Raw genomic sequence first — 139991 nt, forward strand, 5'->3', positions numbered from 1 at the left:
AGAAGAGTTATTGGTAAGCACTTGGTCCAGGGTAATTTAGTCTATATTTTTAGTTTTGTAATTTGCATTTTTAAAGTGGCATTCATTTGTTCCACTCTGGATGCCTTGGAGTATGCAGCTTCCATTTTATCCCTAAGGTTTCACAGACCAGGCTGTAAATTTTAGAAGCGAAGTGCTTTCCCCGATATGAATTGATGGATTCGGCTATTCCATATCGGGGTACAATTTTTTCCAGTGGCATTGACGGTGGGGAACGCTTCAACCCATCTCGTGAAATGGTCCACTACTGCTAGTAGAAATTTCCATCGCTGGACCTTAGGGAGTTTGGTGAAATCCACTTGTATCCGCTGAAATGGCCAGATTGCTAAAGGTGGTCCTCCTCCAGGCATAGCTTTCATAACTTTCTTATTAACCTTTAAACAGATCACACAGCGGTTCACTGCCTGTCTTGCTAGGATATAGACTCCTCTGCAGGCATAAGTTTGTAAGAATGCATCACACAGTGCTTGCACTCCACAGTGGGAGCGTGAGTGCAGTTCTCCTAGTATCTGCTGGGTGATTTCTTTATTTAACAATTGTCTTCCATCGAGGAGCCACCATTTTCCGTCTTCTTTGCTCCCATCTTTTCCATTTTTTTCTTCTTCAGGGAAGGAAAAGATAGGACCTTCTTCAGCCCTTCTCTGAGAGGTATCAGAGCCATCAGGTGGATGTACTTTTCCTGATCGTGCCGCTTGTTGGGTCAGTTCATCAGCCATCCGATTTCCTCGTGCTTTTGGTGAGTTCCCCTTCTGATGACCTGGTACATGTACTGTGGCAATTCTTTCTGGTTTGATTAATGCTTCCAAAGTCTTTTCAGTTAGTTGCTCATGAGTCAGTTCTTTTCCTCTTGTTGTTATCATCCCTCGTGCTTTCCAAATTTTCCTAAATGTGTGTACCACTCCAAATGGATATTTCAAATCTGTATATATGTACCTTCCTGCCCTCCCAACAGTTCCCACAAGTCCCCAGAGTTCCCCATCAGTTCCCTATCTGTTCTAAACTGTTTCCCACTGTTCTTCACCTATTCCACACCTGTTCTCCACTGTTCCGCCTGCTGTTTACCCACTTTACCAATCCATTCCCTCTGCTCCCTTTGGTTCCCCTCTGTTCTGAAGTGTTCCCCACAGTTCCCCACTTTTTCCAATCCGTTCCACCTGCTCTCTTTCGTTCCCCTCTGTCCTGCATTTTTCCCCACGGTTCCCCACTTTTTCAAATCCGTTCCCCCTGCTCCCTTTTGTTCCCCTCTGTCCTGCATTTTTCCCCACGGTTCCCCACTTTACCAATCCATTCCCCCTGGTCCCTTTGGTTCCCCTCTGTTCTGCATTGTTCCCCACGTTTCTCCACTTTTTCCAATCCGTTCCCCCTGCTCCCATTGGTTCCCCTCTGTTCTGCAGTGTTCCTCACAGTTCTCCATCATTACCAATCCGTTCCCTCTGCTTCCTTTGATTCCCTACTATCATGCATTTTTCCACAGTGTTCCCCACTTTTAACAATCCGTTCCCCCTGCTTCCTTTGATTCCCCACTATTCTGCATTTTTCCACAGGGTTCCCCACTTTTTCAAATCTGTTTCCCCTGCTCCCTTTGGTTCCCCACTGTTCTGCAATTTTCCCCAATTCTCCACTTTTTTCTAATCTGTTCCCTCTGCTCCTTTGGCTCACCTCTTTTCTGCAGTGTTCCCCATGGTTCCTCACTTTTTCCAATCCTTTCCCCCTGCTCCCATTGGTTTCCCTCTATTCTGCAGTGTTCCCCACGGTTCTCCACATTTTTTCCAATCTGTTCACCCTGCTACCTTTAGTTCCCCTCTGTCCTGCAGTGTTCCCCACGATTCCCCAGTTTTTCCAATCCGTTCACCCTACTCCCTTTGCTTCCCCTCTGTTCTGCAGTGTTCCCCACAGTTCTCCACCTTTTCCAATCCGTTCCCCCTGCTCCATTTGGTTCCCCAATCTTCTGCATTTTTCCATACGGTTCCCCACTTTTTCCAATCTGATCCCCCTGCTCCCTTTGATTCACTACTGTTTTGCAGTGTTCCCCACTTCTCAACTTTTTTCCAATATGTTCGCCCTGCTCCCTTTCATTCCCCTCAGTTCTGCAGTGTTTCCCATGTTTCCCCACTTTTTCTAATCCATTCCCCCTGCTCCCATTCGTTCCCCTCTTTCCTGCAGTGTTCTCCACGGTTCCCCTGTTTTTCCAATCCTTTCACCCTGCTTCCTTTGGTTCCCCTCTGTTCTGCATTTTCCCCACGGTTCTCCACATTTTTTCCAATCTGTCCCCCCTGCTCCGTCTGGTTCCCCTGTGTTCTTTAGTGTTCCCCATGCTTCCCCACTTTTTGCAATCTGTCCCCCCTGCTCCCTTTGGTTCCCCTCTGTCCTGCAGTGTTCCCCACGGTACCCCTCTTTTTCCAATCCGTTCCCCCTGCTCCCTTTAGTTCCCCATTCTTCTGCATTTTTCCATTTGGTTCCCCACTTTTTTCAATCTGATCCCCCTGCTCCCTTTCGTTCCCCTCTGTTCTGCAGTGTTTCCCAAGTTTCCCCACATTTTCCAATCCGTTCACGCTGCTGCCTTTGGTTACCCACAGTTTTGCAGTGTTCGTCATGGTTCCGCACTTTTTCCAATCTGTTCTCCATGCTCCGTTTAGTTCCCCTCTATTCTGCTGTTTTCCCCTAGGTTGCACACTTTTTCGAATCTGTTCACCCTGCTCCCTTTGGTTCCACTCTCTCCTGCAGTGTTCCCCACGGTTCCCCACTTTTTCCAATCCATTCTCCCTGCTCCCATTCATTCCCCTCTATCCTGCAGTGTTCTCCACGGTTCCCCACTTTTTCCAAACTGTTCCCACTGCTCCCTTTGGTTCTCCTCTATTCTGCAGTGTTCCCCACGGTTCCCCACTTTTTCCAATCCGTTCACCCTGCTCCCATGGTTTACCCACTCTTCTGCATTTTTCCACACCGTCCCCCACTTTTTCCAATCTGTTCCCCCTGCTCCTTGGGCTCCCCTCTGTTCTGCTGTTTTCCCCACGGGTTCCACTTTTTCCAATCTGTTCCCCCTGCTCCCTTTGGTTCCCCTCTGTTCTTCAGTGTTCCCCACGCTTCCCCACTTTTTCCAATCCTTTCACCCTGCTCCCTTTGGTTCCCCTCTGTCCTGCATTGTTTCCCAAGATTCACCACGTTTTCCAACCTGTACCTCCTGCTCCCTTTCATTCACGTCTGTCCGGCAGTGTTCTCCACGTTCCCCACTTTTTCAATTCCATTCCCCCTGCTCCCTTTGGTTCCCCAGTGTTCTGCAGAACTGCCCACGGTTCCCCACTTTTCCGAGCTGTTCCCCCTGCTCAATTTTGTTCCGCTGTGTTCTGCAGAGTTCCCCACATTTTTCCAATCTGTTACCCCTGCTCCCTTTGGTTCCCCTGTGTTCTTCAGTGTTCACCACACTTCCCCACTCCTTCCAATCTGTACCCCCTGCTCCCTTTGGTTCCCCTCCATTCTGCAGTGTTTCCAACGATTCCCCACTTTTCCAACCTGTACCCCCTGCTCCCTTTGGTTCCCTCTGTCCTGCAGTTTTCCCCACGGTTCCCCACTTTATCCAATCCATTCCCCCTGCTCCCTTTGGTTCCCCACTCTTCTGCATTTTTCGATACGGTTCCCCAATTTTTCCAATCCTTTCCCCCTGCTCCCATTCGTTCCCCTCTGTTCTGCAATGTTCCCCACGGTTCCCCACTTTTCCGAGCTGTTCCCCCTGCTCCCTTTGGTTCCGCTCTGTTCTGCATTGTTCCCCATGATTCTCCACATTTTTTCTATTCTGTTCCCATGCTCCCTTTGGTTCCCCTCTGTTCTGCAGTGTTCCCTACGCTTCCCCACTTTTTCCAATACGTTCCCCCTGCTCCCTTTGGTTCTCTCTTTATGCAGTGTTCCCCACGATTCTCCACATTTTTTCCATTCTGTACCCCCTGCTCCCTATGGTTCCCCTCTGCTCTGCAGTGTTCCCCACGTTTCCCCACTTTTTCCAATCCATTCCTCCTACTTCCTTTGGTTCACCTCTGTTCTGCAGTGTTTCCCACGGTTCCCCACTTTTTCCAATCTGTTCCCCCTGCTCCCTTTGGTTCCCCTCTGTTCTGGAGTGTTCCCCACGCTTCCCTACTTTTTCCAATCCATTTCCCCTGCTCCCTTTGGTTCCAATCTATTGTGCAGTGCTCCTCACGATTCTGCACTTTTTTCCAACCTGTACACCCTGTTCCCATTCATTCCCCTCTTTCCTGCAGTGTTCCCCACGTTTACCCACTTTTTCCAATATGTTGCCCCTGCTCCCTTTGGTTCCCCTCTGTTCTGCATTTTTTCACACGGTTCCGTACTTTTTCCAATCCGTTCCCCCTGCTTCTTTAGGTTCACCTCTGTTCTGCAGTGTTCCCCACGGTTCCTCACTTTTTCCAATCCTTTCCCCCTGCTCCCATTGGTTTCCCACTGTTCTGCAGAACTCCCCACGATTCCCCACTTTTTCCAACCTGTACCCCCTGCTCCCTTTGGTTCCCCTCTATTCTGCAGTTTCCCCACGGTTCTCCACATTTTTTCCAATCTGTTTCCCCTGCTACCTTTAGTTCCCCTCTGTCCTGCAGTGTTTCACACGATTCCCCAGTTCTTCCAATCCGTTCACCCTACTCCCTTTGCTTTCCCTCTGTTCTGCAGTGTTCTCGACAGTTCTCCACCTTTTCCAATCCGTTCCCCCTGCTCCATTTGGTTCCCCAATCTTCTGCATTTTTCCATACGGTTCCCCACTTTTTCCAATCTGATCCCCCTGCTCCCTTTGATTCCCTACAGTTTTGCAGTGTTCCCCACTTCTCAACTTTTTTCCAATGTGTTTGCCCTGCTCCCTTTCCTTCCCCTCAGTTCTGCAGTGTTCCCCACGGTTCCCCACTTTTTCAAATCCGTTCCCCCTGCTCCCTTTGGTTTCCCACTGTTCTGCAGTGTACCGCACTGTTCCCCACTTTTTCCAATCCTTTCACCCTGCTTCCTTTGGTTCCCCTCTGTTCTGCAGTGTTCACCACCGTTCCCTTCATTTTCTAATCCCTTCGCCCTGTTCCCTTTGTTTCCGCACTCTTCTGCAGTTGTCCCCACGGTTCTCCACATTTTTTCCAATCTGTTCCCCCTGCTACCTTTAGTTCCCCTGTGTTCTTCAGTGTTCCCCACGATTACCCAGTTTTTCCAATCCGTTCACCCTACTCCCTTTGCTTTCCCTCTGTTCTGCAGTGTTCCCCACAGTTCTCCACCTTTTCCAATCCGTTCCCCCTGCTCCATTTGGTTCCCCACTCTTCTGCGTTTTTCGATACGGCTCCCTACTTTTTCCAATCCGATCCCCCTGCTCCCTTTGATTCCCCACTGTACTGCAGTGTGCCCCACTTCTCAACTTTTTTCCAATATGTTCGCCCTGCTCCCTCTCGTTCCACTCTGTTCTGCATTGTTTCCCACGTTTTCCCACGTTTCCCCACATTTTCCAATACGTTCCCGCTGCTCCCTGTCGATACCCACTGTATTGCAGTGTTCACCACGGTTCCGCTCTTTTTCCAATATGTTCTCCATGCTCCCTTTAGTTCCCCTCTTTTCTGCTGTGTTCCCCAACGTTGCACACTTTTTCGAATTTGTTCACCCTGCTCGCTTTGGTTCCCCTCTATTCTGCAGTGTTCCCCACGGTTCGCCACTTTTTCCAACCTGTACCCCCTGCTCCCTTTGGTTCCCCTCTGTCCTGCAGTGTTCTCCACGGTTCCCCAGTTTTTCCAATCCTTTCACGCTGCTCCCTTTGGTTCCCCACTCTTCTGCATTTCTCCATATGGTTCCCCACTTTTTCCAATCCGATCCCCCTGCTCCCTTTGATTCCCCACTGTTCTGCAGTGTGTCCCACTTCTCAACTTTTTTCCAATATGTTCGCCCTGCTCGCTTTCGTTCCACTCTGTTCTGCAGTGTTTCCCACGTTTTCCCACGTTTCCCCACATTTTCCAATCCGTTCCCGCTGCTCCCTTTCGTTACCCACTGTTTTGCACTGTTCGCCACGGTTCTGCTCTTTTTCCAATATGTTCTCCATGCTCCCTTTAGTTCACCTCTTTTCTGCTGTGTTCCCCAACGTTGCACACTTTTTTGAATCTGTTCACCCTGCTCCCTTTGGTTCCCCTCTATTCTGCAGTGTTCACCACGGTTCGCCACTTTTTCAAACCTGTACCCTCTGCTACCTTTAGTTCCCCTCTGTCCTGCAGTGTTTCCCACGATTCCCTAGTTTTTCCAATCCGTTCACCCTACTCCCTTTGCTTCCCCTCTGTTCTGCAGTGTTCCCCACAGTTCTCCACCTTTTCCAATCCGTTCCCCCTGCTCCATTTGGTTCCCCAATCTTCTGCATTTTTCCATACGTTTCCCCACTTTTTCCAATCTGATCCCCCTGCTCCCTTTGACTCCCCACTGTTTTGCAGTGTTCCCCACTTCTCAACTTTTTTCCAATATGTTCGCCCTGCTCCCTTTCGTTCCCCTCAGTTCTGCAGTGTTTCCCACTTTTCCCCACTTTTTCCAATCCGTTCCCGCTGCTCCCTTTGGTTCCCCACTGTTTTGCAGTGTTCGCCACGGTTCCACACTTTTTCCACTCTTTTCACCATGCTCCGTTTAGTTCCGCTCTATTCTGCAGTGTTCCCCAAGGTTGCACACTTTTTCGAATCTGTTCACCCTGCTCCCTTTGGTTCCCCTCTGTCATGCAGTGTTCCCCAAGATTCCCCAAATTTTCCAACTTGTACCTCCTGCTCCCTTTCGTTCACGTCTGTCCTGCATTGTTCTCCACGTTCCCCACTTTTTCAAATCCATTCCGCCTGCTCCCTTTGGTTCCCCAGTGTTCTGCAGAACACCCCACGATTCCCCACTTTTTCCAATCTGTTCCCCCTGCTCCGTTTGGTTCTGCTCTATTATGCAGTGCTCCCCTCGGTTCCCCACTTTTCCGAGCTGTTCCCCCTGCTCAATTTTGTTCCGCAGTGTTCTGCAGTGTTCCCCACGGTTCTCCACATTTTTTCCAATCTGTTCCCCCTGCTCCCTTTGGTTCCCCTGTGTTCTTCAGTGTTCACTACGCTTCCCCACTCCTTCCAATCTGTAACCCCTGCTCCCTTTGGTTCCCCTCCATTCTGCAGTGTTCCCAACGATTCCCCACTTTATCCAATCCATTCCCCCTGCTCCCTTTGGTTCCCCACTCTTCTCCATTTTTCGATACGGTTCCCCACTTTTTCCAATCTGTTCCCCATGCTCCCTTTGGTTCCCCTGTGTTCTTCAGTGTTCCCCACGATTTCCCATTTTTTCCAACCTGTACCCCCTGCTCCCTTTGGTTCCCCTCTGTCCTGCAGCGTTCCCCACGGTTCTCCACTTTTTCCAATCCGTTCCCCCTGCTCTCTTTGGTTCCTCACTCTTCTGCATTTTTCCATACGGTTCCACACTTTTTCCAATCCGATCCCCCTGCTCTCTTTGATTCCCCACTCTTCTGCAGTGTGCCCCACTTCTCAACATTTTTCCAATATGTTCGCCCTGCTCCCTTTCGTTCCACTCTGTTCTGCAGTGTTTCCCACGTTTTCCCAAGTTTACCCACATTTTCCAATCCGTTCCCGCTGCCCCCTTTCGTTACCCACTGTTTTGCAGTGTTCGCCACGGTTCCGCTCTTTTTCCAATATGTTCTCCATGCTCCCTTTAGTTCCCCTTTTTTCTGCTGTGTTCCCCAACGTTGCACATTTTTTCGATCTGTTCACCCTGCTCCCTTTGGTTCCCCTCTATTCTGCAGTGTTCTCCACGGTTCGCCACTTTTCCAACCTGTACCCCCTGCTCCCTTTGGTTCCCCTCTGTCCTGCAGTGTTCTCCACGGTTCCCCAGTTTTTCCAATCCTTTCACCCTGCTCCCTTTGGTTCCTCTCTGTTCTGCATTTTCCCCACGGTTCTCCACATTTTTTCCAATCTGTACCCCCTGCTCCCTTTGGTTCCCCTCTGTCCTGCAGTGTTCCAACGGTACCCCACTTTTTCCAATCCCTTCCCCCTGCTCCCTTTAGTTTCCCAATCTTCTGCATTTTTCCATACGGTTCCCCACTTTTTTCAATCTGATCCCCCTGCTCCCTTTGATTCCCCACTGTTCTGCAGTGTTCCCCACTTCTCAACTTTTTTTCCAATATGTTCGCCCTGCTCCCTTTCGTTCACCTCTGTTCTGCAGTGTTCCCCACGGTTCGCCACTTTTTCCAACCTGCACCCCCTGCTCCCTTTGGTTCCCCTCTGTCCTGCAGTGTTCTCCACGGTTCCCCAGTTTTTCCAATCCTTTCACCCTGCTCCCTTTGGTTCCCCACTCATCTGTATTTTTCCATATGGTTCCCCACTTTTTCCAATCCGATCCCCCTGCTCCCTTTGATTCCCCACTGTTCTGCAGTGTGCCCCACTTCTCAACTTTTTTCCAATATGTTCGCCCTGCTCCCTTTCGTTCCACTCTGTTCTGCAGTGTTTGCCACGTTTTTCCACGTTTCCCCACATTTTCCAATCCGTTCCCGCTGCTCCCTTTCGTTACCCACTGTTTTGCATTGTTCGCCACGGTTCTGCTCTTTTTCCAATATGTTCTCCATGCTCCCTTTAGTTCACCTCTTTTCTGCTGTGTTCCCCAACGTTGCACACTTTTTCGAATCTGTTCACCCTGCTCCCTTTGGTTCCCCTCTATTCTGCAGTGTTCCCCACGGTTCGCCACTTTTTCCAACCTGTACCCCCTGCTACCTTTTGTTCCCCTCTGTCCTGCAGTGTTTCCCACGATTCCCTAGTTTTTCCAATCCTTTCACCCTACTCCCTTTGCTTCCCCTCTGTTCTGCAGTGTTCCCCACAGTTCTCCACCTTTTCCAATCTGTTCCCCCTGTTCCATTTGGTTCCCCAATCTTCTGCATTTTTCCATACGGTTCCCCACTTTTATCAATCTGATTCCCCACTGTTTTGCAGTGTTCCCCACATCTCAACTTTTTTCCAATATGTTCGCCCTGCTCCCTTTCGTTCCCCTCAGTTCTGCAGTGTTTCCCACTTTTCCCCACTTTTTCCAATCCGTTCCCGCTGCTCCCTTTCGTTCCCCACTGTTTTGCAGTGTTCGCCACGGTTCCGCACTTTTTCCACTCTTTTCTCCATGCTCCATTTAGTTCCCCTCTATTCTGCAGTGTTCCCCACGGTACCCCACTTTTTCCAATCCGTTCCCCCTGCTCCCTTTAGTTCCCCACTCTTCTGCATTTTTCCATACGGTTCCCCACTTTTTTCAATCTGATCCCCCTGCTCCCTTTGATTCCCCACTGTTCTGCAGTGTTCCCCACTTCTCAACTTTTTTCCAATATGTTCGCCCTGCTCCCTTTCGTTCCCCTCAGTTCTGCAGTGTTTCCCATGTTTCCCCACTTTTTCTAATCCATTCCCCCTGCTCCCATTCGTTCCCCTCTTTCCTGCAGTGTTCTCCACGGTTCCCCTGTTTTTCCAATCCTTTCACCCTGCTCCCTTTGGTTCCCCTCTGTTCTGCATTTTCCCCACGATTCTCCACATTTTTTCCAATCTGTCCCCCCTGCTCCCTTTGGTTCCCCTGTGTTCTTTAGTGTTCCCCATGCTTCCTCACTTTTTGCAATCTGTCCCCCCTGCTCCCTTTGGTTCCCCTCTGTCCTGCAGTGTTCCCCACGGTACCCCTCTTTTTCCAATCCGTTGCCCCTGCTCCCTTTAGTTCCCCACTCTTCTGCATTTTTCCATTCGGTTCCCCACTTTTTTCAATCTGATCCCCCTGCTCCCTTTCGTTCCCCTCTGTTCTGCAGTGTTTCTCAAGTTTCCCCACATTTTCCAACCCGTTCCCGCTGCTGCCTTTGGTTACCCACTGTTTTGCAGTGTTCGTCATGGTTCCGCTCTTTTTCCAATCTGTTCTCCATGCTCCGTTTAGTTCCCCTCTATTCTGCTGTTTTCCCCAAGGTTGCACACTTTTTCGAATCTGTTCACCCTGCTCCCTTTGGTTCCCTCTGTCCTGAAGTGTTCCCCACTTTTTCCAATCCATTCCCCCTGCTCCCATTCATTCCCCTCTATCCTGCAGTGTTCTCCACGGTTCCCCACTTTTTCCAAACTGTTCCCACTGTTCCCTTTGGTTCTCCTCTATTCTGCAGTGTTCCCCACGGTTCCCCACTTTTTCCAATCCGTTCACCCTGCTCCCATTGTTTCCCCACTCTTCTGCATTTTTCCACACCGTCCCCCACTTTTTCCAATCTGTTCCCCCTGCTCCCTTTGGTTCCCCACTGTTCTTCAGTGTTCCCCACGCTTCCCCACTTTTTCCAATCTGTACCCCCAGCTCCCTTTGGTTCCCCTCCTTTCTGCAGTGTTTCCCACGATTCCCCACTTTTTCTAACCTGTACCCCCTGCTCCCTTTGGTTCCCCTCTGTCCTGCAGTGTTCCCCACGGTTCTCCACATTTTTTCCAATCTGTTCCCATGCTCCCTTTGATTCTCCTCTTTTCTGCAGTGTTCCCCACGGTTCCCCACTTTTTCCAATCCATTCCCCCTGCTCCCATTCATTCCCCTCTGTCCTGCAGTGTTCCCCACTGTTCTCCACATTTTTTCCAATATGTTCGCCCTGCTCCCTTTCGTTCCCCTCTGTTCTGCAGTGTTTCCCACGTTTCCCCACATTTTCCAATCCGTTCCCGCTGCTGCCTTTGGTTACCCACTGTTTTGCAGTGTTCGTCATGGTTCCGCACTTTCTCCAATCTGTTCTCCATGCTCCGTTTAGTTCCCCTCTATTCTGCTGTTTTCCCCTAGGTTGCACACTTTTTCGAATCTGTTCACCCTGCTCCCTTTGGTTCCACTCTCTCCTGCAGTGTTCCCCACGGTTCCCCACTTTTTCCAATCCATTCTCCCTGCTCCCATTCATTCCCCTCTATCCTGCAGTGTTCTCCACGGTTCCCCACTTTTTCCAAACTGTTCCCACTGCTCCCTTTGGTTCTCCTCTATTCTGCAGTGTTCCCCACGGTTCCCCACTTTTTCCAATCCGTTCACCCTGCTCCCATTGTTTCCCCACTCTTCTGCATTTTTCCACACCTTCCCCCAATTTTTCCAATCTGTTCCCCCTGCTCCTTGGGCTCCCCTCTGTTCTGCTGTTTTCCCCACGGGTTGCACTTTCTCCAATCTGTTCCCCCTGCTCCCTTTGGTTCCCCTCTGTTCTTCAGTGTTCCCCACGCTTCCCCACTTTTTCCAATCCTTTCACCCTGCTCCCTTTGGTTCCCCTCTGTCCTGCATTGTTTCCCAAGATTCACCACGTTTTCCAACCTGTACCTCCTGCTCCCTTTCATTCACGTCTGTCCGGCAGTGTTCTCCACGTTCCCCACTTTTTCAATTCCATTCCCCCTGCTCCCTTTGGTTCCCCAGTGTTCTGCAGAACTGCCCACGGTTCCCCACTTTTCCGAGCTGTTCCCCCTGCTCAATTTTGTTCCGCTGTGTTCTGCAGAGTTCCCCACATTTTTCCAATCTGTTACCCCTGCTCCCTTTGGTTCCCCTGTGTTCTTCAGTGTTCACCACACTTCCCCACTCCTTCCAATCTGTACCCCCTGCTCCCTTTGGTTCCCCTCCATTCTGCAGTGTTTCCAACGATTCCCCACTTTTCCAACCTGTACCCCCTGCTCCCTTTGGTTCCCTCTGTCCTGCAGTTTTCCCCACGGTTCCCCACTTTATCCAATCCATTCCCCCTGCTCCCTTTGGTTCCCCACTCTTCTGCATTTTTCGATACGGTTCCCCAATTTTTCCAATCCTTTCCCCCTGCTCCCATTCGTTCCCCTCTGTTCTGCAATGTTCCCCACGGTTCCCCACTTTTCCGAGCTGTTCCCCCTGCTCCCTTTGGTTCCGCTCTGTTCTGCATTGTTCCCCATGATTCTCCACATTTTTTCTATTCTGTTCCCATGCTCCCTTTGGTTCCCCTCTGTTCTGCAGTGTTCCCTACGCTTCCCCACTTTTTCCAATACGTTCCCCCTGCTCCCTTTGGTTCTCTCTTTATGCAGTGTTCCCCACGATTCTCCACATTTTTTCCATTCTGTACCCCCTGCTCCCTATGGTTCCCCTCTGCTCTGCAGTGTTCCCCACGTTTCCCCACTTTTTCCAATCCATTCCTCCTACTTCCTTTGGTTCACCTCTGTTCTGCAGTGTTTCCCACGGTTCCCCACTTTTTCCAATCTGTTCCCCCTGCTCCCTTTGGTTCCCCTCTGTTCTGGAGTGTTCCCCACGCTTCCCTACTTTTTCCAATCCATTTCCCCTGCTCCCTTTGGTTCCAATCTATTGTGCAGTGCTCCTCACGATTCTGCACTTTTTTCCAACCTGTACACCCTGTTCCCATTCATTCCCCTCTTTCCTGCAGTGTTCCCCACGTTTACCCACTTTTTCCAATATGTTGCCCCTGCTCCCTTTGGTTCCCCTCTGTTCTGCATTTTTTCACACGGTTCCGTACTTTTTCCAATCCGTTCCCCCTGCTTCTTTAGGTTCACCTCTGTTCTGCAGTGTTCCCCACGGTTCCTCACTTTTTCCAATCCTTTCCCCCTGCTCCCATTGGTTTCCCACTGTTCTGCAGAACTCCCCACGATTCCCCACTTTTTCCAACCTGTACCCCCTGCTCCCTTTGGTTCCCCTCTATTCTGCAGTTTCCCCACGGTTCTCCACATTTTTTCCAATCTGTTTCCCCTGCTACCTTTAGTTCCCCTCTGTCCTGCAGTGTTTCACACGATTCCCCAGTTCTTCCAATCCGTTCACCCTACTCCCTTTGCTTTCCCTCTGTTCTGCAGTGTTCCCGACAGTTCTCCACCTTTTCCAATCCGTTCCCCCTGCTCCATTTGGTTCCCCAATCTTCTGCATTTTTCCATACGGTTCCCCACTTTTTCCAATCTGATCCCCCTGCTCCCTTTGATTCCCTACAGTTTTGCAGTGTTCCCCACTTCTCAACTTTTTTCCAATGTGTTTGCCCTGCTCCCTTTCCTTCCCCTCAGTTCTGCAGTGTTCCCCACGGTTCCCCACTTTTTCAAATCCGTTCCCCCTGCTCCCTTTGGTTTCCCACTGTTCTGCAGTGTACCGCACTGTTCCCCACTTTTTCCAATCCTTTCACCCTGCTTCCTTTGGTTCCCCTCTGTTCTGCAGTGTTCACCACCGTTCCCTTCATTTTCTAATCCCTTCGCCCTGTTCCCTTTGTTTCCGCACTCTTCTGCAGTTGTCCCCACGGTTCTCCACATTTTTTCCAATCTGTTCCCCCTGCTCCCTTTGGTTCCCCTGTGTTCTTCAGTGTTCCTCACGATTTCCCATTTTTTCCAACCTGTACCCCCTGCTCCCTTTGGTTCCCCTCTGTCCTGCAGTGTTCCCCACGGTTCTCCACTTTTTCCAATCTGTTTCCCCTGCTCCCTTTGGTTCCCCACTCTTCTGCATTTTTCGATACGGTTCCCCACTTTTTCCAATCCGTTCCCCCTGCTCCCATTCGTTCCCCTCTGTTCTGCAGTGTTCCCCACGGTTCCCCACTTTTCCGAGCTGTTCCCCCTGCTCCCTTTGGTTCCGCTCTGTTCTGCATTGTTCCCCATGATTCTCCACATTTTTTCTATTCTGTTCCCATGCTCCCTTTGGTTCCCCTCTGTTCTGCAGTTGCCCACGGTTCTCCACCTTTTTTCTAATCTGTTCCCCCTGCTCCCTTTGGTTCCCCTCTGTTCTGCAGTGTTCCCTACGCTTCCCCACTTTTTCCAATACGTTCCCCCTGTTCCCTTTGGTTCTCTCTTTATGCAGTGTTCCCCACGATTCTCCACATTTTTTCCATTCTGTACCCCCTGCTCCCTATGGTTCCCCTCTGCTCTGCAGTGTTCCCCACGTTTGCCCACTTTTTCCAATCCATTCCTCCTGCTCCCTTTGGTTCCCCTCTGTTCTGGAGTGTTCCCCACGCTTCCCTACTTTTTCCAATCCATTTCCCCTGCTCCCTTTGGTTCCAATCTATTGTGCAGTGCTCCTCACGATTCTGCACTTTTTCCAACCTGTACACCCTGTTCCCATTCATTCCCCTCTTTCCTGCAGTGTTCCCCACGTTTACCCACTTTTTCCAATATGTTGCCCCTGCTCCCTTTGGTTCCCCTCTGTTCTGCATTTTTTCACACGGGTCCCTACTTTTTCCAATCCGTTCCCCCTGCTTCTTTAGGTTCACCTCTGTTCTGCAGTGTTCCCCACTGTTCCTCACTTTTTCCAATCCTTTCCCCCTGCTCCCAGTGGTTTCCCACTGTTCTGCAGAACTCCCCACGATTCCCCACTTTTTCCAACCTGTACCCCCTGCTCCCTTTGGTTCCCCTCTATTCTGCAGTTTCCCCACGGTTCTCCACATTTTTTCCAATTTGTTCCCCCTGCTACCTTTAGTTCCCCTGTGTTCTTCAGTGTTCCCCACGATTACCCAGTTTTTCCAATCCGTTCACCCTACTCCCTTTGCTTTCCCTCTGTTCTGCAGTGTTCCCCACAGTTCTCCACCTTTTCCAATCCGTTCCCCCTGCTCCATTTGGTTCCCCACTCTTCTGCGTTTTTCCATACGGATCCCTACTTTTTCCAATCCGATCCCCCTGCTCCCTTTGATTCCCCACTGTACTGCAGTGTGCCCCACTTCTCAACTTTTTTCCAATATGTTCGCCCTGCTCCCTCTCGTTCCACTCTGTTCTGCATTGTTTCCCATGTTTTCCCACGTTTCCCCACATTTTCCAATACGTTCCCGCTGCTCCCTGTCGATACCCACTGTATTGCAGTGTTCACCACGGTTCCGCTCTTTTTCCAATATGTTCTCCATGCTCCCTTTAGTTCCCCTCTTTTCTGCTGTGTTCCCCAACGTTGCACACTTTTTCGAATTTGTTCACCCTGCTCGCTTTGGTTCCCCTCTATTCTGCAGTGTTCCCCACGGTTCGCCACTTTTTCCAACCTGTACCCCCTGCTCCCTTTCGTTCCCCTCTGTCCTGCAGTGTTCTCCACGGTTCCCCAGTTTTTCCAATCCTTTCACGCTGCTCCCTTTGGTTTCCCATTCTTCTGCATTTCTCCATATGGTTCCCCACTTTTTCCAATCCGATCCCCCTGCTCCCTTTGATTCCCCACTGTTCTGCAGTGTGTCCCACTTCTCAACTTTTTTCCAATATGTTCGCCCTGCTCGCTTTCGTTCCACTCTGTTCTGCAGTGTTTCCCACGTTTTCCCACGTTTCCCCACATTTTCCAATCCGTTCCCGCTGCTCCCTTTCGTTACCCACTGTTTTGCACTGTTCGCCACGGTTCTGCTCTTTTTCCAATATGTTCTCCATGCTCCCTTTAGTTCCCCTCAGTTCTGCAGTGTTTCCCACTTTTCCCCACTTTTTCCAATCCGTTCCCGCTGCTCCCTTTGGTTCCCCACTGTTTTGCAGTGTTCGCCACGGTTCCACACTTTTTCCACTCTTTTCTCCATGCTCCGTTTAGTTCCGCTCTATTCTGCAGTGTTCCCCAAGGTTGCACACTTTTTCGAATCTGTTCACCCTGCTCCCTTTGGTTCCCCTCTGTCATGCAGTGTTCCCCAAGATTCCCCAAATTTTCCAACTTGTACCTCCTGCTCCCTTTCGTTCACGTCTGTCCTGCATTGTTCTCCACGTTCCCCACTTTTTCAAATCCATTCCGCCTGCTCCCTTTGGTTCCCCAGTGTTCTGCAGAACTCCCCACGATTCCCCACTTTTTCCAATCTGTTCCCCCTGCTCCGTTTGGTTCTGCTCTATTATGCAGTGCTCCCCTCGGTTCCCCACTTTTCCGAGCTGTTCCCCCTGCTCAATTTTGTTCCGCAGTGTTCTGCAGTGTTCCCCACGGTTCTCCACATTTTTTCCAATCTGTTCCCCCTGCTCCGTTTGGTTCTGCTCTATTATGCAGTGCTCCCCTCGGTTCCCCACTTTTCCGAGCTGTTCCCCCTGCTCAATTTTGTTCCGCAGTGTTCTGCAGTGTTCCCCACGGTTCTCCACATTTTTTCCAATCTGTTCCCCCTGCTCCCTTTGGTTCCCCTGTGTTCTTCAGTGTTCACTACGCTTCCCCACTCCTTCCAATCTGTAACCCCTGCTCCCTTTGGTTCCCCTCCATTCTGCAGTGTTCCCAACGATTCCCCACTTTATCCAATCCATTCCCCCTGCTCCCTTTGGTTCCCCACTCTTCTCCATTTTTCGATACGGTTCCCCACTTTTTCCAATCTGTTCCCCATGCTCCCTTTGGTTCCCCTGTGTTCTTCAGTGTTCCCCACGATTTCCCATTTTTTCCAACCTGTACCCCCTGCTCCCTTTGGTTCCCCTCTGTCCTGCAGCGTTCCCCACGGTTCTCCACTTTTTCCAATCCGTTCCCCCTGCTCTCTTTGGTTCCTCACTCTTCTGCATTTTTCCATACGGTTCCACACTTTTTCCAATCCGATCCCCCTGCTCTCTTTGATTCCCCACTGTTCTGCAGTGTGCCCCACTTCTCAACTTTTTTCCAATATGTTCGCCCTGCTCCCTTTCGTTCCACTCTGTTCTGCAGTGTTTCCCACGTTTTCCCAAGTTTACCCACATTTTCCAATCCGTTCCCGCTGCCCCCTTTCGTTACCCACTGTTTTGCAGTGTTCGCCACGGTTCCGCTCTTTTTCCAATATGTTCTCCATGCTCCCTTTAGTTCCCCTTTTTTCTGCTGTGTTCCCCAACGTTGCACATTTTTTCGATCTGTTCACCCTGCTCCCTTTGGTTCCCCTCTATTCTGCAGTGTTCTCCACGGTTCGCCACTTTTCCAACCTGTACCCCCTGCTCCCTTTGGTTCCCCTCTGTCCTGCAGTGTTCTCCACGGTTCCCCAGTTTTTCCAATCCTTTCACCCTGCTCCCTTTGGTTCCTCTCTGTTCTGCATTTTCCCCACGGTTCTCCACATTTTTTCCAATCTGTACCCCCTGCTCCCTTTGGTTCCCCTCTGTCCTGCAGTGTTCCAACGGTACCCCACTTTTTCCAATCCCTTCCCCCTGCTCCCTTTAGTTTCCCAATCTTCTGCATTTTTCCATACGGTTCCCCACTTTTTTCAATCTGATCCCCCTGCTCCCTTTGATTCCCCACTGTTCTGCAGTGTTCCCCACTTCTCAACTTTTTTCCAATATGTTCGCCCTGCTCCCTTTCGTTCCCCTCAGTTCTGCAGTGTTTCCCATGTTTCCCCACTTTTTCTAATCCATTCCCCCTGCTCCCATTCGTTCCCCTCTTTCCTGCAGTGTTCTCCACGGTTCCCCTGTTTTTCCAATCCTTTCACCCTGCTCCCTTTGGTTCCCCTCTGTTCTGCATTTTCCCCACGATTCTCCACATTTTTTCCAATCTGTCCCCCCTGCTCCCTTTGGTTCCCCTGTGTTCTTTAGTGTTCCCCATGCTTCCTCACTTTTTGCAATCTGTCCCCCCTGCTCCCTTTGGTTCCCCTCTGTCCTGCAGTGTTCCCCACGGTACCCCTCTTTTTCCAATCCGTTGCCCCTGCTCCCTTTAGTTCCCCACTCTTCTGCATTTTTCCATTCGGTTCCCCACTTTTTTCAATCTGATCCCCCTGCTCCCTTTCGTTCCCCTCTGTTCTGCAGTGTTTCTCAAGTTTCCCCACATTTTCCAACCCGTTCCCGCTGCTGCCTTTGGTTACCCACTGTTTTGCAGTGTTCGTCATGGTTCCGCTCTTTTTCCAATCTGTTCTCCATGCTCCGTTTAGTTCCCCTCTATTCTGCTGTTTTCCCCAAGGTTGCACACTTTTTCGAATCTGTTCACCCTGCTCCCTTTGGTTCCCTCTGTCCTGAAGTGTTCCCCACTTTTTCCAATCCATTCCCCCTGCTCCCATTCATTCCCCTCTATCCTGCAGTGTTCTCCACGGTTCCCCACTTTTTCCAAACTGTTCCCACTGCTCCCTTTGGTTCTCCTCTATTCTGCAGTGTTCCCCACGGTTCCCCACTTTTTCCAATCCGTTCACCCTGCTCCCATTGTTTCCCCACTCTTCTGCATTTTTCCACACCGTCCCCCACTTTTTCCAATCTGTTCCCCCTGCTCCCTTTGGTTCCCCACTGTTCTTCAGTGTTCCCCACGCTTCCCCACTTTTTCCAATCTGTACCCCCAGCTCCCTTTGGTTCCCCTCCTTTCTGCAGTGTTTCCCACGATTCCCCACTTTTTCTAACCTGTACCCCCTGCTCCCTTTGGTTCCCCTCTGTCCTGCAGTGTTCCCCACGGTTCTCCACATTTTTTCCAATCTGTTCCCATGCTCCCTTTGATTCTCCTCTTTTCTGCAGTGTTCCCCACGGTTCCCCACTTTTTCCAATCCATTCCCCCTGCTCCCATTCATTCCCCTCTGTCCTGCAGTGTTCCCCACTGTTCTCCACATTTTTTCCAATATGTTCGCCCTGCTCCCTTTCGTTCCCCTCTGTTCTGCAGTGTTTCCCACGTTTCCCCACATTTTCCAATCCGTTCCCGCTGCTGCCTTTGGTTACCCACTGTTTTGCAGTGTTCGTCATGGTTCCGCACTTTCTCCAATCTGTTCTCCATGCTCCGTTTAGTTCCCCTCTATTCTGCTGTTTTCCCCTAGGTTGCACACTTTTTCGAATCTGTTCACCCTGCTCCCTTTGGTTCCACTCTCTCCTGCAGTGTTCCCCACGGTTCCCCACTTTTTCCAATCCATTCTCCCTGCTCCCATTCATTCCCCTCTATCCTGCAGTGTTCTCCACGGTTCCCCACTTTTTCCAAACTGTTCCCACTGCTCCCTTTTGTTCTCCTCTATTCTGCAGTGTTCCCCACGGTTCCCCACTTTTTCCAATCCGTTCACCCTGCTCCCATTGTTTCCCCACTCTTCTGCATTTTTCCACACCTTCCCCCAATTTTTCCAATCTGTTCCCCCTGCTCCTTGGGCTCCCCTCTGTTCTGCTGTTTTCCCCACGGGTTCCACTTTCTCCAATCTGTTCCCCCTGCTCCCTTTGGTTCCCCTCTGTTCTTCAGTGTTCCCCACGCTTCCCCACTTTTTCCAATCCTTTCACCCTGCTCCCTTTGTTTCCCCTCTGTCCTGCAGTGTTCCCCAAGATTCACCACGTTTTCCAACCTGTACCTCCTGCTCCCTTTCATTCACGTCTGTCCGGCAGTGTTCTCCACGTTCCCCACTTTTTCAATTCCATTCCCCCTGCTCCCTTTGGTTCCCCAGTGTTCTGCAGAACTGCCCACGGTTCCCCACTTTTCCGAGCTGTTCCCCCTGCTCAATTTTGTTCCGCTGTGTTCTGCAGAGTTCCCCACATTTTTCCAATCTGTTACCCCTGCTCCCTTTGGTTCCCCTGTGTTCTTCAGTGTTCACCACACTTCCCCACTCCTTCCAATCTGTACCCCCTGCTCCCTTTGGTTCCCCTCCATTCTGCAGTGTTTCCAACGATTCCCCACTTTTCCAACCTGTACCCCCTGCTCCCTTTGGTTCCCTCTGTCCTGCAGTTTTCCCCACGGTTCCCCACTTTATCCAATCCATTCCCCCTGCTCCCTTTGGTTCCCCACTCTTCTGCATTTTTCGATACGGTTCCCCAATTTTTCCAATCCTTTCCCCCTGCTCCCATTCGTTCCCCTCTGTTCTGCAATGTTCCCCACGGTTCCCCACTTTTCCGAGCTGTTCCCCCTGCTCCCTTTGGTTCCGCTCTGTTCTGCATTGTTCCCCATGATTCTCCACATTTTTTCTATTCTGTTCCCATGCTCCCTTTGGTTCCCCTCTGTTCTGCAGTGTTCCCTACGCTTCCCCACTTTTTCCAATACGTTCCCCCTGCTCCCTTTGGTTCTCTCTTTATGCAGTGTTCCCCACGATTCTCCACATTTTTTCCATTCTGTACCCCCTGCTCCCTATGGTTCCCCTCTGCTCTGCAGTGTTCCCCACGTTTCCCCACTTTTTCCAATCCATTCCTCCTACTTCCTTTGGTTCACCTCTGTTCTGCAGTGTTTCCCACGGTTCCCCACTTTTTCCAATCTGTTCCCCCTGCTCCCTTTGGTTCCCCTCTGTTCTGGAGTGTTCCCCACGCTTCCCCACTTTTTCCAATACGTTCCCCCTGTTCCCTTTGGTTCTCTCTTTATGCAGTGTTCCCCACGATTCTCCACATTTTTTCCATTCTGTACCCCCTGCTCCCTATGGTTCCCCTCTGCTCTGCAGTGTTCCCCACGCTTCCCTACTTTTTCCAATCCATTTCCCCTGCTCCCTTTGGTTCCAATCTATTGTGCAGTGCTCCTCACGATTCTGCACTTTTTCCAACCTGTACACCCTGTTCCCATTCATTCCCCTCTTTCCTGCAGTGTTCCCCACGTTTACCCACTTTTTCCAATATGTTGCCCCTGCTCCCTTTGGTTCCCCTCTGTTCTGCATTTTTTCACACGGGTCCCTACTTTTTCCAATCCGTTCCCCCTGCTTCTTTAGGTTCACCTCTGTTCTGCAGTGTTCCCCACTGTTCCTCACATTTTCCAATCCTTTCCCCCTGCTCCCAGTGGTTTCCCACTGTTCTGCAGAACTCCCCACGATTCCCCACTTTTTCCAACCTGTACCCCCTGCTCCCTTTGGTTCCCCTCTATTCTGCAGTTTCCCCACGGTTCTCCACATTTTTTCCAATTTGTTCCCCCTGCTACCTTTAGTTCCCCTGTGTTCTTCAGTGTTCCCCACGATTACCCAGTTTTTCCAATCCGTTCACCCTACTCCCTTTGCTTTCCCTCTGTTCTGCAGTGTTCCCCACAGTTCTCCACCTTTTCCAATCCGTTCCCCCTGCTCCATTTGGTTCCCCACTCTTCTGCGTTTTTCCATACGGATCCCTACTTTTTCCAATCCGATCCCCCTGCTCCCTTTGATTCCCCACTGTACTGCAGTGTGCCCCACTTCTCAACTTTTTTCCAATATGTTCGCCCTGCTCCCTCTCGTTCCACTCTGTTCTGCATTGTTTCCCACGTTTTCCCACGTTTCCCCACATTTTCCAATACGTTCCCGCTGCTCCCTGTCGATACCCACTGTATTGCAGTGTTCACCACGGTTCCGCTCTTTTTCCAATATGTTCTCCATGCTCCCTTTAGTTCCCCTCTTTTCTGCTGTGTTCCCCAACGTTGCAAACTTTTTCGAATTTGTTCACCCTGCTCGCTTTGGTTCCCCTCTATTCTGCAGTGTTCCCCACGGTTCGCCACTTTTTCCAACCTGTACCCCCTGCTCCCTTTGGTTCCCCTCTGTCCTGCAGTGTTCTCCACGGTTCCCCAGTTTTTCCAATCCTTTCACGCTGCTCCCTTTGGTTCCCCACTCTTCTGCATTTCTCCATATGGTTCCCCACTTTTTCCAATCCGATCCCCCTGCTCCCTTTGATTCCCCACTGTTCTGCAGTGTGTCCCACTTCTCAACTTTTTTCCAATATGTTCGCCCTGCTCGCTTTCGTTCCACTCTGTTCTGCAGTGTTTCCCACGTTTTCCCACGTTTCCCCACATTTTCCAATCCGTTCCCGCTGCTCCCTTTGTTACCCACTGTTTTGCACTGTTCGCCACGGTTCTGCTCTTTTTCCAATATGTTCTCCATGCTCCCTTTAGTTCACCTCTTTTCTGCTGTGTTCCCCAACGTTGCACACTTTTTCGAATCTGTTCACCCTGCTCCCTTTGGTTCCCCTCTATTCTGCAGTGTTCACCACGGTTCGCCACTTTTTCAAACCTGTACCCTCTGCTACCTTTAGTTCCCCTCTGTCCTGCAGTGTTTCCCACGATTCCCTAGTTTTTCCAATCCGTTCACCCTACTCCCTTTGCTTCCCCTCTGTTCTGCAGTGTTCCCCACAGTTCTCCACCTTTTCCAATCCGTTCCCCCTGCTCCATTTGGTTCCCCAATCTTCTGCATTTTTCCATACGTTTCCCCACTTTTTCCAATCTGATCCCCCTGCTCCCTTTGACTCCCCACTGTTTTGCAGTGTTCCCCACTTCTCAACTTTTTTCCAATATGTTCGCCCTGCTCCCTTTCGTTCCCCTCAGTTCTGCAGTGTTTCCCACTTTTCCCCACTTTTTCCAATCCGTTCCCGCTGCTCCCTTTGGTTCCCCACTGTTTTGCAGTGTTCGCCACGGTTCCACACTTTTTCCACTCTTTTCTCCATGCTCCGTTTAGTTCCGCTCTATTCTGCAGTGTTCCCCAAGGTTGCACACTTTTTCGAATCTGTTCACCCTGCTCCCTTTGGTTCCCCTCTGTCATGCAGTGTTCCCCAAGATTCCCCAAATTTTCCAACTTGTACCTCCTGCTCCCTTTCGTTCACGTCTGTCCTGCATTGTTCTCCACGTTCCCCACTTTTTCAAATCCATTCCGCCTGCTCCCTTTGGTTCCCCAGTGTTCTGCAGAACTCCCCACGATTCCCCACTTTTTCCAATCTGTTCCCCCTGCTCCGTTTGGTTCTGCTCTATTATGCAGTGCTCCCCTCGGTTCCCCACTTTTCCGAGCTGTTCCCCCTGCTCAATTTTGTTCCGCAGTGTTCTGCAGTGTTCCCCACGGTTCTCCACATTTTTTCCAATCTGTTCCCCCTGCTCCCTTTGGTTCCCCTGTGTTCTTCAGTGTTCACTACGCTTCCCCACTCCTTCCAATCTGTAACCCCTGCTCCCTTTGGTTCCCCTCCATTCTGCAGTGTTCCCAACGATTCCCCACTTTATCCAATCCATTCCCCCTGCTCCCTTTGGTTCCCCACTCTTCTCCATTTTTCGATACGGTTCCCCACTTTTTCCAATCTGTTCCCCATGCTCCCTTTGGTTCCCCTGTGTTCTTCAGTGTTCCCCACGATTTCCCATTTTTTCCAACCTGTACCCCCTGCTCCCTTTGGTTCCCCTCTGTCCTGCAGCGTTCCCCACGGTTCTCCACTTTTTCCAATCCGTTCCCCCTGCTCTCTTTGGTTCCTCACTCTTCTGCATTTTTCCATACGGTTCCACACTTTTTCCAATCCGATCCCCCTGCTCTCTTTGATTCCCCACTGTTCTGCAGTGTGCCCCACTTCTCAACATTTTTCCAATATGTTCGCCCTGCTCCCTTTCGTTCCACTCTGTTCTGCAGTGTTTCCCACGTTTTCCCAAGTTTACCCACATTTTCCAATCCGTTCCCGCTGCCCCCTTTCGTTACCCACTGTTTTGCAGTGTTCGCCACGGTTCCGCTCTTTTTCCAATATGTTCTCCATGCTCCCTTTAGTTCCCCTTTTTTCTGCTGTGTTCCCCAACGTTGCACATTTTTTCGATCTGTTCACCCTGCTCCCTTTGGTTCCCCTCTATTCTGCAGTGTTGTCCACGGTTCGCCACTTTTCCAACCTGTACCCCCTGCTCCCTTTGGTTCCCCTCTGTCCTGCAGTGTTCTCCACGGTTCCCCAGTTTTTCCAATCCTTTCACCCTGCTCCCTTTGGTTCCTCTCTGTTCTGCATTTTCCCCACGGTTCTCCACATTTTTTCCAATCTGTATCCCCTGCTCCCTTTGGTTCCCCTCTGTCCTGCAGTGTTCCAACGGTACCCCACTTTTTCCAATCCATTCCCCCTGCTCCCTTTAGTTTCCCAATCTTCTGCATTTTTCCATACGGTTCCCCACTTTTTTCAATCTGATCCCCCTGCTCCCTTTGATTCCCCACTGTTCTGCAGTGTTCCCCACTTCTCAACTTTTTTTCCAATATGTTCGCCCTGCTCCCTTTCGTTCACCTCTGTTCTGCAGTGTTCCCCACGGTTCGCCACTTTTTCCAACCTGCACCCCCTGCTCCCTTTGGTTCCCCTCTGTCCTGCAGTGTTCTCCACGGTTCCCCAGTTTTTCCAATCCTTTCACCCTGCTCCCTTTGGTTCCCCACTCATCTGTATTTTTCCATATGGTTCCCCACTTTTTCCAATCCGATCCCCCTGCTCCCTTTGATTCCCCACTGTTCTGCAGTGTGCCCCACTTCTCAACTTTTTTCCAATATGTTCGCCCTGCTCCCTTTCGTTCCACTCTGTTCTGCAGTGTTTGCCACGTTTTTCCACGTTTCCCCACATTTTCCAATCCGTTCCCGCTGCTCCCTTTCGTTACCCACTGTTTTGCATTGTTCGCCACGGTTCTGCTCTTTTTCCAATATGTTCTCCATGCTCCCTTTAGTTCACCTCTTTTCTGCTGTGTTCCCCAACGTTGCACACTTTTTCGAATCTGTTCACCCTGCTCCCTTTGGTTCCCCTCTATTCTGCAGTGTTCCCCACGGTTCGCCACTTTTTCCAACCTGTACCCCCTGCTACCTTTTGTTCCCCTCTGTCCTGCAGTGTTTCCCACGATTCCCTAGTTTTTCCAATCCTTTCACCCTACTCCCTTTGCTTCCCCTCTGTTCTGCAGTGTTCCCCACAGTTCTCCACCTTTTCCAATCTGTTCCCCCTGTTCCATTTGGTTCCCCAATCTTCTGCATTTTTCCATACGGTTCCCCACTTTTATCAATCTGATTCCCCACTGTTTTGCAGTGTTCCCCACATCTCAACTTTTTTCCAATATGTTCGCCCTGCTCCCTTTCGTTCCCCTCAGTTCTGCAGTGTTTCCCACTTTTCCCCACTTTTTCCAATCCGTTCCCGCTGCTCCCTTTCGTTCCCCACTCTTTTGCAGTGTTCGCCACGGTTCCGCACTTTTTCCACTCTTTTCTCCATGCTCCATTTAGTTCCCCTCTATTCTGCAGTGTTCCCCACGGTACCCCACTTTTTCCAATCCGTTCCCCCTGCTCCCTTTAGTTCCCCACTCTTCTGCATTTTTCCATACGGTTCCCCACTTTTTTCAATCTGATCCCCCTGCTCCCTTTGATTCCCCACTGTTCTGCAGTGTTCCCCACTTCTCAACTTTTTTCCAATATGTTCGCCCTGCTCCCTTTCGTTCCCCTCAGTTCTGCAGTGTTTCCCATGTTTCCCCACTTTTTCTAATCCATTCCCCCTGCTCCCATTCGTTCCCCTCTTTCCTGCAGTGTTCTCCACGGTTCCCCTGTTTTTCCAATCCTTTCACCCTGCTCCCTTTGGTTCCCCTCTGTTCTGCATTTTCCCCACGATTCTCCACATTTTTTCCAATCTGTCCCCCCTGCTCCCTTTGGTTCCCCTGTGTTCTTTAGTGTTCCCCATGCTTCCTCACTTTTTGCAATCTGTCCCCCCTGCTCCCTTTGGTTCCCCTCTGTCCTGCAGTGTTCCCCACGGTACCCCTCTTTTTCCAATCCGTTGCCCCTGCTCCCTTTAGTTCCCCACTCTTCTGCATTTTTCCATTCGGTTCCCCACTTTTTTCAATCTGATCCCCCTGCTCCCTTTCGTTCCCCTCTGTTCTGCAGTGTTTCTCAAGTTTCCCCACATTTTCCAACCCGTTCCCGCTGCTGCCTTTGGTTACCCACTGTTTTGCAGTGTTCGTCATGGTTCCGCTCTTTTTCCAATCTGTTCTCCATGCTCCGTTTAGTTCCCCTCTATTCTGCTGTTTTCCCCAAGGTTGCACACTTTTTCGAATCTGTTCACCCTGCTCCCTTTGGTTCCCTCTGTCCTGAAGTGTTCCCCACTTTTTCCAATCCATTCCCCCTGCTCCCATTCATTCCCCTCTATCCTGCAGTGTTCTCCACGGTTCCCCACTTTTTCCAAACTGTTCCCACTGCTCCCTTTGGTTCTCCTCTATTCTGCAGTGTTCCCCACGGTTCCCCACTTTTTCCAATCCGTTCACCCTGCTCCCATTGTTTCCCCACTCTTCTGCATTTTTCCACACCGTCCCCCACTTTTTCCAATCTGTTCCCCCTGCTCCCTTTGGTTCCCCACTGTTCTTCAGTGTTCCCCACGCTTCCCCACTTTTTCCTATCTGTACCCCCAGCTCCCTTTGGTTCCCCTCCTTTCTGCAGTGTTTCCCACGATTCCCCACTTTTTCTAACCTGTACCCCCTGCTCCCTTTGGTTCCCCTCTGTCCTGCAGTGTTCCCCACGGTTCTCCACATTTTTTCCAATCTGTTCCCATGCTCCCTTTGATTCTCCTCTTTTCTGCAGTGTTCCCCACGGTTCCCCACTTTTTCCAATCCATTCCCCCTGCTCCCATTCATTCCCCTCTGTCCTGCAGTGTTCCCCACTGTTCTCCACATTTTTTCCAATATGTTCGCCCTGCTCCCTTTCGTTCCCCTCTGTTCTGCAGTGTTTCCCACGTTTCCCCACATTTTCCAATCCGTTCCCGCTGCTGCCTTTGGTTACCCACTGTTTTGCAGTGTTCGTCATGGTTCCGCACTTTCTCCAATCTGTTCTCCATGCTCCGTTTAGTTCCCCTCTATTCTGCTGTTTTCCCCTAGGTTGCACACTTTTTCGAATCTGTTCACCCTGCTCCCTTTGGTTCCACTCTCTCCTGCAGTGTTCCCCACGGTTCCCCACTTTTTCCAATCCATTCTCCCTGCTCCCATTCATTCCCCTCTATCCTGCAGTGTTCTCCACGGTTCCACACTTTTTCCAAACTGTTCCCACTGCTCCCTTTGGTTCTCCTCTATTCTGCAGTGTTCCCCACGGTTCCCCACTTTTTCCAATCCGTTCACCCTGCTCCCATTGTTTCCCCACTCTTCTGCATTTTTCCACACCTTCCCCCAATTTTTCCAATCTGTTCCCCCTGCTCCTTGGGCTCCCCTCTGTTCTGCTGTTTTCCCCACGGGTTCCACTTTCTCCAATCTGTTCCCCCTGCACCCTTTGGTTCCCCTCTGTTCTTCAGTGTTCCCCACGCTTCCCCACTTTTTCCAATCCTTTCACCCTGCTCCCTTTGTTTCCCCTCTGTCCTGCAGTGTTCCCCAAGATTCACCACGTTTTCCAACCTGTACCTCCTGCTCCCTTTCATTCACGTCTGTCCGGCAGTGTTCTCCATGTTCCCCACTTTTTCAATTCCATTCCCCCTGCTCCCTTTGGTTCCCCAGTGTTCTGCAGAACTGCCCACGGTTCCCCACTTTTCCGAGCTGTTCCCCCTGCTCAATTTTGTTCCGCTGTGTTCTGCAGAGTTCCCCACATTTTTCCAATCTGTTACCCCTGCTCCCTTTGGTTCCCCTGTGTTCTTCAGTGTTCACCACACTTCCCCACTCCTTCCAATCTGTACCCCCTGCTCCCTTTGGTTCCCCTCCATTCTGCAGTGTTTCCAACGATTCCCCACTTTTCCAACCTGTACCCCCTGCTCCCTTTGGTTCCCTCTGTCCTGCAGTTTTCCCCACGGTTCCCCACTTTATCCAATCCATTCCCCCTGCTCCCTTTAGTTTCCCAATCTTCTGCATTTTTCCATACGGTTCCCCACTTTTTTCAATCTGATCCCCCTGCTCCCTTTGATTCCCCACTGTTCTGCAGTGTTCCCCACTTCTCAACTTTTTTTCCAATATGTTCGCCCTGCTCCCTTTCGTTCACCTCTGTTCTGCAGTGTTCCCCACGGTTCGCCACTTTTTCCAACCTGCACCCCCTGCTCCCTTTGGTTCCCCTCTGTCCTGCAGTGTTCTCCACGGTTCCCCAGTTTTTCCAATCCTTTCACCCTGCTCCCTTTGGTTCCCCACTCATCTGTATTTTTCCATATGGTTCCCCACTTTTTCCAATCCGATCCCCCTGCTCCCTTTGATTCCCCACTGTTCTGCAGTGTGCCCCACTTCTCAACTTTTTTCCAATATGTTCGCCCTGCTCCCTTTCGTTCCACTCTGTTCTGCAGTGTTTGCCACGTTTTTCCACGTTTCCCCACATTTTCCAATCCGTTCCCGCTGCTCCCTTTCGTTACCCACTGTTTTGCATTGTTCGCCACGGTTCTGCTCTTTTTCCAATATGTTCTCCATGCTCCCTTTAGTTCACCTCTTTTCTGCTGTGTTCCCCAACGTTGCACACTTTTTCGAATCTGTTCACCCTGCTCCCTTTGGTTCCCCTCTATTCTGCAGTGTTCCCCACGGTTCGCCACTTTTTCCAACCTGTACCCCCTGCTACCTTTTGTTCCCCTCTGTCCTGCAGTGTTTCCCACGATTCCCTAGTTTTTCCAATCCTTTCACCCTACTCCCTTTGCTTCCCCTCTGTTCTGCAGTGTTCCCCACAGTTCTCCACCTTTTCCAATCTGTTCCCCCTGTTCCATTTGGTTCCCCAATCTTCTGCATTTTTCCATACGGTTCCCCACTTTTATCAATCTGATTCCCCACTGTTTTGCAGTGTTCCCCACATCTCAACTTTTTTCCAATATGTTCGCCCTGCTCCCTTTCGTTCCCCTCAGTTCTGCAGTGTTTCCCACTTTTCCCCACTTTTTCCAATCCGTTCCCGCTGCTCCCTTTCGTTCCCCACTCTTTTGCAGTGTTCGCCACGGTTCCGCACTTTTTCCACTCTTTTCTCCATGCTCCATTTAGTTCCCCTCTATTCTGCAGTGTTCCCCACGGTACCCCACTTTTTCCAATCCGTTCCCCCTGCTCCCTTTAGTTCCCCACTCTTCTGCATTTTTCCATACGGTTCCCCACTTTTTTCAATCTGATCCCCCTGCTCCCTTTGATTCCCCACTGTTCTGCAGTGTTCCCCACTTCTCAACTTTTTTCCAATATGTTCGCCCTGCTCCCTTTCGTTCCCCTCAGTTCTGCAGTGTTTCCCATGTTTCCCCACTTTTTCTAATCCATTCCCCCTGCTCCCATTCGTTCCCCTCTTTCCTGCAGTGTTCTCCACGGTTCCCCTGTTTTTCCAATCCTTTCACCCTGCTCCCTTTGGTTCCCCTCTGTTCTGCATTTTCCCCACGATTCTCCACATTTTTTCCAATCTGTCCCCCCTGCTCCCTTTGGTTCCCCTGTGTTCTTTAGTGTTCCCCATGCTTCCTCACTTTTTGCAATCTGTCCCCCCTGCTCCCTTTGGTTCCCCTCTGTCCTGCAGTGTTCCCCACGGTACCCCTCTTTTTCCAATCCGTTGCCCCTGCTCCCTTTAGTTCCCCACTCTTCTGCATTTTTCCATTCGGTTCCCCACTTTTTTCAATCTGATCCCCCTGCTCCCTTTCGTTCCCCTCTGTTCTGCAGTGTTTCTCAAGTTTCCCCACATTTTCCAACCCGTTCCCGCTGCTGCCTTTGGTTACCCACTGTTTTGCAGTGTTCGTCATGGTTCCGCTCTTTTTCCAATCTGTTCTCCATGCTCCGTTTAGTTCCCCTCTATTCTGCTGTTTTCCCCAAGGTTGCACACTTTTTCGAATCTGTTCACCCTGCTCCCTTTGGTTCCCTCTGTCCTGAAGTGTTCCCCACTTTTTCCAATCCATTCCCCCTGCTCCCATTCATTCCCCTCTATCCTGCAGTGTTCTCCACGGTTCCCCACTTTTTCCAAACTGTTCCCACTGCTCCCTTTGGTTCTCCTCTATTCTGCAGTGTTCCCCACGGTTCCCCACTTTTTCCAATCCGTTCACCCTGCTCCCATTGTTTCCCCACTCTTCTGCATTTTTCCACACCGTCCCCCACTTTTTCCAATCTGTTCCCCCTGCTCCCTTTGGTTCCCCACTGTTCTTCAGTGTTCCCCACGCTTCCCCACTTTTTCCTATCTGTACCCCCAGCTCCCTTTGGTTCCCCTCCTTTCTGCAGTGTTTCCCACGATTCCCCACTTTTTCTAACCTGTACCCCCTGCTCCCTTTGGTTCCCCTCTGTCCTGCAGTGTTCCCCACGGTTCTCCACATTTTTTCCAATCTGTTCCCATGCTCCCTTTGATTCTCCTCTTTTCTGCAGTGTTCCCCACGGTTCCCCACTTTTTCCAATCCATTCCCCCTGCTCCCATTCATTCCCCTCTGTCCTGCAGTGTTCCCCACTGTTCTCCACATTTTTTCCAATATGTTCGCCCTGCTCCCTTTCGTTCCCCTCTGTTCTGCAGTGTTTCCCACGTTTCCCCACATTTTCCAATCCGTTCCCGCTGCTGCCTTTGGTTACCCACTGTTTTGCAGTGTTCGTCATGGTTCCGCACTTTCTCCAATCTGTTCTCCATGCTCCGTTTAGTTCCCCTCTATTCTGCTGTTTTCCCCTAGGTTGCACACTTTTTCGAATCTGTTCACCCTGCTCCCTTTGGTTCCACTCTCTCCTGCAGTGTTCCCCACGGTTCCCCACTTTTTCCAATCCATTCTCCCTGCTCCCATTCATTCCCCTCTATCCTGCAGTGTTCTCCACGGTTCCCCACTTTTTCCAAACTGTTCCCACTGCTCCCTTTGGTTCTCCTCTATTCTGCAGTGTTCCCCACGGTTCCCCACTTTTTCCAATCCGTTCACCCTGCTCCCATTGTTTCCCCACTCTTCTGCATTTTTCCACACCTTCCCCCAATTTTTCCAATCTGTTCCCCCTGCTCCTTGGGCTCCCCTCTGTTCTGCTGTTTTCCCCACGGGTTCCACTTTCTCCAATCTGTTCCCCCTGCACCCTTTGGTTCCCCTCTGTTCTTCAGTGTTCCCCACGCTTCCCCACTTTTTCCAATCCTTTCACCCTGCTCCCTTTGTTTCCCCTCTGTCCTGCAGTGTTCCCCAAGATTCACCACGTTTTCCAACCTGTACCTCCTGCTCCCTTTCATTCACGTCTGTCCGGCAGTGTTCTCCATGTTCCCCACTTTTTCAATTCCATTCCCCCTGCTCCCTTTGGTTCCCCAGTGTTCTGCAGAACTGCCCACGGTTCCCCACTTTTCCGAGCTGTTCCCCCTGCTCAATTTTGTTCCGCTGTGTTCTGCAGAGTTCCCCACATTTTTCCAATCTGTTACCCCTGCTCCCTTTGGTTCCCCTGTGTTCTTCAGTGTTCACCACACTTCCCCACTCCTTCCAATCTGTACCCCCTGCTCCCTTTGGTTCCCCTCCATTCTGCAGTGTTTCCAACGATTCCCCACTTTTCCAACCTGTACCCCCTGCTCCCTTTGGTTCCCTCTGTCCTGCAGTTTTCCCCACGGTTCCCCACTTTATCCAATCCATTCCCCCTGCTCCCTTTGGTTCCCCACTCTTCTGCATTTTTCGATACGGTTCCCCAATTTTTCCAATCCTTTCCCCCTGCTCCCATTCGTTCCCCTCTGTTCTGCAATGTTCCCCACGGTTCCCCACTTTTCCGAGCTGTTCCCCCTGCTCCCTTTGGTTCCGCTCTGTTCTGCATTGTTCCCCATGATTCTCCACATTTTTTCTATTCTGTTCCCATGCTCCCTTTGGTTCCCCTCTGTTCTGCAGTGTTCCCTACGCTTCCCCACTTTTTCCAATACGTTCCCCCTGCTCCCTTTGGTTCTCTCTTTATGCAGTGTTCCCCACGATTCTCCACATTTTTTCCATTCTGTACCCCCTGCTCCCTATGGTTCCCCTCTGCTCTGCAGTGTTCCCCACGTTTCCCCACTTTTTCCAATCCATTCCTCCTACTTCCTTTGGTTCACCTCTGTTCTGCAGTGTTTCCCACGGTTCCCCACTTTTTCCAATCTGTTCCCCCTGCTCCCTTTGGTTCCCCTCTGTTCTGGAGTGTTCCCCACGCTTCCCTACTTTTTCCAATCCATTTCCCCTGCTCCCTTTGGTTCCAATCTATTGTGCAGTGCTCCTCACGATTCTGCACTTTTTTCCAACCTGTACACCCTGTTCCCATTCATTCCCCTCTTTCCTGCAGTGTTCCCCACGTTTACCCACTTTTTCCAATATGTTGCCCCTGCTCCCTTTGGTTCCCCTCTGTTCTGCATTTTTTCACACGGTTCCGTACTTTTTCCAATCCGTTCCCCCTGCTTCTTTAGGTTCACCTCTGTTCTGCAGTGTTCCCCACGGTTCCTCACTTTTTCCAATCCTTTCCCCCTGCTCCCATTGGTTTCCCACTGTTCTGCAGAACTCCCCACGATTCCCCACTTTTTCCAACCTGTACCCCCTGCTCCCTTTGGTTCCCCTCTATTCTGCAGTTTCCCCACGGTTCTCCACATTTTTTCCAATCTGTTTCCCCTGCTACCTTTAGTTCCCCTCTGTCCTGCAGTGTTTCACACGATTCCCCAGTTCTTCCAATCCGTTCACCCTACTCCCTTTGCTTTCCCTCTGTTCTGCAGTGTTCCCGACAGTTCTCCACCTTTTCCAATCCGTTCCCCCTGCTCCATTTGGTTCCCCAATCTTCTGCATTTTTCCATACGGTTCCCCACTTTTTCCAATCTGATCCCCCTGCTCCCTTTGATTCCCTACAGTTTTGCAGTGTTCCCCACTTCTCAACTTTTTTCCAATGTGTTTGCCCTGCTCCCTTTCCTTCCCCTCAGTTCTGCAGTGTTCCCCACGGTTCCCCACTTTTTCAAATCCGTTCCCCCTGCTCCCTTTGGTTTCCCACTGTTCTGCAGTGTACCGCACTGTTCCCCACTTTTTCCAATCCTTTCACCCTGCTTCCTTTGGTTCCCCTCTGTTCTGCAGTGTTCACCACCGTTCCCTTCATTTTCTAATCCCTTCGCCCTGTTCCCTTTGTTTCCGCACTCTTCTGCAGTTGTCCCCACGGTTCTCCACATTTTTTCCAATCTGTTCCCCCTGCTCCCTTTGGTTCCCCTGTGTTCTTCAGTGTTCCTCACGATTTCCCATTTTTTCCAACCTGTACCCCCTGCTCCCTTTGGTTCCCCTCTGTCCTGCAGTGTTCCCCACGGTTCTCCACTTTTTCCAATCCGTTTCCCCTGCTCCCTTTGGTTCCCCACTCTTCTGCATTTTTCGATACGGTTCCCCACTTTTTCCAATCCGTTCCCCCTGCTCCCATTCGTTCCCCTCTGTTCTGCATTGTTCCCCATGATTCTCCACATTTTTTCTATTCTGTTCCCATGCTCCCTTTGGTTCCCCTCTGTTCTGCAGTTGCCCACGGTTCTCCACCTTTTTTCTAATCTGTTCCCCCTGCTCCCTTTGGTTCCCCTCTGTTCTGCAGTGTTCCCTACGCTTCCCCACTTTTTCCAATACGTTCCCCCTGTTCCCTTTGGTTCTCTCTTTATGCAGTGTTCCCCACGATTCTCCACATTTTTTCCATTCTGTACCCCCTGCTCCCTATGGTTCCCCTCTGCTCTGCAGTGTTCCCCACGTTTGCCCACTTTTTCCAATCCATTCCTCCTGCTCCCTTTGGTTCCCCTCTGTTCTGGAGTGTTCCCCACGCTTCCCTACTTTTTCCAATCCATTTCCCCTGCTCCCTTTGGTTCCAATCTATTGTGCAGTGCTCCTCACGATTCTGCACTTTTTCCAACCTGTACACCCTGTTCCCATTCATTCCCCTCTTTCCTGCAGTGTTCCCCACGTTTACCCACTTTTTCCAATATGTTGCCCCTGCTCCCTTTGGTTCCCCTCTGTTCTGCATTTTTTCACACGGGTCCCTACTTTTTCCAATCCGTTCCCCCTGCTTCTTTAGGTTCACCTCTGTTCTGCAGTGTTCCCCACTGTTCCTCACTTTTTCCAATCCTTTCCCCCTGCTCCCAGTGGTTTCCCACTGTTCTGCAGAACTCCCCACGATTCCCCACTTTTTCCAACCTGTACCCCCTGCTCCCTTTGGTTCCCCTCTATTCTGCAGTTTCCCCACGGTTCTCCACATTTTTTCCAATTTGTTCCCCCTGCTACCTTTAGTTCCCCTGTGTTCTTCAGTGTTCCCCACGATTACCCAGTTTTTCCAATCCGTTCACCCTACTCCCTTTGCTTTCCCTCTGTTCTGCAGTGTTCCCCACAGTTCTCCACCTTTTCCAATCCGTTCCCCCTGCTCCATTTGGTTCCCCACTCTTCTGCGTTTTTCCATACGGATCCCTACTTTTTCCAATCCGATCCCCCTGCTCCCTTTGATTCCCCACTGTACTGCAGTGTGCCCCACTTCTCAACTTTTTTCCAATATGTTCGCCCTGCTCCCTCTCGTTCCACTCTGTTCTGCATTGTTTCCCACGTTTTCCCACGTTTCCCCACATTTTCCAATACGTTCCCGCTGCTCCCTGTCGATACCCACTGTATTGCAGTGTTCACCACGGTTCCGCTCTTTTTCCAATATGTTCTCCATGCTCCCTTTAGTTCCCCTCTTTTCTGCTGTGTTCCCCAACGTTGCACACTTTTTCGAATTTGTTCACCCTGCTCGCTTTGGTTCCCCTCTATTCTGCAGTGTTCCCCACGGTTCGCCACTTTTTCCAACCTGTACCCCCTGCTCCCTTTGGTTCCCCTCTGTCCTGCAGTGTTCTCCACGGTTCCCCAGTTTTTCCAATCCTTTCACGCTGCTCCCTTTGGTTCCCCATTCTTCTGCATTTCTCCATATGGTTCCCCACTTTTTCCAATCCGATCCCCCTGCTCCCTTTGATTCCCCACTGTTCTGCAGTGTGTCCCACTTCTCAACTTTTTTCCAATATGTTCGCCCTGCTCGCTTTCGTTCCACTCTGTTCTGCAGTGTTTCCCACGTTTTCCCACGTTTCCCCACATTTTCCAATCCGTTCCCGCTGCTCCCTTTCGTTACCCACTGTTTTGCACTGTTCGCCACGGTTCTGCTCTTTTTCCAATATGTTCTCCATGCTCCCTTTAGTTCACCTCTTTTCTGCTGTGTTCCCCAACGTTGCACACTTTTTCGAATCTGTTCACCCTGCTCCCTTTGGTTCCCCTCTATTCTGCAGTGTTCACCACGGTTCGCCACTTTTTCAAACCTGTACCCTCTGCTACCTTTAGTTCCCCTCTGTCCTGCAGTGTTTCCCACGATTCCCTAGTTTTTCCAATCCGTTCACCCTACTCCCTTTGCTTCCCCTCTGTTCTGCAGTGTTCCCCACAGTTCTCCACCTTTTCCAATCCGTTCCCCCTGCTCCATTTGGTTCCCCAATCTTCTGCATTTTTCCATACGTTTCCCCACTTTTTCCAATCTGATCCCCCTGCTCCCTTTGACTCCCCACTGTTTTGCAGTGTTCCCCACTTCTCAACTTTTTTCCAATATGTTCGCCCTGCTCCCTTTCGTTCCCCTCAGTTCTGCAGTGTTTCCCACTTTTCCCCACTTTTTCCAATCCGTTCCCGCTGCTCCCTTTGGTTCCCCACTGTTTTGCAGTGTTCGCCACGGTTCCACACTTTTTCCACTCTTTTCTCCATGCTCCGTTTAGTTCCGCTCTATTCTGCAGTGTTCCCCAAGGTTGCACACTTTTTCGAATCTGTTCACCCTGCTCCCTTTGGTTCCCCTCTGTCATGCAGTGTTCCCCAAGATTCCCCAAATTTTCCAACTTGTACCTCCTGCTCCCTTTCGTTCACGTCTGTCCTGCATTGTTCTCCACGTTCCCCACTTTTTCAAATCCATTCCGCCTGCTCCCTTTGGTTCCCCAGTGTTCTGCAGAACTCCCCACGATTCCCCACTTTTTCCAATCTGTTCCCCCTGCTCCGTTTGGTTCTGCTCTATTATGCAGTGCTCCCCTCGGTTCCCCACTTTTCCGAGCTGTTCCCCCTGCTCAATTTTGTTCCGCAGTGTTCTGCAGTGTTCCCCACGGTTCTCCACATTTTTTCCAATCTGTTCCCCCTGCTCCGTTTGGTTCTGCTCTATTATGCAGTGCTCCCCTCGGTTCCCCACTTTTCCGAGCTGTTCCCCCTGCTCAATTTTGTTCCGCAGTGTTCTGCAGTGTTCCCCACGGTTCTCCACATTTTTTCCAATCTGTTCCCCCTGCTCCCTTTGGTTCCCCTGTGTTCTTCAGTGTTCACTACGCTTCCCCACTCCTTCCAATCTGTAACCCCTGCTCCCTTTGGTTCCCCTCCATTCTGCAGTGTTCCCAACGATTCCCCACTTTATCCAATCCATTCCCCCTGCTCCCTTTGGTTCCCCACTCTTCTCCATTTTTCGATACGGTTCCCCACTTTTTCCAATCTGTTCCCCATGCTCCCTTTGGTTCCCCTGTGTTCTTCAGTGTTCCCCACGATTTCCCATTTTTTCCAACCTGTACCCCCTGCTCCCTTTGGTTCCCCTCTGTCCTGCAGCGTTCCCCACGGTTCTCCACTTTTTCCAATCCGTTCCCCCTGCTCTCTTTGGTTCCTCACTCTTCTGCATTTTTCCATACGGTTCCACACTTTTTCCAATCCGATCCCCCTGCTCTCTTTGATTCCCCACTGTTCTGCAGTGTGCCCCACTTCTCAACTTTTTTCCAATATGTTCGCCCTGCTCCCTTTCGTTCCACTCTGTTCTGCAGTGTTTCCCACGTTTTCCCAAGTTTACCCACATTTTCCAATCCGTTCCCGCTGCCCCCTTTCGTTACCCACTGTTTTGCAGTGTTCGCCACGGTTCCGCTCTTTTTCCAATATGTTCTCCATGCTCCCTTTAGTTCCCCTTTTTTCTGCTGTGTTCCCCAACGTTGCACATTTTTTCGATCTGTTCACCCTGCTCCCTTTGGTTCCCCTCTATTCTGCAGTGTTCTCCACGGTTCGCCACTTTTCCAACCTGTACCCCCTGCTCCCTTTGGTTCCCCTCTGTCCTGCAGTGTTCTCCACGGTTCCCCAGTTTTTCCAATCCTTTCACCCTGCTCCCTTTGGTTCCTCTCTGTTCTGCATTTTCCCCACGGTTCTCCACATTTTTTCCAATCTGTACCCCCTGCTCCCTTTGGTTCCCCTCTGTCCTGCAGTGTTCCAACGGTACCCCACTTTTTCCAATCCCTTCCCCCTGCTCCCTTTAGTTTCCCAATCTTCTGCATTTTTCCATACGGTTCCCCACTTTTTTCAATCTGATCCCCCTGCTCCCTTTGATTCCCCACTGTTCTGCAGTGTTCCCCACTTCTCAACTTTTTTTCCAATATGTTCGCCCTGCTCCCTTTCGTTCACCTCTGTTCTGCAGTGTTCCCCACGGTTCGCCACTTTTTCCAACCTGCACCCCCTGCTCCCTTTGGTTCCCCTCTGTCCTGCAGTGTTCTCCACGGTTCCCCAGTTTTTCCAATCCTTTCACCCTGCTCCCTTTGGTTCCCCACTCATCTGTATTTTTCCATATGGTTCCCCACTTTTTCCAATCCGATCCCCCTGCTCCCTTTGATTCCCCACTGTTCTGCAGTGTGCCCCACTTCTCAACTTTTTTCCAATATGTTCGCCCTGCTCCCTTTCGTTCCACTCTGTTCTGCAGTGTTTGCCACGTTTTTCCACGTTTCCCCACATTTTCCAATCCGTTCCCGCTGCTCCCTTTCGTTACCCACTGTTTTGCATTGTTCGCCACGGTTCTGCTCTTTTTCCAATATGTTCTCCATGCTCCCTTTAGTTCACCTCTTTTCTGCTGTGTTCCCCAACGTTGCACACTTTTTCGAATCTGTTCACCCTGCTCCCTTTGGTTCCCCTCTATTCTGCAGTGTTCCCCACGGTTCGCCACTTTTTCCAACCTGTACCCCCTGCTACCTTTTGTTCCCCTCTGTCCTGCAGTGTTTCCCACGATTCCCTAGTTTTTCCAATCCTTTCACCCTACTCCCTTTGCTTCCCCTCTGTTCTGCAGTGTTCCCCACAGTTCTCCACCTTTTCCAATCTGTTCCCCCTGTTCCATTTGGTTCCCCAATCTTCTGCATTTTTCCATACGGTTCCCCACTTTTATCAATCTGATTCCCCACTGTTTTGCAGTGTTCCCCACATCTCAACTTTTTTCCAATATGTTCGCCCTGCTCCCTTTCGTTCCCCTCAGTTCTGCAGTGTTTCCCACTTTTCCCCACTTTTTCCAATCCGTTCCCGCTGCTCCCTTTCGTTCCCCACTGTTTTGCAGTGTTCGCCACGGTTCCGCACTTTTTCCACTCTTTTCTCCATGCTCCATTTAGTTCCCCTCTATTCTGCAGTGTTCCCCACGGTACCCCACTTTTTCCAATCCGTTCCCCCTGCTCCCTTTAGTTCCCCACTCTTCTGCATTTTTCCATACGGTTCCCCACTTTTTTCAATCTGATCCCCCTGCTCCCTTTGATTCCCCACTGTTCTGCAGTGTTCCCCACTTCTCAACTTTTTTCCAATATGTTCGCCCTGCTCCCTTTCGTTCCCCTCAGTTCTGCAGTGTTTCCCATGTTTCCCCACTTTTTCTAATCCATTCCCCCTGCTCCCATTCGTTCCCCTCTTTCCTGCAGTGTTCTCCACGGTTCCCCTGTTTTTCCAATCCTTTCACCCTGCTCCCTTTGGTTCCCCTCTGTTCTGCATTTTCCCCACGATTCTCCACATTTTTTCCAATCTGTCCCCCCTGCTCCCTTTGGTTCCCCTGTGTTCTTTAGTGTTCCCCATGCTTCCTCACTTTTTGCAATCTGTCCCCCCTGCTCCCTTTGGTTCCCCTCTGTCCTGCAGTGTTCCCCACGGTACCCCTCTTTTTCCAATCCGTTGCCCCTGCTCCCTTTAGTTCCCCACTCTTCTGCATTTTTCCATTCGGTTCCCCACTTTTTTCAATCTGATCCCCCTGCTCCCTTTCGTTCCCCTCTGTTCTGCAGTGTTTCTCAAGTTTCCCCACATTTTCCAACCCGTTCCCGCTGCTGCCTTTGGTTACCCACTGTTTTGCAGTGTTCGTCATGGTTCCGCTCTTTTTCCAATCTGTTCTCCATGCTCCGTTTAGTTCCCCTCTATTCTGCTGTTTTCCCCAAGGTTGCACACTTTTTCGAATCTGTTCACCCTGCTCCCTTTGGTTCCCTCTGTCCTGAAGTGTTCCCCACTTTTTCCAATCCATTCCCCCTGCTCCCATTCATTCCCCTCTATCCTGCAGTGTTCTCCACGGTTCCCCACTTTTTCCAAACTGTTCCCACTGCTCCCTTTGGTTCTCCTCTATTCTGCAGTGTTCCCCACGGTTCCCCACTTTTTCCAATCCGTTCACCCTGCTCCCATTGTTTCCCCACTCTTCTGCATTTTTCCACACCGTCCCCCACTTTTTCCAATCTGTTCCCCCTGCTCCCTTTGGTTCCCCACTGTTCTTCAGTGTTCCCCACGCTTCCCCACTTTTTCCAATCTGTACCCCCAGCTCCCTTTGGTTCCCCTCCTTTCTGCAGTGTTTCCCACGATTCCCCACTTTTTCTAACCTGTACCCCCTGCTCCCTTTGGTTCCCCTCTGTCCTGCAGTGTTCCCCACGGTTCTCCACATTTTTTCCAATCTGTTCCCATGCTCCCTTTGATTCTCCTCTTTTCTGCAGTGTTCCCCACGGTTCCCCACTTTTTCCAATCCATTCCCCCTGCTCCCATTCATTCCCCTCTGTCCTGCAGTGTTCCCCACTGTTCTCCACATTTTTTCCAATATGTTCGCCCTGCTCCCTTTCGTTCCCCTCTGTTCTGCAGTGTTTCCCACGTTTCCCCACATTTTCCAATCCGTTCCCGCTGCTGCCTTTGATTACCCACTGTTTTGCAGTGTTCGTCATGGTTCCGCACTTTCTCCAATCTGTTCTCCATGCTCCGTTTAGTTCCCCTCTATTCTGCTGTTTTCCCCTAGGTTGCACACTTTTTCGAATCTGTTCACCCTGCTCCCTTTGGTTCCACTCTCTCCTGCAGTGTTCCCCACGGTTCCCCACTTTTTCCAATCCATTCTCCCTGCTCCCATTCATTCCCCTCTATCCTGCAGTGTTCTCCACGGTTCCCCACTTTTTCCAAACTGTTCCCACTGCTCCCTTTGGTTCTCCTCTATTCTGCAGTGTTCCCCACGGTTCCCCACTTTTTCCAATCCGTTCACCCTGCTCCCATTGTTTCCCCACTCTTCTGCATTTTTCCACACCTTCCCCCAATTTTTCCAATCTGTTCCCCCTGCTCCTTGGGCTCCCCTCTGTTCTGCTGTTTTCCCCACGGGTTCCACTTTCTCCAATCTGTTCCCCCTGCTCCCTTTGGTTCCCCTCTGTTCTTCAGTGTTCCCCACGCTTCCCCACTTTTTCCAATCCTTTCACCCTGCTCCCTTTGTTTCCCCTCTGTCCTGCAGTGTTCCCCAAGATTCACCACGTTTTCCAACCTGTACCTCCTGCTCCCTTTCATTCACGTCTGTCCGGCAGTGTTCTCCATGTTCCCCACTTTTTCAATTCCATTCCCCCTGCTCCCTTTGGTTCCCCAGTGTTCTGCAGAACTGCCCACGGTTCCCCACTTTTCCGAGCTGTTCCCCCTGCTCAATTTTGTTCCGCTGTGTTCTGCAGAGTTCCCCACATTTTTCCAATCTGTTACCCCTGCTCCCTTTGGTTCCCCTGTGTTCTTCAGTGTTCACCACACTTCCCCACTCCTTCCAATCTGTACCCCCTGCTCCCTTTGGTTCCCCTCCATTCTGCAGTGTTTCCAACGATTCCCCACTTTTGCAACCTGTACCCCCTGCTCCCTTTGGTTCCCTCTGTCCTGCAGTTTTCCCCACGGTTCCCCACTTTATCCAATCCATTCCCCCTGCTCCCTTTGGTTCCCCACTCTTCTGCATTTTTCGATACGGTTCCCCAATTTTTCCAATCCTTTCCCCCTGCTCCCATTCGTTCCCCTCTGTTCTGCAATGTTCCCCACGGTTCCCCACTTTTCCGAGCTGTTCCCCCTGCTCCCTTTGGTTCCGCTCTGTTCTGCATTGTTCCCCATGATTCTCCACATTTTTTCTATTCTGTTCCCATGCTCCCTTTGGTTCCCCTCTGTTCTGCAGTGTTCCCTACGCTTCCCCACTTTTTCCAATACGTTCCCCCTGCTCCCTTTGGTTCTCTCTTTATGCAGTGTTCCCCACGATTCTCCACATTTTTTCCATTCTGTACCCCCTGCTCCCTATGGTTCCCCTCTGCTCTGCAGTGTTCCCCACGTTTCCCCACTTTTTCCAATCCATTCCTCCTACTTCCTTTGGTTCACCTCTGTTCTGCAGTGTTTCCCACGGTTCCCCACTTTTTCCAATCTGTTCCCCCTGCTCCCTTTGGTTCCCCTCTGTTCTGGAGTGTTCCCCACGCTTCCCTACTTTTTCCAATCCATTTCCCCTGCTCCCTTTGGTTCCAATCTATTGTGCAGTGCTCCTCACGATTCTGCACTTTTTTCCAACCTGTACACCCTGTTCCCATTCATTCCCCTCTTTCCTGCAGTGTTCCCCACGTTTACCCACTTTTTCCAATATGTTGCCCCTGCTCCCTTTGGTTCCCCTCTGTTCTGCATTTTTTCACACGGTTCCGTACTTTTTCCAATCCGTTCCCCCTGCTTCTTTAGGTTCACCTCTGTTCTGCAGTGTTCCCCACGGTTCCTCACTTTTTCCAATCCTTTCCCCCTGCTCCCATTGGTTTCCCACTGTTCTGCAGAACTCCCCACGATTCCCCACTTTTTCCAACCTGTACCCCCTGCTCCCTTTGGTTCCCCTCTATTCTGCAGTTTCCCCACGGTTCTCCACATTTTTTCCAATCTGTTTCCCCTGCTACCTTTAGTTCCCCTCTGTCCTGCAGTGTTTCACACGATTCCCCAGTTCTTCCAATCCGTTCACCCTACTCCCTTTGCTTTCCCTCTGTTCTGCAGTGTTCCCGACAGTTCTCCACCTTTTCCAATCCGTTCCCCCTGCTCCATTTGGTTCCCCAATCTTCTGCATTTTTCCATACGGTTCCCCACTTTTTCCAATCTGATCCCCCTGCTCCCTTTGATTCCCTACAGTTTTGCAGTGTTCCCCACTTCTCAACTTTTTTCCAATGTGTTTGCCCTGCTCCCTTTCCTTCCCCTCAGTTCTGCAGTGTTCCCCACGGTTCCCCACTTTTTCAAATCCGTTCCCCCTGCTCCCTTTGGTTTCCCACTGTTCTGCAGTGTACCGCACTGTTCCCCACTTTTTCCAATCCTTTCACCCTGCTTCCTTTGGTTCCCCTCTGTTCTGCAGTGTTCACCACCGTTCCCTTCATTTTCTAATCCCTTCGCCCTGTTCCCTTTGTTTCCGCACTCTTCTGCAGTTGTCCCCACGGTTCTCCACATTTTTTCCAATCTGTTCCCCCTGCTCCCTTTGGTTCCCCTGTGTTCTTCAGTGTTCCTCACGATTTCCCATTTTTTCCAACCTGTACCCCCTGCTCCCTTTGGTTCCCCTCTGTCCTGCAGTGTTCCCCACGGTTCTCCACTTTTTCCAATCTGTTTCCCCTGCTCCCTTTGGTTCCCCACTCTTCTGCATTTTTCGATACGGTTCCCCACTTTTTCCAATCCGTTCCCCCTGCTCCCATTCGTTCCCCTCTGTTCTGCAGTGTTCCCCACGGTTCCCCACTTTTCCGAGCTGTTCCCCCTGCTCCCTTTGGTTCCGCTCTGTTCTGCATTGTTCCCCATGATTCTCCACATTTTTTCTATTCTGTTCCCATGCTCCCTTTGGTTCCCCTCTGTTCTGCAGTTGCCCACGGTTCTCCACCTTTTTTCTAATCTGTTCCCCCTGCTCCCTTTGGTTCCCCTCTGTTCTGCAGTGTTCCCTACGCTTCCCCACTTTTTCCAATACGTTCCCCCTGTTCCCTTTGGTTCTCTCTTTATGCAGTGTTCCCCACGATTCTCCACATTTTTTCCATTCTGTACCCCCTGCTCCCTATGGTTCCCCTCTGCTCTGCAGTGTTCCCCACGTTTGCCCACTTTTTCCAATCCATTCCTCCTGCTCCCTTTGGTTCCCCTCTGTTCTGGAGTGTTCCCCACGCTTCCCTACTTTTTCCAATCCATTTCCCCTGCTCCCTTTGGTTCCAATCTATTGTGCAGTGCTCCTCACGATTCTGCACTTTTTCCAACCTGTACACCCTGTTCCCATTCATTCCCCTCTTTCCTGCAGTGTTCCCCACGTTTACCCACTTTTTCCAATATGTTGCCCCTGCTCCCTTTGGTTCCCCTCTGTTCTGCATTTTTTCACACGGGTCCCTACTTTTTCCAATCCGTTCCCCCTGCTTCTTTAGGTTCACCTCTGTTCTGCAGTGTTCCCCACTGTTCCTCACTTTTTCCAATCCTTTCCCCCTGCTCCCAGTGGTTTCCCACTGTTCTGCAGAACTCCCCACGATTCCCCACTTTTTCCAACCTGTACCCCCTGCTCCCTTTGGTTCCCCTCTATTCTGCAGTTTCCCCACGGTTCTCCACATTTTTTCCAATTTGTTCCCCCTGCTACCTTTAGTTCCCCTGTGTTCTTCAGTGTTCCCCACGATTACCCAGTTTTTCCAATCCGTTCACCCTACTCCCTTTGCTTTCCCTCTGTTCTGCAGTGTTCCCCACAGTTCTCCACCTTTTCCAATCCGTTCCCCCTGCTCCATTTGGTTCCCCACTCTTCTGCGTTTTTCCATACGGATCCCTACTTTTTCCAATCCGATCCCCCTGCTCCCTTTGATTCCCCACTGTACTGCAGTGTGCCCCACTTCTCAACTTTTTTCCAATATGTTCGCCCTGCTCCCTCTCGTTCCACTCTGTTCTGCATTGTTTCCCATGTTTTCCCACGTTTCCCCACATTTTCCAATACGTTCCCGCTGCTCCCTGTCGATACCCACTGTATTGCAGTGTTCACCACGGTTCCGCTCTTTTTCCAATATGTTCTCCATGCTCCCTTTAGTTCCCCTCTTTTCTGCTGTGTTCCCCAACGTTGCACACTTTTTCGAATTTGTTCACCCTGCTCGCTTTGGTTCCCCTCTATTCTGCAGTGTTCCCCACGGTTCGCCACTTTTTCCAACCTGTACCCCCTGCTCCCTTTCGTTCCCCTCTGTCCTGCAGTGTTCTCCACGGTTCCCCAGTTTTTCCAATCCTTTCACGCTGCTCCCTTTGGTTCCCCATTCTTCTGCATTTCTCCATATGGTTCCCCACTTTTTCCAATCCGATCCCCCTGCTCCCTTTGATTCCCCACTGTTCTGCAGTGTGTCCCACTTCTCAACTTTTTTCCAATATGTTCGCCCTGCTCGCTTTCGTTCCACTCTGTTCTGCAGTGTTTCCCACGTTTTCCCACGTTTCCCCACATTTTCCAATCCGTTCCCGCTGCTCCCTTTCGTTACCCACTGTTTTGCACTGTTCGCCACGGTTCTGCTCTTTTTCCAATATGTTCTCCATGCTCCCTTTAGTTCCCCTCAGTTCTGCAGTGTTTCCCACTTTTCCCCACTTTTTCCAATCCGTTCCCGCTGCTCCCTTTGGTTCCCCACTGTTTTGCAGTGTTCGCCACGGTTCCACACTTTTTCCACTCTTTTCTCCATGCTCCGTTTAGTTCCGCTCTATTCTGCAGTGTTCCCCAAGGTTGCACACTTTTTCGAATCTGTTCACCCTGCTCCCTTTGGTTCCCCTCTGTCATGCAGTGTTCCCCAAGATTCCCCAAATTTTCCAACTTGTACCTCCTGCTCCCTTTCGTTCACGTCTGTCCTGCATTGTTCTCCACGTTCCCCACTTTTTCAAATCCATTCCGCCTGCTCCCTTTGGTTCCCCAGTGTTCTGCAGAACTCCCCACGATTCCCCACTTTTTCCAATCTGTTCCCCCTGCTCCGTTTGGTTCTGCTCTATTATGCAGTGCTCCCCTCGGTTCCCCACTTTTCCGAGCTGTTCCCCCTGCTCAATTTTGTTCCGCAGTGTTCTGCAGTGTTCCCCACGGTTCTCCACATTTTTTCCAATCTGTTCCCCCTGCTCCGTTTGGTTCTGCTCTATTATGCAGTGCTCCCCTCGGTTCCCCACTTTTCCGAGCTGTTCCCCCTGCTCAATTTTGTTCCGCAGTGTTCTGCAGTGTTCCCCACGGTTCTCCACATTTTTTCCAATCTGTTCCCCCTGCTCCCTTTGGTTCCCCTGTGTTCTTCAGTGTTCACTACGCTTCCCCACTCCTTCCAATCTGTAACCCCTGCTCCCTTTGGTTCCCCTCCATTCTGCAGTGTTCCCAACGATTCCCCACTTTATCCAATCCATTCCCCCTGCTCCCTTTGGTTCCCCACTCTTCTCCATTTTTCGATACGGTTCCCCACTTTTTCCAATCTGTTCCCCATGCTCCCTTTGGTTCCCCTGTGTTCTTCAGTGTTCCCCACGATTTCCCATTTTTTCCAACCTGTACCCCCTGCTCCCTTTGGTTCCCCTCTGTCCTGCAGCGTTCCCCACGGTTCTCCACTTTTTCCAATCCGTTCCCCCTGCTCTCTTTGGTTCCTCACTCTTCTGCATTTTTCCATACGGTTCCACACTTTTTCCAATCCGATCCCCCTGCTCTCTTTGATTCCCCACTGTTCTGCAGTGTGCCCCACTTCTCAACTTTTTTCCAATATGTTCGCCCTGCTCCCTTTCGTTCCACTCTGTTCTGCAGTGTTTCCCACGTTTTCCCAAGTTTACCCACATTTTCCAATCCGTTCCCGCTGCCCCCTTTCGTTACCCACTGTTTTGCAGTGTTCGCCACGGTTCCGCTCTTTTTCCAATATGTTCTCCATGCTCCCTTTAGTTCCCCTTTTTTCTGCTGTGTTCCCCAACGTTGCACATTTTTTCGATCTGTTCACCCTGCTCCCTTTGGTTCCCCTCTATTCTGCAGTGTTCTCCACGGTTCGCCACTTTTCCAACCTGTACCCCCTGCTCCCTTTGGTTCCCCTCTGTCCTGCAGTGTTCTCCACGGTTCCCCAGTTTTTCCAATCCTTTCACCCTGCTCCCTTTGGTTCCTCTCTGTTCTGCATTTTCCCCACGGTTCTCCACATTTTTTCCAATCTGTACCCCCTGCTCCCTTTGGTTCCCCTCTGTCCTGCAGTGTTCCAACGGTACCCCACTTTTTCCAATCCCTTCCCCCTGCTCCCTTTAGTTTCCCAATCTTCTGCATTTTTCCATACGGTTCCCCACTTTTTTCAATCTGATCCCCCTGCTCCCTTTGATTCCCCACTGTTCTGCAGTGTTCCCCACTTCTCAACTTTTTTTCCAATATGTTCGCCCTGCTCCCTTTCGTTCACCTCTGTTCTGCAGTGTTCCCCACGGTTCGCCACTTTTTCCAACCTGCACCCCCTGCTCCCTTTGGTTCCCCTCTGTCCTGCAGTGTTCTCCACGGTTCCCCAGTTTTTCCAATCCTTTCACCCTGCTCCCTTTGGTTCCCCACTCATCTGTATTTTTCCATATGGTTCCCCACTTTTTCCAATCCGATCCCCCTGCTCCCTTTGATTCCCCACTGTTCTGCAGTGTGCCCCACTTCTCAACTTTTTTCCAATATGTTCGCCCTGCTCCCTTTCGTTCCACTCTGTTCTGCAGTGTTTGCCACGTTTTTCCACGTTTCCCCACATTTTCCAATCCGTTCCCGCTGCTCCCTTTCGTTACCCACTGTTTTGCATTGTTCGCCACGGTTCTGCTCTTTTTCCAATATGTTCTCCATGCTCCCTTTAGTTCACCTCTTTTCTGCTGTGTTCCCCAACGTTGCACACTTTTTCGAATCTGTTCACCCTGCTCCCTTTGGTTCCCCTCTATTCTGCAGTGTTCCCCACGGTTCGCCACTTTTTCCAACCTGTACCCCCTGCTACCTTTTGTTCCCCTCTGTCCTGCAGTGTTTCCCACGATTCCCTAGTTTTTCCAATCCTTTCACCCTACTCCCTTTGCTTCCCCTCTGTTCTGCAGTGTTCCCCACAGTTCTCCACCTTTTCCAATCTGTTCCCCCTGTTCCATTTGGTTCCCCAATCTTCTGCATTTTTCCATACGGTTCCCCACTTTTATCAATCTGATTCCCCACTGTTTTGCAGTGTTCCCCACATCTCAACTTTTTTCCAATATGTTCGCCCTGCTCCCTTTCGTTCCCCTCAGTTCTGCAGTGTTTCCCACTTTTCCCCACTTTTTCCAATCCGTTCCCGCTGCTCCCTTTCGTTCCCCACTGTTTTGCAGTGTTCGCCACGGTTCCGCACTTTTTCCACTCTTTTCTCCATGCTCCATTTAGTTCCCCTCTATTCTGCAGTGTTCCCCACGGTACCCCACTTTTTCCAATCCGTTCCCCCTGCTCCCTTTAGTTCCCCACTCTTCTGCATTTTTCCATACGGTTCCCCACTTTTTTCAATCTGATCCCCCTGCTCCCTTTGATTCCCCACTGTTCTGCAGTGTTCCCCACTTCTCAACTTTTTTCCAATATGTTCGCCCTGCTCCCTTTCGTTCCCCTCAGTTCTGCAGTGTTTCCCATGTTTCCCCACTTTTTCTAATCCATTCCCCCTGCTCCCATTCGTTCCCCTCTTTCCTGCAGTGTTCTCCACGGTTCCCCTGTTTTTCCAATCCTTTCACCCTGCTCCCTTTGGTTCCCCTCTGTTCTGCATTTTCCCCACGATTCTCCACATTTTTTCCAATCTGTCCCCCCTGCTCCCTTTGGTTCCCCTGTGTTCTTTAGTGTTCCCCATGCTTCCTCACTTTTTGCAATCTGTCCCCCCTGCTCCCTTTGGTTCCCCTCTGTCCTGCAGTGTTCCCCACGGTACCCCTCTTTTTCCAATCCGTTGCCCCTGCTCCCTTTAGTTCCCCACTCTTCTGCATTTTTCCATTCGGTTCCCCACTTTTTTCAATCTGATCCCCCTGCTCCCTTTCGTTCCCCTCTGTTCTGCAGTGTTTCTCAAGTTTCCCCACATTTTCCAACCCGTTCCCGCTGCTGCCTTTGGTTACCCACTGTTTTGCAGTGTTCGTCATGGTTCCGCTCTTTTTCCAATCTGTTCTCCATGCTCCGTTTAGTTCCCCTCTATTCTGCTGTTTTCCCCAAGGTTGCACACTTTTTCGAATCTGTTCACCCTGCTCCCTTTGGTTCCCTCTGTCCTGAAGTGTTCCCCACTTTTTCCAATCCATTCCCCCTGCTCCCATTCATTCCCCTCTATCCTGCAGTGTTCTCCACGGTTCCCCACTTTTTCCAAACTGTTCCCACTGCTCCCTTTGGTTCTCCTCTATTCTGCAGTGTTCCCCACGGTTCCCCACTTTTTCCAATCCGTTCACCCTGCTCCCATTGTTTCCCCACTCTTCTGCATTTTTCCACACCGTCCCCCACTTTTTCCAATCTGTTCCCCCTGCTCCCTTTGGTTCCCCACTGTTCTTCAGTGTTCCCCACGCTTCCCCACTTTTTCCAATCTGTACCCCCAGCTCCCTTTGGTTCCCCTCCTTTCTGCAGTGTTTCCCACGATTCCCCACTTTTTCTAACCTGTACCCCCTGCTCCCTTTGGTTCCCCTCTGTCCTGCAGTGTTCCCCACGGTTCTCCACATTTTTTCCAATCTGTTCCCATGCTCCCTTTGATTCTCCTCTTTTCTGCAGTGTTCCCCACGGTTCCCCACTTTTTCCAATCCATTCCCCCTGCTCCCATTCATTCCCCTCTGTCCTGCAGTGTTCCCCACTGTTCTCCACATTTTTTCCAATATGTTCGCCCTGCTCCCTTTCGTTCCCCTCTGTTCTGCAGTGTTTCCCACGTTTCCCCACATTTTCCAATCCGTTCCCGCTGCTGCCTTTGGTTACCCACTGTTTTGCAGTGTTCGTCATGGTTCCGCACTTTCTCCAATCTGTTCTCCATGCTCCGTTTAGTTCCCCTCTATTCTGCTGTTTTCCCCTAGGTTGCACACTTTTTCGAATCTGTTCACCCTGCTCCCTTTGGTTCCACTCTCTCCTGCAGTGTTCCCCACGGTTCCCCACTTTTTCCAATCCATTCTCCCTGCTCCCATTCATTCCCCTCTATCCTGCAGTGTTCTCCACGGTTCCCCACTTTTTCCAAACTGTTCCCACTGCTCCCTTTGGTTCTCCTCTATTCTGCAGTGTTCCCCACGGTTCCCCACTTTTTCCAATCCGTTCACCCTGCTCCCATTGTTTCCCCACTCTTCTGCATTTTTCCACACCTTCCCCCAATTTTTCCAATCTGTTCCCCCTGCTCCTTGGGCTCCCCTCTGTTCTGCTGTTTTCCCCACGGGTTCCACTTTCTCCAATCTGTTCCCCCTGCTCCCTTTGGTTCCCCTCTGTTCTTCAGTGTTCCCCACGCTTCCCCACTTTTTCCAATCCTTTCACCCTGCTCCCTTTGTTTCCCCTCTGTCCTGCAGTGTTCCCCAAGATTCACCACGTTTTCCAACCTGTACCTCCTGCTCCCTTTCGTTCACGTCTGTCCGGCAGTGTTCTCCACGTTCCCCACTTTTTCAAATCCATTCCCCCTGCTCCCTTTGGTTCCCCAGTGTTCTGCAGAACTCCCCACGATTCCCCACTTTTTCCAATCTGTTCCCCCTGCTCCGTTTGGTTCTGCTCTATTATGCAGTGTTCCCAACGGTTCCCCACTTTTCCGAGCTGTTCCCCCTGCTCAATTTTGTTCCGCTGTGTACTGCAGTGTTCCCCACGGTTCTCCACATTTTTCCAATCTGTTACCCCTGCTCCCTTTGGTTCCCCTGTGTTCTTCAGTGTTCACCACACTTCCCCACTCCTTCCAATCTGTACCCACTGCTCCCTTTGGTTCCCCTCCATTCTGCAGTGTTTCCCACGATTCCCCACTTTTCCAACCTGTACCCCCTGCTCCCTTTGGTTCCCTCTGTCCTGCAGTTTTCCCCACGGTTCCCCACTTTATCCAATCCATTCCCCCTGCTCCCTTTGGTTCCCCACTCTTCTGCATTTTTCGATACGTTTCCCCACTTTTTCCAATCCGTTCCCCCTGCTCCCATTCGTTCCCCTCTGTTCTGCAGTGTTCCCCACGGTTCCCCACTTTTCCAAGCTGTTCCCCCTGCTCCCTTTGGTTCCTCTCTGTTCTGCATTGTTCCCCATGATCCTCCACATTTTTTCTATTCTGTTCCCATGCTCCCTTTGGTTCCCCTCTGTTCTACAGTTTCCGCACGGTTCTCCACATTTTTTCTAATCTGTTTCCCCTGCTCCCTTTGGTTCCCCTCTGTTCTGCAGTGTTCCCTACGCTTCCCCACTTTTTCCAATACGTTCCCCCTGCTCCCTTTGGTTCCAATCTATTGTGCAGTGCTCCTCACGATTCTGCACTTTTTCCAACCTGTACACCCTGCTCCCATTCATTCCCCTCTTTCCTGCAGTGTTCCCCACGTTTACCCACTTTTTCCAATCCATTCCTCCTACTTCCTTTGGTTCACCTCTGTTCTGCAGTGTTTCCCACGGTTCCCCACTTTTTCCAATCTGTTCCCCCTGCTCCCTTTGGTTCCCCTCTGTTCTGGAGTGTTCCCCACGCTTCCCTACTTTTTCCAATCCATTTCCCCTGCTCCCTTTGGTTCCAATCTATTGTGCAGTGCTCCTCACGATTCTGCACTTTTTCCAACCTGTATACCCTGCTCCCATTCATTCCCCTCTTTCCTGCAGTGTTCCCCACGTTTACCCACTTTTTCCAATATGTTGCCCCTGCTCCCTTTGGTTCCCCTCTGTTCTGCATTTTTTCACACGGTCCCTACTTTTTCCAATCCGTTCCCCCTGCTTCTTTAGGTTCACCTCTGTTCTGCAGTGTTCCCCACGGTTCCTCACTTTTTCCAATCCGATCCCCCTGCTCCCTTTGATTCCCCACTGTTCTGCAGTGTGCCCCACTTCTCAACTTTTTTCCAATATGTTCGCCCTGCTCCATCTCGTTCCACTCTGTTCTGCAGTGTTTCCCACGTTTTCCCACATTTCCCCACATTTTTCAATCCGTTCCCGCTGCCCCCTTTCGATACCCACTGTTTTGCAGTGTTCGCCACGGTTCCGCTCTTTTTCCAATATGTTTTCCATGCTCCCTTTAGTTCCCCTCTTTTCTGCTGTTTTCCCCAACGTTGCACATTTTTTTCCAATCTGTTCACCCTGCTCGCTTTGGTTCCCCTCTATTCTGCAGTGTTCCCCACGGTTCTCCACTTTTTCCAACCTGTACCCCCTGCTCCCTTTGGTTCCCCTCTGTCCTGCAGTGTTCTCCACGGTTCCCCAGTTTTTCCAAACCTTTCACCCTGCTCCCTTTGGTTCCCCACTCTTCTGCATTTTTCCATATGGTTCCCCACTTTTTCCAATCCGATCCCCCTGCTCCCTTTGATTCCCCACTGTTGTGCAGTGTGCCCCACTTCTCAACTTTTTTCAATATGTTCGACCTGCTCCCTTTCGTTCCACTCTGTTCTGCAGTGTTTCCCACGTTTTCCCACGTTTCCCCACATTTTCCAATCCATTCCCGCTGCTCCCTTTCGTTACCCACTGTTTTGCATTGTTCGCCACGGTTCCGCTCTTTTTCCAATATGTTCTCCATGCTCCCTTTCGTTCACCTCTTTTCTGCTGTGTTCCCCAACGTTGCACACTTTTTCGAATCTGTTCACCCTGCTCCCTTTGGTTCCCCTCTATTCTGCAGTGTTCCCCACGGTTCGCCACTTTTTCCAACCTGTACCCCCTGCTCCCTTTGGTTCCCCTCTGTCCTGCAGTGTTCTCCACGGTCCCCAGTTTTTCCAATCCTTTCACCCTGCTCCCTTTGGTTCCCCTCTGTTCTGCATTTTCCCCACGGTTCTCCACATTTTTTCCAATCTGTCCCCACTGCTACCTTTAGTTCCCCTCTGTTCTGCAGTGTTCTCCACGGTTCACCACTTTTTCCAACCTGTACCCCCTGCTCCCTTTGGTTCCCCTCTGTCCTGCAGTGTTCCCCAAGATTCCACACGTTTTCCAACTTGTACCTCCTGCTCCCTTTCGTTCACGTCTGTCCTGCATTGTTCTCCACGTTCCCCACTTTTTCAAATCCATTCCCCCTGCTCCCTTTGGTTCCACAGTGTTCTGCAGAACTCCCCACGATTCCCCACTTTTTACAATCTGTTCCCCCTGCTCCGTTTGGTTCTGCTCTATTATGCAGTGTTCCCCACGGTTCCCCACTTTTCCGAGCTGTTCCCCCTGCTCAATTTTGTTCCGCAGTGTTCTTCAGTGTTCCCCACGGTTCTCCACATTTTTTCCAATCTGTTCCCCCTGCTCCCTTTGGTTCCCCTGTGTTCTTCAGTGTTCCCCACGCTTCCCCACCCCTTCCAAACTGTACCCCCTGCTCCCTTTGGTTCCCCTCCATTCTGCAGTGTTTCCCACGATTCCCCACTTTTCCAACCTGTACCCCCTGCTCCCTTTGGTTCCCCTCTGTCCTGCAGTGTTCCCCACGATTCCCCACTTTATCCAATCCATTCCCCCTGCTCCCTTTGGTTCCCCACTCTTCTGCATTTTTCAATATGTTTCCCCACTTTTTCCAATCCGTTCCGCCTGCTCCCTTTGGTTCCCCTCGGTCCTGCAGTTTTCCCCACTGCTTCCCACTTTTTCCAATCCATTCCCCCTGCTCCCATTCGTTCCCCTCTGTTCTGCAGTGTTCCCCACGGTTCCCAACTTATTTCCAATCTGTTCCCCCTGCTCCTTTGGTTCCCCTCCGTTCTGCAGTGTTCCCCACGGTTCCCCACTTTTTCCATTCTGTTCCCCCTGCTCCTTTGGTTCGCCTCTGTTCTGCAGTGTTCACCACGGTTCCCTTCATTTTCTAATCCCTTCGCCCTGTCCCCTTTGTTTCCGCACTGTTCTGCAGTTGTCCCCACAGTTCTCCACATTTTTTCCAATCTGTTACCCATGCTCCCTTTGGTTCCCCTGTGTTCTTTAGTGTTCCCCACGATTTCCCATTTTTTCCAACCTGTACCCCCTGCTCCCTTTGGTTCCCCTCTGTCCTGCAGTGTTCCCCACGGTTCTCCACTTTTTCCAATCCGTTCCCCCTGCTCCCTTTGGTTCCTCACTCTTCTGCATTTTTCCATACGGTTCCCCACTTTTTCCAATCCGATCCCCCTGCTCTCTTTGATTCCCCACTGTTCTGCAGTGTGCCCCACTTCTCAACTTTTTTCCAATATGTTCGCCCTGCTCCCTTTCGTTCCACTCTGTTCTGCAGTGTTTCCCACGTTTTCCCAAGTTTCCCCACATTTTCCAATCCGTTCCCGCTGCCCCCTTTCGTTACCCACTGTTTTGCAGTTTTCTCCACGGTTCCCCACTTTTTCCAAACTCTTCCCCCTGCTCCCTTTGTTTCCCCTCTGTTCTGCAGTGTTGCTCACGGTTCGCCACATTTTCCAATCCGTTCTCCCTTCTCTCTTTGGTTACCCACTGTTCTGCATTTTTCCACACTGTTCCCCAATTTTTCCAATCTGTTCCCCCTGACTCCTTTGGTTCACCTCTGTTCTGCAGTGTTCACCACGATTCCCCACTTTTTCCATTCTGTTCTTCTGCTCCTTTGGTTCCCCTCAATTCTGCAGTGATCCCCACGGTTCCCCACTTTTTCCAATCTGTTCCCCCTGCTCCCTTTGATTCCCCTCTGTCCTGCATTGTCCTTCGCGATTCCCCACTTTTTCTAATCAGTTCCACCTGCTCCCTTGGTTCCCCTCTGTTCTTCAGTGTTCCCCATGGTTCCCCAATTTTTCCAATGTATACCCCCTGCTCCATTTGTTTCCTCACTCTTCTGCATTTTTCCACACTGTTCCCCACTTTTTCCAATCAGTTTCCCCCGATCCCTTTGGTTCTCCACTGTTCTGCAGTATTCCCCACTTTTCCACTATTTTCGAATTTGTTCGCCGTGATCGCTTTTGTTCCTCTCTGTCTGCATTGTTCTTCACAGTTCCCCACTTTATCCAATCCGTTCCCCCATGCTCCCTTTGGTTCCCCTCTGTCCTGCAGTGTTCCCGACTTCTCAACTTCTTTCCGATATGCTCGCCGTGCTCCATTTCGTTCCCCTCTGTTCTGCAGTGTTTCCCACGGTTCCCCACTTTTTCCAATCCGTTCCCGCTGCTCCCTTTGGTTCCCCACTGTTTTGCAGTGTTCGCCATGGTTCTGCACTTTTTCCAATCTGTTCCCCATGCTCCGTTTAGTTCCCCTCTATTCTGCAGTGTTCCCCACGGTGCACACTTTTTCGAATCTGTTCACCGTGCTCCCTTTGTTTCCCCTCTGTCCTGCAGTGTTCCCCATGTTTCCCCACTTTTTCCAATCAGTTCGCCCTGCTCCCTTTGTTTCCCCTCTGTCCTGCAATGTTCTCCACGGTTCCCCACTTTTTCCAATCCATTCCCCCTGCTCCTTTTGGTTACCCACTGTTCTGCAGAACTCCCCACGATTCCCCACTTTTTCCAATCTGTTCCCCCTGCTCCGTTTGGTTCTCCTTTATTCTGCAGTGTTCCCCAAGGTTCCCCACTTTTCCGAGCTGTTCCCCCTGCTCCCTTTGGTTCTGCAGTGTTCTGCAGTGTTCCCCACGGTTACCCACTTTTTCCAAACCGTTCCCCCTGCTCCCTTTGGTTCCCCTCTGTCCTGCAGTGATCCCCATGGTTACCCTCTTATTCCAATCCATTCCCCCTGCCCCCTTTGGTTCCCCTCTGTCCTGCATTTTCCCCCACAGTTCCCCACTTTTCCAATCCGTTTCCCCTGCTCCCTTTAGTTGCCCTCTCTACTGCAGTGCTCTCCACGGTTCCCCGTATTTTCCAATCCGTTCTCCCTGCTCCCTTTGGTTTCCCACTGTTCTGCATTTTTCCACACGGTTCCCCAATTTTTCCAATCTGTTCCCATGCTCCATTTGATTCCCCTCTTTTCTGCAATATTCCCCACTGTTCCCCACCTTTTGCAATCTGTTCCCCCTGCTCCCTTTGGTTCCCCACTGTTCTGCAGTGTTCGCTAACGGTTCCCCACTTTTTACAACCTGTACCTCCTGTTCCCTTTGGATCCCCTCTGTCCTGCAGTATTCCCCACGGTTCCACACTTTTTCCAATCTGTTCGCCGTGCTCTCTTTGGTTCCCCTCAGTTCTACAATGTTCCCCACAGTTCCCCACTTTATCCAATCTGTTCCTCCTGCTCCCTTTGGTTCCCATCCGTCCTGCACTGTCCTCCATGGTTTCCCAAATTTTCCAATCTCTTCCCCGTGCTCCTTTGGTTCCCCTCTGTTGTGCAGTGTTCCGAACGGTTCCCCACTTTTTCCAATCCGTTCCCCCTGCTTTCTTTGATTCCCTTCTGTTCTGCAGTGTTCCACACTGTTCCCCAAATTTTCCAATCCGTTCACCCTGCTCCCATTGTTTCTCCACTCTTCTGCATTTTTCCACACCGTTCCCCACTTTTTCCAATCTGTTCGCCCTTCTCCATGGGCTCCCCTGTGTTCTGCAGTTTACCCCACAGTTTCCACTTTTTCCAATCTGTTCCCCCTGCTCCCTTTGGTTTCCCCTCTATTCTGCAGTATTCTATACAGTTCCCCACATTTTCCAATCCGTTACCCCTGCTCCCTTTGGTTCCCCTCTGTTCTGCAGTGTTCTCCACGGTTCCCGACTTTTTCCAATCTGTTCCTCCTGCTCCCTTTGGTTCCCCACTGTTCTGCATTTTTCCACACAGTTCCCCACTTTTTCCAATCTGTTCCCCCTGCTCCCTTTGTTTCCTCACTCTTCTGCATTTTTCCACACTGTTCGCCACTTTTTCCAATCTGATCCCCCTGCTCCCTTTGTTTCCTCACTCTTCTGCATTTTTCCACACTGTTCCCCACATTTTCCAATCTGTTTCCCCCGATCCCTTTGGTTCCCCACTGTTCTGCAGTATTCCCCACTTTTCCACTATTTTCGAATTTGTTCGCCGTGATCGCTTTGGTTCCTCTCTGTCTGCAGTGTTCTTCACAGTTCCCCACTTTATCCAATCCGTTCCCCCCTGCTCCCTTTGGTTCCCCTCTGTCCTGCAGTGTTCCCCACTTTTCAACTTCTTTCCGATATGCTCGCCGTGCTCCATTTCGTTCCCCTCTGTTCTGCAGTGTTTCCCACGGTTCCCCACTTTTTCCAATCCGTTCCCGCTGCTCCCTTTGGTTCCCCACTGTTTTGCAGTGTTCGCCATGGTTCTGTACTTTTTCCAATCTGTTCCCCATGCTCCGTTTAGTTCCCCTCTATTCTGTAGTGTTCCCCAAGGTGCACACTTTTTCGAATCTGTTCACCCTGCTCCCTTTGTTTCCCCTCTGTTGTGCAGTGTGCCCCACTTCTCAACTTTTTTCAATATGTTCGACCTGCTCCCTTTCGTTCCACTCTGTTCTGCAGTGTTTCCCACGTTTTCCCACGTTTCCCCACATTTTCCAATCCATTCCCGCTGCTCCCTTTCGTTACCCACTGTTTTGCATTGTTCGCCACGGTTCCGCTCTTTTTCCAATATGTTCTCCATGCTCCCTTTCGTTCACCTCTTTTCTGCTGTGTTCCCCAACGTTGCACACTTTTTCGAATCTGTTCACCCTGCTCCCTTTGGTTCCCCTCTATTCTGCAGTGTTCCCCACGGTTCGCCACTTTTTCCAACCTGTACCCCCTGCTCCCTTTGGTTCCCCTCTGTCCTGCAGTGTTCTCCACGGTCCCCAGTTTTTCCAATCCTTTCACCCTGCTCCCTTTGGTTCCCCTCTGTTCTGCATTTTCCCCACAGTTCTCCACATTTTTTCCAATCTGTCCCCACTGCTACCTTTAGTTCCCCTCTGTTCTGCAGTGTTCTCCACGGTTCACCACTTTTTCCAACCTGTACCCCCTGCTCCCTTTGGTTCCCCTCTGTCCTGCAGTGTTCCCCAAGATTCCACACGTTTTCCAACTTGTACCTCCTGCTCCCTTTCGTTCACGTCTGTCCTGCATTGTTCTCCACGTTCCCCACTTTTTCAAATCCATTCCCCCTGCTCCCTTTGGTTCCACAGTGTTCTGCAGAACTCCCCACGATTCCCCACTTTTTCCAATCTGTTCCCCCTGCTCCGTTTGGTTCTGCTCTATTATGCAGTGTTCCCCACGGTTCCCCACTTTTCCGAGCTGTTCCCCCTGCTCAATTTTGTTCCGCAGTGTTCTTCAGTGTTCCCCACGGTTCTCCACATTTTTTCCAATCTGTTCCCCCTGCTCCCTTTGGTTCCCCTGTGTTCTTCAGTGTTCCCCACGCTTCCCCACCCCTTCCAAACTGTACCCCCTGCTCCCTTTGGTTCCCCTCCATTCTGCAGTGTTTCCCACGATTCCCCACTTTTCCAACCTGTACCCCCTGCTCCCTTTGGTTCCCCTCTGTCCTGCAGTGTTCCCCACGATTCCCCACTTTATCCAATCCATTCCCCCTGCTCCCTTTGGTTCCCCACTCTTCTGCATTTTTCAATATGTTTCCCCACTTTTTCCAATCCGTTCCGCCTGCTCCCTTTGGTTCCCCTCGGTCCTGCAGTTTTCCCCACTGCTTCCCACTTTTTCCAATCCATTCCCCCTGCTCCCATTCGTTCCCCTCTGTTCTGCAGTGTTCCCCACGGTTCCCAACTTATTTCCAATCTGTTCCCCCTGCTCCTTTGGTTCCCCTCCGTTCTGCAGTGTTCCCCACGGTTCCCCACTTTTTCCATTCTGTTCCCCCTGCTCCTTTGGTTCGCCTCTGTTCTGCAGTGTTCACCACGGTTCCCTTCATTTTCTAATCCCTTCGCCCTGTCCCCTTTGTTTCCGCACTGTTCTGCAGTTGTCCCCACAGTTCTCCACATTTTTTCCAATCTGTTCCCCATGCTCCCTTTGGTTCCCCTGTGTTCTTTAGTGTTCCCCACGATTTCCCATTTTTTCCAATCCGTTCCCCCTGCTCCCTTTGGTTCCTCACTCTTCTGCATTTTTCCATACGGTTCCCCACTTTTTCCAATCCGATCCCCCTGCTCTCTTTGATTCCCCACTGTTCTGCAGTGTGCCCCACTTCTCAACTTTTTTCCAATATGTTCGCCCTGCTCCCTTTCGTTCCACTCTGTTCTGCAGTGTTTCCCACGTTTTCCCAAGTTTCCCCACATTTTCCAATCCGTTCCCGCTGCCCCCTTTCGTTACCCACTGTTTTGCAGTGTTCGCCACGGTTCCGCTCTTTTTCCAATATGTTCTCCATGCTCCCTTTATTTCCCCTCTATTTTGCTCTGTTCCCCAACGTTGCACATTTTTTCGATCTGTTCACCCTGCTCCCTTTGATTCCCCTCTATTCTGCAGTGTTCCCCACGGTTCGCCACTTTTCCAACCTGTACCCCCTGCTCCCTTTAGTTCCCCTCTGTCCTGCAGTGTTTTCCACGGTTCCCTAGTGTTTCCAATCCTTTCACCCTGCTCCTTCGGTTCCCCTCTGTTCTGCAGTGTTCACCACGGTTCCCTTCATTTCTAATCCCTTCGCCCTGTCCCCTTTGTTTCGGCACTGTTCTTCAGTTGTCCCCACGGTTCTCCACATTTTTTCCAATCTGTCCCCCCTGCTCCCTTTGGTTCCCCTGTGTTCGTTATTGTTCCCCATGCTTCCCCACTTTTTGCAATCTGTCCCCCCTGCTCCCTTTGGTTCCCCTCTGTCCTGCAGTGTTCCCACGGTACCCCACTTTTTCCAATCCCTTCCCCCTACTCCCTTTAGTTACCCAATCTTCTGCATTTTTCCATACGGTTCCCCACTTTTTTCAATCTGATCCCCCTGCTCCCTTTGATTCCCCACTGTTCTGCAGTGTTCCCCACTTCTCAACTTTTTTCCAATATGTTCGCCCTGCTCCCTTTCGTTTACCTCTGTTCTGCAGTGTTTCCCATGTTTCCCCACTTTTTCTAATCCATTCCCACTGCTCCCATTCGTTCCCCTCTTTCCTGCAGTTTTCTCCACGGTTCCCCACTTTTTCCAAACTCTTCCCCCTGCTCCCTTTGTTTCCCCTCTGTTCTGCAGTGTTGCTCACGGTTCGCCACATTTTCCAATCCGTTCTCCCTTCTCTCTTTGGTTACCCACTGTTCTGCATTTTTCCACACTGTTCCCCAATTTTTCCAATCTGTTCCCCCTGACTCCTTTGGTTCACCTCTGTTCTGCAGTGTTCACCACGATTCCCCACTTTTTCCATTCTGTTCTTCTGCTCCTTTGGTTCCCCTCAATTCTGCAGTGATCCCCACGGTTCCCCACTTTTTCCAATCTGTTCCCCCTGCTCCCTTTGGTTCCCCTCTGTCCTGCATTGTCCTTCGCGATTCCCCACTTTTTCTAATCAGTTCCACCTGCTCCCTTGGTTCCCCTCTGTTCTTCAGTGTTCCCCATGGTTCCCCAATTTTTCCAATGTATACCCCCTGCTCCATTTGTTTCCTCACTCTTCTGCATTTTTCCACACTGTTCCCCACTTTTTCCAATCAGTTTCCCCCGATCCCTTTGGTTCTCCACTGTTCTGCAGTATTCCCCACTTTTCCACTATTTTCGAATTTGTTCGCCGTGATCGCTTTTGTTCCTCTCTGTCTGCATTGTTCTTCACAGTTCCCCACTTTATCCAATCCGTTCCCCCATGCTCCCTTTGGTTCCCCTCTGTCCTGCAGTGTTCCCGACTTCTCAACTTCTTTCCGATATGCTCGCCGTGCTCCATTTCGTTCCCCTCTGTTCTGCAGTGTTTCCCACGGTTCCCCACTTTTTCCAATCCGTTCCCGCTGCTCCCTTTGGTTCCCCACTGTTTTGCAGTGTTCGCCATGGTTCTGTACTTTTTCCAATTTGTTCCCCATGCTCCGTTTAGTTCCCCTCTATTCTGCAGTGTTCCCCACGGTGCACACTTTTTCGAATCTGTTCACCGTGCTCCCTTTGTTTCCCCTCTGTCCTGCAGTGTTCCCCATGTTTCCCCACTTTTTCCAATCAGTTCGCCCTGCTCCCTTTGTTTCCCCTCTGTCCTGCAATGTTCTCCACGGTTCCCCACTTTTTCCAATCCATTCCCCCTGCTCCTTTTGGTTCCCCACTGTTCTGCAGAACTCCCCACGATTCCCCACTTTTTCCAATCTGTTCCCCCTGCTCCGTTTGGTTCTCCTTTATTCTGCAGTGTTCACCAAGGTTCCCCACTTTTCCGAGCTGTTCCCCCTGCTCCCTTTGGTTCTGCAGTGTTCTGCAGTGTTCCCCACGGTTACCCACTTTTTCCAAACCGTTCCCCCTGCTCCCTTTGGTTCCCCTCTGTCCTGCAGTGATCCCCATGGTTACCCTCTTATTCCAATCCATTCCCCCTGCCCCCTTTGGTTCCCCTCTGTCCTGCATTTTCCCCCACAGTTCCCCACTTTTCCAATCCGTTTCCCCTGCTCCCTTTAGTTGCCCTCTCTACTGCAGTGCTCTCCACGGTTCCCCGTATTTTCCAATCCGTTCTCCCTGCTCCCTTTGGTTTCCCACTGTTCTGCATTTTTCCACACGGTTCCCCAATTTTTCCAATCTGTTCCCATGCTCCATTTGATTCCCCTCTTTTCTGCAATATTCCCCACTGTTCCCCACCTTTTGCAATCTGTTCCCCCTGCTCCCTTTGGTTCCCCACTGTTCTGCAGTGTTCGCTAACGGTTCCCCACTTTTTCCAATCTGTTCCCCCTGCTCCGTTTGGTTCTGCTCTATTATGCAGTGCTCCCCTCGGTTCCCCACTTTTCCGAGCTGTTCCCCCTGCTCAATTTTGTTCCGCAGTGTTCTGCAGTGTTCCCCACGGTTCTCCACATTTTTTCCAATCTGTTCCCCCTGCTCCCTTTGGTTCCCCTGTGTTCTTCAGTGTTCACTACGCTTCCCCACTCCTTCCAATCTGTAACCCCTGCTCCCTTTGGTTCCCCTCCATTCTGCAGTGTTCCCAACGATTCCCCACTTTATCCAATCCATTCCCCCTGCTCCCTTTGGTTCCCCACTCTTCTCCATTTTTCGATACGGTTCCCCACTTTTTCCAATCTGTTTCCCATGCTCCCTTTGGTTCCCCTGTGTTCTTCAGTGTTCCCCACGATTTCCCATTTTTTCCAACCTGTACCCCCTGCTCCCTTTGGTTCCCCTCTGTCCTGCAGCGTTCCCCACGGTTCTCCACTTTTTCCAATCCGTTCCCCCTGCTCTCTTTGGTTCCTCACTCTTCTGCATTTTTCCATACGGTTCCACACTTTTTCCAATCCGATCCCCCTGCTCTCTTTGATTCCCCACTGTTCTGCAGTGTGCCCCACTTCTCAACATTTTTCCAATATGTTCGCCCTGCTCCCTTTCGTTCCACTCTGTTCTGCAGTGTTTCCCACGTTTTCCCAAGTTTACCCACATTTTCCAATCCGTTCCCGCTGCCCCCTTTCGTTACCCACTGTTTTGCAGTGTTCGCCACGGTTCCGCTCTTTTTCCAATATGTTCTCCATGCTCCCTTTAGTTCCCCTTTTTTCTGCTGTGTTCCCCAACGTTGCACATTTTTTCGATCTGTTCACCCTGCTCCCTTTGGTTCCCCTCTATTCTGCAGTGTTGTCCACGGTTCGCCACTTTTCCAACCTGTACCCCCTGCTCCCTTTGGTTCCCCTCTGTCCTGCAGTGTTCTCCACGGTTCCCCAGTTTTTCCAATCCTTTCACCCTGCTCCCTTTGGTTCCTCTCTGTTCTGCATTTTCCCCACGGTTCTCCACATTTTTTCCAATCTGTACCCCCTGCTCCCTTTGGTTCCCCTCTGTCCTGCAGTGTTCCAACGGTACCCCACTTTTTCCAATCCATTCCCCCTGCTCCCTTTAGTTTCCCAATCTTCTGCATTTTTCCATACGGTTCCCCACTTTTTTCAATCTGATCCCCCTGCTCCCTTTGATTCCCCACTGTTCTGCAGTGTTCCCCACTTCTCAACTTTTTTTCCAATATGTTCGCCCTGCTCCCTTTCGTTCACCTCTGTTCTGCAGTGTTCCCCACGGTTCGCCACTTTTTCCAACCTGCACCCCCTGCTCCCTTTGGTTCCCCTCTGTCCTGCAGTGTTCTCCACGGTTCCCCAGTTTTTCCAATCCTTTCACCCTGCTCCCTTTGGTTCCCCACTCATCTGTATTTTTCCATATGGTTCCCCACTTTTTCCAATCCGATCCCCCTGCTCCCTTTGATTCCCCACTGTTCTGCAGTGTGCCCCACTTCTCAACTTTTTTCCAATATGTTCGCCCTGCTCCCTTTCGTTCCACTCTGTTCTGCAGTGTTTGCCACGTTTTTCCACGTTTCCCCACATTTTCCAATCCGTTCCCGCTGCTCCCTTTCGTTACCCACTGTTTTGCATTGTTCGCCACGGTTCTGCTCTTTTTCCAATATGTTCTCCATGCTCCCTTTAGTTCACCTCTTTTCTGCTGTGTTCCCCAACGTTGCACACTTTTTCGAATCTGTTCACCCTGCTCCCTTTGGTTCCCCTCTATTCTGCAGTGTTCCCCACGGTTCGCCACTTTTTCCAACCTGTACCCCCTGCTACCTTTTGTTCCCCTCTGTCCTGCAGTGTTTCCCACGATTCCCTAGTTTTTCCAATCCTTTCACCCTACTCCCTTTGCTTCCCCTCTGTTCTGCAGTGTTCCCCACAGTTCTCCACCTTTTCCAATCTGTTCCCCCTGTTCCATTTGGTTCCCCAATCTTCTGCATTTTTCCATACGGTTCCCCACTTTTATCAATCTGATTCCCCACTGTTTTGCAGTGTTCCCCACATCTCAACTTTTTTCCAATATGTTCGCCCTGCTCCCTTTCGTTCCCCTCAGTTCTGCAGTGTTTCCCACTTTTCCCCACTTTTTCCAATCCGTTCCCGCTGCTCCCTTTCGTTCCCCACTCTTTTGCAGTGTTCGCCACGGTTCCGCACTTTTTCCACTCTTTTCTCCATGCTCCATTTAGTTCCCCTCTATTCTGCAGTGTTCCCCACGGTACCCCACTTTTTCCAATCCGTTCCCCCTGCTCCCTTTAGTTCCCCACTCTTCTGCATTTTTCCATATGGTTCCCCACTTTTTTCAATCTGATCCCCCTGCTCCCTTTGATTCCCCACTGTTCTGCAGTGTTCCCCACTTCTCAACTTTTTTCCAATATGTTCGCCCTGCTCCCTTTCGTTCCCCTCAGTTCTGCAGTGTTTCCCATGTTTCCCCACTTTTTCTAATCCATTCCCCCTGCTCCCATTCGTTCCCCTCTTTCCTGCAGTGTTCTCCACGGTTCCCCTGTTTTTCCAATCCTTTCACCCTGCTCCCTTTGGTTCCCCTCTGTTCTGCATTTTCCCCACGATTCTCCACATTTTTTCCAATCTGTCCCCCCTGCTCCCTTTGGTTCCCCTGTGTTCTTTAGTGTTCCCCATGCTTCCTCACTTTTTGCAATCTGTCCCCCCTGCTCCCTTTGGTTCCCCTCTGTCCTGCAGTGTTCCCCACGGTACCCCTCTTTTTCCAATCCGTTGCCCCTGCTCCCTTTAGTTCCCCACTCTTCTGCATTTTTCCATTCGGTTCCCCACTTTTTTCAATCTGATCCCCTTGCTCCCTTTCGTTCCCCTCTGTTCTGCAGTGTTTCTCAAGTTTCCCCACATTTTCCAATCCGTTCCCGCTGCTGCCTTTGGTTACCCACTGTTTTGCAGTGTTCGTCATGGTTCCGCTCTTTTTCCAATCTGTTCTCCATGCTCCGTTTAGTTCCCCTCTATTCTGCTGTTTTCCCCAAGGTTGCACACTTTTTCGAATCTGTTCACCCTGCTCCCTTTGGTTCCCTCTGTCCTGAAGTGTTCCCCACTTTTTCCAATCCATTCCCCCTGCTCCCATTCATTCCCCTCTATCCTGCAGTGTTCTCCACGGTTCCCCACTTTTTCCAAACTGTTCCCACTGCTCCCTTTGGTTCTCCTCTATTCTGCAGTGTTCCCCACGGTTCCCCACTTTTTCCAATCCGTTCACCCTGCTCCCATTGTTTCCCCACTCTTCTGCATTTTTCCACACCGTCCCCCACTTTTTCCAATCTGTTCCCCCTGCTCCCTTTGGTTCCCCACTGTTCTTCAGTGTTCCCCACGCTTCCCCACTTTTTCCAATCTGTACCCCCAGCTCCCTTTGGTTCCCCTCCTTTCTGCAGTGTTTCCCACGATTCCCCACTTTTTCTAACCTGTACCCCCTGCTCCCTTTGGTTCCCCTCTGTCCTGCAGTGTTCCCCACGGTTCTCCACATTTTTTCCAATCTGTTCCCATGCTCCCTTTGATTCTCCTCTTTTCTGCAGTGTTCCCCACGGTTCCCCACTTTTTCCAATCCATTCCCCCTGCTCCCATTCATTCCCCTCTGTCCTGCAGTGTTCCCCACTGTTCTCCACATTTTTTCCAATATGTTCGCCCTGCTCCCTTTCGTTCCCCTCTGTTCTGCAGTGTTTCCCACGTTTCCCCACATTTTCCAATCCGTTCCCGCTGCTGCCTTTGGTTACCCACTGTTTTGCAGTGTTCGTCATGGTTCCGCACTTTCTCCAATCTGTTCTCCATGCTCCGTTTAGTTCCCCTCTATTCTGCTGTTTTCCCCTAGGTTGCACACTTTTTCGAATCTGTTCACCCTGCTCCCTTTGGTTCCACTCTCTCCTGCAGTGTTCCCCACGGTTCCCCACTTTTTCCAATCCATTCTCCCTGCTCCCATTCATTCCCCTCTATCCTGCAGTGTTCTCCACGGTTCCCCACTTTTTCCAAACTGTTCCCACTGCTCCCTTTGGTTCTCCTCTATTCTGCAGTGTTCCCCACGGTTCCCCACTTTTTCCAATCCGTTCACCCTGCTCCCATTGTTTCCCCACTCTTCTGCATTTTTCCACACCTTCCCCCAATTTTTCCAATCTGTTCCCCCTGCTCCTTGGGCTCCCCTCTGTTCTGCTGTTTTCCCCACGGGTTCCACTTTCTCCAATCTGTTCCCCCTGCTCCCTTTGGTTCCCCTCTGTTCTTCAGTGTTCCCCACGCTTCCCCACTTTTTCCAATCCTTTCACCCTGCTCCCTTTGTTTCCCCTCTGTCCTGCAGTGTTCCCCAAGATTCACCACGTTTTCCAACCTGTACCTCCTGCTCCCTTTCATTCACGTCTGTCCGGCAGTGTTCTCCACGTTCCCCACTTTTTCAAATCCATTCCCCCTGCTCCCTTTGGTTCCCCAGTGTTCTGCAGAACTGCCCACGGTTCCCCACTTTTCCGAGCTGTTCCCCCTGCTCAATTTTGTTCCGCTGTGTTCTGCAGAGTTCCCCACATTTTTCCAATCTGTTACCCCTGCTCCCTTTGGTTCCCCTGTGTTCTTCAGTGTTCACCACACTTCCCCACTCCTTCCAATCTGTACCCCCTGCTCCCTTTGGTTCCCCTCCATTCTGCAGTGTTTCCAACGATTCCCCACTTTTCCAACCTGTACCCCCTGCTCCCTTTGGTTCCCTCTGTCCTGCAGTTTTCCCCACGGTTCCCCACTTTATCCAATCCATTCCCCCTGCTCCCTTTGGTTCCCCACTCTTCTGCATTTTTCGATACGGTTCCCCAATTTTTCCAATCCTTTCCCCCTGCTCCCATTCGTTCCCCTCTGTTCTGCAATGTTCCCCACGGTTCCCCACTTTTCCGAGCTGTTCCCCCTGCTCCCTTTGGTTCCGCTCTGTTCTGCATTGTTCCCCATGATTCTCCACATTTTTTCTATTCTGTTCCCATGCTCCCTTTGGTTCCCCTCTGTTCTGCAGTGTTCCCTACGCTTCCCCACTTTTTCCAATACGTTCCCCCTGCTCCCTTTGGTTCTCTCTTTATGCAGTGTTCCCCACGATTCTCCACATTTTTTCCATTCTGTACCCCCTGCTCCCTATGGTTCCCCTCTGCTCTGCAGTGTTCCCCACGTTTCCCCACTTTTTCCAATCCATTCCTCCTACTTCCTTTGGTTCACCTCTGTTCTGCAGTGTTTCCCACGGTTCCCCACTTTTTCCAATCTGTTCCCCCTGCTCCCTTTGGTTCCCCTCTGTTCTGGAGTGTTCCCCACGCTTCCCTACTTTTTCCAATCCATTTCCCCTGCTCCCTTTGGTTCCAATCTATTGTGCAGTGCTCCTCACGATTCTGCACTTTTTTCCAACCTGTACACCCTGTTCCCATTCATTCCCCTCTTTCCTGCAGTGTTCCCCACGTTTACCCACTTTTTCCAATATGTTGCCCCTGCTCCCTTTGGTTCCCCTCTGTTCTGCATTTTTTCACACGGTTCCGTACTTTTTCCAATCCGTTCCCCCTGCTTCTTTAGGTTCACCTCTGTTCTGCAGTGTTCCCCACGATTCCCCACTTTTTCCAATCCTTTCCCCCTGCTCCCTTTGGTTCCCCTCTATTCTGCAGTTTCCCCACGGTTCTCCACATTTTTTCCAATCTGTTTCCCCTGCTACCTTTAGTTCCCCTCTGTCCTGCAGTGTTTCACACGATTCCCCAGTTCTTCCAATCCGTTCACCCTACTCCCTTTGCTTTCCCTCTGTTCTGCAGTGTTCCCGACAGTTCTCCACCTTTTCCAATCCGTTCCCCCTGCTCCATTTGGTTCCCCAATCTTCTGCATTTTTCCATACGGTTCCCCACTTTTTCCAATCTGATCCCCCTGCTCCCTTTGATTCCCTACAGTTTTGCAGTGTTCCCCACTTCTCAACTTTTTTCCAATGTGTTTGCCCTGCTCCCTTTCCTTCCCCTCAGTTCTGCAGTGTTCCCCACGGTTCCCCACTTTTTCAAATCCGTTCCCCCTGCTCCCTTTGGTTTCCCACTGTTCTGCAGTGTACCGCACTGTTCCCCACTTTTTCCAATCCTTTCACCCTGCTTCCTTTGGTTCCCCTCTGTTCTGCAGTGTTCACCACCGTTCCCTTCATTTTCTAATCCCTTCGCCCTGTTCCCTTTGTTTCCGCACTCTTCTGCAGTTGTCCCCACGGTTCTCCACATTTTTTCCAATCTGTTCCCCCTGCTCCCTTTGGTTCCCCTGTGTTCTTCAGTGTTCCTCACGATTTCCCATTTTTTCCAACCTGTACCCCCTGCTCCCTTTGGTTCCCCTCTGTCCTGCAGTGTTCCCCACGGTTCTCCACTTTTTCCAATCTGTTTCCCCTGCTCCCTTTGGTTCCCCACTCTTCTGCATTTTTCGATACGGTTCCCCACTTTTTCCAATCCGTTCCCCCTGCTCCCATTCGTTCCCCTCTGTTCTGCAGTGTTCCCCACGGTTCCCCACTTTTCCGAGCTGTTCCCCCTGCTCCCTTTGGTTCCGCTCTGTTCTGCATTGTTCCCCATGATTCTCCACATTTTTTCTATTCTGTTCCCATGCTCCCTTTGGTTCCCCTCTGTTCTGCAGTTGCCCACGGTTCTCCACCTTTTTTCTAATCTGTTCCCCCTGCTCCCTTTGGTTCCCCTCTGTTCTGCAGTGTTCCCTACGCTTCCCCACTTTTTCCAATACGTTCCCCCTGTTCCCTTTGGTTCTCTCTTTATGCAGTGTTCCCCACGATTCTCCACATTTTTTCCATTCTGTACCCCCTGCTCCCTATGGTTCCCCTCTGCTCTGCAGTGTTCCCCACGTTTGCCCACTTTTTCCAATCCATTCCTCCTGCTCCCTTTGGTTCCCCTCTGTTCTGGAGTGTTCCCCACGCTTCCCTACTTTTTCCAATCCATTTCCCCTGCTCCCTTTGGTTCCAATCTATTGTGCAGTGCTCCTCACGATTCTGCACTTTTTCCAACCTGTACACCCTGTTCCCATTCATTCCCCTCTTTCCTGCAGTGTTCCCCACGTTTACCCACTTTTTCCAATATGTTGCCCCTGCTCCCTTTGGTTCCCCTCTGTTCTGCATTTTTTCACACGGGTCCCTACTTTTTCCAATCCGTTCCCCCTGCTTCTTTAGGTTCACCTCTGTTCTGCAGTGTTCCCCACTGTTCCTCACTTTTTCCAATCCTTTCCCCCTGCTCCCAGTGGTTTCCCACTGTTCTGCAGAACTCCCCACGATTCCCCACTTTTTCCAACCTGTACCCCCTGCTCCCTTTGGTTCCCCTCTATTCTGCAGTTTCCCCACGGTTCTCCACATTTTTTCCAATTTGTTCCCCCTGCTACCTTTAGTTCCCCTGTGTTCTTCAGTGTTCCCCACGATTACCCAGTTTTTCCAATCCGTTCACCCTACTCCCTTTGCTTTCCCTCTGTTCTGCAGTGTTCCCCACAGTTCTCCACCTTTTCCAATCCGTTCCCCCTGCTCCATTTGGTTCCCCACTCTTCTGCGTTTTTCCATACGGATCCCTACTTTTTCCAATCCGATCCCCCTGCTCCCTTTGATTCCCCACTGTACTGCAGTGTGCCCCACTTCTCAACTTTTTTCCAATATGTTCGCCCTGCTCCCTCTCGTTCCACTCTGTTCTGCATTGTTTCCCACGTTTTCCCACGTTTCCCCACATTTTCCAATACGTTCCCGCTGCTCCCTGTCGATACCCACTGTATTGCAGTGTTCACCACGGTTCCGCTCTTTTTCCAATATGTTCTCCATGCTCCCTTTAGTTCCCCTCTTTTCTGCTGTGTTCCCCAACGTTGCACACTTTTTCGAATTTGTTCACCCTGCTCGCTTTGGTTCCCCTCTATTCTGCAGTGTTCCCCACGGTTCGCCACTTTTTCCAACCTGTACCCCCTGCTCCCTTTGGTTCCCCTCTGTCCTGCAGTGTTCTCCACGGTTCCCCAGTTTTTCCAATCCTTTCACGCTGCTCCCTTTGGTTCCCCATTCTTCTGCATTTCTCCATATGGTTCCCCACTTTTTCCAATCCGATCCCCCTGCTCCCTTTGATTCCCCACTGTTCTGCAGTGTGTCCCACTTCTCAACTTTTTTCCAATATGTTCGCCCTGCTCGCTTTCGTTCCACTCTGTTCTGCAGTGTTTCCCACGTTTTCCCACGTTTCCCCACATTTTCCAATCCGTTCCCGCTGCTCCCTTTCGTTACCCACTGTTTTGCACTGTTCGCCACGGTTCTGCTCTTTTTCCAATATGTTCTCCATGCTCCCTTTAGTTCACCTCTTTTCTGCTGTGTTCCCCAACGTTGCACACTTTTTCGAATCTGTTCACCCTGCTCCCTTTGGTTCCCCTCTATTCTGCAGTGTTCACCACGGTTCGCCACTTTTTCAAACCTGTACCCTCTGCTACCTTTAGTTCCCCTCTGTCCTGCAGTGTTTCCCACGATTCCCTAGTTTTTCCAATCCGTTCACCCTACTCCCTTTGCTTCCCCTCTGTTCTGCAGTGTTCCCCACAGTTCTCCACCTTTTCCAATCCGTTCCCCCTGCTCCATTTGGTTCCCCAATCTTCTGCATTTTTCCATACGTTTCCCCACTTTTTCCAATCTGATCCCCCTGCTCCCTTTGACTCCCCACTGTTTTGCAGTGTTCCCCACTTCTCAACTTTTTTCCAATATGTTCGCCCTGCTCCCTTTCGTTCCCCTCAGTTCTGCAGTGTTTCCCACTTTTCCCCACTTTTTCCAATCCGTTCCCGCTGCTCCCTTTGGTTCCCCACTGTTTTGCAGTGTTCGCCACGGTTCCACACTTTTTCCACTCTTTTCTCCATGCTCCGTTTAGTTCCGCTCTATTCTGCAGTGTTCCCCAAGGTTGCACACTTTTTCGAATCTGTTCACCCTGCTCCCTTTGGTTCCCCTCTGTCATGCAGTGTTCCCCAAGATTCCCCAAATTTTCCAACTTGTACCTCCTGCTCCCTTTCGTTCACGTCTGTCCTGCATTGTTCTCCACGTTCCCCACTTTTTCAAATCCATTCCGCCTGCTCCCTTTGGTTCCCCAGTGTTCTGCAGAACTCCCCACGATTCCCCACTTTTTCCAATCTGTTCCCCCTGCTCCGTTTGGTTCTGCTCTATTATGCAGTGCTCCCCTCGGTTCCCCACTTTTCCGAGCTGTTCCCCCTGCTCAATTGTGTTCCGCAGTGTTCTGCAGTGTTCCCCACGGTTCTCCACATTTTTTCCAATCTGTTCCCCCTGCTCCCTTTGGTTCCCCTGTGTTCTTCAGTGTTCACTACGCTTCCCCACTCCTTCCAATCTGTAACCCCTGCTCCCTTTGGTTCCCCTCCATTCTGCAGTGTTCCCAACGATTCCCCACTTTATCCAATCCATTCCCCCTGCTCCCTTTGGTTCCCCACTCTTCTCCATTTTTCGATACGGTTCCCCACTTTTTCCAATCTGTTCCCCATGCTCCCTTTGGTTCCCCTGTGTTCTTCAGTGTTCCCCACGATTTCCCATTTTTTCCAACCTGTACCCCCTGCTCCCTTTGGTTCCCCTCTGTCCTGCAGCGTTCCCCACGGTTCTCCACTTTTTCCAATCCGTTCCCCCTGCTCTCTTTGGTTCCTCACTCTTCTGCATTTTTCCATACGGTTCCACACTTTTTCCAATCCGATCCCCCTGCTCTCTTTGATTCCCCACTGTTCTGCAGTGTGCCCCACTTCTCAACTTTTTTCCAATATGTTCGCCCTGCTCCCTTTCGTTCCACTCTGTTCTGCAGTGTTTGCCACGTTTTTCCACGTTTCCCCACATTTTCCAATCCGTTCCCGCTGCTCCCTTTCGTTACCCACTGTTTTGCATTGTTCGCCACGGTTCTGCTCTTTTTCCAATATGTTCTCCATGCTCCCTTTAGTTCACCTCTTTTCTGCTGTGTTCCCCAACGTTGCACACTTTTTCGAATCTGTTCACCCTGCTCCCTTTGGTTCCCCTCTATTCTGCAGTGTTCCCCACGGTTCGCCACTTTTTCCAACCTGTACCCCCTGCTACCTTTTGTTCCCCTCTGTCCTGCAGTGTTTCCCACGATTCCCTAGTTTTTCCAATCCTTTCACCCTACTCCCTTTGCTTCCCCTCTGTTCTGCAGTGTTCCCCACAGTACTCCACCTTTTCCAATCTGTTCCCCCTGTTCCATTTGGTTCCCCAATCTTCTGCATTTTTCCATACGGTTCCCCACTTTTATCAATCTGATTCCCCACTGTTTTGCAGTGTTCCCCACATCTCAACTTTTTTCCAATATGTTCGCCCTGCTCCCTTTCGTTCCCCTCAGTTCTGCAGTGTTTCCCACTTTTCCCCACTTTTTCCAATCCGTTCCCGCTGCTCCCTTTCGTTCCCCACTCTTTTGCAGTGTTCGCCACGGTTCCGCACTTTTTCCACTCTTTTCTCCATGCTCCATTTAGTTCCCCTCTATTCTGCAGTGTTCCCCACGGTACCCCACTTTTTCCAATCCGTTCCCCCTGCTCCCTTTAGTTCCCCACTCTTCTGCATTTTTCCATACGGTTCCCCACTTTTTTCAATCTGATCCCCCTGCTCCCTTTGATTCCCCACTGTTCTGCAGTGTTCCCCACTTCTCAACTTTTTTCCAATATGTTCGCCCTGCTCCCTTTCGTTCCCCTCAGTTCTGCAGTGTTTCCCATGTTTCCCCACTTTTTCTAATCCATTCCCCCTGCTCCCATTCGTTCCCCTCTTTCCTGCAGTGTTCTCCACGGTTCCCCTGTTTTTCCAATCCTTTCACCCTGCTCCCTTTGGTTCCCCTCTGTTCTGCATTTTCCCCACGATTCTCCACATTTTTTCCAATCTGTCCCCCCTGCTCCCTTTGGTTCCCCTGTGTTCTTTAGTGTTCCCCATGCTTCCTCACTTTTTGCAATCTGTCCCCCCTGCTCCCTTTGGTTCCCCTCTGTCCTGCAGTGTTCCCCACGGTACCCCTCTTTTTCCAATCCGTTGCCCCTGCTCCCTTTAGTTCCCCACTCTTCTGCATTTTTCCATTCGGTTCCCCACTTTTTTCAATCTGATCCCCCTGCTCCCTTTCGTTCCCCTCTGTTCTGCAGTGTTTCTCAAGTTTCCCCACATTTTCCAACCCGTTCCCGCTGCTGCCTTTGGTTACCCACTGTTTTGCAGTGTTCGTCATGGTTCCGCTCTTTTTCCAATCTGTTCTCCATGCTCCGTTTAGTTCCCCTCTATTCTGCTGTTTTCCCCAAGGTTGCACACTTTTTCGAATCTGTTCACCCTGCTCCCTTTGGTTCCCTCTGTCCTGAAGTGTTCCCCACTTTTTCCAATCCATTCCCCCTGCTCCCATTCATTCCCCTCTATCCTGCAGTGTTCTCCACGGTTCCCCACTTTTTCCAAACTGTTCCCACTGCTCCCTTTGGTTCTCCTCTATTCTGCAGTGTTCCCCACGGTTCCCCACTTTTTCCAATCCGTTCACCCTGCTCCCATTGTTTCCCCACTCTTCTGCATTTTTCCACACCGTCCCCCACTTTTTCCAATCTGTTCCCCCTGCTCCCTTTGGTTCCCCACTGTTCTTCAGTGTTCCCCACGCTTCCCCACTTTTTCCAATCTGTACCCCCAGCTCCCTTTGGTTCCCCTCCTTTCTGCAGTGTTTCCCACGATTCCCCACTTTTTCTAACCTGTACCCCCTGCTCCCTTTGGTTCCCCTCTGTCCTGCAGTGTTCCCCACGGTTCTCCACATTTTTTCCAATCTGTTCCCATGCTCCCTTTGATTCTCCTCTTTTCTGCAGTGTTCCCCACGGTTCCCCACTTTTTCCAATCCATTCCCCCTGCTCCCATTCATTCCCCTCTGTCCTGCAGTGTTCCCCACTGTTCTCCACATTTTTTCCAATATGTTCGCCCTGCTCCCTTTCGTTCCCCTCTGTTCTGCAGTGTTTCCCACGTTTCCCCACATTTTCCAATCCGTTCCCGCTGCTGCCTTTGGTTACCCACTGTTTTGCAGTGTTCGTCATGGTTCCGCACTTTCTCCAATCTGTTCTCCATGCTCCGTTTAGTTCCCCTCTATTCTGCTGTTTTCCCCTAGGTTGCACACTTTTTCGAATCTGTTCACCCTGCTCCCTTTGGTTCCACTCTCTCCTGCAGTGTTCCCCACGGTTCCCCACTTTTTCCAATCCATTCTCCCTGCTCCCATTCATTCCCCTCTATCCTGCAGTGTTCTCCACGGTTCCCCACTTTTTCCAAACTGTTCCCACTGCTCCCTTTGGTTCTCCTCTATTCTGCAGTGTTCCCCACGGTTCCCCACTTTTTCCAATCCGTTCACCCTGCTCCCATTGTTTCCCCACTCTTCTGCATTTTTCCACACCTTCCCCCAATTTTTCCAATCTGTTCCCCCTGCTCCTTGGGCTCCCCTCTGTTCTGCTGTTTTCCCCACGGGTTCCACTTTCTCCAATCTGTTCCCCCTGCTCCCTTTGGTTCCCCTCTGTTCTTCAGTGTTCCCCACGCTTCCCCACTTTTTCCAATCCTTTCACCCTGCTCCCTTTGTTTCCCCTCTGTCCTGCAGTGTTCCCCAAGATTCACCACGTTTTCCAACCTGTACCTCCTGCTCCCTTTCGTTCACGTCTGTCCGGCAGTGTTCTCCACGTTCCCCACTTTTTCAAATCCATTCCCCCTGCTCCCTTTGGTTCCCCAGTGTTCTGCAGAACTCCCCACGATTCCCCACTTTTTCCAATCTGTTCCCCTGCTCCGTTTGGTTCTGCTCTATTATGCAGTGTTCCCAACGGTTCCCCACTTTTCCGAGCTGTTCCCCCTGCTCAATTTTGTTCCGCTGTGTACTGCAGTGTTCCCCACGGTTCTCCACATTTTTCCAATCTGTTACCCCTGCTCCCTTTGGTTCCCCTGTGTTCTTCAGTGTTCACCACACTTCCCCACTCCTTCCAATCTGTACCCACTGCTCCCTTTGGTTCCCCTCCATTCTGCAGTGTTTCCCACGATTCCCCACTTTTCCAACCTGTACCCCCTGCTCCCTTTGGTTCCCTCTGTCCTGCAGTTTTCCCCACGGTTCCCCACTTTATCCAATCCATTCCCCCTGCTCCCTTTGGTTCCCCACTCTTCTGCATTTTTCGATACGTTTCCCCACTTTTTCCAATCCGTTCCCCCTGCTCCCATTCGTTCCCCTCTGTTCTGCAGTGTTCCCCACGGTTCCCCACTTTTCCAAGCTGTTCCCCCTGCTCCCTTTGGTTCCTCTCTGTTCTGCATTGTTCCCCATGATCCTCCACATTTTTTCTATTCTGTTCCCATGCTCCCTTTGGTTCCCCTCTGTTCTGCAGTTTCCGCACGGTTCTCCACATTTTTTCTAATCTGTTTCCCCTGCTCCCTTTGGTTCCCCTCTGTTCTGCAGTGTTCCCTACGCTTCCCCACTTTTTCCAATACGTTCCCCCTGCTCCCTTTGGTTCCAATCTATTGTGCAGTGCTCCTCACGATTCTGCACTTTTTCCAACCTGTACACCCTGCTCCCATTCATTCCCCTCTTTCCTGCAGTGTTCCCCACGTTTACCCACTTTTTCCAATCCATTCCTCCTACTTCCTTTGGTTCACCTCTGTTCTGCAGTGTTTCCCACGGTTCCCCACTTTTTCCAATCTGTTCCCCCTGCTCCCTTTGGTTCCCCTCTGTTCTGGAGTGTTCCCCACGCTTCCCTACTTTTTCCAATCCATTTCCCCTGCTCCCTTTGGTTCCAATCTATTGTGCAGTGCTCCTCACGATTCTGCACTTTTTCCAACCTGTATACCCTGCTCCCATTCATTCCCCTCTTTCCTGCAGTGTTCCCCACGTTTACCCACTTTTTCCAATATGTTGCCCCTGCTCCCTTTGGTTCCCCTCTGTTCTGCATTTTTTCACACGGTCCCTACTTTTTCCAATCCGTTCCCCCTGCTTCTTTAGGTTCACCTCTGTTCTGCAGTGTTCCCCACGGTTCCTCACTTTTTCCAATCCGATCCCCCTGCTCCCTTTGATTCCCCACTGTTCTGCAGTGTGCCCCACTTCTCAACTTTTTTCCAATATGTTCGCCCTGCTCCATCTCGTTCCACTCTGTTCTGCAGTGTTTCCCACGTTTTCCCACATTTCCCCACATTTTTCAATCCGTTCCCGCTGCCCCCTTTCGATACCCACTGTTTTGCAGTGTTCGCCACGGTTCCGCTCTTTTTCCAATATGTTTTCCATGCTCCCTTTAGTTCCCCTCTTTTCTGCTGTTTTCCCCAACGTTGCACATTTTTTTCCAATCTGTTCACCCTGCTCGCTTTGGTTCCCCTCTATTCTGCAGTGTTCCCCACGGTTCTCCACTTTTTCCAACCTGTACCCCCTGCTCCCTTTGGTTCCCCTCTGTCCTGCAGTGTTCTCCACGGTTCCCCAGTTTTTCCAAACCTTTCACCCTGCTCCCTTTGGTTCCCCACTCTTCTGCATTTTTCCATATGGTTCCCCACTTTTTCCAATCCGATCCCCCTGCTCCCTTTGATTCCCCACTGTTGTGCAGTGTGCCCCACTTCTCAACTTTTTTCAATATGTTCGACCTGCTCCCTTTCGTTCCACTCTGTTCTGCAGTGTTTCCCACGTTTTCCCACGTTTCCCCACATTTTCCAATCCATTCCCGCTGCTCCCTTTCGTTACCCACTGTTTTGCATTGTTCGCCACGGTTCCGCTCTTTTTCCAATATGTTCTCCATGCTCCCTTTCGTTCACCTCTTTTCTGCTGTGTTCCCCAACGTTGCACACTTTTTCGAATCTGTTCACCCTGCTCCCTTTGGTTCCCCTCTATTCTGCAGTGTTCCCCACGGTTCGCCACTTTTTCCAACCTGTACCCCCTGCTCCCTTTGGTTCCCCTCTGTCCTGCAGTGTTCTCCACGGTCCCCAGTTTTTCCAATCCTTTCACCCTGCTCCCTTTGGTTCCCCTCTGTTCTGCATTTTCCCCACGGTTCTCCACATTTTTTCCAATCTGTCCCCACTGCTACCTTTAGTTCCCCTCTGTTCTGCAGTGTTCTCCACGGTTCACCACTTTTTCCAACCTGTACCCCCTGCTCCCTTTGGTTCCCCTCTGTCCTGCAGTGTTCCCCAAGATTCCACACGTTTTCCAACTTGTACCTCCTGCTCCCTTTCGTTCACGTCTGTCCTGCATTGTTCTCCACGTTCCCCACTTTTTCAAATCCATTCCCCCTGCTCCCTTTGGTTCCACAGTGTTCTGCAGAACTCCCCACGATTCCCCACTTTTTCCAATCTGTTCCCCCTGCTCCGTTTGGTTCTGCTCTATTATGCAGTGTTCCCCACGGTTCCCCACTTTTCCGAGCTGTTCCCCCTGCTCAATTTTGTTCCGCAGTGTTCTTCAGTGTTCCCCACGGTTCTCCACATTTTTTCCAATCTGTTCCCCCTGCTCCCTTTGGTTCCCCTGTGTTCTTCAGTGTTCCCCACGCTTCCCCACCCCTTCCAAACTGTACCCCCTGCTCCCTTTGGTTCCCCTCCATTCTGCAGTGTTTCCCACGATTCCCCACTTTTCCAACCTGTACCCCCTGCTCCCTTTGGTTCCCCTCTGTCCTGCAGTGTTCCCCACGATTCCCCACTTTATCCAATCCATTCCCCCTGCTCCCTTTGGTTCCCCACTCTTCTGCATTTTTCAATATGTTTCCCCACTTTTTCCAATCCGTTCCGCCTGCTCCCTTTGGTTCCCCTCGGTCCTGCAGTTTTCCCCACTGCTTCCCACTTTTTCCAATCCATTCCCCCTGCTCCCATTCGTTCCCCTCTGTTCTGCAGTGTTCCCCACGGTTCCCAACTTATTTCCAATCTGTTCCCCCTGCTCCTTTGGTTCCCCTCCGTTCTGCAGTGTTCCCCACGGTTCCCCACTTTTTCCATTCTGTTCCCCCTGCTCCTTTGGTTCGCCTCTGTTCTGCAGTGTTCACCACGGTTCCCTTCATTTTCTAATCCCTTCGCCCTGTCCCCTTTGTTTCCGCACTGTTCTGCAGTTGTCCCCACAGTTCTCCACATTTTTTCCAATCTGTTCCCCATGCTCCCTTTGGTTCCCCTGTGTTCTTTAGTGTTCCCCACGATTTCCCATTTTTTCCAACCTGTACCCCCTGCTCCCTTTGGTTCCCCTCTGTCCTGCAGTGTTCCCCACGGTTCTCCACTTTTTCCAATCCGTTCCCCCTGCTCCCTTTGGTTCCTCACTCTTCTGCATTTTTCCATACGGTTCCCCACTTTTTCCAATCCGATCCCCCTGCTCTCTTTGATTCCCCACTGTTCTGCAGTGTGCCCCACTTCTCAACTTTTTTCCAATATGTTCGCCCTGCTCCCTTTCGTTCCACTCTGTTCTGCAGTGTTTCCCACGTTTTCCCAAGTTTCCCCACATTTTCCAATCCGTTCCCGCTGCCCCCTTTCGTTACCCACTGTTTTGCAGTTTTCTCCACGGTTCCCCACTTTTTCCAAACTCTTCCCCCTGCTCCCTTTGTTTCCCCTCTGTTCTGCAGTGTTGCTCACGGTTCGCCACATTTTCCAATCCGTTCTCCCTTCTCTCTTTGGTTACCCACTGTTCTGCATTTTTCCACACTGTTCCCCAATTTTTCCAATCTGTTCCCCCTGACTCCTTTGGTTCACCTCTGTTCTGCAGTGTTCACCACGATTCCCCACTTTTTCCATTCTGTTCTTCTGCTCCTTTGGTTCCCCTCAATTCTGCAGTGATCCCCACGGTTCCCCACTTTTTCCAATCTGTTCCCCCTGCTCCCTTTGATTCCCCTCTGTCCTGCATTGTCCTTCGCGATTCCCCACTTTTTCTAATCAGTTCCACCTGCTCCCTTGGTTCCCCTCTGTTCTTCAGTGTTCCCCATGGTTCCCCAATTTTTCCAATGTATACCCCCTGCTCCATTTGTTTCCTCACTCTTCTGCATTTTTCCACACTGTTCCCCACTTTTTCCAATCAGTTTCCCCCGATCCCTTTGGTTCTCCACTGTTCTGCAGTATTCCCCACTTTTCCACTATTTTCGAATTTGTTCGCCGTGATCGCTTTTGTTCCTCTCTGTCTGCATTGTTCTTCACAGTTCCCCACTTTATCCAATCCGTTCCCCCATGCTCCCTTTGGTTCCCCTCTGTCCTGCAGTGTTCCCGACTTCTCAACTTCTTTCCGATATGCTCGCCGTGCTCCATTTCGTTCCCCTCTGTTCTGCAGTGTTTCCCACGGTTCCCCACTTTTTCCAATCCGTTCCCGCTGCTCCCTTTGGTTCCCCACTGTTTTGCAGTGTTCGCCATGGTTCTGCACTTTTTCCAATCTGTTCCCCATGCTCCGTTTAGTTCCCCTCTATTCTGCAGTGTTCCCCACGGTGCACACTTTTTCGAATCTGTTCACCGTGCTCCCTTTGTTTCCCCTCTGTCCTGCAGTGTTCCCCATGTTTCCCCACTTTTTCCAATCAGTTCGCCCTGCTCCCTTTGTTTCCCCTCTGTCCTGCAATGTTCTCCACGGTTCCCCACTTTTTCCAATCCATTCCCCCTGCTCCTTTTGGTTCCCCACTGTTCTGCAGAACTCCCCACGATTCCCCACTTTTTCCAATCTGTTCCCCCTGCTCCGTTTGGTTCTCCTTTATTCTGCAGTGTTCCCCAAGGTTCCCCACTTTTCCGAGCTGTTCCCCCTGCTCCCTTTGGTTCTGCAGTGTTCTGCAGTGTTCCCCACGGTTACCCACTTTTTCCAAACCGTTCCCCCTGCTCCCTTTGGTTCCCCTCTGTCCTGCAGTGATCCCCATGGTTACCCTCTTATTCCAATCCATTCCCCCTGCCCCCTTTGGTTCCCCTCTGTCCTGCATTTTCCCCCACAGTTCCCCACTTTTCCAATCCGTTTCCCCTGCTCCCTTTAGTTGCCCTCTCTACTGCAGTGCTCTCCACGGTTCCCCGTATTTTCCAATCCATTCTCCCTGCTCCCTTTGGTTTCCCACTGTTCTGCATTTTTCCACACGGTTCCCCAATTTTTCCAATCTGTTCCCATGCTCCATTTGATTCCCCTCTTTTCTGCAATATTCCCCACTGTTCCCCACCTTTTGCAATCTGTTCCCCCTGCTCCCTTTGGTTCCCCACTGTTCTGCAGTGTTCGCTAACGGTTCCCCACTTTTTACAACCTGTACCTCCTGTTCCCTTTGGATCCCCTCTGTCCTGCAGTATTCCCCACGGTTCCACACTTTTTCCAATCTGTTCGCCGTGCTCTCTTTGGTTCCCCTCAGTTCTACAATGTTCCCCACAGTTCCCCACTTTATCCAATCTGTTCCCCCTGCTCCCTTTGGTTCCCATCCGTCCTGCACTGTCCTCCATGGTTTCCCAAATTTTCCAATCTCTTCCCCGTGCTCCTTTGGTTCCCCTCTGTTGTGCAGTGTTCCGAACGGTTCCCCACTTTTTCCAATCCGTTCCCCCTGCTTTCTTTGATTCCCTTCTGTTCTGCAGTGTTCCACACTGTTCCCCAAATTTTCCAATCCGTTCACCCTGCTCCCATTGTTTCTCCACTCTTCTGCATTTTTCCACACCGTTCCCCACTTTTTCCAATCTGTTCGCCCTTCTCCATGGGCTCCCCTGTGTTCTGCAGTTTACCCCACAGTTTCCACTTTTTCCAATCTGTTCCCCCTGCTCCCTTTGGTTTCCCCTCTATTCTGCAGTATTCTATACAGTTCCCCACATTTTCCAATCCGTTACCCCTGCTCCCTTTGGTTCCCCTCTGTTCTGCAGTGTTCTCCACGGTTCCCGACTTTTTCCAATCTGTTCCTCCTGCTCCCTTTGGTTCCCCACTGTTCTGCATTTTTCCACACAGTTCCCCACTTTTTCCAATCTGTTCCCCCTGCTCCCTTTGTTTCCTCACTCTTCTGCATTTTTCCACACTGTTCGCCACTTTTTCCAATCTGATCCCCCTGCTCCCTTTGTTTCCTCACTCTTCTGCATTTTTCCACACTGTTCCCCACATTTTCCAATCTGTTTCCCCCGATCCCTTTGGTTCCCCACTGTTCTGCAGTATTCCCCACTTTTCCACTATTTTCGAATTTGTTCGCCGTGATCGCTTTGGTTCCTCTCTGTCTGCAGTGTTCTTCACAGTTCCCCACTTTATCCAATCCGTTCCCCCCTGCTCCCTTTGGTTCCCCTCTGTCCTGTAGTGTTCCCCACTTCTCAACTTCTTTCCGATATGCTCGCCGTGCTCCATTTCGTTCCCCTCTGTTCTGCAGTGTTTCCCACGGTTCCCCACTTTTTCCAATCCGTTCCCGCTGCTCCCTTTGGTTCCCCACTGTTTTGCAGTGTTCGCCATGGTTCTGTACTTTTTCCAATCTGTTCCCCATGCTCCGTTTAGTTCCCCTCTATTCTGTAGTGTTCCCCAAGGTGCACACTTTTTCGAATCTGTTCACCCTGCTCCCTTTGTTTCCCCTCTGTTGTGCAGTGTGCCCCACTTCTCAACTTTTTTCAATATGTTCGACCTGCTCCCTTTCGTTCCACTCTGTTCTGCAGTGTTTCCCACGTTTTCCCACGTTTCCCCACATTTTCCAATCCATTCCCGCTGCTCCCTTTCGTTACCCACTGTTTTGCATTGTTCGCCACGGTTCCGCTCTTTTTCCAATATGTTCTCCATGCTCCCTTTCGTTCACCTCTTTTCTGCTGTGTTCCCCAACGTTGCACACTTTTTCGAATCTGTTCACCCTGCTCCCTTTGGTTCCCCTCTATTCTGCAGTGTTCCCCACGGTTCGCCACTTTTTCCAACCTGTACCCCCTGCTCCCTTTGGTTCCCCTCTGTCCTGCAGTGTTCTCCACGGTCCCCAGTTTTTCCAATCCTTTCACCCTGCTCCCTTTGGTTCCCCTCTGTTCTGCATTTTCCCCACGGTTCTCCACATTTTTTCCAATCTGTCCCCACTGCTACCTTTAGTTCCCCTCTGTTCTGCAGTGTTCTCCACGGTTCACCACTTTTTCCAACCTGTACCCCCTGCTCCCTTTGGTTCCCCTCTGTCCTGCAGTGTTCCCCAAGATTCCACACGTTTTCCAACTTGTACCTCCTGCTCCCTTTCGTTCACGTCTGTCCTGCATTGTTCTCCACGTTCCCCACTTTTTCAAATCCATTCCCCCTGCTCCCTTTGGTTCCACAGTGTTCTGCAGAACTCCCCACGATTCCCCACTTTTTCCAATCTGTTCCCCCTGCTCCGTTTGGTTCTGCTCTATTATGCAGTGTTCCCCACGGTTCCCCACTTTTCCGAGCTGTTCCCCCTGCTCAATTTTGTTCCGCAGTGTTCTTCAGTGTTCCCCACGGTTCTCCACATTTTTTCCAATCTGTTCCCCCTGCTCCCTTTGGTTCCCCTGTGTTCTTCAGTGTTCCCCACGCTTCCCCACCCCTTCCAAACTGTACCCCCTGCTCCCTTTGGTTCCCCTCCATTCTGCAGTGTTTCCCACGATTCCCCACTTTTCCAACCTGTACCCCCTGCTCCCTTTGGTTCCCCTCTGTCCTGCAGTGTTCCCCACGATTCCCCACTTTATCCAATCCATTCCCCCTGCTCCCTTTGGTTCCCCACTCTTCTGCATTTTTCAATATGTTTCCCCACTTTTTCCAATCCGTTCCGCCTGCTCCCTTTGGTTCCCCTCGGTCCTGCAGTTTTCCCCACTGCTTCCCACTTTTTCCAATCCATTCCCCCTGCTCCCATTCGTTCCCCTCTGTTCTGCAGTGTTCCCCACGGTTCCCAACTTATTTCCAATCTGTTCCCCCTGCTCCTTTGGTTCCCCTCCGTTCTGCAGTGTTCCCCACGGTTCCCCACTTTTTCCATTCTGTTCCCCCTGCTCCTTTGGTTCGCCTCTGTTCTGCAGTGTTCACCACGGTTCCCTTCATTTTCTAATCCCTTCGCCCTGTCCCCTTTGTTTCCGCACTGTTCTGCAGTTGTCCCCACAGTTCTCCACATTTTTTCCAATCTGTTCCCCATGCTCCCTTTGGTTCCCCTGTGTTCTTTAGTGTTCCCCACGATTTCCCATTTTTTCCAACCTGTACCCCCTGCTCCCTTTGGTTCCCCTCTGTCCTGCAGTGTTCCCCACGGTTCTCCACTTTTTCCAATCCGTTCCCCCTGCTCCCTTTGGTTCCTCACTCTTCTGCATTTTTCCATACGGTTCCCCACTTTTTCCAATCCGATCCCCCTGCTCTCTTTGATTCCCCACTGTTCTGCAGTGTGCCCCACTTCTCAACTTTTTTCCAATATGTTCGCCCTGCTCCCTTTCGTTCCACTCTGTTCTGCAGTGTTTCCCACGTTTTCCCAAGTTTCCCCACATTTTCCAATCCGTTCCCGCTGCCCCCTTTCGTTACCCACTGTTTTGCAGTGTTCGCCACGGTTCCGCTCTTTTTCCAATATGTTCTCCATGCTCCCTTTATTTCCCCTCTATTTTGCTCTGTTCCCCAACGTTGCACATTTTTTCGATCTGTTCACCCTGCTCCCTTTGATTCCCCTCTATTCTGCAGTGTTCCCCACGGTTCGCCACTTTTCCAACCTGTACCCCCTGCTCCCTTTAGTTCCCCTCTGTCCTGCAGTGTTTTCCACGGTTCCCTAGTGTTTCCAATCCTTTCACCCTGCTCCTTCGGTTCCCCTCTGTTCTGCAGTGTTCACCACGGTTCCCTTCATTTCTAATCCCTTCGCCCTGTCCCCTTTGTTTCGGCACTGTTCTTCAGTTGTCCCCACGGTTCTCCACATTTTTTCCAATCTGTCCCCCCTGCTCCCTTTGGTTCCCCTGTGTTCGTTATTGTTCCCCATGCTTCCCCACTTTTTGCAATCTGTCCCCCCTGCTCCCTTTGGTTCCCCTCTGTCCTGCAGTGTTCCCACGGTACCCCACTTTTTCCAATCCCTTCCCCCTACTCCCTTTAGTTACCCAATCTTCTGCATTTTTCCATACGGTTCCCCACTTTTTTCAATCTGATCCCCCTGCTCCCTTTGATTCCCCACTGTTCTGCAGTGTTCCCCACTTCTCAACTTTTTTCCAATATGTTCGCCCTGCTCCCTTTCGTTTACCTCTGTTCTGCAGTGTTTCCCATGTTTCCCCACTTTTTCTAATCCATTCCCACTGCTCCCATTCGTTCCCCTCTTTCCTGCAGTTTTCTCCACGGTACCCCACTTTTTCCAATCCCTTCCCCCTACTCCCTTTAGTTACCCAATCTTCTGCATTTTTCCATACGGTTCCCCACTTTTTTCAATCTGATCCCCCTGCTCCCTTTGATTCCCCACTGTTCTGCAGTGTTCCCCACTTCTCAACTTTTTTCCAATATGTTCGCCCTGCTCCCTTTCGTTTACCTCTGTTCTGCAGTGTTCCCCATGGTTCCCCAATTTTTCCAATGTATACCCCCTGCTCCATTTGTTTCCTCACTCTTCTGCATTTTTCCACACTGTTCCCCACTTTTTCCAATCAGTTTCCCCCGATCCCTTTGGTTCTCCACTGTTCTGCAGTATTCCCCACTTTTCCACTATTTTCGAATTTGTTCGCCGTGATCGCTTTTGTTCCTCTCTGTCTGCATTGTTCTTCACAGTTCCCCACTTTATCCAATCCGTTCCCCCATGCTCCCTTTGGTTCCCCTCTGTCCTGCAGTGTTCCCGACTTCTCAACTTCTTTCCGATATGCTCGCCGTGCTCCATTTCGTTCCCCTCTGTTCTGCAGTGTTTCCCACGGTTCCCCACTTTTTCCAATCCGTTCCCGCTGCTCCCTTTGGTTCCCCACTGTTTTGCAGTGTTCGCCATGGTTCTGCACTTTTTCCAATCTGTTCCCCATGCTCCGTTTAGTTCCCCTCTATTCTGCAGTGTTCCCCACGGTGCACACTTTTTCGAATCTGTTCACCGTGCTCCCTTTGTTTCCCCTCTGTCCTGCAGTGTTCCCCATGTTTCCCCACTTTTTCCAATCAGTTCGCCCTGCTCCCTTTGTTTCCCCTCTGTCCTGCAATGTTCTCCACGGTTCCCCACTTTTTCCAATCCATTCCCCCTGCTCCTTTTGGTTCCCCACTGTTCTGCAGAACTCCCCACGATTCCCCACTTTTTCCAATCTGTTCCCCCTGCTCCGTTTGGTTCTCCTTTATTCTGCAGTGTTCCCCAAGGTTCCCCACTTTTCCGAGCTGTTCCCCCTGCTCCCTTTGGTTCTGCAGTGTTCTGCAGTGTTCCCCACGGTTACCCACTTTTTCCAAACCGTTCCCCCTGCTCCCTTTGGTTCCCCTCTGTCCTGCAGTGATCCCCATGGTTACCCTCTTATTCCAATCCATTCCCCCTGCCCCCTTTGGTTCCCCTCTGTCCTGCATTTTCCCCCACAGTTCCCCACTTTTCCAATCCGTTTCCCCTGCTCCCTTTAGTTGCCCTCTCTACTGCAGTGCTCTCCACGGTTCCCCGTATTTTCCAATCCGTTCTCCCTGCTCCCTTTGGTTTCCCACTGTTCTGCATTTTTCCACACGGTTCCCCAATTTTTCCAATCTGTTCCCATGCTCCATTTGATTCCCCTCTTTTCTGCAATATTCCCCACTGTTCCCCACCTTTTGCAATCTGTTCCCCCTGCTCCCTTTGGTTCCCCACTGTTCTGCAGTGTTCGCTAACGGTTCCCCACTTTTTACAACCTGTACCTCCTGTTCCCTTTGGATCCCCTCTGTCCTGCAGTATTCCCCACGGTTCCACACTTTTTCCAATCTGTTCGCCGTGCTCTCTTTGGTTCCCCTCAGTTCTACAATGTTCCCCACAGTTCCCCACTTTATCCAATCTGTTCCCCCTGCTCCCTTTGGTTCCCATCCGTCCTGCACTGTCCTCCATGGTTTCCCAAATTTTCCAATCTCTTCCCCGTGCTCCTTTGGTTCCCCTCTGTTGTGCAGTGTTCCGAACGGTTCCCCACTTTTTCCAATCCGTTCCCCCTGCTTTCTTTGATTCCCTTCTGTTCTGCAGTGTTCCACACTGTTCCCCAAATTTTCCAATCCGTTCACCCTGCTCCCATTGTTTCTCCACTCTTCTGCATTTTTCCACACCGTTCCCCACTTTTTCCAATCTGTTCGCCCTTCTCCATGGGCTCCCCTGTGTTCTGCAGTTTACCCCACAGTTTCCACTTTTTCCAATCTGTTCCCCCTGCTCCGTTTGGTTCTGCTCTATTATGCAGTGTTCCCCACGGTTCCCCACTTTTCCGAGCTGTTCCCCCTGCTCAATTTTGTTCCGCAGTGTTCTTCAGTGTTCCCCACGGTTCTCCACATTTTTTCCAATCTGTTCCCCCTGCTCCCTTTGGTTCCCCTGTGTTCTTCAGTGTTCCCCACGCTTCCCCACCCCTTCCAAACTGTACCCCCTGCTCCCTTTGGTTCCCCTCCATTCTGCAGTGTTTCCCACGATTCCCCACTTTTCCAACCTGTACCCCCTGCTCCCTTTGGTTCCCCTCTGTCCTGCAGTGTTCCCCACGATTCCCCACTTTATCCAATCCATTCCCCCTGCTCCCTTTGGTTCCCCACTCTTCTGCATTTTTCAATATGTTTCCCCACTTTTTCCAATCCGTTCCGCCTGCTCCCTTTGGTTCCCCTCGGTCCTGCAGTTTTCCCCACTGCTTCCCACTTTTTCCAATCCATTCCCCCTGCTCCCATTCGTTCCCCTCTGTTCTGCAGTGTTCCCCACGGTTCCCAACTTATTTCCAATCTGTTCCCCCTGCTCCTTTGGTTCCCCTCCGTTCTGCAGTGTTCCCCACGGTTCCCCACTTTTTCCATTCTGTTCCCCCTGCTCCTTTGGTTCGCCTCTGTTCTGCAGTGTTCACCACGGTTCCCTTCATTTTCTAATCCCTTCGCCCTGTCCCCTTTGTTTCCGCACTGTTCTGCAGTTGTCCCCACAGTTCTCCACATTTTTTCCAATCTGTTCCCCATGCTCCCTTTGGTTCCCCTGTGTTCTTTAGTGTTCCCCACGATTTCCCATTTTTTCCAACCTGTACCCCCTGCTCCCTTTGGTTCCCCTCTGTCCTGCAGTGTTCCCCACGGTTCTCCACTTTTTCCAATCCGTTCCCCCTGCTCCCTTTGGTTCCTCACTCTTCTGCATTTTTCCATACGGTTCCCCACTTTTTCCAATCCGATCCCCCTGCTCTCTTTGATTCCCCACTGTTCTGCAGTGTGCCCCACTTCTCAACTTTTTTCCAATATGTTCGCCCTGCTCCCTTTCGTTCCACTCTGTTCTGCAGTGTTTCCCACGTTTTCCCAAGTTTCCCCACATTTTCCAATCCGTTCCCGCTGCCCCCTTTCGTTACCCACTGTTTTGCAGTGTTCGCCACGGTTCCGCTCTTTTTCCAATATGTTCTCCATGCTCCCTTTATTTCCCCTCTATTTTGCTCTGTTCCCCAACGTTGCACATTTTTTCGATCTGTTCACCCTGCTCCCTTTGATTCCCCTCTATTCTGCAGTGTTCCCCACGGTTCGCCACTTTTCCAACCTGTACCCCCTGCTCCCTTTAGTTCCCCTCTGTCCTGCAGTGTTTTCCACGGTTCCCTAGTGTTTCCAATCCTTTCACCCTGCTCCTTCGGTTCCCCTCTGTTCTGCAGTGTTCACCACGGTTCCCTTCATTTCTAATCCCTTCGCCCTGTCCCCTTTGTTTCGGCACTGTTCTTCAGTTGTCCCCACGGTTCTCCACATTTTTTCCAATCTGTCCCCCCTGCTCCCTTTGGTTCCCCTGTGTTCGTTATTGTTCCCCATGCTTCCCCACTTTTTGCAATCTGTCCCCCCTGCTCCCTTTGGTTCCCCTCTGTCCTGCAGTGTTCCCACGGTACCCCACTTTTTCCAATCCCTTCCCCCTACTCCCTTTAGTTACCCAATCTTCTGCATTTTTCCATACGGTTCCCCACTTTTTTCAATCTGATCCCCCTGCTCCCTTTGATTCCCCACTGTTCTGCAGTGTTCCCCACTTCTCAACTTTTTTCCAATATGTTCGCCCTGCTCCCTTTCGTTTACCTCTGTTCTGCAGTGTTTCCCATGTTTCCCCACTTTTTCTAATCCATTCCCACTGCTCCCATTCGTTCCCCTCTTTCCTGCAGTTTTCTCCACGGTTCCCCACTTTTTCCAAACTCTTCCCCCTGCTCCCTTTGTTTCCCCTCTGTTCTGCAGTGTTGCTCACGGTTCGCCACATTTTCCAATCCGTTCTCCCTTCTCTCTTTGGTTACCCACTGTTCTGCATTTTTCCACACTGTTCCCCAATTTTTCCAATCTGTTCCCCCTGACTCCTTTGGTTCACCTCTGTTCTGCAGTGTTCACCACGATTCCCCACTTTTTCCATTCTGTTCTTCTGCTCCTTTGGTTCCCCTCAATTCTGCAGTGATCCCCACGGTTCCCCACTTTTTCCAATCTGTTCCCCCTGCTCCCTTTGGTTCCCCTCTGTCCTGCATTGTCCTTCGCGATTCCCCACTTTTTCTAATCAGTTCCACCTGCTCCCTTGGTTCCCCTCTGTTCTTCAGTGTTCCCCATGGTTCCCCAATTTTTCCAATGTATACCCCCTGCTCCATTTGTTTCCTCACTCTTCTGCATTTTTCCACACTGTTCCCCACTTTTTCCAATCAGTTTCCCCCGATCCCTTTGGTTCTCCACTGTTCTGCAGTATTCCCCACTTTTCCACTATTTTCGAATTTGTTCGCCGTGATCGCTTTTGTTCCTCTCTGTCTGCATTGTTCTTCACAGTTCCCCACTTTATCCAATCCGTTCCCCCATGCTCCCTTTGGTTCCCCTCTGTCCTGCAGTGTTCCCGACTTCTCAACTTCTTTCCGATATGCTCGCCGTGCTCCATTTCGTTCCCCTCTGTTCTGCAGTGTTTCCCACGGTTCCCCACTTTTTCCAATCCGTTCCCGCTGCTCCCTTTGGTTCCCCACTGTTTTGCAGTGTTCGCCATGGTTCTGCACTTTTTCCAATCTGTTCCCCATGCTCCGTTTAGTTCCCCTCTATTCTGCAGTGTTCCCCACGGTGCACACTTTTTCGAATCTGTTCACCGTGCTCCCTTTGTTTCCCCTCTGTCCTGCAGTGTTCCCCATGTTTCCCCACTTTTTCCAATCAGTTCGCCCTGCTCCCTTTGTTTCCCCTCTGTCCTGCAATGTTCTCCACGGTTCCCCACTTTTTCCAATCCATTCCCCCTGCTCCTTTTGGTTCCCCACTGTTCTGCAGAACTCCCCACGATTCCCCACTTTTTCCAATCTGTTCCCCCTGCTCCGTTTGGTTCTCCTTTATTCTGCAGTGTTCCCCAAGGTTCCCCACTTTTCCGAGCTGTTCCCCCTGCTCCCTTTGGTTCTGCAGTGTTCTGCAGTGTTCCCCACGGTTACCCACTTTTTCCAAACCGTTCCCCCTGCTCCCTTTGGTTCCCCTCTGTCCTGCAGTGATCCCCATGGTTACCCTCTTATTCCAATCCATTCCCCCTGCCCCCTTTGGTTCCCCTCTGTCCTGCATTTTCCCCCACAGTTCCCCACTTTTCCAATCCGTTTCCCCTGCTCCCTTTAGTTGCCCTCTCTACTGCAGTGCTCTCCACGGTTCCCCGTATTTTCCAATCCGTTCTCCCTGCTCCCTTTGGTTTCCCACTGTTCTGCATTTTTCCACACGGTTCCCCAATTTTTCCAATCTGTTCCCATGCTCCATTTGATTCCCCTCTTTTCTGCAATATTCCCCACTGTTCCCCACCTTTTGCAATCTGTTCCCCCTGCTCCCTTTGGTTCCCCACTGTTCTGCAGTGTTCGCTAACGGTTCCCCACTTTTTACAACCTGTACCTCCTGTTCCCTTTGGATCCCCTCTGTCCTGCAGTATTCCCCACGGTTCCACACTTTTTCCAATCTGTTCGCCGTGCTCTCTTTGGTTCCCCTCAGTTCTACAATGTTCCCCACAGTTCCCCACTTTATCCAATCTGTTCCCCCTGCTCCCTTTGGTTCCCATCCGTCCTGCACTGTCCTCCATGGTTTCCCAAATTTTCCAATCTCTTCCCCGTGCTCCTTTGGTTCCCCTCTGTTGTGCAGTGTTCCGAACGGTTCCCCACTTTTTCCAATCCGTTCCCCCTGCTTTCTTTGATTCCCTTCTGTTCTGCAGTGTTCCACACTGTTCCCCAAATTTTCCAATCCGTTCACCCTGCTCCCATTGTTTCTCCACTCTTCTGCATTTTTCCACACCGTTCCCCACTTTTTCCAATCTGTTCGCCCTTCTCCATGGGCTCCCCTGTGTTCTGCAGTTTACCCCACAGTTTCCACTTTTTCCAATCTGTTCCCCCTGCTCCCTTTGGTTTCCCCTCTATTCTGCAGTATTCTATACAGTTCCCCACATTTTCCAATCCGTTACCCCTGCTCCCTTTGGTTCCCCTCTGTTCTGCAGTGTTCTCCACGGTTCCCGACTTTTTCCAATCTGTTCCTCCTGCTCCCTTTGGTTCCCCACTGTTCTGCATTTTTCCACACAGTTCCCCACTTTTTCCAATCTGTTCCCCCTGCTCCCTTTGTTTCCTCACTCTTCTGCATTTTTCCACACTGTTCGCCACTTTTTCCAATCTGATCCCCCTGCTCCCTTTGTTTCCTCACTCTTCTGCATTTTTCCACACTGTTCCCCACATTTTCCAATCTGTTTCCCCCGATCCCTTTGGTTCCCCACTGTTCTGCAGTATTCCCCACTTTTCCACTATTTTCGAATTTGTTCGCCGTGATCGCTTTGGTTCCTCTCTGTCTGCAGTGTTCTTCACAGTTCCCCACTTTATCCAATCCGTTCCCCCCTGCTCCCTTTGGTTCCCCTCTGTCCTGCAGTGTTCCCCACTTCTCAACTTCTTTCTGATATGCTCGCCGTGCTCCATTTCGTTCCCCTCTGTTCTGCAGTGTTTCCCACGGTTCCCCACTTTTTCCAATCCGTTCCCGCTGCTCCCTTTGGTTCCCCACTGTTTTGCAGTGTTCGCCATGGTTCTGTACTTTTTCCAATCTGTTCCCCATGCTCCGTTTAGTTCCCCTCTATTCTGTAGTGTTCCCCAAGGTGCACACTTTTTCGAATCTGTTCACCCTGCTCCCTTTGTTTCCCCTCTGTCCTGCAGTGTTCCCCATGTTTCCCCACTTTTTCCAATCAGTTCGCCCTGCTCCCTTTGTTTCCCCTCTGTCCTGCAATGTTCCCCACGGTTCGCCACTTTTTCCAACCTGTACCCCCTGCTCCCTTTGGTTCCCCTCTGTCCTGCAGTGTTCTCCACGGTCCCCAGTTTTTCCAATCCTTTCACCCTGCTCCCTTTGGTTCCCCTCTGTTCTGCATTTTCCCCACGGTTCTCCACATTTTTTCCAATCTGTCCCCACTGCTACCTTTAGTTCCCCTCTGTTCTGCAGTGTTCTCCACGGTTCACCACTTTTTCCAACCTGTACCCCCTGCTCCCTTTGGTTCCCCTCTGTCCTGCAGTGTTCCCCAAGATTCCACACGTTTTCCAACTTGTACCTCCTGCTCCCTTTCGTTCACGTCTGTCCTGCATTGTTCTCCACGTTCCCCACTTTTTCAAATCCATTCCCCCTGCTCCATTTGGTTCCACAGTGTTCTGCAGAACTCCCCACGATTCCCCACTTTTTCCAATCTGTTCCCCCTGCTCCGTTTGGTTCTGCTCTATTATGCAGTGTTCCCCACGGTTCCCCACTTTTCCGAGCTGTTCCCCCTGCTCAATTTTGTTCCGCAGTGATCTTCAGTGTTCCCCACGGTTCTCCACATTTTTTCCAATCTGTTCCCCCTGCTCCCTTTGGTTCCCCTGTGTTCTTCAGTGTTCCCCACGCTTCCCCACCCCTTCCAATCTGTACCCCCTGCTCCCTTTGGTTCCCCTCCATTCTGCAGTGTTTCCCACGATTCCCCACTTTTCCAACCTGTACCCCCTGCTCCCTTTGGTTCCCCTCTGTCCTGCAGTGTTCCCCACGATTCCCCACTTTATCCAATCCATTCCCCCTGCTCCCTTTGGTTCCCCACTCTTCTGCATTTTTCAATATGTTTCCCCACTTTTTCCAATCCGTTCCGCCTGCTCCCTTTGGTTCCCCTCGGTCCTGCAATGTTCCCACTTTTTCCAATCCATTCCCCCTGCTCCCATTCGTTCCCCTCTGTTCTGCAGTGTTCCCCACGGTTCCCAACTTATTTCCAATCTGTTCCCACTGCTCCTTTGGTTCCCCTCCGTTCTGCAGTGTTCCCCACGGTTCCCCACTTTTTCCATTCTGTTCCCCCTGCTCCTTTGGTTCGCCTCTGTTCTGCAGTGTTCACCACGGTTCCCTTCATTTTCTAATCCCTTCGCCCTGTCCCCTTTGTTTCCGCACTGTTCTGCAGTTGTCCCCACAGTTCTCCACATTTTTTCCAATCTGTTCCCCATGCTCCCTTTGGTTCCCCTGTGTTCTTTAGTGTTCCCCACGATTTCCCATTTTTTCCAACCTGTACCCCCTGCTCCCTTTGGTTCCCCTCTGTCCTGCAGTGTTCCCCACGGTTCTCCACTTTTTCCAATCCGTTCCCCCTGCTCCCTTTGGTTCCTCACTCTTCTGCATTTTTCCATACGGTTCCCCACTTTTTCCAATCCGATCCCCCTGCTCTCTTTGATTCCCCACTGTTCTGCAGTGTGCCCCACTTCTCAACTTTTTTCCAATATGTTCGCCCTGCTCCCTTTCGTTCCACTCTGTTCTGCAGTGTTTCCCACGTTTTCCCAAGTTTCCCCACATTTTCCAATCCGTTCCCGCTGCCCCCTTTCGTTACCCACTGTTTTGCAGTGTTCGCCACGGTTCCGCTCTTTTTCCAATATGTTCTCCATGCTCCCTTTATTTCCCCTCTATTCTGCTCTGTTCCCCAACGTTGCACATTTTTTCGATCTGTTCACCCTGCTCCCTTTGGTTCCCCTCTATTCTGCAGTGTTCCCCACGGTTCGCCACTTTTCCAACCTGTACCCCCTGCTCCCTTTGGTTCCCCTCTGTACTGCAGTGTTTTCCACAGTTCCCCAGTGTTTCCAATCCTTTCACCCTGCTCCTTCGGTTCCCCTCTGTTCTGCAGTGTTCACCACGGTTCCCTTCATTTTCTAATCCCTTCGCCCTGTCCCCTTTGTTTCGGCACTGTTCTTCAGTTGTCCCCACGGTTCTCCACATTTTTTCCAATCTGTCCCCCCTGCTCCCTTTGGTTCCCCTGTGTTCGTTATTGTTCCCCATGCTTCTCCACTTTTTGCAATCTGTCCCCCCTGCTCCCTTTGGTTCCCCTCTGTCCTGCAGTGTTCCCACGGTACCCCACTTTTTCCAATCCCTTCCCCCTACTCCCTTTAGTTACCCAATCTTCTGCATTTTTCCATACGGTTCCCCACTTTTTTCAATCTGATCCCCCTGCTCCCTTTGATTCCCCACTGTTCTGCAGTGTTCCCCACTTCTCAACTTTTTTCCAATATGTTCGCCCTGCTCCCTTTCGTTTACCTCTGTTCTGCAGTGTTTCCCATGTTTCCCCACTTTTTCTAATCCATTCCCACTGCTCCCATTCGTTCCCCTCTTTCCTGCAGTGTTCTCCACGGTTCCCCACTTTTTCCAAACTCTTCCCCCTGCTCCCTTTGTTTCCCCTCTGTTCTGCAGTGTTGCTCACGGTTCGCCACATTTTCCAATCCGTTCTCCCTTCTCTCTTTGGTTACCCACTGTTCTGCATTTTTCCACACTGTTCCCCAATTTTTCCAATCTGTTCCCCCTGACTCCTTTGGTTCACCTCTGTTCTGCAGTGTTCACCACGATTCCCCACTTTTTCCATTCTGTTCTTCTGCTCCTTTGGTTCCCCTCAATTCTGCAGTGATCCCCACGGTTCCCCACTTTTTCCAATCTGTTCCCCCTGCTCCCTTTGGTTCCCCTCTGTCCTGCATTGTCCTTCGCGATTCCCCACTTTTTCTAATCAGTTCCACCTGCTCCCTTGGTTCCCCTCTGTTCTTCAGTGTTCCCCATGGTTCCCCAATTTTTCCAATGTATACCCCCTGCTCCATTTGTTTCCACACTCTTCTGCATTTTTCCACACTGTTCCCCACTTTTTCCAATCAGTTTCCCCCGATCCCTTTGGTTCTCCACTGTTCTGCAGTATTCCCCACTTTTCCACTATTTTCGAATTTGTTCGCCGTGATCGATTTTGTTCCTCTCTGTCTGCATTGTTCTTCACAGTTCCCCACTTTATCCAATCCGTTCCCCCATGCTCCCTTTGGTTCCCCTCTGTCCTGCAGTGTTCCCGACTTCTCAACTTCTTTCCGATATGCTCGCCGTGCTCCATTTCGTTCCCCTCTGTTCTGCAGTGTTTCCCACGGTTCCCCACTTTTTCCAATCCGTTCCCGCTGCTCCCTTTGGTTCCCCACTGTTTTGCAGTGTTCGCCATGGTTCTGCACTTTTTCCAATCTGTTCCCCATGCTCCGTTTAGTTCCCCTCTATTCTGCAGTGTTCCCCACGGTTCCCAACTTATTTCCAATCTGTTCCCCCTGCTCCTTTGGTTCCCCTCCGTTCTGCAGTGTTCCCCACGGTTCCCCACTTTTTCCATTCTGTTCCCCCTGCTCCTTTGGTTCGCCTCTGTTCTGCAGTGTTCACCACGGTTCCCTTCATTTTCTAATCCCTTCGCCCTGTCCCCTTTGTTTCCGCACTGTTCTGCAGTTGTCCCCACAGTTCTCCACATTTTTTCCAATCTGTTCCCCATGCTCCCTTTGGTTCCCCTGTGTTCTTTAGTGTTCCCCACGATTTCCCATTTTTTCCAACCTGTACCCCCTGCTCCCTTTGGTTCCCCTCTGTCCTGCAGTGTTCCCCACGGTTCTCCACTTTTTCCAATCCGTTCCCCCTGCTCCCTTTGGTTCCTCACTCTTCTGCATTTTTCCATACGGTTCCCCACTTTTTCCAACCCGATCCCCCTGCTCTCTTTGATTCCCCACTGTTCTGCAGTGTGCCCCACTTCTCAACTTTTTTCCAATATGTTCGCCCTGCTCCCTTTCGTTCCACTCTGTTCTGCAGTGTTTCCCACGTTTTCCCAAGTTTCCCCACATTTTCCAATCCGTTCCCGCTGCCCCCTTTCGTTACCCACTGTTTTGCAGTGTTCGCCACGGTTCCGCTCTTTTTCCAATATGTTCTCCATGCTCCCTTTATTTCCCCTCTATTCTGCTCTGTTCCCCAACGTTGCACATTTTTTCGATCTGTTCACCCTGCTCCCTTTGGTTCCCCTCTATTCTGCAGTGTTCCCCACGGTTCGCCACTTTTCCAACCTGTACCCCCTGCTCCCTTTAGTTCCCCTCTGTCCTGCAGTGTTTTCCACGGTTCCCCAGTGTTTCCAATCCTTTCACCCTGCTCCTTCGGTTCCCCTCTGTTCTGCAGTGTTCACCACGGTTCCCTTCATTTTCTAATCCCTTCGCCCTGTCCCCTTTGTTTCGGCACTGTTCTTCAGTTGTCCCCACGGTTCTCCACATTTTTTCCAATCTGTCCCCCCTGCTCCCTTTGGTTCCCCTGTGTTCGTTATTGTTCCCCATACTTCCCCACTTTTTGCAATCTGTCCCCCCTGCTCCCTTTGGTTCCCCTCTGTCCTGCAGTGTTCCCACGGTACCCCACTTTTTCCAATCCCTTCCCCCTACTCCCTTTAGTTACACAATCTTCTGCATTTTTCCATACGGTTCCCCACTTTTTTCAATCTGATCCCCCTGCTCCCTTTGATTCCCCACTGTTCTCCAGTGTTCCCCACTTCTCAACTTTTTTCCAATATGTTCGCCCTGCTCCCTTTCGTTTACCTCTGTTCTGCAGTGTTCTCCACGGTTCCCCACTTTTTCCAAACTCTTCCCCCTGCTCCCTTTGTTTCCCCTCTGTTCTGCAGTGTTGCTCACGGTTCGCCACATTTTCCAATCCGTTCTCCCTTCTCTCTTTGGTTACCCACTGTTCTGCATTTTTCCACACTGTTCCCCAATTTTTCCAATCTGTTCCCCCTGACTCCTTTGGTTCACCTCTGTTCTGCAGTGTTCACCACGATTCCCCACTTTTTCCATTCTGTTCTTCTGCTCCTTTGGTTCCCCTCAATTCTGCAGTGATCCCCACGGTTCCCCACTTTTTCCAATCTGTTCCCCCTGCTCCCTTTGGTTCCCCTCTGTCCTGCATTGTCCTTCGCGATTCCCCACTTTTTCTAATCAGTTCCACCTGCTCCCTTGGTTCCCCTCTGTTCTTCAGTGTTCCCCATGGTTCCCCAATTTTTCCAATGTATACCCCCTGCTCCATTTGTTTCCTCACTCTTCTGCATTTTTCCACACTGTTCCCCACTTTTTCCAATCAGTTTCCCCCGATCCCTTTGGTTCTCCACTGTTCTGCAGTATTCCCCACTTTTCCACTATTTTCGAATTTGTTCGCCGTGATCGCTTTTGTTCCTCTCTGTCTGCATTGTTCTTCACAGTTCCCCACTTTATCCAATCCGTTCCCCCATGCTCCCTTTGGTTCCCCTCTGTCCTGCAGTGTTCCCGACTTCTCAACTTCTTTCCGATATGCTCGCCGTGCTCCATTTCGTTCCCCTCTGTTCTGCAGTGTTTCCCACGGTTCCCCACTTTTTCCAATCCGTTCCCGCTGCTCCCTTTGGTTCCCCACTGTTTTGCAGTGTTCGCCATGGTTCTGCACTTTTTCCAATCTGTTCCCCATGCTCCGTTTAGTTCCCCTCTATTCTGCAGTGTTCCCCACGGTGCACACTTTTTCGAATCTGTTCACCGTGCTCCCTTTGTTTCCCCTCTGTCCTGCAGTGTTCCCCATGTTTCCCCACTTTTTCCAATCAGTTCGCCCTGCTCCCTTTGTTTCCCCTCTGTCCTGCAATGTTCTCCACGGTTCCCCACTTTTTCCAATCCATTCCCCCTGCTCCTTTTGGTTCCCCACTGTTCTGCAGAACTCCCCACGATTCCCCACTTTTTCCAATCTGTTCCCCCTGCTCCATTTGGTTCTCCTTTATTCTGCAGTGTTCCCCAAGGTTCCCCACTTTTCCGAGCTGTTCCCCCTGCTCCCTTTGGTTTTGCAGTGTTCTGCAGTGTTCCCCACGGTTACCCACTTTTTCCAAACCGTTCCCCCTGCTCCCTTTGGTTCCCCTCTGTCCTGCAGTGATCCCCATGGTTACCCTCTTATTCCAATCCATTCCCCCTGCCCCCTTTGGTTCCCCTCTGTCCTGCATTTTCCCCCACAGTTCCCCACTTTTCCAATCCGTTTCCCCTGCTCCCTTTAGTTGCCCTCTCTACTGCAGTGCTCTCCACGGTTCCCCGTATTTTCCAATCCGTTCTCCCTGCTCCCTTTGGTTTCCCACTGTTCTGCATTTTTCCACACGGTTCCCCAATTTTTCCAATCTGTTCCCATGCTCCATTTGATTCCCCTCTTTTCTGCAATATTCCCCACTGTTCCCCACCTTTTGCAATCTGTTCCCCCTGCTCCCTTTGGTTCCCCACTGTTCTGCAGTGTTCGCTAACGGTTCCCCACTTTTTACAACCTGTACCTCCTGTTCCCTTTGGATCCCCTCTGTCCTGCAGTATTCCCCACGGTTCCACACTTTTTCCAATCTGTTCGCCGTGCTCTCTTTGGTTCCCCTCAGTTCTACAATGTTCCCCACAGTTCCCCACTTTATCCAATCTGTTCCCCCTGCTCCCTTTGGTTCCCATCCGTCCTGCACTGTCCTCCATGGTTTCCCAAATTTTCCAATCTCTTCCCCGTGCTCCTTTGGTTCCCCTCTGTTGTGCAGTGTTCCGAACGGTTCCCCATTTTTTCCAATCCGTTCCCCCTGCTTTCTTTGATTCCCTTCTGTTCTGCAGTGTTCCACACTGTTCCCCAAATTTTCCAATCCGTTCACCCTGCTCCCATTGTTTCTCCACTCTTCTGCATTTTTCCACACCGTTCCCCACTTTTTCCAATCTGTTCGCCCTTCTCCATGGGCTCCCCTGTGTTCTGCAGTTTACCCCACAGTTTCCACTTTTTCCAATCTGTTCCCCCTGCTCCCTTTGGTTTCCCCTCTATTCTGCAGTATTCTATACAGTTCCCCACATTTTCCAATCCGTTACCCCTGCTCCCTTTGGTTCCCCTCTGTTCTGCAGTGTTCTCCACGGTTCCCGACTTTTTCCAATCTGTTCCTCCTGCTCCCTTTGGTTCCCCACTGTTCTGCATTTTTCCACACAGTTCCCCACTTTTTCCAATCTGTTCCCCCTGCTCCCTTTGTTTCCTCACTCTTCTGCATTTTTCCACACTGTTCGCCACTTTTTCCAATCTGATCCCCCTGCTCCCTTTGTTTCCTCACTCTTCTGCATTTTTCCACACTGTTCCCCACATTTTCCAATCTGTTTCCCCCGATCCCTTTGGTTCCCCACTGTTCTGCAGTATTCCCCACTTTTCCACTATTTTCGAATTTGTTCGCCGTGATCGCTTTGGTTCCTCTCTGTCTGCAGTGTTCTTCACAGTTCCCCACTTTATCCAATCCGTTCCCCCCTGCTCCCTTTGGTTCCCCTCTGTCCTGCAGTGTTCCCCACTTCTCAACTTCTTTCCGATATGCTCGCCGTGCTCCATTTCGTTCCCCTCTGTTCTGCAGTGTTTCCCACGGTTCCCCACTTTTTCCAATCCGTTCCCGCTGCTCCCTTTGGTTCCCCACTGTTTTGCAGTGTTCGCCATGGTTCTGTACTTTTTCCAATCTGTTCCCCATGCTCCGTTTAGTTCCCCTCTATTCTGTAGTGTTCCCCAAGGTGCACACTTTTTCGAATCTGTTCACCCTGCTCCCTTTGTTTCCCCTCTGTCCTGCAGTGTTCCCCATGTTTCCCCACTTTTTCCAATCAGTTCGCCTTGCTCCCTTTGTTTCCCCTCTGTCCTCCAATGTTTTCCACGGTTCCCCACTTTTTCCAATCCATTCCCCCTGCTACTTTTGGTTCCCCACTGTTCTGCAGAACTCCCCACGATTCCCCACTTTTTCCAATCTGTTCCCCCTGCTCCGTTTGGTTCTCCTTTATTCTGCAGTGTTCCCCAAGGTTCCCCACTTTTCCGAGCTGTTCCCCCTGCTCCCTTTGGTTCTGCAGTGTTCAGCAGTGTTCCCCACGGTTACCCACTTTTTCCAAACCGTTCCCCCTGCTCCCTTTGGTTCCCCTCTGTCCTGCAGTGTTCCCCACGGTTACCCTCTTATTCCAATCCATTCCCCCTGCCCCCTTTGGTTCCCCTCTGTCCTGCATTTTCCCCCACAGTTCCCCACTTTTCCAATCCGTTCCCCCTGCTCCCTTTAGTTGCCCTCTCTACTGCAGTGCTCTCCACGGTTCCCCGCATTTTCCAATCCGTTCTCCCTGCTCCCTTTGGTTTCCCACTGTTCTGCATTTTTCCACACGTTTCCCCAAATTTTCCAATCTGTTCCCATGCTCCATTTGGTTCCCCTCTTTTCTGCAATATTCCCCACTGTTCCCCACCTTTTGCAATGTGTTCCCCCTGCTCCCTTTGGTTCCCCACCGTTCTGCAGTGTTCGCTAACGGTTCCCCACTTTTTACAACCTGTAACTCCTGTTCCCTTTGGTTCCCCTCTGTCCTGCAGTATTCCCCACGGTTCCACACTTTTTCCAATCTCTTCGCCATGCTCTTTTTGGTTCCCCTCAGTTCTACAATGTTCCCCACAGTTCCCCACTTTATCCAATCTGTTCCCCCTGCTCCCTTTGGTTCCCCTCCGTCCTGCACTGTCCTCCATGGTTTCCCAATTTTTCCAATCTCTTCCCCGTGCTCCTTTGGTTCCCCTCTGTTGTGCAGTGTTCCGAACGGTTCCCCACTTTTTCCAATCCGTTCCCCCTGCTTTCTTTGATTCCCTTCTGTTCTGCAGTGTTCCACACTGTTCCCCAATTTTTCCAATCCGTTCACCCTGCTCCCATTGTTTCTCCCCGCTTCTGCATTTTTCCACACCGTTCCCCACTTTTTCCAATCTGTTCGCCCTTCTCCATGGGCTCCCCTCTGTTCTGCAGTTTACCCCACAGTTTCCACTTTTTCCAATCTGTTCCCCCTGCTCCCTTTGGTTTCCCCTCTATTCTGCAGTATTCTATACAGTTCCCCACATTTTCCAATCCGTTACCCCTGCTCCCTTTGGTTCCCCTCTGTTCTGCAGTGTTCTCCACTGTTCCCGACTTTTTCCAATCTGTTCCTCCTGCTCCCTTTGGTTCCCCACTGTTCTGCATTTTTCCACACAGTTCCCCACTTTTTCCAATCTGTTCCCCCTGCTCCCTTTGTTTCCTCACTCTTCTGCATTTTTCCACAGTGTTCGCCACTTTTTCCAATCTGATCCCCCTGCTCCCTTTGTTTCCTCACTCTTCTGCATTTTTCCACACTGTTCCCCACTTTTTCCAATCTGTTTCCCCCGATCCCTTTGGTTCCCCACTGTTCTGCAGTATTCCCCACTTTTCCACTATTTTCGAATTTGTTCGCCGTGATCGCTTTGGTTCCTCTCTGTCTGCAGTGTTCTTCACAGTTCCCCACTTTATCCAATCCGTTCCCCCCTGCTCCCTTTGGTTCCCCTCTGTCCTGCAGTGTTCCCCACTTCTCAACTTCTTTCCGATATGCTCGCCGTGCTCCATTTCGTTCCCGTCTGTTCTGCAGTGTTTCCCACGGTTCCCCACTTTTTCCAATCCGTTCCCGCTGCTCCCTTTGGTTCCCCACTGTTTTGCAGTGTTCGCCATGGTTCTGCACTTTTTCCAATCTGTTCCCCATGCTCCGTTTAGTTCCCCTCTATTCTGTAGTGTTCCCCAAGGTGCACACTTTTTCGAATCTGTTCACCCTGCTCCCTTTGTTTCCCCTCTGTCCTGCAGTGTTCCCCATGTTTCCCCACTTTTTCCAATCAGTTCGCCCTGCTCCCTTTGTTTCCCCTCTGTCCTCCAATGTTCTCCACGGTTCCCCACTTTTTCTAATCCATTCCCCCTGCTACTTTTGGTTCCCCACTGTTCTGCAGAACTCCCCACGATTCCCCACTTTTTCCAATCTGTTCCCCCTGCTCCGTTTGGTTCTCCTTTATTCTGCAGTGTTCCCCAAGGTTCCCCACTTTTCCGAGCTGTTCCCCCTGCTCCCTTTGGTTCTGCAGTGTTCAGCAGTGTTCCCCACGGTTACCCACTTTTTCTAAACCGTTCCCCCTGCTCTCTTTGGTTCCCCTCAGTTCTACAATGTTCCCCACAGTTCCCCACTTTATCCAATCTGTTCCCCCTGCTCCCTTTGGTTCCCCTCCGTCCTGCACTGTCCTCCATGGTTTCCCAATTTTTCCAATCTCTTCCCCGTGCTCCTTTGGTTCCCCTCTGTTGTGCAGTGTTCCGAACGGTTCCCCACTTTTTCCAATCCGTTCCCCCTGCTTTCTTTGATTCCCTTCTGTTCTGCAGTGTTCCACACTGTTCCCCAATTTTTCCAATCTGTTCCCATGCTCCATTTGGTTCCCCTCTTTTCTGCAATATTCCCCACTGTTCCCCACCTTTTGCAATCTGTTCCCCCTGCTCCCTTTGGTTCCCCACTGTTCTGCAGTGTTCGCTAACGGTTCCCCACTTTTTACAACCTGTACCTCCTGTTCCCTTTGGTTCCCCTCTGTCCTGCAGTGTTCCCCACGGTTCCACACTTTTTCCAATCTGTTCGCAGTGCTCTCTTTGGTTCCCCTCAGTTCTACAATGTTCCCCACAGTTCCCCACTTTATCCAATCTGTTCCCCCTGCTCCCTTTGGTTCCCCTCCGTCCTGCACTGTCCTCCATGGTTTCCCAATTTTTCCAATCTCTTCCCCGTGCTCCTTTGGTTCCCCTCTGTTGTGCAGTGTTCCGAACGGTTCCCCACTTTTTCCAATCCGTTCCCCCTGCTTTCTTTGATTCCCTTCTGTTCTGCAGTGTTCCACACTGTTCCCCAATTTTTCCAATCCGTTCACCCTGCTCCCATTGTTTCTCCACTCTTCGGCATTTTTCCACACCGTTCCCCACTTTTTCCAATCTGTTCGCCCTTCTGCTTGGGCTCCCCTCTGTTCTGCAGTTTACCCCACAGTTTCCACTTTTTCCAATCTGTTCCCCCTGCTCCCTTTGGTTTCCCCTCTATTCTGCAGTATTCTATACAGTTCCCCACATTTTCCAATCCGTTACCCCTGCTCCCTTTGGTTCCCCTCTTTTCTGCAGTGTTCTCCACGGTTCCCGACTTTTTCCAATCTGTTCCTCCTGCTCCCTTTGGTTCCCCACTGTTCTGCATTTTTCCACACAGTTCCCCACTTTTTCCAATCTGTTCCCCCTGCTCCCTTTGTTTCCTCACTCTTCTGCATTTTTCCACACTGTTCGCCACTTTTTCCAATCTGATCCCCCTGCTCCCTTTGTTTCCTCACTCTTCTGCATTTTTGCACACTGTTCCCCACTTTTTCCAATCTGTTTCCCCCGATCCCTTTGGTTCCCCACTGTTCTGCAGTATTCCCCACTTTTCCACTATTTTCGAATTTGTTCGCCGTGATCGCTTTGGTTCCTCTCTGTCTGCAGTGTTCTTCACAGTTCCCCACTTTATCCAATCCGTTCCCCCCTGCTCCCTTTGGTTCCCCTCTGTCCTGCAGTGTTCCCCACTTCTCAACTTCTTTCCGATATGCTCGCCGTGCTCCATTTCGTTCCCGTCTGTTCTGCAGTGTTTCCCACGGTTCCCCACTTTTTCCAATCCGTTCCCGCTGCTCCCTTTGGTCCCCACTGTTTTGCAGTGTTCGCCATGGTTCTGCACTTTTTCCAATCTGTTCCCCATGCTCCGTTTAGTTCCCCTCTATTCTGTAGTGTTCCCCAAGGTGCACACTTTTTCGAATCTGTTCACCCTGCTCCCTTTGTTTCCCCTCTGTCCTGCAGTGTTCCCCATGTTTCCCCACTTTTTCCAATCAGTTCGCCCTGCTCCCTTTGTTTCCCCTCTGTCCTCCAATGTTCTCCACGGTTCCCCACTTTTTCTAATCCATTCCCCCTGCTACTTTTGGTTCCCCACTGTTCTGCAGAACTCCCCACGATTCCCCACTTTTTCCAATCTGTTCCCCCTGCTCCGTTTGGTTCTCCTTTATTCTGCAGTGTTCCCCAAGGTTCCCCACTTTTCCGAGCTGTTCCCCCTGCTCCCTTTGGTTCTGCAGTGTTCAGCAGTGTTCCCCACGGTTACCCACTTTTTCCAAACCGTTCCCCCTGCTCCCTTTGGTTCCCCTCTGTCCTGCAGTGTTCCCCACGGTTACCCTCTTATTCCAATCCATTCCCCCTGCTCCCTTTCGTTCCCCTCTGTCCTGCATTTTCCCCCACAGTTCTCCACTTTTCCAATCCGTTCCCCCTGCTCCCTTTAGTTCCCCTCTGTACTGCAGTGCTCTCCACGGTTCCCCGCATTTTCCAATCCGTTCTCCCTGCTCCCTTTGGTTTCCCACTGTTCTGCATTTTTCCACACGGTTCCCCAATTTTTCCAATCTGTTCCCATGCTCCATTTGGTTCCCCTCTTTTCTGCAATATTCCCCACTGTTCCCCACCTTTTGCAATCTGTTCCCCCTGCTCCCTTTGGTTCCCCACTGTTCTGCAGTGTTCGCTAACGGTTCCCCACTTTTTACAACCTGTACCTCCTGTTCCCTTTGGTTCCCCTCTGTCCTGCAGTGTTCCCCACGGTTCCACACTTTTTCCAATCTGTTCGCAGTGCTCTCTTTGGTTCCCCTCAGTTCTACAATGTTCCCCACAGTTCCCCACTTTATCCAATCTGTTCCCCCTGCTCCCTTTGGTTCCCCTCCGTCCTGCACTGTCCTCCATGGTTTCCCAATTTTTCCAATCTCTTCCCCGTGCTCCTTTGGTTCCCCTCTGTTGTGCAGTGTTCCGAACGGTTCCCCACTTTTTCCAATCCGTTCCCCCTGCTTTCTTTGATTCCCTTCTGTTCTGCAGTGTTCCACACTGTTCCCCAATTTTTCCAATCCGTTCACCCTGCTCCCATTGTTTCTCCACTCTTCGGCATTTTTCCACACCGTTCCCCACTTTTTCCAATCTGTTCGCCCTTCTGCTTGGGCTCCCCTCTGTTCTGCAGTTTACCCCACAGTTTCCACTTTTTCCAATCTGTTCCCCCTGCTCCCTTTGGTTTCCCCTCTATTCTGCAGTATTCTATACAGTTTCCCACATTTTCCAATCCGTTACCCCTGCTCCCTTTGGTTCCCCTCTGTTCTGCAGTGTTCTCCACAGTTCCCGACTTTTTCCAATCTGTTCCTCCTGCTCCCTTTGGTTACCCACTGTTCTGCATTTTTCCACACAGTTCCCCACTTTTTCCAATCTGTTCCCCCTGCTCCCTTTGTTTCCTCTCTCTTCTGCATTTTTCCCCACTGTTCGCCACTTTTTCCAATCTGATCCCCCTGCTCCCTTTGTTTCCTCACTTTTCTGCATTTTTCCACACTGTTCCCCACTTTTTCCAATCTGTTTCCCCCGATCCCTTTGGTTCCCCACTGTTCTGCAGTATTCCCCACTTTTCCACTATTTTCGAATTTGTTCGCCGTGATCGCTTTGGATCCTCTCTGTCTGCAGTGTTCTTCACAGTTCCCCACTTTATCCAATCCGTTCCCCCCTGCTCCCTTTGGTTCCCCTCTGTCCTGCAGTGTTCCCCACTTCTCAACTTCTTTCCGATATGCTCGCCGTGCTCCATTTCGTTCCCCTCTGTTCTGCAGTATTTCCCACGGTTCCCCACTTTTTCCAATTTCTTCCCGCTGCTCCCTTTGGTTCCCCACTGTTTTGCAGAACTCCCCACGATTCCCCACTTTTTCCAATCTGTTCCCCCTGCTCCGTTTGGTTCTCCTTTATTCTGCAGTGTTCCCTAAGGTTCCCCACTTTTCCGAGCTGTTCCCCCTGCTCCCTTTGGTTCTGCAGTGTTCTGCAGTGTTCCCCACGGTTACCCACTTTTCCAAACCATTCCCCCTGCTCCCTTTGGTTCCCCTCTGTCCTGCAGTGTTCCCCACGGTTACCCTCTTCTTCCAATCCATTCCCCCTGCCCCCTTTGGTTCCCCTCTGTCCTGCATTTTCCCCCACAGTTCCCCACTTTTCCAATCCGTTCCCCCTGATCCCTTTAGTTCCCCTCTGTACTGCAGTGCTCTCCACGGTTCCCCGCATTTTCCAATCCGTTCTCCCTGCTCCCTTTGGTTTCCCACTGTTCTGTATTTTTCCACACGGTTCCCCAATTTTTCCAATCTGTTCCCATGCTCCATTTGGTTCCCCTCTTTTCTGCAATATTCCCCACTGTTCCCCACCTTTTGCAATCTGTTCCCCCTGCTCCCTTTGGTTCCCCACTGTTCTGCAGTGTTCGCTAACGGTTCCCCACTTTTTCCAATCTGTTTCCCCCGATCCCTTTGGTTCCCCACTGTTCTGCAGTATTCCCCACTTTTCCGCTATTTTCGAATTTGTTCGCCGTGATCGCTTTGGTTCCCCTCTATTCTGCAGTATTCTTCACAGTTACCCACTTTATCCAATCCGTTACCCCTGCTCCCTTGGTTCCCCTCTGTTCTGCAGTGTTCTCCACGGTTCCCGACTTTTTCCAATCTGTTCCTCCTGCTCCCTTTGGTTACCCACTGTTCTGCATTTTTCCACACAGTTCCCCACTTTTTCCAATCTGTTCCCCCTGCTCCCTTTGTTTCCTCACTCTTCTGCATTTTTCCACACTGTTCGCCACTTTTTCCAATCTGATCCCCCTGCTCCCTTTGTTTCCTCACTCTTCTGCATTTTTCCACACTGTTCCCCACTTTTTCCAATCTGTTTCCCCCGATCCCTTTGGTTCCCCACTGTTCTGCAGTATTCCCCACTTTTCCACTATTTTCGAATTTGTTCGCCGTGATCGCTTTGGTTCCTCTCTGTCTGCAGTGTTCTTCACAGTTCCCCACTTTATCCAATCCGTTCCCCCCTGCTCCCTTTGGTTCCCCTCTGTCCTGCAGTGTTCCCCACTTCTCAACTTCTTTCCGATATGCTCGCCGTGCTCCATTTCGTTCCCCTCTGTTCTGCAGTATTTCCCATGGTTCCCCACTTTTTCCAATCCGTTCCCGCTGCTCCCTTTGGTTCCCCACTGTTTTGCAGAACTCCCCACGATTCCCCACTTTTTCCAATCTGTTCCCCCTGCTCCGTTTGGTTCTCCTTTATTCTGCAGTGTTCCCCAAGGTTCCCCACTTTTCCGAGCTGTTCCCCCTGCTCCCTTTGGTTCTGCAGTGTTCAGCAGTGTTTTTCCAATTTTTCCAATCTCTTCCCCGTGCTCCTTTGTTTCCCCTCTGTTGTGCAGTGTTCCGAACGGTTCCCCACTTTTTCCAATCTGTTCCCCCTGCTTCTTTTGATTCCCCTCTGTTCTGCAGTGTTCCACACTGTTCCCCACTTTTTCCAATCCGTTCACCCTGCTCCCGTTGTTTCTCCACTCCTCTGCATTTTCCACACCGTTCCCCACTTTTTCCAATCTGTTCCCCCTTCTCCTTGGGCTCCCCTCTGTTCTGCAGTTTTCCCCACAGTTTCCATTTTTTCCAATCTGTTCCCCCTGCTCCCTTTGTTTCCTCACTCTTCTGCATTTTTCCACACTGTTCGCCACTTTTTCCAATCTGATCCCCCTGCTCCCTTTGATTCCCCACTGTTCTGCAGTGTTTCCCACTTCTCAACTTTTTTCCGATATGTTCGTCCTGCTCCCTTTCGTTTCCCTCTGTTCTGCAGTGTTTCCCACGGTTCCCCACTTTTTCCAATCCATTCCCACTGCTCCCTTTGGTTCCCCACTGTTTTGCAGTGTTCGCCACGGTTCCACACATTTTCCAATCTGTTCCCCCTGCTCCCTTTAGTTCCCCTCTGTACTGCAGTGCTCTCCACGGTTCCCCACATTTTCCCATCCGTTCTCCCTGCTCCCTTTGATTTCCCACTGTTCTGCATTTTTCCACACTGTTCCCCAATTTTTCCAATCTGTTCCCATGCTCCATTTGGTTTCCCCTCTATTCTGCAGTATTCTATACAGTTCCCCACATTTTCCAATCCGTTACCCCTGCTCCCTTTGGTTCCCCTCTGTTCTGCAGTGTTCTCCACAGTTCCCGACTTTTTCCAATCTGTTCATCCTGTTCCCTTTGGTTACCCACTGTTCTGCATTTTTCCACACTGTTCGCCACTTTTTCCAATCTCGTCCCCCTGCTCCCTTTGTTTCCTCACTCTTCTGCATTTTTCCACACTGTTCCCCACTTTTTCCAATCTGTTTCCCCCGATCCCTTTGGTTCCCCACTGTTCTGCAGTATTCCCCACTTTTCCACTATTTTCGAATTTGTTCGCCGTGATTGCTTTGGTTCCTCTCTGTCTGCAGTGTTCTTCACAGTTCCCCACTTTATCCAATCCGTTCCCCCCTGCTCCCTTTGGTTCCCCTCTGTCCTGCACTGTCCTCCATGGTTTCCCAATTTTTCCAATCTCTTCCCCGTGCTCCTTTGGTTCCCCTCTGTTGTGCAGTGTTCCGAACGGTTCCCCACTTTTTCCAATCCGTTCCCCCTGCTTTCTTTGATTCCCTTCGGTTCTGCAGTGTTCCACATTGTTCCCCAATTTTTCCAATCCGTTCACCCTGCTCCCATTGTTTCTCCACTCTTCTGCATTTTTCCACACCGTTCCCCACTTTTTCCAATCTGTTCGCCCTTCTCCATGGGCTCCCCTCTGTTCTGCAGTTTACCCCACAGTTTCCACTTTTTCCAATCTGTTCCCCCTGCTCCCTTTGGTTTCCCCTCTGTTCTGCAGTATTCTATACAGTTCCCCACATTTTCCAATCCGTTACCCCTGCTCCCTTTGGTTCCCCTCTTTTCTGCAGTGTTCTCCACAGTTCCCGACTTTTTCCAATCTGTTCATCCTGCTCCCTTTGGTTACCCACTGTTCTGCATTTTTCCACACAGTTCCCCACTTTTTCCAATCTGTTCCCCCTGCTCCCTTTGTTTCCTCACTCTTCTGCATTTTTCCACACAGTTCCCCACTTTTTCCAATCTGTTCCCCCTGCTCCCTTTGTTTCCTCACTCTTCTGCATTTTTCCACACTGTTCGCCACTTTTTCCAATCTGATCCCCCTGCTCCCTTTGTTTCCTCACTCTTCTGCATTTTTCCACACTGTTCCCCACTTTTTCCAATCTGTTTCCCCCGATCCCTTTGGTTCCCCACTGTTCTGCAGTATTCCCCACTTTTCCACTATTTTCGAATTTGTTCGCCGTGATCGCTTTGGTTCCTCTCTGTCTGCAGTGTTCTTCACAGTTCCCCACTTTATCCAATCCGTTCCCCCCTGCTCCCTTTGGTTCCTCTCTGTCCTGCAGTGTTCCCCACTTCTCAACTTCTTTCCGATATGCTCGCCGTGTTCCATTTCGTTCCCCTCTGTTCTGCAGTGTTTCCCACGGTTCCCCACTTTTTCCAATCCGTTCCCGCTGCTCCCTTTGGTTCCCCACTGTTTTGCAGAACTCCCCACGATTCCCCACTTTTTCCAATCTGTTCCCCCTGCTCCGTTTGGTTCTCCTTTATTCTGCAGTGTTCCCCAAGGTTCCCCACTTTTCCGAGCTGTTCCCCCCGCTCCCTTTGGTTCTGCAGTGTTCTGCAGTGTTCCCCACGGTTACCCACTTTATCCAATCTGTTCCCCCTGCTCTCTTTGGTTCCCCTCAGTTCTACAATGTTCCCCACAGTTCCCCACTTTATCCAATCTGTTCCCCCTGCTCCCTTTGGTTCCCCTCCGTCCTGCACTGCCCTCCATGGTTTCCCAATTTTTCCAATCTCTTCCCCGTGCTCCTTTGGTTCCCCTCTGTTGTGCAGTGTTCCGAACGGTTCCCCACTTTTTCCAATCTGTTCCCCATGCTCCGTTTAGTTCCCCTCTATTCTGTAGTGTTCCCCAAGGTGCACACTTTTTCGAATCTGTTCACCCTGCTCCCTTTGTTTCCCCTCTGTCCTGCAGTGTTCCCCACGTTTCCCCACATTTTCCAATCAGTTCGCCCTGCTCCCTTTGTTTCCCCTCTGTCCTGCAATGTTCTCCACGGTTCCCCACTTTTTCCAATCCATTCCCCCTGCTCCTTTTGGTTCCCCACTGTTCTGCAGACTCCCCACGATTCCCCACTTTTTCCAATCTGTTCCCCCTGCTCCGTTTGGTTCTCCTTTATTCTGCAGTGTTCCCCAAGGTTCCCCACTTTTCCGAGCTGTTCCCCCTGCTCCCTTTGGTTCTGCAGTGTTCTGCAGTGTTCCCCATGGTTACCCACTTTTTCCAAACCGTTCACCCTGCTCCCTTTGGTTCCCCTCTGTCCTGCAGTGTTCCCCACGGTTACCCACTTATTCCAATCCATTCCCCCTGCTCCCTTTGGTTCCACTCTGTCCTGCATTTTCCCCCACAGTTCCCCACTTTTCCAATGCGTTCCCCCTGCTGCCTTTAGTTCCCCTCTATACTGCAGTGCTCTCAACGGTTCCCCACATTTTCCAATCCGTTCTCCCTGCTCCCTTTGGTTTCCCACTGTTCTGCATTTTTCCACACGGTTCACCAATTTTTCCAATCTGTTCCCATGCTCCATTTGCTTCCCCTCTTTTCTGCAATATTCCCCACTGTTCCCCACCTTTTGCAATCTGTTCCCCCTGCTCCCTTTGGTTCCCCACTGTTCTGCAGTTTTTGCTATGGTTCCCCACTTTTTACAACCTGTACCTCCTGTTCCCTTTGGTTCCCCTCTGTCCTGCAGTGTTCCCCACGGTTCCACACTTTTTGCAATCTGTTCGCCGTGCTATCTTTGGTTCCCCTCAGTTCTACAATGTTCCCCACAGTTCCCCACTTTATCCAATCTGTTCCCCCTGCTCCCTTTGGTTCCCCTCCGTCCTGCACTGTCCTCCATGGTTTCCCAATTTTTCCAATCTCTTCCCCGTGCTCCTTTGGTTCCCCTCTGTTGTGCAGTGTTCCGAACGGTTCCCCACTTTTTCAAATCCGTTCCCCCTGCTTCCTTTTATTCCCTTCTGTTCTGCAGTGTTCCACACTGTTCCCCAATTTTTCCAATCCGTTCACCCTGCTCCCATTGTTTCTCCACTCTTCTGCATTTTTCCACACCTTTCCCCACTTTTTCCAATCTGTTCGCCCTTCTGCTTGGGCTCTCCTCTGTTCTGCAGTTTACCCCACAGTTTCCACTTTTTCCAATCTGTTCCCCCTGCTCCCTTTGGTTTCCCCTCTATTCTGCAGTATTCTATACAGTTTCCCACATTTTCCAATCCGTTACCCCTGCTCCCTTTGGTTCCCCTCTGTTCTGCAGTGTTCTCCACAGTTCCCGACTTTTTCCAATCTGTTCCTCCTGCTCCCTTTGGTTACCCACTGTTCTGCATTTTTCCACACTGTTCGCCACTTTTTCCAATCTGATCCCCCTGCTCCCTTTGTTTCCTCACTCTTCTGCATTTTTCCACACTGTTCCCCACTTTTTCCAATCTGTTTCCCCCGATCCCTTTGGTTCCCCACTGTTCTGCAGTATTCCCCACTTTTCCACTATTTTCGAATTTGTTCGCCGTGATCGCTTTGGTTCCTCTCTGTCTGCAGTGTTCTTCACAGTTCCCCACTTTATCCAATCCGTTCCCCACTGCTCCCTTTGGTTCCCCTCTGTCCTGCAGTGTTCCCCACTTCTCAACTTCTTTCCGATATGCTCGCCGTGCTCCATTTCGTTCCCCTCTGTTCTGCAGTGTTTCCCACGTTTCCCCACTTTTTCCAATCCGTTCCCGCTGCTCCCTTTGGTTCCCCACTGTTTTGCAGTGTTCGCCATGGTTCTGCACTTTTTCCAATCTGTTCCCCATGCTCCGTTTAGTTCCCCTCTATTCTGTAGTGTTCCCCAAGGTGCACACTTTTTCGAATCTGTTCACCCTGCTCCCTTTGTTTCCCCTCTGTCCTGCAGTGTTCCCCACGTTTCCCCACATTTTCCAATCAGTTCGCCCTGCTCCCTTTGTTTCCCCTCTGTCCTGCAATGTTCTCCACGGTTCCCCACTTTTTCCAATCCATTCCCCCTGCTCCTTTTGGTTCCCCACTGTTCTGCAGAACTCCCCACGATTCCCCACTTTTTCCAATCTGTTCCCCCTGCTCCGTTTGGTTCTCCTTTATTCTGCAGTGTTCCCCAAGGTTCCCCACTTTTCCGATATGTTCGCCCTGCTCCCTTTCGTTCCCCTCTGTTCTGCTGTGTTTCCCACGGTTCCCCACTTTTTCCAATCCGTTCCCGCTGCTCCGTTTGGTTCCCCACTGTTTTGCAGTATTCGCCACGGTTCCGCACTTTTTCCAATCTGTTCCCCCTGCTCCCTTTGGTTCCCCTCCGTCCTGCACAGTCCTCCATTGTTTCCCAATTTTTCCAATCTCTTACCCGTGCTCCTTTGTTTCCCCTCTGTTGTGCAGTGTGCCTAACGGTTCCCCACTTTTTCCAATCCATTCACCCTGCTCCCGTTGTTTCTCCACTCTTCTGCATTTTTCCACACAGTTCCCCACTTTTTCCAATCTGTTCGCCCTTCTCCTTTGGCTCCCCTCTGTTCTGCAGTGTTCCCCACAGTTCCCCACTTTTTCCAATCCGTTCCCCCTGTGCCCTTTATTTCCCCTCTGTCCTGCATTGTCCTTCACGATTCCCCACTTTTTCCAATTCGTTCCACCTGCTCCCTTGGTTCCCCTCTGTTCTGGAGTGTTCCCCACGGTCCCGCAATTTTTCCAATGTATACCCCCTGCTCCCTTTGTTTCCTTACTCTTCTGCATTTTTCCACACTGTTTCCCAATTTTTCCAATCTCTTCCCCTTGCTCCTTTGTTTCCCCTCTGTTGTGCAGTGTTCCGAACGGTTCCCCACTTTTTCCAATCTGTTCCCCCTGCTTCTTTTGATTCCCCTCTGTTCTGCAGTGTTCCACACTGTTCCCCACTTTTTCCAATCCGTTCACCCTGCTGCCGTTGTTTCTCCACTCCTCTGCATTTTCCACACCGTTCCCCACTTTTTCCAATCTGTTCCCCCTTCTCCTTGGGCTCCCCTCTGTTCTGCAGTTTTCCCCACAGTTTCCACTTTTTCCAATCTGTTCCCCCTGCTCCCTTTGTTTCCTCACTCTTCTGCATTTTTCCACACTGTTCGCCACTTTTTCCAATCTGATCCCCCTGCTCCCTTTGATTCCCCACTGTTCTGCAGTGTTTCCCACTTCTCAACTTTTTTCCGATATGTTCGTCCTGCTCCCTTTCGTTTCCCTCTGTTCTGCAGTGTTTCCCACGGTTCCCCACTTTTTCCAATCCATTTCCACTGCTCCCTTTGGTTCCCCACTGTTTTGCAGTGTTCGCCACGGTTCCACACATTTTCCAATCTGTTCCCCCTGCTCCCTTTAGTTCCCCTCTGTACTGCAGTGCTATCCACGGTTCCCCACATTTTCCCATCCGTTCTCCCTGCTCCCTTTGATTTCCCACTGTTCTGCATTTTTCCACATGGTTCCCCAATTTTTCCAATCTGTTCCCATGCTCCATTTGGTTCCCCTCTTTTCTGCAATATTCCCCACTGATCCCCACCTTTTGCAATCTGTTCCCCCTGCTCCCTTTGGTTCCCCACTGTTCTGCAGTTTTCGCTAACGGTTCCCCACTTTTTACAACCTGTACCTCCTGTTCCCTTTGGTTCCCCTCTGTCCTGCAGTGTTCCCTACGGTTCCACACTTTTTGCAATCTGTTCGCCGTGCTCTCTTTGGTTCCCCTCAGTTCTACAATGTTCCCCACAGTACCCCACTTTATCCAATCTGTTCCCCCTGCTCCCTTTGGTTCCCCTCCGTCCTGCACTGTCCTCCATGGTTTCCCAATTTTTCCAATCTCTTCCCCGTGCTCCTTTGGTTCCCCTCTGTTGTGAAGTGTTCCGAACGGTTCCCCACTTTTTCCAATCCGTTCCCCCTGCTTCCTTTGATTCCCTTCTGTTCTTCAGTGTTCCACACTGTTCCCCAATTTTTCCAATCCGTTCACCCTGCTCCCATTGTTTCTCCACTCTTCTCAATTTTTCCACACCGTTCCCCACTTTTTCCAATCTGTTCGCCCTTCTCCTTGGGCTCCCCCTGTTCTGCAGTTTACCCCACAGTTTGCACTTTTTCCAATCTGTTTCCCCTGCTCCCTATTCTGCAGTATTCTATACAGTTCCCCACATTTTCCAATCCGTTACCCCTGCTCCCTTTGCTTCCCTTCTGTTCTGCAGTTTTCTCCACGGTTCCCGACTTTTTCCAATCTGTTCCTCCTGCTCCCTTTGGTTCCCCACTGTTCTGCATTTTTCCACACAGTTCCCCACTTTTTCCAATCTGTTCCCCCTGCTCCCTTTGTTTCCTCACTCTTCTGCATTTTTCCACACTGTTCGCCACTTTTTCCAATCTGATCCCCCTGCTCCCTTTGATTCCCCACTGTTCTGCAGTGTTTACCACTTCCCAACTTTTTTCCGATATGTTCGCCCTGCTCCCTTTCGTTCCCCTCTGTTCTGCAGTGTTTCCCACGGTTCCGCACTTTTTCCAATCTGTTCCCCCTGCTCCCTTTGGTTCCCCTCCGTCCTGCACAGTCCTCCATTGTTTCCCAATTTTTCCAATCTCTTACCCGTGCTCCTTTGTTTCCCCTCTGTTGTGCAGTGTGCCTAACGGTTCCCCACTTTTTCCAATCCATTCACCCTGCTCCCGTTGTTTCTCCACTCTTCTGCATTTTTCCACACAGTTCCCCACTTTTTCCAATCTGTTCGCCCTTCTCCTTTGGCTCCCCTCTGTTCTGCAGTGTTCCCCACAGTTCCCCACTTTTTCCAATCCGTTCCCCCTGTGCCCTTTATTTCCCCTCTGTCCTGCATTGTCCTTCACGATTCCCCACTTTTTCCAATTCGTTCCACCTGCTCCCTTGGTTCCCCTCTGTTCTGGAGTGTTCCCCACGGTCCCGCAATTTTTCCAATGTATACCCCCTGCTCCCTTTGTTTCCTTACTCTTCTGCATTTTTCCACACTGTTTCCCAATTTTTCCAATCTCTTCCCCGTGCTCCTTTGTTTCCCCTCTGTTGTGCAGTGTTCCGAACGGTTCCCCACTTTTTCCAATCTGTTCCCCCTGCTTCTTTTGATTCCCCTCTGTTCTGCAGTGTTCCACACTGTTCCCCACTTTTTCCAATCCGTTCACCCTGCTGCCGTTGTTTCTCCACTCCTCTGCATTTTCCACACCGTTCCCCACTTTTTCCAATCTGTTCCCCCTTCTCCTTGGGCTCCCCTCTGTTCTGCAGTTTTCCCCACAGTTTCCACTTTTTCCAATCTGTTCCCCCTGCTCCCTTTGTTTCCTCACTCTTCTGCATTTTTCCACACTGTTCGCCACTTTTTCCAATCTGATCCCCCTGCTCCCTTTGATTCCCCACTGTTCTGCAGTGTTTCCCACTTCTCAACTTTTTTCCGATATGTTCGTCCTGCTCCCTTTCGTTTCCCTCTGTTCTGCAGTGTTTCCCACGGTTCCCCACTTTTTCCAATCCATTTCCACTGCTCCCTTTGGTTCCCCACTGTTTTGCAATGTTCGCCACGGTTCCACACATTTTCCAATCTGTTCCCCCTGCTCCCTTTAGTTCCCCTCTGTACTGCAGTGCTATCCACGGTTCCCCACATTTTCCCATCCGTTCTCCCTGCTCCCTTTGATTTCCCACTGTTCTGCATTTTTCCACATGGTTCCCCAATTTTTCCAATCTGTTCCCATGCTCCATTTGGTTCCCCTCTTTTCTGCAATATTCCCCACTGATCCCCACCTTTTGCAATCTGTTCCCCCTGCTCCCTTTGGTTCCCCACTGTTCTGCAGTTTTCGCTAACGGTTCCCCACTTTTTACAACCTGTACCTCCTGTTCCCTTTGGTTCCCCTCTGTCCTGCAGTGTTCCCTACGGTTCCACACTTTTTGCAATCTGTTCGCCGTGCTCTCTTTGGTTCCCCTCAGTTCTACAATGTTCCCCACAGTTCCCCACTTTATCCAATCTGTTCCCCCTGCTCCCTTTGGTTCCCCTCCGTCCTGCACTGTCCTCCATGGTTTCCCAATTTTTCCAATCTCTTCCCCGTGCTCCTTTGGTTCCCCTCTGTTGTGAAGTGTTCCGAACGGTTCCCCACTTTTTCCAATCCGTTCCCCCTGCTTCCTTTGATTCCCTTCTGTTCTTCAGTGTTCCACACTGTTCCCCAATTTTTCCAATCCGTTCACCCTGCTCCCATTGTTTCTCCACTCTTCTCAATTTTTCCACACCGTTCCCCACTTTTTCCAATCTGTTCGCCCTTCTCCTTGGGCTCCCCCTGTTCTGCAGTTTACCCCACAGTTTGCACTTTTTCCAATCTGTTTCCCCTGCTCCCTATTCTGCAGTATTCTATACAGTTCCCCACATTTTCCAATCCGTTACCCCTGCTCCCTTTGCTTCCCCTCTGTTCTGCAGTTTTCTCCACGGTTCCCGACTTTTTCCAATCTGTTCCTCCTGCTCCCTTTGGTTCCCCACTGTTCTGCATTTTTCCACACAGTTCCCCACTTTTTCCAATCTGTTCCCCCTGCTCCCTTTGTTTCCTCACTCTTCTGCATTTTTCCACACTGTTCGCCACTTTTTCCAATCTGATCCCCCTGCTCCCTTTGATTCCCCACTGTTCTGCAGTGTTTACCACTTCCCAACTTTTTTCCGATATGTTCGCCCTGCTCCCTTTCGTTCCCCTCTGTTCTGCAGTGTTTCCCACGGTTCCGCACTTTTTCCAATCTGTTCCCCCTGCTCCCTTTGGTTCCCCTCCGTCCTGCACAGTCCTCCATTGTTTCCCAATTTTTCCAATCTCTTACCCGTGCTCCTTTGTTTCCCCTCTGTTGTGCAGTGTGCCTAACGGTTCCCCACTTTTTCCAATCCATTCACCCTGCTCCCGTTGTTTCTCCACTCTTCTGCATTTTTCCACACAGTTCCCCACTTTTTCCAATCTGTTCGCCCTTCTCCTTTGGCTCCCCTCTGTTCTGCAGTGTTCCCCACAGTTCCCCACTTTTTCCAATCCGTTCCCCCTGTGCCCTTTCTTTCCCCTCTGTCCTGCATTGTCCTTCACGATTCCCCACTTTTTCCAATTCGTTCCACCTGCTCCCTTGGTTCCCCTCTGTTCTGTAGTGTTCCCCACGGTCCCGCAATTTTTCCAATGTATATCCCCTGCTCCCTTTGTTTCCTTACTCTTCTGCATTTTTCCACACTGTTTCCCAATTTTTCCAATCTCTTCCCCGTGCTCCTTTGTTTCCCCTCTGTTCTGCAGTGTTCCACACTGTTCCCCACTTTTTCCAATCCGTTCACCCTGCTCCCGTTGTTTCTCCACTCCTCTGCATTTTCCACACCGTTCCCCACTTTTTCCAATCTGTTCCCCCTTCTCCTTGGGCTCCCCTCTGTTCGGCAGTTTTCCCCACAGTTTCCACTTTTTCCAATCTGTTCCCCCTGCTCCCTTTGTTTCCTCACTCTTCTGCATTTTTCCACACTGTTCGCCACTTTTTCCAATCTGATCCCCCTGCTCCCTTTGATTCCCCACTGTTCTGCAGTGTTTCCCACTTCTCAACTTTTTTCCGATATGTTCGTCCTGCTCCCTTTCGTTTCCCTCTGTTCTGCAGTGTTTCCCACGGTTCCCCACTTTTTCCAATCCATTCCCACTGCTCCCTTTGGTTCCCCACTGTTTTGCAGTGTTCGCCACGGTTCCACACATTTTCCAATCTGTTCCCCCTGCTCCCTTTAGTTCCCCTCTGTACTGCAGTGCTCTCCACGGTTCCCCACATTTTCCCATCCGTTCTCCCTGCTCCCTTTGATTTCCCACTGTTCTGCATTTTTCCACACGGTTCCCCAATTTTTCCAATCTGTTCCCATGCTCCATTTGGTTTCCCCTCTATTCTGCAGTATTCTATACAGTTCCCCACATTTTCCAATCCGTTACCCCTGCTCCCTTTGGTTCCCCTCTGTTCTGCAGTGTTCTCCACAGTTCCCGACTTTTTCCAATCTGTTCATCCTGCTCCCTTTGGTTACCCACTGTTCTGCATTTTTCCACACTGTTCGCCACTTTTTCCAATCTGATCCCCCTGCTCCCTTTGTTTCCTCACTCTTCTGCATTTTTCCACACTGTTCCCCACTTTTTCCAATCTGTTTCCCCCGATCCCTTTGGTTCCCCACTGTTCTGCAGTATTCCCCACTTTTCCACTATTTTCGAATTTGTTCGCCGTGATCGCTTTGGTTCCTCTCTGTCTGCAGTGTTCTTCACAGTTCCCCACTTTATCCAATCCGTTCCCCTCTGCTCCCTTTGGTTCCCCTCTGTCCTGCAGTGTTCCCCACTTCTCAACTTCTTTCCGATATGCTCGCCGTGCTCCATTTCGTTCCCCTCTGTTCTGCAGTGTTTCCCACGTTTCCCCACTTTTTCCAATCCGTTCCCGCTGCTCCCTTTGGTTCCCCACTGTTTTGCAGTGTTCGCCATGGTTCTGCACTTTTTCCAATCTGTTCCCCATGCTCCGTTTAGTTCCCCTCTATTCTGTAGTGTTCCCCAAGGTGCACACTTTTTCGAATCTGTTCACCCTGCTCCCTTTGTTTCCCCTCTGTCCTGCAGTGTTCCCCACGTTTCCCCACATTTTCCAATCAGTTCGCCCTGCTCCCTTTGTTTCCCCTCTGTCCTGCAATGTTCTCCACGGTTCCCCACTTTTTCCAATCCATTCCCCCTGCTCCTTTTGGTTCCCCACTGTTCTGCAGACTCCCCACGATTCCCCACTTTTTCCAATCTGTTCCCCCTGCTCCGTTTGGTTCTCCTTTATTCTGCAGTGTTCCCCAAGGTTCCCCACTTTTCCGAGCTGTTCCCCCTGCTCCCTTTGGTTCTGCAGTGTTCTGCAGTGTTCCCCATGGTTACCCACTTTTTCCAAACCGTTCACCCTGCTCCCTTTGGTTTACCTCTGTCCTGCAGTGTTCCCCACGGTTACCCACTTATTCCAATCCATTCCCCCTGCTCCCTTTGGTTCCACTCTGTCCTGCATTTTCCCCCACAGTTCCCCACTTTTCCAATGCGTTCCCCCTGCTCCCTTTAGTTCCCCTCTATACTGCAGTGCTCTCAACGGTTCCCCACATTTTCCAATCCGTTCTCCCTGCTCCCTTTGGTTTCCCACTGTTCTGCATTTTTCCACACGGTTCACCAATTTTTCCAATCTGTTCCCATGCTCCATTTGCTTCCCCTCTTTTCTGCAATATTCCCCACTGTTCCCCACCTTTTGCAATCTGTTCCCCCTGCTCCCTTTGGTTCCCCACTGTTCTGCAGTTTTTGCTATGGTTCCCCACTTTTTACAACCTGTACCTCCTGTTCCCTTTGGTTCCCCTCTGTCCTGCAGTGTTCCCCACGGTTCCACACTTTTTGCAATCTGTTCGCCGTGCTATCTTTGGTTCCCCTCAGTTCTACAATGTTCCCCACAGTTCCCCACTTTATCCAATCTGTTCCCCCTGCTCCCTTTGGTTCCCCTCCGTCCTGCACTGTCCTCCATGGTTTCCCAATTTTTCCAATCTCTTCCCCGTGCTCCTTTGGTTCCCCTCTGTTGTGCAGTGTTCCGAACGGTTCCCCACTTTTTCAAATCCGTTCCCCCTGCTTCCTTTTATTCCCTTCTGTTCTGCAGTGTTCCACACTGTTCCCCAATTTTTCCAATCCGTTCACCCTGCTCCCATTGTTTCTCCACTCTTCTCAATTTTTCCACACCGTTCCCCACTTTTCCCAATCTGTTCGCCCTTCTCCTTGGGCTCCCCTCTGTTCTGCAGTTTACCCCACAGTTTCCACTTTTTGCAATCTGTTCCCCCTGCTCCCTTTGGTTTCCCATCCATTCTGCAGTATTCTATACAGTTCCCCACATTTTCCAATCTGTTCCTCCTGCTCCCTTTGGTTCCCCACTGTTCTGCATTTTTCCACACAGTTCCCCACTTTTTCCAATCTGTTCCCCCTGCTCCCTTTGATTCCCCACTGTTCTGCAGTGTTTCCCACTCTCAACGTTTTTCCGATATGTTCGCCCTGCTCCCTTTCGTTCCCCTCTGTTCTGCTGTGTTTCCCACGGTTCCCCACTTTTTCCAATCCGTTCCCGCTGCTCCGTTTGGTTCCCCACTGTTTTGCAGTATTCGCCACGGTTCCGCACTTTTTCCAATCTGTTCCCCCTGCTCCCTTTGGTTCCCCTCCGTCCTGCACAGTCCTCCATTGTTTCCCAATTTTTCCAATCTCTTACCCGTGCTCCTTTGTTTCCCCTCTGTTGTGCAGTGTGCCTAACGGTTCCCCACTTTTTCCAATCCATTCACCCTGCTCCCGTTGTTTCTCCACTCTTCTGCATTTTTCCACACAGTTCCCCACTTTTTCCAATCTGTTCGCCCTTCTCCTTTGGCTCCCCTCTGTTCTGCAGTGTTCCCCACAGTTCCCCACTTTTTCCAATCCGTTCCCCCTGTGCCCTTTCTTTCCCCTCTGTCCTGCATTGTCCTTCACGATTCCCCACTTTTTCCAATTCGTTCCACCTGCTCCCTTGGTTCCCCTCTGTTCTGGAGTGTTCCCCACGGTCCCGCAATTTTTCCAATGTATACCCCCTGCTCCCTTTGTTTCCTTACTCTTCTGCATTTTTCCACACTGTTTCCCAATTTTTCCAATCTCTTCCCCGTGCTCCTTTGTTTCCCCTCTGTTGTGCAGTGTTCCGAACGGTTCCCCACTTTTTCCAATCTGTTCCCCCTGCTTCTTTTGATTCCCCTCTGTTCTGCAGTGTTCCACACTGTTCCCCACTTTTTCCAATCCGTTCACCCTGCTGCCGTTGTTTCTCCACTCCTCTGCATTTTCCACACCGTTCCCCACTTTTTCCAATCTGTTCCCCCTTCTCCTTGGGCTCCCCTCTGTTCTGCAGTTTTCCCCACAGTTTCCACTTTTTCCAATCTGTTCCCCCTGCTCCCTTTGTTTCCTCACTCTTCTGCATTTTTCCACACTGTTCGCCACTTTTTCCAATCTGATCCCCCTGCTCCCTTTGATTCCCCACTGTTCTGCAGTGTTTGCCACTTCTCAACTTTTTTCCGATATGTTCGTCCTGCTCCCTTTCGTTTCCCTCTGTTCTGCAGTGTTTCCCACGGTTCCCCACTTGTTCCAATCCATTTCCACTGCTCCCTTTGGTTCCCCACTGTTTTGCAGTGTTCGCCACGGTTCCACACATTTTCCAATCTGTTCCCCCTGCTCCCTTTAGTTCCCCTCTGTACTGCAGTGCTATCCACGGTTCCCCACATTTTCCCATCCGTTCTCCCTGCTCCCTTTGATTTCCCACTGTTCTGCATTTTTCCACATGGTTCCCCAATTTTTCCAATCTGTTCCCATGCTCCATTTGGTTCCCCTCTTTTCTGCAATATTCCCCACTGATCCCCACCTTTTGCAATCTGTTCCCCCTGCTCCCTTTGGTTCCCCACTGTTCTGCAGTTTTCGCTAACGGTTCCCCACTTTTTACAACCTGTACCTCCTGTTCCCTTTGGTTCCCCTCTGTCCTGCAGTGTTCCCTACGGTTCCACACTTTTTGCAATCTGTTCGCCGTGCTCTCTTTGGTTCCCCTCAGTTCTACAATGTTCCCCACAGTTCCCCACTTTATCCAATCTGTTCCCCCTGCTCCCTTTGGTTCCCCTCCGTCCTGCACTGTCCTCCATGGTTTCCCAATTTTTCCAATCTCTTCCCCGTGCTCCTTTGGTTCCCCTCTGTTGTGAAGTGTTCCGAACGGTTCCCCACTTTTTCCAATCCGTTCCCCCTGCTTCCTTTGATTCCCTTCTGTTCTTCAGTGTTCCACACTGTTCCCCAATTTTTCCAATCCGTTCACCCTGCTCCCATTGTTTCTCCACTCTTCTCAATTTTTCCACACCGTTCCCCACTTTTTCCAATCTGTTCGCCCTTCTCCTTGGGCTCCCCCTGTTCTGCAGTTTACCCCACAGTTTGCACTTTTTCCAATCTGTTTCCCCTGCTCCCTATTCTGCAGTATTCTATACAGTTCCCCACATTTTCCAATCCGTTACCCCTGCTCCCTTTGCTTCCCCTCTGTTCTGCAGTTTTCTCCACGGTTCCCGACTTTTTCCAATCTGTTCCTCCTGCTCCCTTTGGTTCCCCACTGTTCTGCATTTTTCCACACAGTTCCCCACTTTTTCCAATCTGTTCCCCCTGCTCCCTTTGTTTCCTCACTCTTCTGCATTTTTCCACACTGTTCGCCACTTTTTCCAATCTGATCCCCCTGCTCCCTTTGATTCCCCACTGTTCTGCAGTGTTTACCACTTCCCAACTTTTTTCCGATATGTTCGCCCTGCTCCCTTTCGTTCCCCTCTGTTCTGCAGTGTTTCCCACGGTTCCGCACTTTTTCCAATCTGTTCCCCCTGCTCCCTTTGGTTCCCCTCCGTCCTGCACAGTCCTCCATTGTTTCCCAATTTTTCCAATCTCTTCCCCGTGCTCCTTTGGTTCCCCTCTGTTGTGAAGTGTTCCGAACGGTTCCCCACTTTTTCCAATCCGTTCCCCCTGCTTCCTTTGATTCCCTTCTGTTCTTCAGTGTTCCACACTGTTCCCCAATTTTTCCAATCCGTTCACCCTGCTCCCATTGTTTCTCCACTCTTCTCAATTTTTCCACACCGTTCCCCACTTTTTCCAATCTGTTCGCCCTTCTCCTTGGGGTCCCCCTGTTCTGCAGTTTACCCCACAGTTTGCACTTTTTCCAATCTGTTTCCCCTGCTCCCTATTCTGCAGTATTCTATACAGTTCCCCACATTTTCCAATCCGTTACCCCTGCTCCCTTTGCTTCCCCTCTGTTCTGCAGTTTTCTCCACGGTTCCCGACTTTTTCCAATCTGTTCCTCCTGCTCCCTTTGGTTCCCCACTGTTCTGCATTTTTCCACACAGTTCCCCACTTTTTCCAATCTGTTCCCCCTGCTCCCTTTGTTTCCTCACTCTTCTGCATTTTTCCACACTGTTCGCCACTTTTTCCAATCTGATCCCCCTGCTCCCTTTGATTCCCCACTGTTCTGCAGTGTTTACCACTTCCCAACTTTTTTCCGATATGTTCGCCCTGCTCCCTTTCGTTCCCCTCTGTTCTGCAGTGTTTCCCACGGTTCCGCACTTTTTCCAATCTGTTCCCCCTGCTCCCTTTGGTTCCCCTCCGTCCTGCACAGTCCTCCATTGTTTCCCAATTTTTCCAATCTCTTACCCGTGCTCCTTTGTTTCCCCTCTGTTGTGCAGTGTGCCTAACGGTTCCCCACTTTTTCCAATCCATTCACCCTGCTCCCGTTGTTTCTCCACTCTTCTGCATTTTTCCACACAGTTCCCCACTTTTTCCAATCTGTTCGCCCTTCTCCTTTGGCTCCCCTCTGTTCTGCAGTGTTCCCCACAGTTCCCCACTTTTTCCAATCCGTTCCCCCTGTGCCCTTTCTTTCCCCTCTGTCCTGCATTGTCCTTCACGATTCCCCACTTTTTCCAATTCGTTCCACCTGCTCCCTTGGTTCCCCTCTGTTCTGTAGTGTTCCCCACGGTCCCGCAATTTTTCCAATGTATATCCCCTGCTCCCTTTGTTTCCTTACTCTTCTGCATTTTTCCACACTGTTTCCCAATTTTTCCAATCTCTTCCCCGTGCTCCTTTGTTTCCCCTCTGTTCTGCAGTGTTCCACACTGTTCCCCACTTTTTCCAATCCGTTCACCCTGCTCCCGTTGTTTCTCCACTCCTCTGCATTTTCCACACCGTTCCCCACTTTTTCCAATCTGTTCCCCCTTCTCCTTGGGCTCCCCTCTGTTCGGCAGTTTTCCCCACAGTTTCCACTTTTTCCAATCTGTTCCCCCTGCTCCCTTTGTTTCCTCACTCTTCTGCATTTTTCCACACTGTTCGCCACTTTTTCCAATCTGATCCCCCTGCTCCCTTTGATTCCCCACTGTTCTGCAGTGTTTCCCACTTCTCAACTTTTTTCCGATATGTTCGTCCTGCTCCCTTTCGTTTCCCTCTGTTCTGCAGTGTTTCCCACGGTTCCCCACTTTTTCCAATCCATTCCCACTGCTCCCTTTGGTTCCCCACTGTTTTGCAGTGTTCGCCACGGTTCCACACATTTTCCAATCTGTTCCCCCTGCTCCCTTTAGTTCCCCTCTGTACTGCAGTGCTCTCCACGGTTCCCCACATTTTCCCATCCGTTCTCCCTGCTCCCTTTGATTTCCCACTGTTCTGCATTTTTCCACACGGTTCCCCAATTTTTCCAATCTGTTCCCATGCTCCATTTGGTTTCCCCTCTATTCTGCAGTATTCTATACAGTTCCCCACATTTTCCAATCCGTTACCCCTGCTCCCTTTGGTTCCCCTCTGTTCTGCAGTGTTCTCCACAGTTCCCGACTTTTTCCAATCTGTTCATCCTGCTCCCTTTGGTTACCCACTGTTCTGCATTTTTCCACACTGTTCGCCACTTTTTCCAATCTCATCCCCCTGCTCCCTTTGTTTCCTCACTCTTCTGCATTTTTCCACACAGTTCCCCACTTTTTCCAATCTGTTCCCCCTGCTCCCTTTGTTTCCTCACTCTTCTGCATTTTTCCACACTGTTCGCCACTTTTTCCAATCTGATCCCCCTGCTCCCTTTGATTCCCCACTGTTCTGCAGTGTTTACCACTTCCCAACTTTTTTCCGATATGTTCGCCCTGCTCCCTTTCGTTCCCCTCTGTTCTGCAGTGTTTCCCACGGTTCCGCACTTTTTCCAATCTGTTCCCCCTGCTCCCTTTGGTTCCCCTCCGTCCTGCACAGTCCTCCATTGTTTCCCAATTTTTCCAATCTCTTCCCCGTGCTCCTTTGGTTCCCCTCTGTTGTGAAGTGTTCCGAACGGTTCCCCACTTTTTCCAATCCGTTCCCCCTGCTTCCTTTGATTCCCTTCTGTTCTTCAGTGTTCCACACTGTTCCCCAATTTTTCCAATCCGTTCACCCTGCTCCCATTGTTTCTCCACTCTTCTCAATTTTTCCACACCGTTCCCCACTTTTTCCAATCTGTTCGCCCTTCTCCTTGGGGTCCCCCTGTTCTGCAGTTTACCCCACAGTTTGCACTTTTTCCAATCTGTTTCCCCTGCTCCCTATTCTGCAGTATTCTATACAGTTCCCCACATTTTCCAATCCGTTACCCCTGCTCCCTTTGCTTCCCCTCTGTTCTGCAGTTTTCTCCACGGTTCCCGACTTTTTCCAATCTGTTCCTCCTGCTCCCTTTGGTTCCCCACTGTTCTGCATTTTTCCACACAGTTCCCCACTTTTTCCAATCTGTTCCCCCTGCTCCCTTTGTTTCCTCACTCTTCTGCATTTTTCCACACTGTTCGCCACTTTTTCCAATCTGATCCCCCTGCTCCCTTTGATTCCCCACTGTTCTGCAGTGTTTACCACTTCCCAACTTTTTTCCGATATGTTCGCCCTGCTCCCTTTCGTTCCCCTCTGTTCTGCAGTGTTTCCCACGGTTCCGCACTTTTTCCAATCTGTTCCCCCTGCTCCCTTTGGTTCCCCTCCGTCCTGCACAGTCCTCCATTGTTTCCCAATTTTTCCAATCTCTTACCCGTGCTCCTTTGTTTCCCCTCTGTTGTGCAGTGTGCCTAACGGTTCCCCACTTTTTCCAATCCATTCACCCTGCTCCCGTTGTTTCTCCACTCTTCTGCATTTTTCCACACAGTTCCCCACTTTTTCCAATCTGTTCGCCCTTCTCCTTTGGCTCCCCTCTGTTCTGCAGTGTTCCCCACAGTTCCCCACTTTTTCCAATCCGTTCCCCCTGTGCCCTTTCTTTCCCCTCTGTCCTGCATTGTCCTTCACGATTCCCCACTTTTTCCAATTCGTTCCACCTGCTCCCTTGGTTCCCCTCTGTTCTGTAGTGTTCCCCACGGTCCCGCAATTTTTCCAATGTATATCCCCTGCTCCCTTTGTTTCCTTACTCTTCTGCATTTTTCCACACTGTTTCCCAATTTTTCCAATCTCTTCCCCGTGCTCCTTTGTTTCCCCTCTGTTCTGCAGTGTTCCACACTGTTCCCCACTTTTTCCAATCCGTTCACCCTGCTCCCGTTGTTTCTCCACTCCTCTGCATTTTCCACACCGTTCCCCACTTTTTCCAATCTGTTCCCCCTTCTCCTTGGGCTCCCCTCTGTTCGGCAGTTTTCCCCACAGTTTCCACTTTTTCCAATCTGTTCCCCCTGCTCCCTTTGTTTCCTCACTCTTCTGCATTTTTCCACACTGTTCGCCACTTTTTCCAATCTGATCCCCCTGCTCCCTTTGATTCCCCACTGTTCTGCAGTGTTTCCCACTTCTCAACTTTTTTCCGATATGTTCGTCCTGCTCCCTTTCGTTTCCCTCTGTTCTGCAGTGTTTCCCACGGTTCCCCACTTTTTCCAATCCATTCCCACTGCTCCCTTTGGTTCCCCACTGTTTTGCAGTGTTCGCCACGGTTCCACACATTTTCCAATCTGTTCCCCCTGCTCCCTTTAGTTCCCCTCTGTACTGCAGTGCTCTCCACGGTTCCCCACATTTTCCCATCCGTTCTCCCTGCTCCCTTTGATTTCCCACTGTTCTGCATTTTTCCACACGGTTCCCCAATTTTTCCAATCTGTTCCCATGCTCCATTTGGTTTCCCCTCTATTCTGCAGTATTCTATACAGTTCCCCACATTTTCCAATCCGTTACCCCTGCTCCCTTTGGTTCCCCTCTGTTCTGCAGTGTTCTCCACAGTTCCCGACTTTTTCCAATCTGTTCATCCTGCTCCCTTTGGTTACCCACTGTTCTGCATTTTTCCACACTGTTCGCCACTTTTTCCAATCTCATCCCCCTGCTCCCTTTGTTTCCTCACTCTTCTGCATTTTTCCACACAGTTCCCCACTTTTTCCAATCTGTTCCCCCTGCTCCCTTTGTTTCCTCACTCTTCTGCATTTTTCCACACTGTTTGCCACTTTTTCCAATCTGATCCCCCTGCTCCCTTTGTTTCCTCACTCTTCTGCATTTTTCCACACTGTTCCCCACTTTTTCCAATCTGTTTCCCCCGATCCCTTTGGTTCCCCACTGTTCTGCAGTATTCCCCACTTTTCCACTATTTTCGAATTTGTTCGCCGTGATCGCTTTGGTTCCTCTCTGTCTGCAGTGTTCTTCACAGTTCCCCACTTTATCCAATCCGTTCCCCTCTGCTCCCTTTGGTTCCCCTCTGTCCTGCAGTGTTCCCCACTTCTCAACTTCTTTCCGATATGCTCGCCGTGCTCCATTTCGTTCCCCTCTGTTCTGCAGTGTTTCCCACGTTTCCCCACTTTTTCCAATCCGTTCCCGCTGCTCCCTTTGGTTCCCCACTGTTTTGCAGTGTTCGCCATGGTTCTGCACTTTTTCCAATCTGTTCCCCATGCTCCGTTTAGTTCCCCTCTATTCTGTAGTGTTCCCCAAGGTGCACACTTTTTCGAATCTGTTCACCCTGCTCCCTTTGTTTCCCCTCTGTCCTGCAGTGTTCCCCACGTTTCCCCACATTTTCCAATCAGTTCGCCCTGCTCCCTTTGTTTCCCCTCTGTCCTGCAATGTTCTCCACGGTTCCCCACTTTTTCCAATCCATTCCCCCTGCTCCTTTTGGTTCCCCACTGTTCTGCAGACTCCCCACGATTCCCCACTTTTTCCAATCTGTTCCCCCTGCTCCGTTTGGTTCTCCTTTATTCTGCAGTGTTCCCCAAGGTTCCCCACTTTTCCGAGCTGTTCCCCCTGCTCCCTTTGGTTCTGCAGTGTTCTGCAGTGTTCCCCATGGTTACCCACTTTTTCCAAACCGTTCACCCTGCTCCCTTTGGTTTACCTCTGTCCTGCAGTGTTCCCCACGGTTACCCACTTATTCCAATCCATTCCCCCTGCTCCCTTTGGTTCCACTCTGTCCTGCATTTTCCCCCACAGTTCCCCACTTTTCCAATGCGTTCCCCCTGCTCCCTTTAGTTCCCCTCTATACTGCAGTGCTCTCAACGGTTCCCCACATTTTCCAATCCGTTCTCCCTGCTCCCTTTGGTTTCCCACTGTTCTGCATTTTTCCACACGGTTCACCAATTTTTCCAATCTGTTCCCATGCTCCATTTGCTTCCCCTCTTTTCTGCAATATTCCCCACTGTTCCCCACCTTTTGCAATCTGTTCCCCCTGCTCCCTTTGGTTCCCCACTGTTCTGCAGTTTTTGCTATGGTTCCCCACTTTTTACAACCTGTACCTCCTGTTCCCTTTGGTTCCCCTCTGTCCTGCAGTGTTCCCCACGGTTCCACACTTTTTGCAATCTGTTCGCCGTGCTATCTTTGGTTCCCCTCAGTTCTACAATGTTCCCCACAGTTCCCCACTTTATCCAATCTGTTCCCCCTGCTCCCTTTGGTTCCCCTCCGTCCTGCACTGTCCTCCATGGTTTCCCAATTTTTCCAATCTCTTCCCCGTGCTCCTTTGGTTCCCCTCTGTTGTGCAGTGTTCCGAACGGTTCCCCACTTTTTCAAATCCGTTCCCCCTGCTTCCTTTTATTCCCTTCTGTTCTGCAGTGTTCCACACTGTTCCCCAATTTTTCCAATCCGTTCACCCTGCTCCCATTGTTTCTCCACTCTTCTCAATTTTTCCACACCGTTCCCCACTTTTCCCAATCTGTTCGCCCTTCTCCTTGGGCTCCCCTCTGTTCTGCAGTTTACCCCACAGTTTCCACTTTTTGCAATCTGTTCCCCCTGCTCCCTTTGGTTTCCCATCCATTCTGCAGTATTCTATACAGTTCCCCACATTTTCCAATCTGTTCCTCCTGCTCCCTTTGGTTCCCCACTGTTCTGCATTTTTCCACACAGTTCCCCACTTTTTCCAATCTGTTCCCCCTGCTCCCTTTGATTCCCCACTGTTCTGCAGTGTTTCCCACTCTCAACGTTTTTCCGATATGTTCGCCCTGCTCCCTTTCGTTCCCCTCTGTTCTGCTGTGTTTCCCACGGTTCCCCACTTTTTCCAATCCGTTCCCGCTGCTCCGTTTGGTTCCCCACTGTTTTGCAGTATTCGCCACGGTTCCGCACTTTTTCCAATCTGTTCCCCCTGCTCCCTTTGGTTCCCCTCCGTCCTGCACAGTCCTCCATTGTTTCCCAATTTTTCCAATCTCTTACCCGTGCTCCTTTGTTTCCCCTCTGTTGTGCAGTGTGCCTAACGGTTCCCCACTTTTTCCAATCCATTCACCCTGCTCCCGTTGTTTCTCCACTCTTCTGCATTTTTCCACACAGTTCCCCACTTTTTCCAATCTGTTCGCCCTTCTCCTTTGGCTCCCCTCTGTTCTGCAGTGTTCCCCACAGTTCCCCACTTTTTCCAATCCGTTCCCCCTGTGCCCTTTCTTTCCCCTCTGTCCTGCATTGTCCTTCACGATTCCCCACTTTTTCCAATTCGTTCCACCTGCTCCCTTGGTTCCCCTCTGTTCTGGAGTGTTCCCCACGGTCCCGCAATTTTTCCAATGTATACCCCCTGCTCCCTTTGTTTCCTTACTCTTCTGCATTTTTCCACACTGTTTCCCAATTTTTCCAATCTCTTCCCCGTGCTCCTTTGTTTCCCCTCTGTTGTGCAGTGTTCCGAACGGTTCCCCACTTTTTCCAATCTGTTCCCCCTGCTTCTTTTGATTCCCCTCTGTTCTGCAGTGTTCCACACTGTTCCCCACTTTTTCCAATCCGTTCACCCTGCTGCCGTTGTTTCTCCACTCCTCTGCATTTTCCACACCGTTCCCCACTTTTTCCAATCTGTTCCCCCTTCTCCTTGGGCTCCCCTCTGTTCTGCAGTTTTCCCCACAGTTTCCACTTTTTCCAATCTGATCCCCCTGCTCCCTTTGTTTCCTCACTCTTCTGCATTTTTCCACACTGTTCGCCACTTTTTCCAATCTGATCCCCCTGCTCCCTTTGATTCCCCACTGTTCTGCAGTGTTTGCCACTTCTCAACTTTTTTCCGATATGTTCGTCCTGCTCCCTTTCGTTTCCCTCTGTTCTGCAGTGTTTCCCACGGTTCCCCACTTGTTCCAATCCATTTCCACTGCTCCCTTTGGTTCCCCACTGTTTTGCAGTGTTCGCCACGGTTCCACACATTTTCCAATCTGTTCCCCCTGCTCCCTTTAGTTCCCCTCTGTACTGCAGTGCTATCCACGGTTCCCCACATTTTCCCATCCGTTCTCCCTGCTCCCTTTGATTTCCCACTGTTCTGCATTTTTCCACATGGTTCCCCAATTTTTCCAATCTGTTCCCATGCTCCATTTGGTTCCCCTCTTTTCTGCAATATTCCCCACTGATCCCCACCTTTTGCAATCTGTTCCCCCTGCTCCCTTTGGTTCCCCACTGTTCTGCAGTTTTCGCTAACGGTTCCCCACTTTTTACAACCTGTACCTCCTGTTCCCTTTGGTTCCCCTCTGTCCTGCAGTGTTCCCTACGGTTCCACACTTTTTGCAATCTGTTCGCCGTGCTCTCTTTGGTTCCCCTCAGTTCTACAATGTTCCCCACAGTTCCCCACTTTATCCAATCTGTTCCCCCTGCTCCCTTTGGTTCCCCTCCGTCCTGCACTGTCCTCCATGGTTTCCCAATTTTTCCAATCTCTTCCCCGTGCTCCTTTGGTTCCCCTCTGTTGTGAAGTGTTCCGAACGGTTCCCCACTTTTTCCAATCCGTTCCCCCTGCTTCCTTTGATTCCCTTCTGTTCTTCAGTGTTCCACACTGTTCCCCAATTTTTCCAATCCGTTCACCCTGCTCCCATTGTTTCTCCACTCTTCTCAATTTTTCCACACCGTTCCCCACTTTTTCCAATCTGTTCGCCCTTCTCCTTGGGCTCCCCCTGTTCTGCAGTTTACCCCACAGTTTGCACTTTTTCCAATCTGTTTCCCCTGCTCCCTATTCTGCAGTATTCTATACAGTTCCCCACATTTTCCAATCCGTTACCCCTGCTCCCTTTGCTTCCCCTCTGTTCTGCAGTTTTCTCCACGGTTCCCGACTTTTTCCAATCTGTTCCTCCTGCTCCCTTTGGTTCCCCACTGTTCTGCATTTTTCCACACAGTTCCCCACTTTTTCCAATCTGTTCCCCCTGCTCCCTTTGTTTCCTCACTCTTCTGCATTTTTCCACACTGTTCGCCACTTTTTCCAATCTGATCCCCCTGCTCCCTTTGATTCCCCACTGTTCTGCAGTGTTTACCACTTCCCAACTTTTTTCCGATATGTTCGCCCTGCTCCCTTTCGTTCCCCTCTGTTCTGCAGTGTTTCCCACGGTTCCGCACTTTTTCCAATCTGTTCCCCCTGCTCCCTTTGGTTCCCCTCCGTCCTGCACAGTCCTCCATTGTTTCCCAATTTTTCCAATCTCTTACCCGTGCTCCTTTGTTTCCCCTCTGTTGTGCAGTGTGCCTAACGGTTCCCCACTTTTTCCAATCCATTCACCCTGCTCCCGTTGTTTCTCCACTCTTCTGCATTTTTCCACACAGTTCCCCACTTTTTCCAATCTGTTCGCCCTTCTCCTTTGGCTCCCCTCTGTTCTGCAGTGTTCCCCACAGTTCCCCACTTTTTCCAATCCGTTCCCCCTGTGCCCTTTCTTTCCCCTCTGTCCTGCATTGTCCTTCACGATTCCCCACTTTTTCCAATTCGTTCCACCTGCTCCCTTGGTTCCCCTCTGTTCTGCAGTGTTCCCCACGGTCCCGCAATTTTTCCAATGTATACCCCCTGCTCCCTTTGTTTCCTTACTCTTCTGCATTTTTCCACACTGTTTCCCAATTTTTCCAATCTCTTCCCCGTGCTCCTTTGTTTCCCCTCTGTTGTGCAGTGTTCCGAACGGTTCCCCACTTTTTCCAATCTGTTCCCCCTGCTTCTTTTGATTCCCCTCTGTTCTGCAGTGTTCCACACTGTTCCCCACTTTTTCCAATCCGTTCACCCTGCTCCCGTTGTTTCTCCACTCCTCTGCATTTTCCACACCGTTCCCCACTTTTTCCAATCTGTTCCCCCTTCTCCTTGGGTTCCCCACTGTTTTGCAGTGTTTGCCACGGTTCCACACATTTTCCAATCTGTTCCCCCTGCTCCCTTTAGTTCCCCTCTGTACTGCAGTGCTCTCCACGGTTCCCCACATTTTCCCATCCGTTCTCCCTGCTCCCTTTGATTTCCCACTGTTCTGCATTTTTCCACACTGTTCCCCAATTTTTCCAATCTGTTCCCATGCTCCATTTGGTTTCCCCTCTATTCTGCAGTATTCTATACAGTTCCCCACATTTTCCAATCCGTTACCCCTGCTCCCTTTGGTTCCCCTCTGTTCTGCAGTGTTCTCCACAGTTCCCGACTTTTTCCAATCTGTTCATCCTGTTCCCTTTGGTTACCCACTGTTCTGCATTTTTCCACACTGTTCGCCACTTTTTCCAATCTCATCCCCCTGCTCCCTTTGTTTCCTCACTCTTCTGCATTTTTCCACACTGTTCCCCACTTTTTCCAATCTGTTTCCCCCGATCCCTTTGGTTCCCCACTGTTCTGCAGTATTCCCCACTTTTCCACTATTTTCGAATTTGTTCGCCGTGATTGCTTTGGTTCCTCTCTGTCTGCAGTGTTCTTCACAGTTCCCCACTTTATCCAATCCGTTCCCCCCTGCTCCCTTTGGTTCCCCTCTGTCCTGCACTGTCCTCCATGGTTTCCCAATTTTTCCAATCTCTTCCCCGTGCTCCTTTGGTTCCCCTCTGTTGTGCAGTGTTCCGAACGGTTCCCCACTTTTTCCAATCCGTTCCCCCTGCTTTCTTTGATTCCCTTCTGTTCTGCAGTGTTCCACATTGTTCCCCAATTTTTCCAATCCGTTCACCCTGCTCCCATTGTTTCTCCACTCTTCTGCATTTTTCCACACCGTTCCCCACTTTTTCCAATCTGTTCGCCCTTCTCCATGGGCTCCCCTCTGTTCTGCAGTTTACCCCACAGTTTCCACTTTTTCCAATCTGTTCCCCCTGCTCCCTTTGGTTTCCCCTCTGTTCTGCAGTATTCTATACAGTTCCCCACATTTTCCAATCCGTTACCCCTGCTCCCTTTGGTTCCCCTCTTTTCTGCAGTGTTCTCCACAGTTCCCGACTTTTTCCAATCTGTTCATCCTGCTCCCTTTGGTTACCCACTGTTCTGCATTTTTCCACACAGTTCCCCACTTTTTCCAATCTGTTCCCCCTGCTCCCTTTGTTTCCTCACTCTTCTGCATTTTTCCACACTGTTCGCCACTTTTTCCAATCTGATCCCCCTGCTCCCTTTGTTTCCTCACTCTTCTGCATTTTTCCACACTGTTCCCCACTTTTTCCAATCTGTTTCCCCCGATCCCTTTGGTTCCCCACTGTTCTGCAGTATTCCCCACTTTTCCACTATTTTCGAATTTGTTCGCCGTGATCGCTTTGGTTCCTCTCTGTCTGCAGTGTTCTTCACAGTTCCCCACTTTATCCAATCCGTTCCCCCATGCTCCCTTTGGTTCCTCTCTGTCCTGCAGTGTTCCCCACTTCTCAACTTCTTTCCGATATGCTCGCCGTGTTCCATTTCGTTCCCCTCTGTTCTGCAGTGTTTCCCACGGTTCCCCACTTTTTCCAATCCGTTCCCGCTGCTCCCTTTGGTTCCCCACTGTTTTGCAGAACTCCCCACGATTCCCCACTTTTTCCAATCTGTTCCCCCTGCTCCGTTTGGTTCACCTTTATTCTGCAGTGTTCCCCAAGGTTCCCCACTTTTCCGAGCTGTTCCCCCCGCTCCCTTTGGTTCTGCAGTGTTCTGCAGTGTTCCCCACGGTTACCCACTTTATCCAATCTGTTCCCCCTGCTCTCTTTGGTTCCCCTCAGTTCTACAATGTTCCCCACAGTTCCCCACTTTATCCAATCTGTTCCCCCTGCTCCCTTTGGTTCCCCTCCGTCCTGCACTGTCCTCCATGGTTTCCCAATTTTTCCAATCTCTTCCCCGTGCTCCTTTGGTTCCCCTCTGTTGTGCAGTGTTCCGAACGTTTCCCCACTTTTTCCAATCCGTTCCCCCTGCTTTCTTTAATTCCCTTCTGTTCTGCAGTGTTCCACACTGTTCCCCAATTTTTCCAATCCGTTCACCCTGCTCCCATTGTTTCTCCACTCTTCTGCATTTTTCCACACCTTTCCCCACTTTTTCAAATCTGTTCGCCCTTCTGCTTGGGTTCCCCTCTGTTCTGCAGTTTACCCCACAGTTTCCACTTTTTCCAATCTGTTCCCCCTGCTCCCTTTGGTTTCCCCTCTATTCTGCAGTATTCTATACAGTTCCCCACATTTTCCAATCCGTTACCCCTGCTCCCTTTGGTTCCCCTCTGTTCTGCAGTGTTCTCCACAGTTCCCGACTTTTTCCAATCTGTTCCTCCTGCCCCCTTTGGTTACCCACTGTTCTGCATTTTTCCACACAGTTCCCCACTTTTTCCAATCTGTTCCCCCTGCTCCCTTTGTTTCCTCACTCTTCTGCATTTTTCCACACTGTTCGCCACTTTTTCCAATCTGATCCCCCTGCTCCCTTTGTTTCCTCACTCTTCTGCATTTTTCCACACTGTTCCCCACTTTTTCCAATCTGTTTCCCCCGATCCCTTTGGTTCCCCACTGTTCTGCAGTATTCCCCACTTTTCCACTATTTTCGAATTTGTTCGCCGTGATCGCTTTGGTTCCTCTCTGTCTGCAGTGTTCTTCACAGTTCCCCACTTTATCCAATCCGTTCCCCACTGCTCCCTTTGGTTCCCCTCTGTCCTGCAGTGTTCCCCACTTCTCAACTTCTTTCCGATATGCTCGCCGTGCTCCATTTCGTTCCCCTCTGTTCTGCAGTGTTTCCCACGTTTCCCCACTTTTTCCAATCTGTTTCCCCCGATCCCTTTGGTTCCCCACTGTTCTGCAGTATTCCCCACTTTTCCACTATTTTCGAATTTGTTCGCCGTGATTGCTTTGGTTCCTCTCTGTCTGCAGTGTTCTTCACAGTTCCCCACTTTATCCAATCCGTTCCCCCCTGCTCCCTTTGGTTCCCCTCTGTCCTGCACTGTCCTCCATGGTTTCCCAATTTTTCCAATCTCTTCCCCGTGCTCCTTTGGTTCCCCTCTGTTGTGCAGTGTTCCGAACGGTTCCCCACTTTTTCCAATCCGTTCCCCCTGCTTTCTTTGATTCCCTTCTGTTCTGCAGTGTTCCACATTGTTCCCCAATTTTTCCAATCCGTTCACCCTGCTCCCATTGTTTCTCCACTCTTCTGCATTTTTCCACACCGTTCCCCACTTTTTCCAATTTGTTCGCCCTTCTCCATGGGCTCCCCTCTGTTCTGCAGTTTACCCCACAGTTTCCACTTTTTCCAATCTGTTCCCCCTGCTCCCTTTGGTTTCCCCTCTGTTCTGCAGTATTCTATACAGTTCCCCACATTTTCCAATCCGTTACCCCTGCTCCCTTTGGTTCCCCTCTTTTCTGCAGTGTTCTCCACAGTTCCCGACTTTTTCCAATCTGTTCATCCTGCTCCCTTTGGTTACCCACTGTTCTGCATTTTTCCACACAGTTCCCCACTTTTTCCAATCTGTTCCCCCTGCTCCCTTTGTTTCCTCACTCTTCTGCATTTTTCCACACAGTTCCCCACTTTTTCCAATCTGTTCCCCCTGCTCCCTTTGTTTCCTCACTCTTCTGCATTTTTCCACACTGTTCGCCACTTTTTCCAATCTGATCCCCCTGCTCCCTTTGTTTCCTCACTCTTCTGCATTTTTCCACACTGTTCCCCACTTTTTCCAATCTGTTTCCCCCGATCCCTTTGGTTCCCCACTGTTCTGCAGTATTCCCCACTTTTCCACTATTTTCGAATTTGTTCGCCGTGATCGCTTTGGTTCCTCTCTGTCTGCAGTGTTCTTCACAGTTCCCCACTTTATCCAATCCGTTCCCCCCTGCTCCCTTTGGTTCCTCTCTGTCCTGCAGTGTTCCCCACTTCTCAACTTCTTTCCGATATGCTCGTCGTGTTCCATTTCGTTCCCCTCTGTTCTGCAGTGTTTCCCACGGTTCCCCACTTTTTCCAATCCGTTCCCGCTGCTCCCTTTGGTTCCCCACTGTTTTGCAGAACTCCCCACGATTCCCCACTTTTTCCAATCTGTTCCCCCTGCTCCGTTTGGTTCTCCTTTATTCTGCAGTGTTCCCCAAGGTTCCCCACTTTTCCGAGCTGTTTTCCCCGCTCCCTTTGGTTCTGCAGTGTTCTGCAGTGTTCCCCACGGTTACCCACTTTATCCAATCTGTTCCCCCTGCTCTCTTTGGTTCCCCTCAGTTCTACAATGTTCCCCACAGTTCCCCACTTTATCCAATCTGTTCCCCCTGCTCCCTTTGGTTCCCCTCCGTCCTGCACTGTCCTCCATGGTTTCCCAATTTTTCCAATCTCTTCCCCGTGCTCCTTTGGTTCCCCTCTGTTGTGCAGTGTTCCGAACGTTTCCCCACTTTTTCCAATCCGTTCCCCCTGCTTTCTTTAATTCCCTTCTGTTCTGCAGTGTTCCACACTGTTCCCCAATTTTTCCAATCCGTTCACCCTGCTCCCATTGTTTCTCCACTCTTCTGCATTTTTCCACACCTTTCCCCACTTTTTCCAATCTGTTCGCCCTTCTGCTTGGGCTCTCCTCTGTTCTGCAGTTTACCCCACAGTTTCCACTTTTTCCAATCTGTTCCCCCTGCTCCCTTTGGTTTCCCCTCTATTCTGCAGTATTCTATACAGTTTCCCACATTTTCCAATCCGTTACCCCTGCTCCCTTTGGTTCCCCTCTGTTCTGCAGTGTTCTCCACAGTTCCCGACTTTTTCCAATCTGTTCCTCCTGCTCCCTTTGGTTACCCACTGTTCTGCATTTTTCCACACTGTTCGCCACTTTTTCCAATCTGATCCCCCTGCTCCCTTTGTTTCCTCACTCTTCTGCATTTTTCCACACTGTTCCCCACTTTTTCCAATCTGTTTCCCCCGATCCCTTTGGTTCCCCACTGTTCTGCAGTATTCCCCACTTTTCCACTATTTTCGAATTTGTTCGCCGTGATCGCTTTGGTTCCTCTCTGTCTGCAGTGTTCTTCACAGTTCCCCACTTTATCCAATCCGTTCCCCACTGCTCCCTTTGGTTCCCCTCTGTCCTGCAGTGTTCCCCACTTCTCAACTTCTTTCCGATATGCTCGCCGTGCTCCATTTCGTTCCCCTCTGTTCTGCAGTGTTTCCCACGTTTCCCCACTTTTTCCAATCCGTTCCCGCTGCTCCCTTTGGTTCCCCACTGTTTTGCAGTGTTCGCCATGGTTCTGCACTTTTTCCAATCTGTTCCCCATGCTCCGTTTAGTTCCCCTCTATTCTGTAGTGTTCCCCAAGGTGCACACTTTTTCGAATCTGTTCACCCTGCTCCCTTTGTTTCCCCTCTGTCCTGCAGTGTTCCCCACGTTTCCCCACATTTTCCAATCAGTTCGCCCTGCTCCCTTTGTTTCCCCTCTGTCCTGCAATGTTCTCCACGGTTCCCCATTTTTTCCAATCCATTCCCCCTGCTCCTTTTGGTTCCCCACTGTTCTGCAGAACTCCCCACGATTCCCCACTTTTTCCAATCTGTTCCCCCTGCTCCGTTTGGTTCTCCTTTATTCTGCAGTGTTCCCCAAGGTTCCCCACTTTTCCGAGCTGTTCCCCCTGCTCCCTTTGGTTCTGCAGTGTTCTGCAGTGTTCCCCATGGTTACCCACTTTTTCCAATCCGTTCCCGCTGCTCCGTTTGGTTCCCCACTGTTTTGCAGTATTCACCACGGTTCCGCACTTTTTCCAATCTGTTCCCCCTGCTCCCTTTGGTTCACCTCCGTCCTGCACAGTCCTCCATTGTTTCCCAATTTTTCCAATCTCTTACCCGTGCTCCTTTGTTTCCCCTCTGTTGTGCAGTGTGCCTAACGGTTCCCCACTTTTTCCAATCCATTCACCCTGCTCCCGTTGTTTCTCCACTCTTCTGCATTTTTCCACACAGTTCCCCACTTTTTCCAATCTGTTCGCCCTTCTCCTTTGGCTCCCCTCTGTTCTGCAGTGTTCCCCACAGTTCCCCACTTTTTCCAATCCGTTCCCCCTGTGCCCTTTCTTTCCCCTCTGTCCTGCATTGTCCTTCACGATTCCCCACTTTTTCCAATTCGTTCCACCTGCTCCCTTGGTTCCCCTCTGTTCTGCAGTGTTCCCCACTGTCCCGCAATTTTTCCAATGTATACCCCCTGCTCCCTTTGTTTCCTTACTCTACTGCATTTTTCCACACTGTTTCCCAATTTTTCCAATCTCTTCCCCGTGCTCCTTTGTTTCCCCTCTGTTGTGCAGTGTTCCGAACGGTTCCCCACTTTTTCCAATCTGTTCCCCCTGCTTCTTTTGATTCCCCTCTGTTCTGCAGTGTTCCACACTGTTCCCCACTTTTTCCAATCCGTTCACCCTGCTCCCGTTGTTTCTCCACTCCTCTGCATTTTCCACACCGTTCCCCACTTTTTCCAATCTGTTCCCCCTTCTCCTTGGGCTCCCCTCTGTTCGGCAGTTTTCCCCACAGTTTCCACTTTTTCCAATCTGTTCCCCCTGCTCCCTTTGTTTCCTCACTCTTCTGCATTTTTCCACACTGTTCGCCACTTTTTCCAATCTGATCCCCCTGCTCCCTTTGATTCCCCACTGTTCTGCAGTGTTTCCCACTTCTCAACTTTTTTCCGATATGTTCGTCCTGCTCCCTTTCGTTTCCCTCTGTTCTGCAGTGTTTCCCACGGTTCCCTACTTTTTCCAATCCATTCCCACTGCTCCCTTTGGTTCCCCACTGTTTTGCAGTGTTCGCCACGGTTCCACACATTTTCCAATCTGTTCCCCCTGCTCCCTTTAGTTCCCCTCTGTACTGCAGTGCTCTCCACGGTTCCCCACATTTTCCCATCCGTTCTCCCTGCTCCCTTTGATTTCCCACTGTTCTGCATTTTTCCACACGGTTCCCCAATTTTTCCAATCTGTTCCCATGCTCCATTTGGTTTCCCCTCTATTCTGCAGTATTCCATACAGTTCCCCACATTTTCCAATCCGTTACCCCTGCTCCCTTTGCTTCCCCTCTGTTCTGCAGTGTTCTCCACAGTTCCCGACTTTTTCCAATCTGTTCATCCTGCTCCCTTTGGTTACCCACTGTTCTGCATTTTTCCACACTGTTCGCCACTTTTTCCAATCTCATCCCCCTGCTCCCTTTGTTTCCTCACTCTTCTGCATTTTTCCACACTGTTCCCCACTTTTTCCAATCTGTTTCCCCCGATCCCTTTGGTTCCCCACTGTTCTGCAGTATTCCCCACTTTTCCACTATTTTCGAATTTGTTCGCCGTGATCGCTTTGGTTCCTCTCTGTCTGCAGTGTTCTTCACAGTTCCCCACTTTATCCAATCCGTTACCCCCTGCTCCCTTTGGTTCCCCTCTGTCCTGCACTGTCCTCCATGGTTTCCCAATTTTTCCAATCTCTTCCCCGTGCTCCTTTGGTTCCCCTCTGTTATGCAGTGTTCCGAACGGTTCCCCACTTTTTCCAATCCGTTCCCCCTGCTTTCTTTGATTCCCTTCTGTTCTGCAGTGTTCCACATTGTTCCCCAATTTTTCCAATCCGTTCACCCTGCTCCCATTGTTTCTCCACTCTTCTGCATTTTTCCACACCGTTCCCCACTTTTTCCAATCTGTTCGCCCTTCTCCATGGGCTCCCCTCTGTTCTGCAGTTTACCCCACAGTTTCCACTTTTTCCAATCTGTTCCCCCTGCTCCCTTTGGTTTCCCCTCTGTTCTGCAGTATTCTATACAGTTCCCCACATTTTCCAATCCGTTACCCCTGCTCCCTTTGGTTCCCCTCTTTTCTGCAGTCTTCTCCACAGTTCCCGACTTTTTCCAATCTGTTCATCCTGCTCCCTTTGGTTACCCACTGTTCTGCATTTTTCCACACAGTTCCCCACTTTTTCCAATCTGTTCCCCCTGCTCCCTTTGTTTCCTCACTCTTCTGCATTTTTCCACACAGTTCCCCACTTTTTCCAATCTGATCCCCCTGCTCCCTTTGTTTCCTCACTCTTCTGCATTTTTCCACACTGTTCGCCACTTTTTCCAATCTGATCCCCCTGCTCCCTTTGTTTCCTCACTCTTCTGCATTTTTCCACACTGTTCCCCACTTTTTCCAATCTGTTTCCCCCGATCCCTTTGGTTCCCCACTGTTCTGCAGTATTCCCCACTTTTCCACTATTTTCGAATTTGTTCGCCGTGATCGCTTTGGTTCCTCTCTGTCTGCAGTGTTCTTCACAGTTCCCCACTTTATCCAATCCGTTCCCCCCTGCTCCCTTTGGTTCCTCTCTGTCCTGCAGTGTTCCCCACTTCTCAACTTCTTTCCGATATGCTCGCCGTGTTCCATTTCGTTCCCCTCTGTTCTGCAGTGTTTCCCACGGTTCCACACTTTTTCCAATCCGTTCCCGCTGCTCCCTTTGGTTCCCCACTGTTTTGCAGAACTCCCCACGATTCCCCACTTTTTCCAATCTGTTCCCCCTGCTCCGTTTGGTTCTCCTTTATTCTGCAGTGTTCCCCAAGGTTCCCCACTTTTCCGAGCTGTTCCCCCCGCTCCCTTTGGTTCTGCAGTGTTCTGCAGTGTTCCCCACGGTTACCCACTTTATCCAATCTGTTCCCCCTGCTCTCTTTGGTTCCCCTCAGTTCTACAATGTTCCCCACAGTTCCCCACTTTATCCAATCTGTTCCCCCTGCTCCCTTTGGTTCCCCTCCGTCCTGCACTGTCCTCCATGGTTTCCCAATTTTTCCAATCTCTTCCCCGTGCTCCTTTGGTTCCCCTCTGTTGTGCAGTGTTCCGAACGGTTCCCCACTTTTTCCAATCCGTTCCCCCTGCTTTCTTTGATTCCCTTCTGTTCTGCAGTGTTCCACACTGTTCCCCAATTTTTCCAATCCGTTCACCCTGCTCCCATTGTTTCTCCACTCTTCTGCATTTTTCCACACCTTTCCCCACTTTTTCCAATCTGTTCGCCCTTCTGCTTGGGTTCCCCTCTGTTCTGCAGTTTACCCCACAGTTTCCACTTTTTCCAATTTGTTCCCCCTGCTCCCTTTGGTTTCCCCTCTATTCTGCAGTATTCTATACAGTTCCCCACATTTTCCAATCCGTTACCCCTGCTCCCTTTTGTTCCCCTCTGTTCTGCAGTGTTCTCCACAGTTCCCGACTTTTTCCAATCTGTTCCTCCTGCCCCCTTTGGTTACCCACTGTTCTGCATTTTTCCACACAGTTCCCCACTTTTTCCAATCTGTTCCCCCTGCTCCCTTTGTTTCCTCACTCTTCTGCATTTTTCCACACTGTTCGCCACTTTTTCCAATCTGATCCCCCTGATCCCTTTGTTTCCTCACTCTTCTGCATTTTTCCACACTGTTCCCCACTTTTTCCAATCTGTTTCCCCCGATCCCTTTGGTTCCCCACTGTTCTGCAGTATTCCCCACTTTTCCACTTTTTTTCGAATTTGTTCGCCGTGATCGCTTTGGTTCCTCTCTGTCTGCAGTGTTCTTCACAGTTCCCCACTTTATCCAATCCGTTCCCCACTGCTCCCTTTGGTTCCCCTCTGTCCTGCAGTGTTCCCCACTTCTCAACTTCTTTCCGATATGCTCGCCGTGCTCCATTTCGTTCCCCTCTGTTCTGCAGTGTTTCCCACGTTTCCCCACTTTTTCCAATCTGTTTCCCCCGATCCCTTTGGTTCCCCACTGTTCTGCAGTATTCCCCACTTTTCCACTATTTTCGAATTTGTTCGCCGTGATTGCTTTGGTTCCTCTCTGTCTGCAGTGTTCTTCACAGTTCCCCACTTTATCCAATCCGTTCCCCCCTGCTCCCTTTGGTTCCCCTCTGTCCTGCACTGTCCTCCATGGTTTCCCAATTTTTCCAATCTCTTCCCCGTGCTCCTTTGGTTCCCCTCTGTTGTGCAGTGTTCCGAACGGTTCCCCACTTTTTCCAATCCGTTCCCCCTGCTTTCTTTGATTCCCTTCTGTTCTGCAGTGTTCCACATTGTTCCCCAATTTTTCCAATCCGTTCACCCTGCTCCCATTGTTTCTCCACTCTTCTGCATTTTTCCACACCGTTCCCCACTTTTTCCAATCTGTTCGCCCTTCTCCATGGGCTCCCCTCTGTTCTGCAGTTTACCCCACAGTTTCCACTTTTTCCAATCTGTTCCCCCTGCTCCCTTTGGTTTCCCCTCTGTTCTGCAGTATTCTATACAGTTCCCCACATTTTCCAATCCGTTACCCCTGCTCCCTTTGGTTCCCCTCTTTTCTGCAGTGTTCTCCACAGTTCCCGACTTTTTCCAATCTGTTCATCCTGCTCCCTTTGGTTACCCACTGTTCTGCATTTTTCCACACAGTTCCCCACTTTTTCCAATCTGTTCCCCCTGCTCCCTTTGTTTCCTCACTCTTCTGCATTTTTCCACACAGTTCCCCACTTTTTCCAATCTGTTCCCCCTGCTCCCTTTGTTTCCTCACTCTTCTGCATTTTTCCACACTGTTCGCCACTTTTTCCAATCTGATCCCCCTGCTCCCTTTGTTTCCTCACTCTTCTGCATTTTTCCACACTGTTCCCCACTTTTTCCAATCTGTTTCCCCCGATCCCTTTGGTTCCCCACTGTTCTGCAGTATTCCCCACTTTTCCACTATTTTCGAATTTGTTCGCCGTGATCGCTTTGGTTCCTCTCTGTCTGCAGTGTTCTTCACAGTTCCCCACTTTATCCAATCCGTTCCCCCCTGCTCCCTTTGGTTCCTCTCTGTCCTGCAGTGTTCCCCACTTCTCAACTTCTTTCCGATATGCTCGTCGTGTTCCATTTCGTTCCCCTCTGTTCTGCAGTGTTTCCCACGGTTCCCCACTTTTTCCAATCCGTTCCCGCTGCTCCCTTTGGTTCCCCACTGTTTTGCAGAACTCCCCACGATTCCCCACTTTTTCCAATCTGTTCCCCCTGCTCCGTTTGGTTCTCCTTTATTCTGCAGTGTTCCCCAAGGTTCCCCACTTTTCCGAGCTGTTTTCCCCGCTCCCTTTGGTTCTGCAGTGTTCTGCAGTGTTCCCCACGGTTACCCACTTTATCCAATCTGTTCCCCCTGCTCTCTTTGGTTCCCCTCAGTTCTACAATGTTCCCCACAGTTCCCCACTTTATCCAATCTGTTCCCCCTGCTCCCTTTGGTTCCCCTCCGTCCTGCACTGTCCTCCATGGTTTCCCAATTTTTCCAATCTCTTCCCCGTGCTCCTTTGGTTCCCCTCTGTTGTGCAGTGTTCCGAACGTTTCCCCACTTTTTCCAATCCGTTCCCCCTGCT

The sequence above is a fragment of the Narcine bancroftii genome, unplaced genomic scaffold, assembly GCF_036971445.1.
Source record: "Narcine bancroftii isolate sNarBan1 unplaced genomic scaffold, sNarBan1.hap1 Scaffold_154, whole genome shotgun sequence".
NCBI classification, from domain to species: domain Eukaryota; kingdom Metazoa; phylum Chordata; class Chondrichthyes; order Torpediniformes; family Narcinidae; genus Narcine; species Narcine bancroftii.